Source organism: Rutilus rutilus, assembly GCF_951802725.1.
Source record: "Rutilus rutilus genome assembly, chromosome: 17".
In the NCBI taxonomy this organism is placed as follows: Eukaryota; Metazoa; Chordata; class Actinopteri; order Cypriniformes; family Leuciscidae; genus Rutilus; species Rutilus rutilus.
In genome coordinates this window covers 24,781,096-24,925,274 of record NC_140230.1, presented here as the reverse complement: position 1 = coordinate 24,925,274, position 144,179 = coordinate 24,781,096, and the positions used below count along the sequence as shown (strand labels likewise).

The 144,179-nt window shown below is 38.5% G+C and overlaps 6 protein-coding genes and 1 long non-coding RNA gene across 16 annotated transcripts in view; 5 read left to right on the top strand and 2 right to left on the bottom strand.

Annotated features, from left to right (window-relative positions):
- usp45 (ubiquitin specific peptidase 45) overlaps positions 1 to 9,976 on the top strand; it is a 33,801-nt gene extending 23,825 nt beyond the window's left edge. The window contains exons 9-18 of the mRNA XM_084385776.1: positions 859 to 946; positions 4,683 to 4,764; positions 4,978 to 5,069; positions 5,460 to 5,516; positions 5,619 to 5,747; positions 6,287 to 6,947; positions 7,671 to 7,768; positions 7,962 to 8,048; positions 8,151 to 8,292; positions 9,279 to 9,976. Of these exons, the coding sequence (XP_084241902.1) occupies positions 859 to 946; positions 4,683 to 4,764; positions 4,978 to 5,069; positions 5,460 to 5,516; positions 5,619 to 5,747; positions 6,287 to 6,947; positions 7,671 to 7,768; positions 7,962 to 8,048; positions 8,151 to 8,292; positions 9,279 to 9,409 (1,567 nt within the window). The 3' untranslated portion in view covers positions 9,410 to 9,976. The remainder of the gene's footprint in view (positions 1 to 858; positions 947 to 4,682; positions 4,765 to 4,977; positions 5,070 to 5,459; positions 5,517 to 5,618; positions 5,748 to 6,286; positions 6,948 to 7,670; positions 7,769 to 7,961; positions 8,049 to 8,150; positions 8,293 to 9,278) is intronic.
- Positions 9,977 to 12,639: 2,663 nt separating this feature from the next.
- pnisr (PNN-interacting serine/arginine-rich protein) lies at positions 12,640 to 22,299 on the top strand. 6 transcript variants are annotated; one of them, XM_084385769.1, is made up of 12 exons: positions 12,640 to 12,730; positions 13,316 to 13,423; positions 13,507 to 13,689; positions 14,836 to 15,068; positions 15,156 to 15,324; positions 17,218 to 17,408; positions 18,315 to 18,458; positions 18,537 to 18,636; positions 19,249 to 19,302; positions 19,606 to 19,797; positions 20,555 to 21,578; positions 21,937 to 22,299. In XM_084385769.1, the coding sequence occupies exons 2-12, from the start codon at positions 13,333 to 13,335 to the stop codon at positions 21,965 to 21,967; spliced, it is 2,412 nt and encodes an 803-aa protein (XP_084241895.1). In that variant the 5' UTR covers positions 12,640 to 12,730; positions 13,316 to 13,332; the 3' UTR covers positions 21,968 to 22,299. The 6 variants fall into 6 exon arrangements, with proteins under 6 accessions (XP_084241895.1, XP_084241892.1, XP_084241896.1 ...); XM_084385766.1 differs by having other exon boundaries at positions 12,645 to 12,730; positions 20,552 to 21,578; XM_084385770.1 differs by having other exon boundaries at positions 12,718 to 12,831.
- A 940-nt stretch (positions 22,300 to 23,239) lies between these two features.
- coq3 (coenzyme Q3 methyltransferase) lies at positions 23,240 to 28,699 on the top strand. The gene is made up of 6 exons (XM_084384846.1): positions 23,240 to 23,690; positions 23,845 to 23,997; positions 26,095 to 26,194; positions 27,098 to 27,340; positions 27,773 to 27,932; positions 28,152 to 28,699. Exons 1-6 carry the CDS (start codon positions 23,527 to 23,529, stop codon positions 28,340 to 28,342), a joined length of 1,011 nt encoding a protein of 336 aa, XP_084240972.1. The 5' UTR covers positions 23,240 to 23,526; the 3' UTR covers positions 28,343 to 28,699.
- Positions 28,700 to 29,147: 448 nt separating this feature from the next.
- Positions 29,148 to 38,981, top strand: faxcb (failed axon connections homolog, metaxin like GST domain containing b). The gene is made up of 6 exons (XM_084384619.1): positions 29,148 to 29,591; positions 31,479 to 31,614; positions 31,838 to 32,034; positions 34,230 to 34,447; positions 37,101 to 37,217; positions 38,408 to 38,981. Exons 1-6 carry the CDS (start codon positions 29,332 to 29,334, stop codon positions 38,698 to 38,700), a joined length of 1,221 nt encoding a protein of 406 aa, XP_084240745.1. The 5' UTR covers positions 29,148 to 29,331; the 3' UTR covers positions 38,701 to 38,981.
- A 24,052-nt stretch (positions 38,982 to 63,033) lies between these two features.
- Positions 63,034 to 74,363, top strand: fbxl4 (F-box and leucine-rich repeat protein 4). 2 transcript variants are annotated; one of them, XM_084435334.1, is made up of 8 exons: positions 63,034 to 63,164; positions 64,589 to 65,205; positions 67,202 to 67,538; positions 68,123 to 68,367; positions 68,461 to 68,674; positions 71,181 to 71,252; positions 71,814 to 72,126; positions 73,036 to 74,363. In XM_084435334.1, the coding sequence occupies exons 2-8, from the start codon at positions 64,700 to 64,702 to the stop codon at positions 73,197 to 73,199; spliced, it is 1,851 nt and encodes a 616-aa protein (XP_084291460.1). In that variant the 5' UTR covers positions 63,034 to 63,164; positions 64,589 to 64,699; the 3' UTR covers positions 73,200 to 74,363. The 2 variants fall into 2 exon arrangements, with proteins under 2 accessions (XP_084291460.1, XP_084291461.1); XM_084435335.1 differs by having other exon boundaries at positions 63,054 to 63,172; positions 73,036 to 74,361.
- Positions 74,364 to 78,042: 3,679 nt separating this feature from the next.
- pou3f2b (POU class 3 homeobox 2b) lies at positions 78,043 to 79,908 on the bottom strand. The gene has a single exon (XM_084435336.1). The coding sequence runs from the start codon at positions 79,797 to 79,799 to the stop codon at positions 78,522 to 78,524; it is 1,278 nt and encodes a 425-aa protein (XP_084291462.1). The 5' UTR covers positions 79,800 to 79,908; the 3' UTR covers positions 78,043 to 78,521.
- A 5,417-nt stretch (positions 79,909 to 85,325) lies between these two features.
- Positions 85,326 to 129,044, bottom strand: LOC311275803. Of its 4 annotated transcripts, XR_014624986.1 has the most exons (5): positions 104,015 to 104,372; positions 102,688 to 102,764; positions 93,566 to 93,662; positions 91,171 to 91,295; positions 85,326 to 86,556 (listed from the first exon to the last, which is right to left on the bottom strand). It is a non-coding gene; the product is annotated as an uncharacterized lncRNA (long non-coding RNA). The 4 variants fall into 4 exon arrangements; XR_014624985.1 differs by lacking the exons at positions 85,326 to 86,556; positions 104,015 to 104,372 and adding an exon at positions 125,893 to 129,044 and having other exon boundaries at positions 88,049 to 91,295; XR_014624987.1 differs by lacking the exon at positions 85,326 to 86,556 and having other exon boundaries at positions 88,049 to 91,295.
- Positions 129,045 to 144,179: the final 15,135 nt, after the last annotated feature.

Genomic DNA, 144,179 nt, shown 5'->3' with positions numbered 1-144,179 from the left:
GTTATTTTGAACATGTGGCATTAAATGTGTTTGAAGGACACCAAAATATGGCAAGTGTTTAGAGATGCTCCGAAATGTATGCTGCCGTAAATTTTTGTTCATAAATGCCATAAATTCTTGTTGTCGGTTTTAGAAAATATGCGGAAAATCTTGGCTGAAAATTACAGTAAAGAACTCTAATGGCAAATACTGGTTTATGAGGATGTTTTTTTAGAAAGAGCTTATGTTTTCAGTTGATCTTTGTTAAAAATGGTTTGTTTAAAAGCAGTATCACATTGATCAACATTTACATGCAGAATTACATTGGTTTAGGTGCCTTGCTCAAGGCCAAGGGCACCTCAGTCGTTTCCTGACGGTATTGAGAATCGAACACGCGACCTTCAGGTTAGTTCTATTTTTGGTTCAATTTAGTGAGAATAATTTTTTGCCTTGAGATTTAGTAGAATCAGAGAACTAGTTAATGAATACTTTGAATACTTTTATATATCAGGTAGCATATGAAAGTATATGCGTGGCTGCATTTGTGTGACCGACCTCAGCTGGTTAAATGATGAAATGAAAAGTGAATGAAAGTTGTCAGGGAAAAATAACAGCTGCCTCTAAGGTCCTGAAACCTGTCAAGAGACCTCATGTAGCAGAGAAAAGGCCTTGAGAGAAAATTATGTCCATTCTTCTCTCGTCTTTACTCATCTATATGCTGCTGATTGCTTTTTGTGTGTGGCTAATTGGTGTTTGCGTGGCTTTGGCTCCTTTTGTCCCTTTGGATGTATTTACACTTGTGCGAATGTGTTTGTGTGACAGGAAATCTCATTCTGTGCCTCTCTCTGTGTGTGTGTGTGTGTGTGTGTGTGTGTGCAGGGCCCCTCGCTTTAAGGGTTACCAGCAACAGGACAGTCAGGAATTGCTGCACTACCTCCTGGACTCTATGAGAGTGGAGGAGACAAAGGTGAGTGTGTGATTTAGTTTTTCTTACACATGGTATGAAAATCAGACCATTTAGAGCTGGCAGAAATGTGCATCATCTTCTGTTCACCATTTGTGATTTCACTATGAGGGGAAGGTTAAAAATCCTTTCCTTGCTCCATATCCAGATTAATTATTTAAAAATGCATTAAAATTAAATTAAAAGAAAAATAATAATAATGAAATAAAGTATTAAAATATATTTTTTAAGTTGGTATTTGGCTGATCTAAATATAAAAACAGGTGAGTAGGCGGTCCCTAGCTTTTGTTTAAAGATTGAGCATTTAAACTACTAGTGCATTGTGGTCAAGTTCTAGAATTTTCGTCCTGATTCAATTGAAGTGCTTAAAAATGTATGTTAATACCAGGTCTATAGGGGGTCTTGTTCTCAGCGTTATGCCCTCAGTCCTCCTCAGTGCATATATAAACAATACCAGTCACTGCAAAGGGCTACTTTTGCATACTGACATTGAAACATTGACCGCTCGTGAGCAGATGCATAGTAGATTGATAGGGTGCTTCTTGTAGAACGATACAGCTTGTGGGTCTCTTAATACGGACGTGCCAGGGGCCAAGACCCACACAACCCCACCAGTGGCCCTAACTGCTCTAAGAAAGCGGGTGCAGCATTGGGCGATGAGCCCCAGGGCCAGCCAGGCCCATTCAGACTTGTGAATGTGGACAGTTGTGCCACTTAGGAACCTTGCAAGTGGCGCGACTGGCCTCATTGTGCATCCTGGGAAACAGTCAGCTGCTTGTTGAGGCTTTGTGATGTAGGTCCGTCTCCACCTCCCTCCCTCCACACTTTGGGGCTGCAGAGGGGGAGAACACAGGAAACAATCTGGTTTAAATGTTCCTCATTACTGATGGGCGTTATATCGAGTTTGTACAATATATTGATATATAAACGAAATAGGATAAGGCAATACTGTTTATATCAATATACAGTAGTTTGATAATACGAGTGCATCTGAAAAATAGCGGAGGACACAGATTGAGCTGCTCCATGGGAAGTGCATAATCCAATTTGTCCTAAACATGAGACTAAAGGGTTGATATTAAAGGGTTAGTTCACCCAAAAATGAAAATTCTGTCATTACTCACCCTCGTTTCGTTCCAAACCATAAGCACACAAAAAGTATTCTAGTCACTTCAAGTTAATGTTGAACCACTGTAGTTTTTTTTATATTTTAATGACATCTTTACTACCTTTCTGGGCCTTGAAAGTTGTAATTGCGTTACTGTTTATAGTAGATCAGAAAGCTCTCAGATTTGGATTTCATCAAAAATATCTTAATTTGTGTTTCCGAAGATGAACAAAGGTCTTACGTGTTTTGAACGACATGTGCGTGAGTATTTTATGACAGAATTTTCATTTTTGGGTGAACTAACCCTTTAAGCGCTTCAAAATAACTTGTAAGATATAGGTAACGCTTGTAGTTTAACACGGTTGCCCCATCAGATGCTCTAACAGATACTTGCGCTGTTTAATGCATTTGAGATGTGGTGTTTTCCTCAGTGCATATCTTACATTTCACAAGTATATTCTCCATCTGTAAATGTTAGAAGGCCATGCAAATATTTCCATTTTGCTGCCAGGAGTGGATGAGCCTTGTGTAAAAGAGTAATCATCAAATGTAGGCTAATATAATTATAATTATTAATCTCAGATGAGAGAATGTGTGTTCTTCTTACCAGTTAATTTTTTATTTTTTTTGCTGGTTTAAAAAGCATTATATTTCGTTTTAGATTGTAAAAGTTGTTGTTACAATGTAAAGTTGTTGTTACAATGGTAGAATGTAATGTCATTTTTGCACATAATATATAGTGGTTACATTCACTATATTTGTTTTTATACCCTTCAATATGAACATTGTTTTTAGGACAACACTGAGCAGGATGTGAAATAAATAAATTTTAAAAAAGGGATTTTTTTTCTAACCAAATAGAAAAAAGTAGAAAAAAAGAGATTTATATTGTATATTGCTATTCAGACAAAAAATACTGAGGTATGATTTTGGGTTTTTTTTTTTTGTCCATATCGCCCAGCCCTATACCTCGTTATAATGTACTTCAGTAAATTTACAGACAGCTTGTATTTCAATATATACGCATAACTTTTAAGATATAACAAATAAAAAAAATATTTATACATTAACTATTCAAAAGTTTAGGGTCAGTAAGATTTATTTTAATGAAAGAAATGAATACTTTTATTCAGCAAGGAAGCATGACGTTGATCAAATGTTACAGTATAAAATTCTTTAATGTTATGAAAGACTCATACTGTATTTCAAATAAATGCTGGTCTTACTTAATTGTCTATTCATCAAAGAATCCTAAAAAAAATGTATCACTGTTTCCACAAAATATCAAGCAGCACAGCCGGTTTCAACGTTTTCCATTGATAATAGTTAAAAATGTTACTTGAGCAGCAAATCAGCATATTAGAATGATTTCTGAAGTGACATGGAAGACAATTCATAGACATAAATTACATTTTAAAATATATTTAAATAGAAAACAATTAAATTGTTGTAGTATTTCATAATATTGAAGTTTTTACTGTATTTTTGATAATAATCTGGTGAGGTGACTTCTAAAAAAAAAACTATATGTACTGTATATATTATATATAATAGTTATGTGCTTATTTTTTTGCTTAAAATAAAATTTCAAAAATAGTTGGGGCTACGATCAAGATCATTGTGATTTTGATCGATTGTTTTATAGACGCAAGCTACAAAATGCTTTGATTCGTGTCTTAGCTACGGTGTAACAGTGCTGAGACCCCTTAAGCCAGTCACTAAACATGGACACCACAATATTTATGTCGATTAGCCAATAGGATCATTGCTCACAATATGCTAATTAACATCAATGAATTATCACCAATTAGCTGTTGAATAAAAATGCTAAGAAAGGGGCCGTTTAAGTGAGCGCAACTTCTCAAGAGTGTGTGGTGGCCTAGTTATTTTAGGATATGTGTGTGTTTGTGTGATTAATTAGTGTGTGTTGTAGCGGGGTCCGACACAGATGGGGGGTTTGGGGGGGTTGACTGACTGAAGGAAAGGGATTAACCAGGCTTTTGACCTAAATAGGCAGTCCTGAGCGTGGGGACGGGACAATGGGGGAGACTGGTTGAGCCCCACAGACATCGCCACCACGGCCAATTATCTATTGATTGGTGCTTTACTGTGACTGTGTCTTCTAACAGCTCTCTCACCAACACAGTCACTGACCATGTCACCTCTCATTAAGAGCACAGCGACACTCGCCTTCAAAAGTCTTTATGCCCACACATACATGGGATATACAATGCATGTGCCGTGTAAATATGTGAAGCACACATTTACTTTTCACCATGTGCACGTGTTCATGGCCTTGCGATTCCTTTAGTTAATTTACCGCAACAAAAACCTGAGAAAAAAAAAAAGAAAACATCCAAGGGTAAACCGGTTTAAAGTCTGAGGGGGAAACGGCCATGTCTTATTTGATTGTTTATCGATTGACAAATACAGAACATGTTTCACACATAAATAAAATGTTGACAGTTTTTTTTTTTTTTTAATTGAAATGTCAATTTTTCATTATTAAAAGACACAAACGTCTTTACTGTGCCTCTATTATTGAAAATGATAAAAGGAGCTTTTTGTGACAGCAACTGTTTGAGCTTCGCTATCTAACAAAGTGGCATCACATTGTGTTTACATTGACAGCGCATTAAAGCAGGCATCCTCAAAGCCTTTAACAACCCCACGGAGAAGACAGCTGATGAGGAGACAAAACGACAAGTGAAGGGTGCTCCACCTCTGCTTCTGTCACCTGCTTTTTACATCACTCAGAACAATATTGCCATCTAGTGACAGCTTGCATTCACAAGCTTCTAGAAATAATGGCACAATTTACATTTAAATTATCACTTAAAAAAAAGATCTATTATTTGTGTTCTGCTTAATATACATATTTGAGTTGTATGTGTGTATAATTTTTGCTTGTTTTCTTGTTCTACAGCTTATGGAAAGGAAGGAGTGAAAATGAATTTTGTAGATCGGATTTTTGTCGGAGAGCTAACCAGCACAATAATGTGTGAAGAGTGTGAACATGTGAGCATTTCTCATTTGTAATGTACAATGTCCAGATACAAGGATTATATAATATTGATAAATTAATTAAAAAAAAAAAAAAAAATATATATATATATATATATCTATATATACACACACACACACACACACACACACACACACACATGTATATATGTGTGTGTGTGTATATATATGTATATGTATGTATGTATGTATGTATGTATGTTATTTATATATATTCATTGTGTGTTATAATATTTTATCATATTTTTATTTTATTAATAGATCTAGTATTTATTTAAATAATACAGTGAAAAAGGGACTGCTTTAAGACAAATCATATGGGATACATTTTAGAGTCTCTCTGAATACCACAATATATAACATGTTTATATGCTTCACTCCTAGATTTCCACAGTAAAGGAAGCCTTCATTGACATTTCCCTTCCCATCATAGAGGAAAGGGTAAGAACAGCCTTAATTTGTCATTCCACAATTGTAAAACATTTTTTTCTTTCTTTATTGTATTTCTATTTCTTTTGAGGGTTTGTCTATTTTCTTGCCCAGATCTCTAAGCCCACAAACGCTGGTAGACTGGGGAAAAGTGGGCGGGAGCAAGACGGTCTGGTCTCTCATGATGACTCGTCAGCTGCCCACTCACAAGCCAATCGAAACAGCAGGAGGTTGAGCGGACAGGTTGGTGGATCCATTATTATAAGAGAAGCATTATATAGTTCTTATACACTATCATTCAAACGTTTGTAGTCTGTAAGATTTTGTTTTTGAAAGAAGTCTCTTATGCTCACCAAGGCTGTATTTATTTATCAGAATTTCAGTTTAAAAAAAGTATTTTGTAAAATAATATTGTAATTTAAAATAACTATTTCCCATTGGAATGTATTTTTAATTTAATTTATTCCTGTAATGGCAAAACGGATATTTCATCAGTCTTTAGTGTCACATGATCCTTCAGAAACATTCTAATATGCTGATTTGGTGCTCAAGGAACATCTCATATTATTATCTTTCTTTGATGAATAGCAAAAGAACAGCATTTATTTAAAATAGAAATTTTACTGTCACTTTTGATCAGTTTAATGCATCCTTGCTCAATAAACATATTCATGTCTTTAAAAAAAAAAAACGTACTGACCCTAAACGTTTGAATGGTAATTTACGTGCTTCCTAGCATCCTTGTTTTTAATGTGACTTTATATGTGTGTGTATGTGATCAGAAGCTACAGGGTCGCCATTCATCCACTTCTCACGATGAGAGAGGCGCAGACTCGGTTTCTAGCCGACAAGAGGAGGATCTCTGTGTGGCTGGTCGTGGTCTGGCAAGTTACCGGGCGGATACGATGGGCAGCCAATCAGACTGCAGTGAGAAAGACTCCAACCTTCTGGACAGCAGTAATGATGCAGACAGCGAGGCCTCTGAGAGCGAATGGTCTCCTCGAATCCCATCTGTATCCGGTCATAGTAGCACATCAGATAAAGTCTTAACCACCACGACTGCAACCACAACGGCACACAATCCAAGTCTAAAACCTAACCTGAGTACAAGCCACACTCCCTTAGCCCCCATTAGACCTCAGCAGGGCGGCGCTGTAGAGCAGCTTGTCAGTGCTGTGTCCAAGCTGGGCCTAGTGCACACTTCCACCGACACTCTGCCGGTCAGCCTGAGCCCAGAGGAACCAACTGAAATCCGGGAGAGAGACCGTCAACACCACCAAGGGGCCTTCCAAGCCCTCTGTCACAGCTACACCCCCAGCTCTAAAGAGTGCTCGGTACAGTCCTGTCTGCATCAGTTCACCTCTGTTGAGCTGCTCATGGGCAACAACAAACTGCTTTGTGAAAACTGCACTGAATGGAGGCAGAGACAGATGAAGAGGAGTGGTGTGTATTCTCACAGAACTATTCTCATAGCAATAGTAACTGTTTTCAACATTGATAATACCAAATAGATTAGAGGACCAATAGACCAAAATTGATAGAGGACCAAATCAGCATATTAGAATACTAAAAAATATAGTACAATAGAAAAGTTATTTTAAATTGTAATAATATTTCACAATATTACTGTTTTACTGTATTTTTGCTCAAATAAATGCAGCCTTGGTGTGCATGACACTTAAAAAAAATAAAAAAATAAATAAAATTTTTGAAATGTAGTGTATGAAATATATGTAAAGATATACTATTCACCAGTATATCAAACAAACATTTGGCCATGTTCATAAAACATGGGCCAAACAAAGTTTGATCTGGCAATTAATGGACAATTAATGCTCAGAAACTGACTCTGCTTGTGATTTATGAGGGCTAAAATGTAGCTGTTTTAAATATTAAACATTCTAAGTTGTTGTTTTTTTTGGCCCAACTATCTGCTTGCCATCGTGTTAAGCATGGCAATTTCTGTCATCAATTTCTGCCTATTCATTCATTAAAAAAATGCCTTGTTCCCTCCTTATGCTTTCTGTGGTGTAGTCAAGATTCAGAATTAACACTTTATGGGTGGTAAGATATATTTATGGCTGGTAAATTTGTCAAAAAGCTTGAGTGTGTAGTTCTCCTTAACACCATTTGTTGCCTGTCACTTGTTTTATATGTATGTTTCAGATAAGAAGGCTGAGAAAGTGTACACCAGTGCCCGTAAACAGATGCTCATCTCTGCGCTTCCTCCGGTGGTCACTCTTCACCTCAAACGCTTTCACCAGGTATTTCACTCATAGAACTTGCACTCGTCATTTGTGTTGCATAAGTAAATTTGTGTGTCATTTGAGCCAGAAATTTAACAGAGCATACTTTAGAAAAAATAAATAAATCTGTAATCATGTTTTTCCGAGCAAGGTTATGTTATGTGCTGCTTTGTGTGCCGATGCAGTGATTGAGCTGTCTTCACTTTCGCAGGCCGGGATGAATCTGAGGAAAGTTAATAGACATGTGGACTTTCCTCTTACGCTGGACCTGGCTCCTTTCTGCTCTGCCAATTGTAAGGTACTGATCGGAGTTCTACATAAAGATCAGTGATTTATGAATCTGCGCAGTTCTTTAACGTGTAAGTGTGCGGTATTAATTTAGTATTTATGCATGTGGCAGAACCTTGGGGCAGGAGAGCGTGTGCTTTACAGCTTGTATGGCATTGTGGAACACAGCGGATCGATGCGAGGTGGGCACTACGCGGCCTATGTGAAGGTCCGCACGCCTCAGCGTAAACCTGAGCAGCGCAGGAACCAGTCAGGTACAATGCCTCCAAGGCAGTATATAGTTTCCATGTGTGCGTCAATATGTTTTCTTCGCAGCTGGTTCTGAAAGGCCTGAATAACCTGTGGGGAAACAAAGGGTTGATTTTATCCTGGCATTGGTCCCCCATTCACCACAACCTTGAAGATGCAGCTTGTTCAGTAAAGGCCAATCGGATTTTTTTTGTTGTTGTCGATATATAGATTCGTTCTTCTCTACTCAATACTCAAGGAAAGAGCCTGCCTTTCAGCAGCATTTGGAATAGAGAGTGAAAAGAGTGTGTACCCTCAGTAGTTAACTTTTGTATTGCACAAATTCAAGCTGAATTGCTGTAATGAAGGTACAAGGTGAGAGTGCAAGACTCTTCGAAAGGCAGCAGGGCAAATACATTTTGCCCTTGTGTCTCCATGCTTTTTTTCCAGTCGTTCTTGTGTTTGCGTTTTTAGAACCAGAAAAGACAAAAGTGAATAAAGAGGGTCAAATCTGCAGGGATGTGTTTATAACTCCTGAAGTATCACATTGTGTTCGAAATGTGACATTTTATTAGAATGGGTTCAGGTGATGATTGTTTGGGTCTATTCAAATTAAAGGTTATTCTGAGATTGATTGTCAAAAACTGATGAACAAATATGGTAATCTGATGATTTGCACTTAAAGACTAAATGATTGATTTCAAATATAACGTTAAATGGCTATAAATCAAAGAAAAAACGAACATTTAATAAAATATTTAATTTATTTTAAATGCACATACATTTTCATTTCAATGTTTACAAATTTTAACATTAGGTGCGATTAAAAACTGCAATTAATTCTTTTTTATTTAATTCACAGCCTATTTTTTTTATCTTCACTTGGTTGTGTTTCACTGTTTAATAATAACACTGATCATTAGTAGCGCAATCTGGATGTGTTTTTGATGTTCAGCCTCATCTCAGCCACTTTGTGTTCCTCTGAATACCAACATCTCTGTATGTTTTTTAGGTTCCAGAGAGGCCAGTTCAGCCCCACAAGGCCAGTGGGTGTATGTTAGCGACACCAGCGTACAGACTGTACCGGAGTCCAGAGTGCTGAACTCTCAAGCTTATTTACTTTTCTACGAAGAACTGCTATAGAGCCGTGCGGCCGCGTGAATGCGACACGATCCAGATGAATGCAACAGGCAATATCAGCTCAGTCAACTGCGAGCACTTACTGCATGCCTATATCCTTTTATTTGAATGTAGTAGGATTCCATATACTAAAAGCTTGGACTTTTGACTCATTCATTACTCAAGGTTATCTGAATTCAAATTGGGAGCCATTATTATTGATGTAAAATAATATTCTGAAATTTAAGTTATTTATATTTTACAGCTAATATTTGAGTTTAACATTTGTGTGTGTGTGTGTGTGTGTGTGTTCATTTTGCTGGAGAAATTGCCAAAGAGTAATTTAGGGTAAAAATATGTATAGAATATATTATATGAGAGGGAGGATTGTGCCAAAAGAGTCTATAACCTTTGTTGTGAAAGGGAAACTCGGCACAATATGCAGCTGTTGCTTTCAAAGCCGTTTAAACTGCACTGGATCACACAAGCTATTCACTGCACAAACATAATGTCATGATTTGTTAGGAGGCAATATTACATTCACAAGGCTGATTGACAACAATATAATAAATTGCAATTTGTTGATTTTCATTCATTTATTATTTTTGTTAGCACATTTAACTTTGATTTGCTTGGTCAAGACTAATTGTTCATGTTTTTTTTTAACGTATCAATAGTTAGACAGAGTGGGCCCTGCTGTAAGGTTTTATGAATTTACAACTGAGATGTAACGTATTTCTCAATATCTAATGGTTAAGGAGTTGGTAGAATATTCCTGGACTTTGCCTCATGCCTAACTAAATATGAATAGAAAACAGTTTTTTATATTATTATTATTTTTCACCACACGACTACATCAGATCAGTGCCTACAGTTTATGAAGGCTGAGATTGTTTGTGCATGCCTTTAGCAAAGTATTAAATTCATATAAGAGTATAAAGAGAATGATTTGTGTATATACCGAATTAGAATTATACATAATTGTATGTAAAAAATGAATCATGTTCAATACTATTTATTCTGTTTCCTGGGCAGATATTGTAACACCATAGATTTGTGTGGTGTGCAAGGCTTCAGGGTTCCTCAAGCTGTTCTTTTGCTTGAATTTTGTGAATATAATCTAGTATAAATCGTTTCAAATAATTTAAATACATTTAGTTGACAAAAACCTTTGAGTGGGCTGAACTGTTTTGTGATTTTATGGGCGTCTTCTCTCTATCTCTCTCTCTCTATCTCTCTATGTTGTCGACCATTAATCTCCACTGTCGCCACAAATTCCAGGATGCCATTTTCACTGTCCACGGCTGCGATGCGGCATGACGGGTGAAAAGCCGTGCTGTTTTAGACCATGTCGCTGACTGGTGAAGAGGAGGTGGGTGTGGAATGCAGAAAAGGGCAACGTCCGAAACGATCCCGTCCTCCTGCCTTCCTCCTCTCCTCATTCTGTGACATTCAGATCAAGCTGTTAGACAGTTATCAGTTACAACCGAGTGTAAAGACACCAACAAGAGTGCGCAATCTTTTTGAAGCGTGTGTCTATTTTTAAAGCAGTGCTCTGGTTCTGGGACATTGTGCCGGTGATTTAATGTGAGTTAATGATAGGATGTGTTCCCTCAGTCTGAACTGACAGAGAAACCTGATCTGGGAGACGGGTGGAGATGCTTTTGCTTTCAAAAGAACCCGCTGAATGTGAAGACATGTCAGGTTGGGAAAGGGTTTTTGCTTTTCTTCATACCTTCAGGGCAGACATAACAAGTGGTTAGAGATGATGCTTGTTATCTTTTTTTGACCCAGCTGTGTTTCTGGTTTACTCAACGACATGTAACCTCTTCTGTCATTCTTGCAAATGCAGCTCTGTCTGTTTGGGGTGGCAGCACAGTGTTACACTTGTCTGAGGCTGGGTGAATTGTATTCCCTGTCACTGGACACTAGAAACTAAATACTAGAATCGGTATGATGGATAGGATATCAGATCTCTAATTAAGTGGCGGCCATCTCATTTCTTGCTATTGAACCAGTACTAGCGTGTGCATTTATCTGCTATTATGTGTTTAAGATGCCAGAGATGTTCTCTGGAATGTCGGGTGTATTCAACTCTTGGATACTTTACATTATTAGTTTGTTGAAGGTTTGGCCTTAAAATTCCTTCATTCCATACAAGCTTCAGTAACAGTGTGGTATTGAATTGCTCACTGAAACGATCAATACCACACTGCGCTCCTGTCTTAGAGATTAAATTCCGTTTTCACAAACTGCAACCAGAGAACCTAAAAGGAAAGACTATTACATTACATTCTTATAACAATACACATCTAGTATGTTTATTGTCAATATATGGGAACTGGTAATTTTGAGAATGTAATTGCATTATTCCAACAGTTGAATCACGTTTTCACAATACTGTTTCATATAAATGGTCCAGTAGTAAGAGAAATTCCATGTAGTCTCTAAATTATTATAAGGTCCTGAAAATGGCTTCCATAATAATTATAAAAACCTATTAACCAATTTTATGCTTAGTAATATTTAAACTTGATTTATAATATGCTGAGGTGTCACACTGTTTCCATTCTGCTGGGCTCCTGGTCTTACTTTTTTAAGCTCATATATAGATTCATTATCAGTCATTATGAGACAAAACATGCTATAAAATAACTAAAAATCAAGAAGCTGAGATTATTTTTAATTTATGAACCAGGAAAAACGGGGAATTTTAAAAGTGTAATTGGGTCATTCCTGGGATTTGGTGCCTTTTATGTCCCCAGTAAAAATCATGATCTTACTGCCTTAAAATGTTAAAAACAAATATGAATTTTAAACCTGTCTTAGTCATAAATAACACCATTTCAACTCTAAGCATATTGAAGTTGATTAAAAAAAAAGTAATTTAAAACATTTTACAGCATTTTTTACAAGCAGCTTTGTCATTACAGGAGTACCAAAAATATCTTGGGCAGCGGGGGACTTTTGAGTAAAAAAAGGTTGAGAACCGCTAACTTAGATTCATCCATAGACTCGATGATGTGCAGAAATTGGTGTGTATAAAACAAACAAGCAATACATTTTAGATAGTTGGGTAATTTAGACAATTTCAGTTATTCTTTTTAGTTTATACAGTAAGATTTTATTAGATTTTAGAGGATTATTATTGTTATTTAAAAAATATTAGAATAATTATAAATTAGAATAATGAAAAATGTGTATAGAAATAGTGTTTCTAATGTTATTTTTATTCATATGATCTTCACGCATATCCACTAGAGGGCCTGTGGGGTGAGGTCACTGTTGTTGGCATTGTTTCCGGGTCATCATTTCATCGCCATTTTACTGTTGAGAAGTGGAGAGGTAAGGAATCGCAACGTGTCTGTAATTCTTCAGCGAACTCCTTCAGAGTCCTGCGCTTCTCATTGGGATCAATTGCGGAGATTAGGGAACTAGTACATTTTGTGCGTTTATTATTATTATTTTTTTAATGAGTGTTGATGTTGTAGACGCGCGGCCTAATGCTTGCATAGCCCGATTGACGACGACGCTTGTGTTACTTTTACTCTTGTCATAATTATATTCAGTGAAATACAGAAAGGTAAATGCACAGAAAGACTTTGTAAAGCACGGGTGCATGTACCATCCTAGTCTGGTTTTGCAGTAGTCAGATTGCGATTGTGTTTTCTCTGCTGTGTGTCTTCGGAACTGCAGCTGTGCGGGTTACATTACAAATATAATGATCCGCAATGAAAAAGGAGGGTTTGTTTTTCATGTCCTTACAAGGAAACTGCTAGTCGAAATAAGTCTTAAATGCTCTATTTGCTGTCACCCTTTTTTCCCCTGTTAATTATGTGCAAATAAAGTGTTTGTTTCATGCACATCTGCGTGTGTATTGCACAAAAATGTTTAGTGCTGCATAATCTGACAAATAGGCTTTTGGCACAGGAATCACCAGGTGAGAGATGTGGGACCAGGGAGGACAACCCTGGCCTCAGTGGCCTTTGGGCTCACAGCAGCAGTGGATGCAGTCGTTTCAGCATCAGCAGGATCCAGGTTAGGCCGTTGTTCTTATCTGACTGAGATAGCATACACTGATCATGTACTCTAGTTGTTTAAACTGCTAGGTGGTTTTGCAGGTCAAGTGGACTGGGCTGCTCTAGCACAAGCATGGATAGCACAGAAAGAGTCCACCGGAGGGGTTGCCGACCAGCCAGTGATTCAGCCCAATGGCCAGGAGATGCAGAACATGGAACCTCCAGCCCATAATAACCATGGTGCCTTTCCAGGCGATCCCAATTTTGGCAGGGGTTGGCAACCAGGTGAGAAAAATGTTTCAGTTTGACCATTGGGCATTTTAAAGCAATAAGACTCATTGCTTACTGCATTGTTTGTGTCACTTATCTTAATGATCTTATTGTGAATAGTTAATCCAAGCATGTTTTATTTTTATATATGTTTAATTAAATGAACTTGATCTTCTGATGAAACGACAGACTTCTCTGTGGTGTTGTATGTCAGCTTAAACCCCGCCCCTTTCTTAAATTCGACTATAAGCTCATTCAGATCTGCTTTCATCCAGTCAACAATCAATGGATTATTTTCATTTTTTATTCATATATAAACATTGCTCAAGTACTATTGGAAATCTCATCTAAATGTTTGCTCACTCAGTGTATTTGTGTTTTCAATGGATCAATGTCCCCCTTCCTACTTTTTTATTGTTTGATCATTCATTTTGCTCATATTTAATTAAAGGGATAGTTCACCCAAAAAATGAAAATTAGCCCATGATTTACTCACCCTCAAGTCTAGGTGTATATGACATTCTTCTTTCAGACGAATACAATCGCCAATGCGTTTGTGTAAGAAAAATATTCATATTTAAACTTTACAAACTGTAATCTCTAACTTCCTCTAACTGTCGTACGTGCGTTCACGAGACACTGGCGTTCCAGCGTATCATTTGATTGAAAGCAGAAGTAGCCCTTTCCCATAGGCTGCAGCTAAAAGGTTGCAAAAGGATAAACTATGGTGATGCATCGGCATTTCAAAAACCGAAGATGTTCGGCCAAAACACCCCAAAAAATTTTTTTTCGTGTCGGCCAAAATCCTTTACTGAAATGTTAATGCTTAATTAGCACTTTTCTGATACCTTTTAGTGTGTTTAATTTGCACCACTTGTATAAGCTACAACAAATAGGCGTGTTTAACAATGTAGATGCATTTTACAGTCACCAAAAATGCTGCTAGTGTAGCAATATGGAGAATTTGTTCAGCTGAAATTCGAAAGATCGAGACAACTGATTTAATTCTTCAACTGATAACACAACACCCTGAACAGCATACCGTGTTCAAATACCCACTTAAACACTTTTTCTACTTAAACATGCCAGTGCTGATCATAAGTGCACAGCTGATATGTTAAAAGTGTTTAAATTGTGATCTTACTTGCGGATTGTTTATAGAGTGGGCAATGCATAGCCAGCCTCCTCATCCCCCTCCAGAACAAGCATGGATTCCTCCTGGCCAAGGACCGATGGATGTCGTCAACCCGTCAGAAGACAGTAACAGTCAAGATAGTTTGGAATTTCCTGGAGACCCACACCATGGGGGCTTTCCTCAAAACAGTCATGGGTTTGGGGGTCAGCCTGAGCCTTACCCTATTGGCCCAGTTGGTGTCAATCAGTTTGATTATCAGGTACGCTTGCTTAGGTCTGGGTTATCAAAAGTTATTTCCAATTTGCTAACGTCTGTTTTAGTTACATTTATGTCCATTTCACCTTAGCATGGAGCAGCTCCAACGGGGGCAGCATATGGACCACCCTCCACCGGGTTTCACGCACCTTATTGGCCTGAAGGACCGCAGAACAGAAGAGAACGGCTTCCTACCTTCAGACCAGAACGGCCCAGATCCCCCAACCAGATGGGAATAAAACCAGAGACGCCTACTCTTGGTGAATATAAATATTGATTAATGTAGATGCATAAGGGCCATAACACACCAAGTCGACAGTCAGCTGTCAGTGATCGTCTGTAGGGCTGGAACTAACAATACATTTTTCAGTCGATTAATCTGTTGATTATTTTATTTATTGTTTATTTTATCCATTATTTTTTCCGATTAATCGAATAATCCAGTGTTTTAATTTTTCCACCTAAATATTTTTATTTTTTCCTTCTTCTGAATAGTCGATTAATCATTTGGCTAATTTACCAATAAATAATAGCCGGAACTAATTTATGTATGAACTTTTAGATGCATTTGTGCAGAGCACCATTGTATTCGGTCTCCGTTTAAAAAATTCCCACACTTTAGATCGGGCTAAATTTTTGTAATAACGGCTGATTTTCAGCATGCCCAGGAGTTTGAGCCACAATCACTTGGAATGAACATTAACCGTATGATATTAACTGTACAATTTACAGAATTTTTACCTGAGCATTCTAGTGCATGAGAACATGAGCCTCATCATGATTGATATTCAAATTGGCAAACAAGTGTTGCTGTTAAAGACGTTTATTTCCTTACACTCATGCACCAGTTCAGTGTTTCCCAACTTTTTTTCAGTCATGGCACCCTTTGAAAATGTTAAAACCCTGAAAACCCTACACTAGTTTTGTCACGATACTACTTTGATATGATACCTTTAAATGTATCGATTTTCAATACCACAGGGAAGAACCACCTACTGTCATATAGATATTTTTAATATTATATTTTTAAAAGTCAATCCATTGAAAGTCTTGGAATCAGTCATTTCTTCTGAAGAGATCACTTTTTATGCTTACATATTTAATTAAGGCTTTTATTCATATATAAACATTGCTCAATTACTATAGGAAATCTCATTTAAATGTTTGCTCACTCAGTGTATTTGTGTTTTTATATTGGGATAATTTTGTTATAATTGCACAAGGTAGCTTGTTTTTAATATAATTTATAATGTAATAATTTCACAGTTAATCTCCAAATTAATGTAGAAACAACATAAAGACAGTATATTTTAAATAATTGTTTAATGGCATCTTTTTATGAATGAAGGCCAGTATCACTGATACCAATACTGCTATTGATGTCCTCAATGATTTTTTTATTTATTTTTTTTCTCAATTTGAAACATTAATTATCGCCATTCAGCCCTACAGTATAATTGAAAGCTATCAATTTTAACATTTATTAGGCTTCAAAAAATAGACTTGTTATATACACAGAAATTGAATAAAATTATCAAACACTTTAGTCTTCACTGCATAAATTATAAATTAAATATAGATTAATCCTTATTAAAGCTACAAGCGTTCTTTAGTCAAGAGCAGTGAGTCATTTTCTGTTACCTGTATTCTTTGATTTGACAGCACAGACATAACGATGTGTTTATGTGAATACACGGCAAGACGGACATTGTGACAATATTTCCGTGTGATTTGACCGTAAGCGCAACAAGCCATGGAAAAGAGGCAGCTTTAGGTGCACTAGGAATGAAATAATGCGCAACCCCTGCAATTCAACACCGAAAACTTACAATTTGCATTTTTATTATATGTGTGGGTTATTTGTTATTAGAGACATCAGAGATTGATGGTACGTAATACATTTATTTTTCCACATTTTAACAATTTTAAAATGTTTGAAGTTTTTACACGGCACCCCTGTTGGGAAACGCTGCGCTAGTAGTCTTTGCGGTGTGTTCTAGTGCAGCTTTTTGGCGAAGACGCAGCCGACATGAGGCAACAACACCTTCACCTTCGGTCGCTGTTAGTTCTTTGACGTCGACTTGGTGTGTCACGGCCTTAAGAAAAACTGCTGTTATAGAGGGATGCACATGGTAACACTGACTTGGTTCTAGATGCTGTTAAACGGAGGACCTTGCCGGCATGGATTCGAGAAGGCCTGGAAAAGATGGACCGTGAGAAGCAGAAAAAGTTGGAGAAGGAGAGGATGGAGAAAGAGCGTGCTGAAATGGCAATTAATGAAAGGGATAGCGATATAGTAGAGGAGGAAGGTGATGGGCCTCGGTTGCCACGCAAGAGCAAATTTGTAAGCATCTTTTTCAGAATCTGTTTACAGCGAAGGAACCTGCTGAGGTTACTTTGGCAACTGTTGTCCCAGGGTTCACTGACATGCACAAATGTTCATTGACGATCATTATTATCTTAAGTAATTCAAAGACCCCATGAAATGGCTCGACAAGCACAATTTTATTTCTCTTGTTGATGTATTTTCCATTGAAACGTTGAGTTTGTACACTACTTTTCAAAAGTATGAGGTTAGTAAATGTTATAAAGAAATTGCTACTTTTATTCAGAAAGGGCTGCATTAAATTAATCTACAGGCAGTAAAAACTTTTACATTGTTACCAGACAATTCTATTTCAAATTCTATTTTGAACTTCCTGTTCATTAAAGAATTCTGAAAAAATGAATTACAGTTTCTAAAAAAAATATATTAAGAAGCATAGCAAAGAGTACCAAATCAGCATATTAGAATGACTTCTGAAGGATTATGTGACACTGAAGAATGAAAATTCAGCTTTGGCACCACAAGAATAAACTACATTTTAAAAACTATTAAAATAGAAAACTGTTACATAAAATTGCAAAAATATTTCAGAGTATTACTGCTTTTATTGTATTTTTGAACAAATAAATGCAGTCATAGTGAGCATAAGAGACTTTTTTCAAAAAATGAAAACTTTCCAGGCCCAAACTTTTGAAAAGTAGAGTATATCTGCTACAACTTATAGGCATAAACTAGCACATAGATGGCCTTAAAACTATCTGACAGGGACTGAGCCACAAAACTTCCAATTAATTGCATGGAGTCTTTTAAGTTGTTACATTGCTTGTTAGCTGTTGCACCCTAACACTAAAAATACCTCTCGGCGCTAATGTCATCCGCAAGCATGTGGTCTCTGGTCCAATCATCTACTCCTCTTTAATTCAGGACAGTGATGATGAGGATGGTGAAGATGGTGCCGGCGAGGATGGCGAATCTGGGAGGAGGCTGGAGTTTGGTGGTAGAACTTCTCCTGTTCAAGAAGACCAAAGTGAACCAGAAATGACAGAAGAGGAGAAAGAGTTTCAGCTGGTCCGTTCACACAATCCTCTGTCTTTGCATTCACACTCGTGACTTGTGCTTCTCACCGTTCCTATTTGCTTCTTATAGATGCTGATGACTAAAACTCTTCTCACCGAAGTCCTCCTTGAAGTCACAAATGAGGAGATCTTCCTACTGGCTAAAGAGACTCATCGCAGAGCCACTAAAGGTCTGCTCCTGTTCTCTTCTGTCCGTGCAACTGTGCCTTCACGTTTAATTCTGAGGAAGAGCCACATTAGACTTGGTTATGTTTTGACTGATATATATATACATGAAGATTTTTTTTATCTGACTGATGCACCTTGGTAATACTTTGATAAGCAAAAGTATATTTCTTCATCGGCCATTCTATGCTAATGCAACAGAAGATGAAAACAAACCGCAGAGGGAGGGTGGATATGGTCACATAGATGCAGTTAAATGCAATCTTTCAAAGGGTTCCCAGTCAAATCCGTTCCTAGATTTACTTCCTGTAAAACAAGTACTTCCTCACTTCTGTGTTTGCCAGATGGCTTCTCATTTCGAAAGTGACACTGCATTAGTACAGACTGGTTTTCTCCTCCACTGTTTGCCTGTTTGACAGATTTTGTGTGATAACCTTTTTCTTCTCTCCATCCTTTTTTTTTCTTTTCTTTTCTTTTTTTCTTTTTTTTTTTTTGCCGAAGGCAGCTCTTGTGAATAGTGCATATGTGTACCCTCATCTCTAGAGACTCTTGCCTATTCGAAAGTGGTGGCTGTATGTGTTTTAACATGTTGTTCCTGTTGTTGATGTGAATCAAAGCTCCTGCAAAACAGCTGGCACAGTCAAATGCACTGGCTTCTCTGACCGGCCTTGGTAAGTGTCTTTACATTTAGGTCCTCCGGGGGGGTGGGGGGAATTAAACGGGGGTGTGGGGGTTCTCAGCTCTCTAATGAACTTTGTTACAAGCTCAAGAGCTCAAGCAGCAGATCTTCTCAAAATGGTTAGCTTCCAGCAACACTTTATAGAAGATTATAAAAACGCATGCTTCTTTTATTAAGGTGGGCTTTAGTGAAGTATTATGTAGTCGAGTAGGTGAGAAAGGAGGGACTGTTAGCTTGCGACTATGAATGCTATGCTCCTGCAGTCCGTTATAAGAGGGGGGCTTTGTTGCCGCAGGAGGGCTGGGTGAGTACGGCTCGGACGAGAGTGAGGATGAGGAGCGGAGTGTGAAAGGGTCGGATTCATCAGATACAGACGATGAAGAGCTGCAGCACCGCATTCGCCAGAAACAGGATGCCTTCCGTCGCAAAGAGAGAGAGGAGCAGCAGCTGCAGGAGAGGCTGGCACTGGAGGTACAGACTATAAAAGGTACGTACATCCAGAGTGTATGTATATATGTGTGTGTGTATATATGTGTAAAAAAATATATATAATATGTATATGTATGTGTGTGTGTGTGTGTGTGTATATATATATATATATATATATATGTATGTGTGTGTATAGCAGCAGCACACTGTCATTATCACCAAAAACGTGTGTGAATATATGTAAATGTGTATATAATTCAAAATTAATCTAAATAAATGATATAAATGTAATGTATATCTTTTAATATTTAATTTACAAAAATATATATGAAATATAAAAATATGTATGAATGTATGCCTGTTCTATTTTTTATATTTATAAAAAAAGGAAAAATAAATATAAAAAATATATACACTATATTATTGAATGTTACAAAGTATATTTTGTAATATATATTGTTTTATTATAGAATATCTTTTCTATTTTAAAATGTTATTTATTCCTGTGATGGCAAAGCTGAATTTTCAGCATCATTACTCCTGTCTTTAGTGTCACATGATCCTTCAGAAATCATTCCAGTAGAGTTGACGGATTTGGTGCATTTATCAATGTTGATACTATATTACTATATATATATATATATATATATATATATATATATATATATATATATATATATATATATATATATATATATATATATATATATATATATAATTGTTTATTTTGTGTTATTAGTTGACAAAGAACATAACTATTATTCAACCTTGTTAAATGTGTATTCAATCACTTTTTGTGTTTGTGTTTTCAGAAGATTTGGCATCGGAAAGAGTGAGCAGAGAGAGGGCAGGTTATGAGGAGCAGACAGATTCCAAACACAAACAGGAAGTTAGGGAAAGGGAGGCAGAGCCTACAGTAGAGCGACGCAGGTCGCGTAGTGAGCCTGAGGTCAGTGAGGTCAAGCGTGCGAGCAAAGAGCACACAGGGCGTAACGGAGGAAGTGCCAGCCCCTCGCCGAGTGAGCGGCGTAGCCGCACCTCCAGCTCTAGCACTTTCAGCAGCCAGTCCTCTTCATCCTCCTCATCCTCCTCTCATAGCTCCTCCCGCTCCTCCTCTCCTAGAAGGAAAAGGCGACGCAGCCGCTCCGCCTCTCGCGGGACTCGCAGGCGCAGCCGAAGTCGCAGCTCTCGCAGGCATCACTCAGAGCGCGACAAGGGCAGAGACAGGAGGCGGAGCACCGAACGTTCCTCTCGTCACAGGAAGCGTAGCCAATCGCGGCAGCGCAGATCCAGCAGGGGCCGCAGGAGCAGGTCCAAAGCCAGTCGCAGCCGCAGCAGAGAGAGGAGGCGCAGCAGGGACCGCAGGCGCAGCCGGAGTCGCAGTACGAGCCGCAACAGGCGGAAACAAAAAGCCTCCAGCAGGGACAGAGACAGGAGGAAAGAGAGGAGCCGGAGCCACGACAAGGAGAAGAAGAAAAAAGAGAAGGAATTAGATAAAAAGAAAGACAAACAGAAGGGCAAGGAGAAAGAGGGCGAGGGCAGTTCAGTAAGGGACGAGGAAGACTATGGCAAATCGAGGCGGAAAAAGGAGAGCGAGAGGACTGACTCTCACAGTGAGAGGTTTTCCCGGCAAGACAGCAAATCTAGCAAGAAAGGCTCCACCAAGGCTAGCAAGAAGTATTCCGATTCAGAGTCCAGCAGGAGCAGGTCCCCTTCCCCTGAGGTTAGCAAAGAAAAAAAGTCTAAGAAATCAAAACGTAGTCGATCAAGGTCAACGGAAAAATCTCACAAGTCTGGTAAGAAGGCAAGCCGCAAACACAAGTCTAAGTCACGATCAAGGTAGTATCCATTTTCTTTCTACTTTTTTTATTTTATTTGTTGAACTGCTTTAATTGTTTGTGTGTGAATGATCAATAGTATTTAGAATGTCAACTGTTGCAATTCAAATTAGCTTCAAGTTCATTTTAAATTAGCATGGTACATTTAAATTTGCAATCACATAATGTTGAATGTATAATAGCCGAGTTATCCATAAATGGTTGGGCTGTGCTTCTCAAGTGCTACTGAGATTGATATAATTTCCCCCCTTTTCTCATTCAGTGTTGATCCAACAGCTGTTTAAGGTGTGTGTATGAAGCTCTGGATGTGATCTGTTCTAGTGATTGCACTAATAGTCTGTCTCCCATTTCTCTTGCAGATCCACGTCTCCCAGCCGTCGCAAGCGTTGAGGGGTGCTCTGCCTCTTATCTGTGCACTTCTTTTAAAATTCCATGAGTTAACAGGCTTGTCTCATTATCGAGGCAACGTTGTAGGTGAACTCTCCACTCCAAATCCCCTCACTCCCCTCATTTTGTAAATATATGGTATTTTTAAGTGTTGTCTTCAAAACAGATGATTTTGAATGATAGTTTCTTTTTTGCCTTGTATTATGCAAGACTAAGCATTCAAGTAGTCAATAGAACCTTGAAACTGTAACATTTTAAGAACCTAACACCAGAGGAAATAAATTCTCATTTAATGTAAATTGTTCAATAAAACAAGAATGATTCTTTCTGTCTGACATGGCCTGTCTCATTTTGTTTGCTGTTTGAAATGCCTTGTTCTGGGTGGAGACAGATTATCAACCATGTAGAATTATTATGAGCATATTTACAATAAAATCTTCATTACATGATTTAGCATTGTATATAAACCACATTCAGTGTTCTTTGCACAACAATTAAAAGTTTGATCACTTACCTTCATGTTGTTTTAAACCTGTGACAATTTTTTTCCCTCTGTAACAAAAAGTGAAAATATTCTGCCATTATTTTCAATAAAAAAGAAAGTGAGTGGGGATTGGGATCAACCTCCAAAAGCACTTTAAAGACGTCTCATGCACTACTATTATTCTGGAACAAACATATTTTTAAGTTATTCACTGATAACCGTAAAGCACTGCGGACGAACCGAGGCAGTGAGTTGAACTCGAGAACTGTATCTGATTCGTGACCTACATGCATTCTTCAAAAAATATATATCTATATGCCTATATCGTAAATTAAATCGGGAGAACAGACCACAAATGTGCAGTACATGTTTACCTTTTTCATAACATTGCAGCGGAATGCAAAAGGAAAAAAGAAAATAATCATGAGGAAAAGAATGCAGTGACTGAAAAGAGCTCTTGCCATAGATATTCTTACATGTCACGTTAAAATACCAAGTGTTACGTTATTCTTAAATAAAAGTCAAGTATATTTGTATAGCGCTTTTCACAATACAGATTGTATCAAAGCAGCTTCACAGTATTAAATTAAAATAATACAACAAGGTTTGTTTCTAGTGGAATTTATTGATAAAATCAAATTAGATATCCCCAGAATATCCCCAAAACATGAAAGAAAACTGATAGCTTATTGAGTCAAACTGACGGATAAGCTTTATTTGTAGGGCAACCTTATGATTTGAAATGATTGTGCCACCCATAATTCAAAACAGCCTTAACTCGTCATGATGGCATAAAGGGTGTACACAGATTTCGAACAGTGCACGAGGGTTAAAACATGTAGTATTAACCATAAAGTATTAAAACGTATTCCACCTTTTCAGGTGAATAAAGTGTGTTGAAAGGGAATCAGTCGATAATACTACATTTGTTTATCCCAATGTGGGGTAGGAACGTTTAATTCCATTTTGAGTTTCTGCTCGGTCAGAAGTTCTGCGAACACGCCACGGTCACATTGGATTTAATGACTGAAGTGCTCATTTAAGATAACGTACATGTGAGGCGCAATAAGATGCAGTCATGTACTCCAGTAAATTTGCACGATTAGCTTTCGGGCTGTTAGCAGAATCTACGTCCATATGCCGGCTAACCCGAAACGTGTCCTCTAAAGGGAAACCATTGCGTTCTGTGTGCAGCTGGACGGTGTGTCAGCATCACCGACAGAAGAATCAGCTGTCAAATGGGTGAGACTGATTTAATCGACTTAACAAGCGGGTATGCAGTTAAATGCATGCCTTTTTTTTTCTCTTCAGTTTTTACCCGTTCGTTGTGTTTTTGTTTATAGCGAATCATAACGACATATAATTTGGAGATTTTAACATTAGTTTTCTTCTGCAGATTGGCCCGTTTAAATGTCCGCACGGTTTCCCAGAGTACTGTCGACCCCGCCGAGGTGCGCAAGTTTCAGGCCATGGCGAGCAAGTGGTGGGACTTGCAGGGAGATTTTGCAGCCTTGCACTCCATGAATGACCTGAGAGTGCCTTTCGTACGGTGTGTACTTCTACGAATAAAAGTGGCATGAGAGCACGATAGTATTTTTCTTTACCATCAGAAAAGATTTTAGGTAATTATTTAAAAATGTATATTTCCCTTATACATTTGATTATACATATAATATTTTAACTTAAAGGTGATGATACACAGGGCAACTTTTTGAGCAATGTTGCTGGGCAATCTTGCCGAGCGATTGTTGCTTGGGCACTTTCCCATTGAAAATGGCCAATACATCTCTATCTGGATAATTTAGATCAGTCGTGGGTCCTGTGTCTCATCTGGTTGCCTGTTGACAGCAACATTGCCCAGCAATATTGCTCATAAAGTTGCCCTGTGTATCACCTTTTGATCCATTTTAAATAATCTTGGTACTAATAAATGACGGTCAAAAAAGTTGCATGCATTACAGCTTTAAAAAAATGTATGAATGAACAAAATACTGGTTTAAATAGGGTTGCACAATATATATATAAAAGTCTTAATTGATCAAAATTAGATATTTATTTGTGCATTTTCATCTACAATTACATTCAGGTGGCATAATATGAAAACACTATCTCTAAAAACAGTAAAAATGTAATAACTGTAACAAATTAGTGTTTCATTGTAAACTTATTTGTAAAAAACAAAACAAAAACAAAAAACATTTATTTTAATATCAGCTATTTTAGTCACAACATGGCTATAAATAATTTTAGTGACTAGATTTTTCAATCTGCATCCCTAGTTTAAAATGGTTTTATTTGAACTATAGAATATCACGCCTACAACTTCCCAAAAGTGTTTCATGTTTTCCTACTCTACTGTTCAAAAGTTTGTGGTCAGTAAGATTTGTAATGTTTTTGTTTTTGTTTTTTTTTGTAAAAGCATTTATTTAATTGAAAATACAGTAAAAACAGTAAATTGTGAAATTTTATTACATTTTAATTTTTTTCTGTTTTAATATATTTTAAAGTGTAATTTATTACTCTGTTGCAAAGCTCAATTTTCAGCTTCATTACTCTAGTCTTCAGTGTCACACATCCTTCAGAAATTATTCCAATATGCTGATTTGCTGCTCAAGAAACATTTCTTACTAATATCAATGTTAAAAACAATTGTGCTGCTTAATATTTTTCTAGAAACTATGAAACATTTGTTTTTTTCGAGATTATTTGATGAATGGAGCGCTCTATAGAACAGCAATTACTTGAATTAGTAATCTTTTGTTATGACGTAAAAGTCGTTACTGTCACTTTTGCACTTTTGATTCCTTACGGAATACAAATATTCATTTCTTTCAAATGTTTTCTTCATGTTAATCATCTGAACTGAATCGTCTCTATTAATCAGAGTCAGGCTGTTATCTCAACAGTACTAGCATCTGTTCATTTCTTCTGTCTCGTGTCCAGGTAATGGTGAAAGGGTGAGGACTAGAGATTATGTCTGTGGTTCTTCTGTTTGCAGCTGTTTCCGCGAGAGTCAGGATGTATATTGCGATTGTCATTGTAAGGTTTTTCCCTCGTCTCCTGGAATCATCCAGTGCACAATTTCTTCCCCTTGCCTGAACACGGCATCATTTATATCGGTGATGAGTATACAGCGGATCTGCAGCGTGTATGGGTATGGCGGTGCCCTGGGGGCTTGTTTAAATGAGGGACCTCAGTGCTGTTGCTGGTTATGATGTTGTACTTGAGGAGTGTGTGTTTTCTAGAGATCAGGCAGGGAATTCCTTCAAAGACTTGGGTTTTTTTTTTTGGCAGTGATGGGCTGAGTTAACAGGATTGGCAGTGAGCACCTCAGGCTGCTTTGCTCTGCAAGGCCTGTCCAAGCATTTGGGGAGAAACATGGGGATGTTGCCTATGGGTCCAGCGAGACGAATAGTGAGGATGTACAATTGCTTAAGGAGGACAAAGGCATGTGTCTAGCCAGAGGGACTAGCAGTAAGATGTGTTTGTGACTCAAGAAGCACATTGTGGAATTGCATGCTGTGATTAGCTTCAGATTTTCTGTTTTGCGTCAGTCTGATGTACATCACTTCAAAATTCTGCCTGACTTGTCCTCTAGACTAATGCCTTCTTATCCTCGATTTGTGACCTTTGACCTTATTTTCAGGGATAATTTGTTGAATGTGCACGGCGTCCGGCAGTTGGGCAAACCCCTGACTGGGCTCAGAATACTGGACGTCGGCTGTGGCGGAGGCCTTCTGAGTGAGGTAACTAGTGTTAATTATGAAAATTATGCTATAATAACTTGACTAGACAGATAAATATGGAGTCAGTTGTATTAGTTAGTGCAAGTACAGTTTTTCTGTTTACTGTATGATACTTTCTTATTTGATAGATCAGATCTGGGTTCGATGGCAAAAATAAAGCTGGTCTCATGTTTGTTAGGTTTAATAGCATGAATGATTATTTTTTAGCTGGCTGCAAATGATAACTGAAAACCTGCCAACTGAACTACATGATTAAAACAGACAGCTTCACGCCCAGTGGTGTCCTCCATTGAGATGAAAAACTTTCTCTAGGCCGTCTCTGTGCCTGATGTGTCGGTGTTGTGTTTTGGTGAGCGTGATGTTTTTTGAGTGTCCTGTCATCCAAAAGCTTATGTCGGAGGATCCCCTTTGACACACATCAGTGGGACAGACAGTTGACTGGTTACTTCAGCCCATTTCAGGAGCACTGCCATGTATGACCAGCAGAGGGAAATGTGCAGATGTTTTTTTTTTTTTTGTGTGCTGCTGATAGTTTTATTCAGTGCTTGTTCAAATTATTGTAAATAATAATAATTATTATATTATAGTGAAAAATAGATGCTTTTTTTTGCTCTGCTTAAACATTGAACCATACCTTTTTTATGATTTTTTTTTCATTGAAACTGAACAATTACATTTATTTTATTTTTTTTACTAACATCCTAATTTTCTTTTCCATGTAATTTGTTTACCATACAAATTCAATACTTATCCAAAATCCACATTTTTTGTTTCAGTCCCATGGATGTATTTTATCATTTACATACTGTTAAAGTAGTAGTATAGTCATTATTAATATTTTGAATTGCCGCTTTTCTCTTCTTCTTTTTTTTTTTAACCCCGAGTAATATTAACATTTCTCAGCCACTAGGACGGCTTGGAGCGGATGTCCTGGGAATTGACCCAGTGGAGGACAGTGTGCGGATCGCAGAGCTGCACTCCTCCTACGATCCCGAATTGCAGGAGAGAGTTCGCTATCGGGCCTGCACCCTGGAAGACCTCGCTGAGGAGGAAGTAGAGGGATTTCATGCCGTAGTGGCATCTGAGGTGGTGGAACATCTGGCTGACCTGGACGCCTTTGCCAGCTGCTGCCAGCAGGTGTTGAAGGTGTGTCACAGCACCACTGACATCTCAAACAATGACAGTAGCACAAAGCAACAGATTCTCAGCAAGGAGAACTGAATGGATGGATTTAATCTTCTGGGTCAGTGTGTCAGAGGACAAACGGTCTTCCCTAAAGAGTTACTCAAAATCCCCATAATCTTCCCTAATGCTGTGGCATCCAGTTAAAATAAGAGGCACTTTCGTCAGCCTGTTTCTGTTAGGCTTTCTTTTCCTTTCAGTTAATAGATTAAAATATATATGTACACACACAAAAGTTAGTCAATATCCCTTTTACGGTGTATATCCCCTCAACTTATTTGTTTATAGGGAATGAATGACTAAAGTGCTGCAAAATTGAATTTCAAATAAATCTTTATTGAAATCTGAGATCAATTATATTTGCAAAACTAATGTGAGCTGGTGTTGTCTTTTCAGCCTGGTGGCTCACTTTTCATCACCACAATTAACAAAACCAAATTGTCCTACGTTTTTGGGATTGTGGCAGCGGAGCAGCTGTTAAGGATTGTTCCGAGTGGCACTCATGACTGGGATAAATTCATCAGCCCAGAGGATCTGGAACGACTGCTGGAGTCTTGTGAGTGCCATCTCTGACTTCCATTTCTCTTTCACTATCATTCATTGATCAGTGTCCACTTTTCTTTCATGGATCTCCTTTGCTGTTTTAATAACAGCTTGTTGGAAAAACCTGGTATGCATTACATAACTGCTCAATATGATCTAATGTACCACTGTACCACTGTACAGTTGCATTTGTTACTTGCTTTTACTATCTTTCTGTTTCACTGTATCCCAGTTGGTTTCTGCGTGGAGGCTATCAGAGGCATGATGTACAATCCTCTCACAGGAGCCTGGAGCTGGCAGCAGAGCACTCCTATCAACTATGCTTTACATGCAGTCAAACCCAAAGAAGAGCCCCAGCCTGACCGGGTCTGGGCTGAGGGTGAGAATCTGGATGAGCCAGGTCGAGCCACAAGTCACAGTTGAGCTATGTTTAATGTTGGAACTGCTATCAAACAGACTTCACCTGCTCCAGAATAGAGTGTGATCTCAAAATGTTGCATTGTGCTGAACCAGTAATAATTCTTTGCCTTGCGTTCCTTGAGAGAACTTACTTTATCAGGTGCATTATTCATAAAACATCTTTTATGAAGCTCATATTAAGATGAGAATTTGAGGTTGACCTTTTGAACCACACAATATTGTATATTAATCACAATTTGCTTGTTTTGTGGTGATGATCTCTGGTTTATGTCAGAGGGCAAATAAACAGTGGGAATTATATAATGATATTTTTGATGGCACTTAGTGTAAGTACTTAATAAAATGAAAACAAAGAATAGATCTGATGAGTTGCGTGATTGTTTTATTCAGCCTAATTAATTCTCTATTTTGAGTGCATTTACTTTGTCGCAAACAATCATGTTAACTTTCATGTATAAAACAGGAAATGCAACAGCAAGAAGTCTTCTAGATCAGCTTCATGTTTAACTAGAAAACACAAAATATATTATTGCAATTTATCAGAGCATTAACATGTATAATATGCATTTTTATTTATATAAATATATACTGTATACATACACACACTATGTAATATTATCTATAAAGAAGTAAAAATGCGTAATGTAACAAAGGGAAAAGGATTAAGAATTCAACAACATTTTACAATACATAATATATTAGTAACTCTGTGTCCCTCACATTATGCTTAGGCCTGCGTATTTAGTTTTATAAAAAGCCTGAATGTGTTTTGTTTGCTTAGTTTCCATGTGGGATGCGCCGTGACGTCACTCAGCTCCAGCACAGCAACAAAGGAGGATGCTGAGCTCAGTGCGGGAGCCAAATCCCGTTAAAATGCTTTTCTTTTGCCTTACGAGACCGACATAGCACACAACCATGTAACGACTGTCCATATTTATATGGATAAATGAAGTGGCGTAGGATTCGTTGGAGGAAGCGGGGGAAGAGAGAGAATGTACTGGGTTGCTGGTTTCGCCTCCTCCCGGTCGTTCGTGGTTGATCTCGGCCGGAATCAGAGCCCTTCCTTCGGGTTGTGTGGCTCTGATGAGCGTCACTTATTTTATGGGGACATAGTTGCCGTCCCTGTGCAGGATTTCGGTGGGATCATGTCGGGATTGGTATCGGATTCCTGGTGGAGGAAGACGCTTTACATCACCGGAGGTGCCCTGCTGGCTGCGGCTGCGTATCTACTGCACGAGCTGCTCTCCATCAGGTCAGTGATTTGGCCTACAGTGAATGTGATGCCACATGATTTATGAAATTACCATCTGTTATTGTTCATAATATCGCTTCATAAATGCTTTATACATTTGAACCTGGAAAATGTAAATATTAGTACGCATGGTAGTGCCAGTTCCAGTGAGTTTAGTGTAGGCGGTGTTTTGTTTGAGCTCGCGTCAAGTCACGTTTTCTAGATTACATGCACTAGCGGTTTTCGGCCGCACTGGAGGATATGAAAACGCCCTGTCATCAGTATTCAGATGGAATTGCTCTTGTTTACATTGGCATAGAACAACAGCAGCACCTTAATAAATTCGTTTCTTGTGTAAATGACGCGCCATATTATGCGGCACGTGATCGTGACTGTTTACTTCACTGGATCGCGATGTCCTTGAGTTGTGTTGTACAAGCGACCTTTATAGCTGGGCCATTACCTAATAAATTCAGGTGAACTGCTATGCTGTTGGAAGTCTGAACTAACAGACTTACAGCTGTTTTAATGTGGCAAGAGACGTCCTCATCCTCATAGAATACTTCACTGGGGGGTTTCAGCACCTCAAGCAGTGGACAGCGCCATGTTTGAGCCCTCAGCTCTGCAGCATTCAATTCATTCTGATGCTTTACGCTTTATTGTCTATTCAGTTTACCACAGAATGGAAATGAGTCTTTGATATTGACGTAAAAAGACAAATGTATGCAATAAACAAACATTAGACATAAACAGACATTGTTAGTGCATCAGAATGTTCATTTTAGTCACATGGAAGCATCTGAAATGCAAAGCTTAGAGGGTGAGGAGTCCTTACGAAACAGAATGGCCTTTTTAGACTAATTGGGCAAATAAGTCCTGGAGTGTGTTGTTTTGGCCTGGTTAATGACATGTGACAGTATGCCAAAGGGATAGTTCACCCAAAAATGAAAATTCTGTCATTAATTTTGGCTACTCACCCTCATTATCAGCAAACATAAAAATAATCTCCACCGAACCTCCTTGTGGTAGTTGCGTAGCTGTCAATGGAGGGTCAGAAAGCTCTCAGATTTAATCCGAATCCGAATCCGAAGATGAAAGAAAGTCTTCCAGGTTTGGAACGACATGATTTTCATTTTTGGACTAAACTATCCCTTTAACTCTGAGAATTAAATACCATAAAACAATGCATAAGGTAAATATTCTGTTACCATTATGATTAATTACAGACCCACAGACAGGTGTAATGCTATAACTACTCATGTTATGTAATCATTATGCAAATGAATCTCCAATCAGTTTGTGTATATTATTTGTAGAGTGTAGAAATCATGATTGTTTTTTATTAATGATGGCTAAATGTGGACAGACTTGTCCTGTTTTCGATTATTTATTGAGATTGAAGAATTTGTATTTTGCAGCCTGTTGTTTCTAAAGTTGTTTGTGATCAGAATAGGACTAGGTTGTGTTGTTCTGAAAGCTCAGGCTTGGACTTGTATTTGCTGCTTGTAAAATAAGACCTGTCTGTGTGTGTCCTCCCACACACATCTCAGTTTCCTCATAATTACAGTATAAGTTGTTTTCCACTGCACTCCACAAGATTTTGGGGGGCTAAATGGCTGCTTTTAAGGCTAAATTGTGTTCCTGTAAAACCCTTTTCTCGCTGTACTTCAACTGGTAAAGCATGACGCTTCTCCCAGGGAACAAATATGATATAGCCTAATGATAAAATGCGTATCGTAAATAACCTGGAAGTCATTTTAGATAAAAATGCATGGCAAATGAATGCATGTGAAGTTCTGTTACATATATTTAACCATCAGTATTTTGACTTACTATACATCTGTTCATATCGAAATCTCGAATAGATTGGTCTGATTTTACAATCTATGTTTGATCGCCTCCTTACAGGAAAGAGCAAGAATTGGATTCTAAAGACGCCATCATCCTTCACCAGTTCTCCAGGCCAAAAAATGGGGTGCCAAGCCTGTCACCTTTCTGCCTGAAAATGGAGACATATCTGCGCATGGTTGATCTGCCCTATCAAGTATGCATGAGAGAGCAGTATGGATTATGGATTTCTTTTGATCAGTGGTTACATGCAGTTATTGGAAGTGGCACCATCCGCTGTTGAAATGTCAATGAAATTCATGAAAGCCATCAGAAAATAAGATTGTTTTTATTTCATTCACATCCAGAATAAAGATTATTATTATCATTATTATTATTATTTACATCTTTTCACCCTCGTTATGTTTGTTTCATTGCAGAATTACTTTGACGGAAGCCTCTCTTCCCAGGGCAAGATGCCTTGGGTTGAGTATAACTACGAGCAGGTATGTGGAACTGAATTTATAATTGACTTTCTGGAGGAGAAACTTGGTATGAGCTTGAACAAGAGTCTGAGCGCTCAGGAGCAGGCGGTAGCGCGGGCCATCACCACCATGGTGGAGGAACACTTGTACTGGTGAGTCATGTGCTGGCATTCAGAATGAGTCAGTCTCCTGCTACTGAGCCGTTGCTGGAATGTGAGGGACAAATATGCACTTACTGATTATTGACTAGAGCAGGGGATTATATGGATGTCATGCTGGGATATAGACAGAAAATCGGGATTATAACAGGAAATGAACCTCTGAAGAAAAATGTAAAAAAACTCATTTTTGATGCAAGGGCTTAAAAATGGCATACAAAAATAATTATTACCCTAAAGTATAAATCATGATTCATCCTTTAGGTTGGTGAATATATTTTATAATAATACAATTATTTAATTGATTATTTTTTTATTTGTAATTAATTAATTAATTAAATAAATGAAATACATAGAATTTATCTGTAACTTTCAAAATGTGTATATATCATTCTATCAAATAGTAATGATTTTTGACTTGGTACTTATTTTATTTAGGACGACTTGTCCAGAAGTACAAAGCTGCCATACACATTACTGGTTTTAACTAGACCTTTAGAAATCTTCATCATTTTTGTAATACTTAATCAAAGTGAATGATCTTTTTATGAAAAATATTTCAAATGTTCTATTACAAATTATTGGAATATTTCAATTGTAAGATTTCAATCCTTAAAACATAGCCATTTCTGTTTGCATAATAAAATTAATGAACAGTTGTACGAGTCCGTATATAGTAAACCATTAAAATAAAAAATATGCATGATAAGCCTGGAGTGTACAGCTGGTAAGATTTGCAGTGCAAGCATCAGATTTATAAAATGAATGACTCATGCTGAAACGTTCTCCTACACATTGGGTATATTAGAGTAAGCATTATACTGAGGGGGAAAATCAAGGTGGGGAAAGAGCAATGGCATAGACATTCTTTTCTTACAACCTAATCTACCCCTCTTCATTGCTTTTGCATTATTAGCTTTTTCTTTTTCTTTTTTTTTTCTTGTGCATTCTGTCTTCACATTGTCAGATACGCTTTACACTGTGCTATATATAGGCTCCCACATGGCTATTGATTGAATAATTCATGGGTTTAAATATCTGTCCACTTCAGAGTGGTGTTGTGTATGTCAGCTGAAAAGTTTGCTGAGCAGGGACATTTATTGAGCTATGAATAAGAGTTATGGATGTCATGCTGAGATATTGATGGAAAAAATGGATTATAACACTAGTTTGTTTTGGTCAAGAAATGAACCACCTAACACACTTGACCCATTTAAATAAAAAAAAGAAAGATAATAATATCATATTAAGAAATGTTGTGTAGTAAACAGTAATTTTTCATGGAATTTATTTATTATGTCCTTACAAATTAAAATGCCATGTTGGTCAGTGCAACATGTATGAATAAAGTCGTTATTTTGGCGCAGAACTTGCACACTGAAGCTTTGAATCTGATTAAAGCCTGATGAAAGGCTGATTGTAAATTCCAAGTGGTGAGTTCAAAGCCATGAACCCAAAGAACGCTTGAAGCCATTTTGGATGAACGCTTTTATTAACGCTTTGCCTAGTGTGTAAAGAAGTTAATTAGAAGACAGCTTTAATTAATTTGATTCAGATAATCACAGAGCAGAGAATTAATTCAAAGTTTAATCTCAAAGGCCAAACTGAGTTTGTTTTCTGTGTGATATTGAAGCTGCACTCAGTTATAATAAACTCTGAATTATAAATAAGCCCATATTATGATGAATCGCTTGTATCCATTATTTGTTGTAGATTTCCTCATTTGCAAGTTGTTTTGGATAAAAGCAGCTGCTAAATAAATGTATTATGCATTTAAATATACAGTACATCCATACATATATTTACATACAGTAAAGTTTTAAAATATGTTAGTCTAAACTACCGTACACTCCATTCTGTGGTTACACTGCATGTTATAATACACTTACTATGTCAAATCTGCTTTCTAAAGACTTAAGGTTTGAAATCCTTTGAAATTCTTTCAGGTTTTTATCTTTAAGAAATCAAAACGACTCTACATGTGGTTTTGTGAAGTCTCATCAAATACATTGTCATAGAAAAATGACAATATAAAAGCCAATTACTTATATTATAATAATAATTATTATTATTATCAAACAGGTTGTCTTCATTATATGACCTTTTCCCCCCACAGTACAAATGACTCTTTATACATATTTATGGAGGGAATCACCTCTAATTCACTCTTCTCTCTCGTGTCCTCACAGGACCATTGCATACTGTCAGTGGGTGGATAATGTTCAGGAGACTCAGAGGATGCTGGACCTTCCCGGACCCCTCAGTGATCTGCTCAAATGGACCCTGTGTCAGCTGACTGGTGGGATTGTAAAGAGGGAGATGTACTGTCATGGCATTGGCTGCTTCACTAAAGAGGAGGTTTACGCCCTCATGGAGAAGGACATGCGCACACTGGCCACACTGCTAGGTGAGGAGAACAAGAAATAACGTTTTTCTGATGTGATCACAATGTTTAACTGTATGCATTTTGCAGAAGAACATTGTTTTGGTTGTGCTTCGGCTCTGCATGACTGTGCGAACCGTGAACTAAAAAAAATATAGATATTATCCTACTGCTCATAAAACATTCACTACTAGGCTTAAGAGATTTAACCAGTTTAGATGGAAAGGATCTCAAGCTGACCAGCTGAAGACGTTACTGTAGCTTTACTCATTAATAGACATGATACTTCCTTGAAAATAAATTCCAGCACAGCACTACAACAACACATAATGAAATGACCCTTTGTAAGAACTGATTTTCCTGCTAAGACAAAACTCACCCTGCAATAAAGCCATAAAACACACCCTGGACAGAAGATAGCAAAGACAGAGCACAGGACATTGTCCTGTCCAAACTTTTCTCCTTCCTTATCTCTGCATCCCCCTCTCCCTCCTCTCTTCCTTTCCCCCTGAGTCAAGTCACCAAAAGTTCACTAAGAATGTCTATATATCACATATGATGTATCTTGTGAATCTATTGTTTTTCCTTTTCATGTTTGGTATCATTTTAAGCATCTCAGTGCGATTGGTAAAATGGTCTTAATTTCATTGCAGTCATTGGTTTAATGAGAAAGATTGAGAACTTGGGAGAATCCTGTTCTCCTCTCTGGGTGATGTCTCTTCAAGATATCTCCCGAAACCGGGTGTTTACCCCCCTGGGGTACATGAATTGACCCAAACAACTCTAAACAATATTTGTATAACCCCTTTTGTTCTGGTCTGGGTATTTAAGGCTAGGTGACAGAGCAGTCTTTGGGAAGCCTGTAACCAGGAACGACCCCCATACAGTGCTGTTTCTGTGTTTTCCCATAGGAAAACACTCACACACCACTGTATGTCTCTGTCAGGAATGCATTGCTTACTTTTAGAGGCATCTTTGAGTAATTGATGTCATGTATTTATTATTTCTGAATTGGCTTTTAATCACTTGTGTAATTGGCATGATACATTTTACCTGACAAATAAATGTTACATCTTGATTTATTCTGCATTTTTCAGAAATCATTATTTACTAGTAGATTAAAGTGCAGTCTGGTGTTTCCGCAAAATTCTGTCCAGGATAGATCAAACCAAAGGCACTATGAATGGAGCATGGGGCACATCATTAAGGAGCCCTTCCGATTTCTGACTATCACTGACTTAGCACGTTGCAAGTTCGCAACTATTAAAAAAATGACACCTTTGTTATGAGTCAGCAGTGAGCGGCCGCTTAGGGTAAAATAGTTGCACTGCACCCTCTGACTATTTCAGAACTGGCTAGTTTGTGATCGTGAGCGCACATTCGCGACGTGACGTCTCAAAGCGACACCGGGTCCTTAATGAATGAATATTTGAAATTATGAGATGCTCAGAATAATCAAAGATCTAAATGAATTCATAATCAATATTTATGATTATTTTCTAATCAGAAACAAGATCTAAATTTGATTATCATTTGAAATTGGAGTCAGATTAAAGGAACACTCCACCGTTTTTTCATATTAAACTATGTTATTCCCTTAACTAAGACGAGTTGATACATACCTCTCTCGTCTCAACATGACGTAGCGCCTGAAAATAGGTCTAATAGGTTAGACAAACTTAGTCCCGGTCACGTTGGAAGTTACTGAGCTGGGGACTATTTTCAAGTGCTGCGTCATATCATTACGCCTGCTAGACTCATGGTACGGCAGCAAAGTTTCTTGATTATTACGCAGGGATGAGAGTATAGTTCCTAGCCATATCAGCCTAGAAAATCGCAACTTTACATTTTCCGTCGGTCTTAGTACACGATGTAACTACAGAAGAGTCAAGTTTTAAATAGGAAAAATATCGAAACTCTTTGGTCATTTTTTTGAGAGAGATGCTAATGGTCTTGTCTGATTCAATGATCTATGCTAAGCTATGCTAAAAGTGGTACTGCCAGACCCGGAGATCGGCTGAATGGATTCGAAAACGGTAAAACTCAACTCTTTAACTCTGGGGGAGTTGTAAAATGAGCCTATTTCCAAAAAAAGTGGAGTATCCCTTTAAGACCAAATCAGCATATTAAAATGATTTCTGAAGGATCACGTGACACTGACTAATTATATTTTAAAATATATTCAAGAAAAGTTATTTTAACTTGTTTGGTTATAATAGTTCCCAGTCTTACTGTTTATAATATATTTTTTGAAAAAATAAATGCAGCCTTGGTTGAGCATAAGAGACTTATTTCAAAAACATTGTCCCCAAACTTTTGAACGGAAGTGTAACTTTGCTTATTCCAGGCCATAAAACTTATAAGCCATAAAAAAATAAGCCTATTTTTTTTTTTTTTTTTATTCCTGCATGCTAGTATCATATAGCTCAAGTGTCAAAGTGTGAAACTACACTTGTCACTAAACACGAAGACACAATATTTTACATACTTGTCACCACATGGAGTTGTAGTTTCATGTAATTCTTATCCATCTGATCCAACTGAATAAACTAAAGGTTATAAATATTTTCTTGTAGTGGCTGTTTTAAGGTAATGTGTTTCTGAAACAATTTTAAAGAAGTCTGTTGTTTGTCTTACGTTATGGCTAGGGGTTAATATTTATTTTCTGGACTTCCAGGGGATAAGAAGTACATCATGGGTCCCAAACTGTCCAGTGTGGATGCCACAGTGTTCGGTCACCTTGCACAGGCCATGTGGACGCTGCCTGGAACACGGCCCGAGCAGCTCATTAAAGGTGACCAAGACCTCACAACTGCAGTTTTGCACTCTTAATAGAAACATAACGCTCGGCATCAGTCACAGAAATTATTGCCTGGCCGATTAAAACATAAGCAGTAATATTTGGAGGACAAAAGGGAGATTCATGCATGTCTTGAGTTTTGGATGTTGTGGTTTTTAAAGGGACAGTGTATCCAATAATGTCATTATTTACTCAACCTCATGATGTTCCAAACGTGCATGGATTTATTTCTTCCATGAAACAAGAAAGGAGATGTTAGACAGAATATTCAAATTGTTCTATTCTATACAATGTTGGTGAATGGGGATGGATTCTCTAAGGAGGACAAAAAAAGTAAGATTTTCAACTAATTGCATAAATGAAGGTCTGTTTGTGATCATATGGCTTTAGAATATATTTAGCATATAGTGCCTTTTGGTTTTTGTTTATGGTACTTTGGGGTACCTTTGTTATTTTTGAAGCTTGAATTGTTTCAAAAAAGAGCAGCATGAACATTCTGAATAACATCTTTTGTCTTCCACGGAAGAAAGACAATTAAACCAGTTTGGGAAAAGTGAGGTATTGGAATTTCAATTTTTTGGGATAAACTACCAGTATTTAAAAATGTTGTGCCCTTGCATGGCAGTTTGTTGAATGTAATAATTCACTTTTTCCACTAGATGGCATTATAAGCATTTATTTGTGCTTCTGCATGTTACAGTTCAGTCTCATACACAGAATGCCAATTCACCTCAGCAGTATAGAAATATGTTGCTGTATTCTTAATAAAATTACACTCTTAGATAAAAAGTTCAATGGGTTTCTATATAGAACCATAGAGTTCCTGACTCAGATTTAAAGAATCATTTATGCCAAAAAGGTTCTATGTAAGGAGAAATGTCTTAAATGATTGCATAATACTTTCATGTTTAACGGGTTATTTATCTTTTTCTTATTGTGATAAAGTAAGTTTATGAGTTGTTTAATTCATAAAATTTAACTAAAATTAAATATTTATTAAAACCAAATCTATAAAATGACCTCATGATGGGAATCCTTAAAAGAAACCCCGATATGAAGCACTTGAAAGAACCCTCTATATAGAACCTTTTCCTTTAACATTTATTCTAAATCCGCCATTCATCTAACCCTTTTTGACATGTTTCAAGAAAGCTACACAAACAATTATGTCCATCTGTGCACAGGAGAACTGATCAACCTCGCCATGTACTGTGAGCGCATACGGAGGAAGTTCTGGCCCGAATGGTTTGTGGACTTAGAGGACTTCTGTTATGACAGCGACAACGACAGCAGCGGGACACCCACATGCCAGCTGGACCTTGGTCTCTTTTCCAGGACCGACACTTTAGAGGAGAGCGATCTAAGCCTGCCTTCACACTGTAACTCGAACTCTCAAGACTCAGACCACTCTGGACGCTCGCTCTCAGACTCTGACATTGAAGTAGATGGCTCAGATGTGGAGCAGGTCAAGGGTTAAATCTAATAGAGGTGGTGGTTGTTATCTGCTGGCACACAAAACTGATATTGATAATTCATGCCTGGATGGACCTGAAGTAAAAACAAAACGTGTGTATACAACTTGACATCAGTCATGGACAAGCAGAAGTCGGACGCTCGCTTTAGTTCCCGTTGTGAGACGTGTAAAAGACCATCCGTTCTCAGTTGTACATCTTGGACAGTCACCTTTGTAAAACCATTATATCTCATCCATCTTTCTCAGATGTTTTAAATTACAACAGTTAATTTGTCCACAGTTTCAGTATTGTTTTGAATTGGCTTTCATTTCTAGGAAACAATTGAATTGAAATTCCACTCATTGAATTTGTAAGACCAGTCAAGGCATTTCTCTCAAATGTTGATCAGACATTTGCTCCAGAACAGAATCATGTAGAAAAACATTAGCTTGCTTGATTCTAGGATGTTTGTGTGAGGTTGAGAGTTTATGTTTTTCTGTGTGAATGCCTCTCTTCTGTTTAAAGTCGGCATGAAACGGAAGTTGAGATAGTTTTTTTCTTCCCTATTGTGATGTATATCCGAGTGAAACGGCTCATCGAACAAGTAAAAATGTCGGAATTGATTGGATCGTTGTGGTTGAGTGACAGGTCGTCCCGCCCTCGCGGCAGCAAACATGTTGCAAGAGGGAGGGGAAGTTATTTTGATTAAAGATTATGAGGGCACATGAATTAAAATTTCTTTTTTTAAATACTGCAATATTCCATTAAAGGGTTAGTTCACCCAAAAATGCTAATTCTGCAGTAATTACTCACCCTCATGTTGTTCCAACCCCGTAAGACTTTCGTTCATCTTCGGAACACAAATTAAGATATTTTTGATGAAATCTGAGAGCCGTCTCACTCCTTCATAGGCTTCTCTGTAATTGAAACTTGCCGGCCCAGAAAGTTAGTAAAGACAATGTTTAAAATATTCTAAGTGACTACAGTGGCTCAACCATAAGTTTATCAAGCGATGAGAATACTTTTTGTGCGCAAAAAACAAACAAAAATAACGACTTTATTCAATTATTAATTTTCTTCTGTGTGGGCCTCTGAGTGAGTTCACGTAGCGCAGCCAGCATCACACGCATCACACACACATGACCAGCGTCGGCCAATAGTGAGCCTACGTTCTGACGTACAACCCAGAAGCGCTGAGCTGTTACACTACGTGAACTCACTCAGAGGCCCACACAGAAGAAAATGAATAGTTGAATAAAGTCGTTATTTTTGTTTGATTTTTGCGCACAAAAAGTATGACTAGGTGAACTAACCCTTTAAGATTTGTCAGTTTTGACTTCATGGTGACTTTAAACCTAATAACTCCTGCTCCCAAGTCAGCTAAAGTACTTAAATATAGGACTGATGAAGATTTATAAAGCTTAAACGCATAAAATAACAAAATGAGAATCCAATCTTCACAAATATTTAGGCTACAATAGAACAGAATCCCTTCCTATAATTTGTATTCGTTATAGCTCCAGTGTGTGTCATCAGTGTCAGCTGACTCTTGATCAGTCTGAATGGTGCTTAATACCTGTGTGCCTGACTGCAATCATTTGTACGTGTGTGTGACAGTCTTTTCTCTTCATCCCCATGTGTCTTCTTTCCGTTTTGGTTCTGTTATACAGACCTGCTTCGCATGTCACCACCAGAGGGCACTGTGACCATTCACATATTGAGGTGGTCCTATGCAGCCACTTGTATTGCCTTTGCGGGCATCGCTTCAAGTTTCTGCCTTAAAAGAATATTTCTAAATATTAATAACAACAGTAAACCTCTAGTGAAAACTTAGCAGTCAGCTTTGGTGGAGTCTGATTATACAATTTATTTATCCAAGTGTCTGATTTGTGTACCAAAGTGTAGAGCGTGCAGATGAGCAGATTTGCCTTAGTTGAGGGAAAATTGTTGTGATCAACAGCAGCATGATGAGATCACCCTCTTTCTGTTCAATTTACTTGAAACCCAAGCCTGTACTAAATGAAATTATTTAAATCCCTGTAAGGTTCTACCTTTTGTGCAGAATTATGTTGTTTACTTTCCATATTGTTGTTTTGCACATTTTAGATTATTGGACAATGGAAAGTTGGATGGATGGAAAAATGAGAGGACTTAAAACAGGGTCCATACAATCAGTGTGATGTGTTATATGTGTGTGTATGATATACAGTAGCTAAATGTAATACATCATTTACCTGCATGTGTTTGTGTGAGCTGGTGTAAAGTGCACCAGTGGAAACTTTATTCCCTGCATAAATCCAAAGTTAAATACACGTCGTAAACTCAGTCTCATATTTATTTTGTGTTAATATTACTTAATTTTGCAGATTATTTTTTTGGGATATAAAGTAGCCTAATAAAAAAAATTAAGCTTTTTCATTGACTATAGGAGATGCTTCATTTTGATTTATAACAGTTGCAGCCAAATTCACATTCCAAAATGTGCATTAACCAATGCATTTTAATTCTACCCTGTGATATACGTTTATTAATAGACTTTTAGAGATGTGTCTGTGTGTTGAGAACATAGCTGGATTATGCTCTCATAAAATATCAAAGTCCATTTTGCTGTAGATCTGTTAGTAGATCTTGAAGCCATATTACAGAGTTTCATATCCTGTCTATGGAAGCAAAATGATGGTTATAAATATATAGGCTATGTAGACAAAGATTCTACTATTTAAAATGTGCATAACTGAGATTCTCCCATGAGTGCTTAGTTATCCTGAACTCACTGAGTGGTTGTTTGACAATGATTGCTCCAAAACATCAATTAAAATAGCTGTGGTGATTTCAAAGTGTGTGTGAGCCATGTTTTTCTCTTCCAAACCATTTAAGCCAGTGAATGCAATTAGCTGCTGGTTGTTATTTGGTGGTTTGACGCTTTACTTTTGTTTTCCACTTTTACATTTATTAGGGAATTATGCAACAGTTCAGGTCCTCAGATTTGACAGGTCAAGTGGCACTTACTTTTTACTGTTTGTGTCAATCCATTTGTCTCTGTCCTTTCTTCAGGTCACATGGTTTATTTTAACCGATTAGTTCAAAACAGATTCTTTCAGGAACAAAACAAGTGACTGTTTTTAAGATGGAGTTATTGAATCATTCACTAGCGATTCGTTCAAAAACACTGATTCATTCAGGAACAAAAATCTGGCTACGTCTGAAATTGCATACTCTCTTGAGTAGGTGTTTGAATATGTTAGTACTTCACGATCGCTAAAAAGTACGTTTTATATAGTATAAATGTGTGTAGAATTAAAGTAATCCGGACGTACAACATTCGCCATGCTGTCATTTACATATGACCTACCAGGGTTAGTTGCGTCACTTCACTGACATTCACAAATCCTCTCCTCTGGCCTCATGGTTTGTCCATCGTATGCACACTTCAGAATCTCACCGGAAGTCGGTCACCCGGGAATTTTTTGGCTTCTCTTTTAGGAGTACTGTGAATTCGAACACTTCTTTTGTCACACAGTTTTTTTTTTATGTGTGAGACATTGAATCATTCACTGTACCGATTCGTTCAAAGCACTGATTCATTCAGGAATTCATTTTCATGAGTGAGTCATTGAATCATTCATGGCACCATTTCGGTTAAAACTGATTAATTCAGAAACAAAACAAAACAGCTGCATCCAAAATCGCATGGGCTACTCTGAGTAGGTACTTCTTTTGAATAAGTTACTACTTTGCAACCGTTAAAAAAAGTACTTTCTATATATATGAATAATGTGTGTATGAATGTAATCCGGACAGACCACACTTGTCATGTTGTTGTTGTCATGTGAGTTACCAGCATCAGTTGTGTTGCTTCACTGCCATTCGCAAATCCTCTCTCTTGGCCTCATGCCATGGTAGAGTAAAGTGTCCTTCAGATGCACACTTCAGAATCTCAACAGAAGTAAGTCATCCAGATACTTTTTGCCTATACTGTTTTATGAATACTGTGAATTTGGACATGTTACTCTTTCATATATTATTTTCATATACTGCGATTTAAGATACAGCCACTGTTTTTATGAGTAAGCCATTGATTCATTCCAAACTCTGCTTCATTCTCAAACAAAACACCACTATACTGTGTGTTGCTTGGATGTTTGATTTTACTTTGACAACAGTATTTTCATTGCTGAAGCAAAAATAGACCAAGTACTTGGCAATACTCTGCCTAAAATTTAAAGGTAGGGTATGGGATTTGCAAAACGGCCGGTAGATTTTGAAAATAAACAACTCAAATGGTCCTACCTTCTTTCCTCCAACGCTGGCCCTGACTCCACCCATCCGAAGAACGTGGGAGGGGGAGGGGGGGATGGTATGACCGTTTGATTGACGAACTTACTGTCCAATGATTCTAGGTGGTCTTGGAAATGATTGGCTGGAGTTTTTCGAGTCCTGCCCGTTCCACAGATGATTAAATTGCTTAATTTTCATTTCAGTGCTTCTAACTCAGTGGCTGTAAGTCGGTTAGGAATAGGATTTCAAGTGATTTTGAAAAAATGGACAAAAAAGAGAATCACATACCCCACCTTTAAGTTACCTAATATTGATGTTTTGTTTGTTGAACTGTTAGTAAGTTACTCAGTATTAAACTTTTGTTTATGACCTGTCATGCTGATATTCGGAACAACAACACTCTTGCATTAAACTGCTTAAATGTAGGTTTTAATATTCAAAAAGTCAGTGTGTGAATGTTTTCCAACCTGTGTGTGCATGTGTGTATGCGTGTGTTTAGCATGAGCTACCATCTTTTCAATCAGGCTAATGAGTGGCAGCCATTCATGCGCAGAGGAGGGCTGATTAAGGCGTTTCCAGGCACTGGAGGCGTGCAGAGGAAACAGCAGGGGAGAGAGAGAGGGAGATAGAGAGAGAAGAGAGACAGGAGAGGGAGAGGGGCCACGGATCAGGAACCAGGTTCCCGCGGGATGGAGCAGGTGCAGGCTGCGAGCAAGGCCTTTGGGCCCGACGGAGCAGCCAGAGCTTAAAACAATCTGCATAGTACCTTCTATTAATTTAGGCTCTTCTACACCCCATCTCTCTCTCTCTCTCTCTTCCTCTCTCTTTCTTGCTCTTACTGCTGCTTAACAGATCAGTGCTCCACAAAGAGGGGTAAACAGAGAGAGGCAAATTAAAAAGGGAACTCCCCAGATACCCCAAAACAAATTAGTGCAAACAAATTACACAGAGTCAACACACAAACACTACAGCATCTGTGGCTTTGGACTGAAGATGGCAGAGGCACAGCCTGCACACACTCAGCACCAAGACGGGAAGACTTTAGGTCATTCCACTTTCAAACCGTGGAGCGGATCCCTTTTAAAGCTCCTGTTTGTTTCTGCTAATAGCCAGAAGCGAAGTGTCATATTCATATAAATGTGCCCCCTCCAATTTTTGAGCCAAAAACATTTTATTTTTTACGATTAAGTAGAAAATTAAACGCTGTAGCAAAAACGCTTCTTAGCATGTAGGCTTAGAAGTACAGAAACTGAATAATTAAATGTCTTTTCTCTGTTATGAATTAAATACAAACTGATTATTTTTAAAGATACTAAAGCTATTCAGTCAAGAGCAGTGATTTCTCTGTCTTTTGATGACAGACATATTAGGCTGCTGTCACTTTAAGACCCAATGCATGGACCTACAGACATAGATATGTACATATATGAATACTGATCAGCCTACATCTTTGTGTGGCTTTTTGCGGACAGGATAGTGGAGATTGATAGGAAAGCTTTTGGGTGGAAAGAGAGGAATGGGATCGGCAAAGGACCTCTAGTCGGATTCGAACTCGGGTTCAGCCGGAGGCACAGTTGCACCATATGTCAGTGCGCTAACCACTAGGCTATCAGCGCCAACCTGTTTACGTAAATTTAAGACATAACCAATTGTGTTGATTTGAATACTGCACACTATGGGCATTTTGACATAATTGTGTGTTTATGACTATTCAAGCGCAGTATCCGCTAAAGAGAACTAGATTCGGGATTGCATGCTGGCGGCTTCTGGTGTGCGCGTTCTGGGTGTGTGTCTTTTTTCACATTCACCTTTTTTAACATCATGCAATCCCCACTTTTTATCTGCCACGCAAATATATACCGCGACATAAACGATATAGCAATATCTCTATGAAAAAAATATTTAGGGTCGTATATATATGATTACACATCATTCACTCATCTCATTTGCTCCAGATGAATATTGTTGTTACAGGGCTTGAATTTTGGCGTGGGATTGCATATGCACATAATTTTATAGATTTTGCACATAAGGCACATAAAGCCTCCTCACAGTACTAAATTGAGTTTGTTTTTGCTGCTTATTGCACTTAAACAGTCAAATACACACTTAATGTCGGTCTTGATAAGTATTCACATAAAAACAGTCAGTTATGTTTTAAGTTGAACGTAAATATGCACTTAAAACATAACACAAGTGAACCTAGATGAGAAAGAAACCGCATGTGTAACAGTTGCGTCAGGTCTTAAAGTGACAGCAGCCTAATATACCTGCTGCCAAATTATGAAATAATATTAAAAATATATATAGAGCAGTTAGATTGCATTGCAGCTATGCCCATTGATAATCGATGTCAGAATTGTGGCCAGTGAAAATACTGAGTGGCTAGTAATTTTGGAATATTAGGACTGGATTTGAATTATAAACTACTGAGTTGTTAAAAATGGTTGATAGATAGATACTGAGTTTGTTTTCAAAAGAGAGAGTGTGCGTGTGTGTGTGTGTGTGCATGTGTTTAATGGTTTAGAATAAAACCAGTCTTATGGGTAATCAGCATGCAGGAAAATGGCAGAGACTCTCTCTGCTATACACTTTCATTTATTCATTCAGTCATCTGCTCACTTGTTTGCACACTGACTCTAGGAAAAGTCACAAACACAGCTGAAAGTCAAAACATATTCCACAATCCATATGGAACATACTTCCTTCGCACCGTCTGGAATAGACAGGGAATTGTAAGGCTGTGAATCAAGATATCTGGAATCCAGCCTGTGCTGTCTCGATCCCATTCTATTTCCCTGTACATCCAATCTGTCCTATAAAGTTAAATGCACAAAGACCATAACCATAAATTTGAAGAATGTCTACAATCTATGCCCATTTCTTTGAACTGTTATGTGTATAACATTTCTGTTTCTCAATCTGTGTGTGTTATGCGAGAAGAATCATTCCTGGCTTCATCCTCAGGCCCCCTGGCCACCTGGCAGAGATACTGACCCTTCCATCTGCCCCCCGCTGTCTTCCTGTTTGTGTGTGTTTTGTGGATCCAGAGAGATGGGAATAAACGGCCCACATGAGCCCAGAGTGCAGCTCTGCATGTGCCAGGTGACTCCCTAGGCCCTCCCGAAAACCTCACTCCCCTCGGCCTTGGCAGCCAGGCTCAGGTGCGGTTCATAAAGACCGGGCTACAACGCCAACAGGTGGCGCTGTTTTCTTCACCAATTACGCCTTTGTTTGCTCTTTGGCATCCAGTTTGTTTTGGACGAGTCCCCTCGCCCGCTGGACAAGAGCCAGGGGGAGTTTGTATGTGTGTGGGCTGGTCTTTCCACCGACATCGCTTCTCAAAGCGTACTCGGACAGAGCCAGAAACGATAAGCTCGCGGTAAGCTCCTGTTTTGAATCGAATGCGAATGTGCCATGTTCTTGATTAGATTCTTTGCAAAGACCCACATATGTCTGACCATTTGTCTCACAAATAGATGAGGACAGAGAAGCCACTCTCACTTCTGATGCTTCCAAGGGTGCTTGTTCTCTGACCTACAGCTTTTCAAGATCTGCTCTGCAAGGACGTCTTCAACCCCCTTCATCCTGGTGGATTAGAGCAGGTACTTTTTCAAAAGAGAGAAAGAGAAAGGGCGAGTCACTTTGATACCCCGTGACTGAGAGGGGCATCGGAGCAACAGAGCGGGGACCCGTCCCAGAATCCTTTACTTTTCCCTCATTATCTCCTTCCCCAAGCTGCTGTTTCTCTTCCCCTGGATGTTATCTTCAGCTGCTTATGCCCTAATACCACAATTGTTGTTCTCTAAAAACAATCATTAGCAATCCCATTGAGGCTGAGGGTTTTTTAGCAGCTTTCTCTCTCTCTCCTGATGGTTTCTCCTGGCTTTTTATCTCACCCTCCTCTTTTTTCCCCGCCTGAAAACAGAGGGATATTGGCAAAGCCTCTTTAAACTCTCTAGCATTACGGTGGATTATTTTGTGCTGAGACCCTTGGACATGTTTTTTCCCTTTCTCTGTCTTTTATTATTTCCCTCACTTCATGGCTAAGGCAGACACGCTAGGTAAACATTTTGGCGTCACACTCGATTGCGTCCCAGAAATTAAAAAACGCAGAGACAATGGGCCCGGGACACTGACACGCTAAGACCTTGGCTCTGGGGGGATGGCTTGTACGCCGCATGACAGCACGGCCCTGGCGGGCGGAACAATGCCGGCCCGCGTTCTTTGGTGTGTGCGCTCGGAGCGCCGCGCTTTAGACTATCTGCTCTAGGCCATCTGTCTATCCTCCTCCTCTTCTCTCACCCCTCTGCCACGGCGGATTTGAACTTGGCTCAATTATTCATCTGTTTACAAACACGAGCGCAAACAGAACAGTTGGATCAGTTAGGCGTGGGCCTTTTTTGGGGGGCACTGATACTGAAAGTTTTCCCAAAGGCGGCGCAGTGTAAGAGATTTATTTCGCAGTTGCAGGTACTCAAGCGGCGACCTGCTGCAACGACGCCAGACGTGCCACAATATGTGTTGTGCTTATGAGCTTAAGTGGACAGCTGTTTATGGATACAAGTCAATAGCTTCACTTAAACAGTGAAAAAACTAGCTTATCCCTCAGTTTTATATCTTCTTCCGGTTCCAGTTACGATACTGTTGTGCCTGACTACAGATTTATTGCTTCTTATTGCTATTGGTGGTGGTGACCTATCCGGGGGCCTATAGGCCGCTATGGCTGACACTCCAGAGAAAGACCCACAGAACACATTCTCACTACAGCCTATAGAGGGCACTATAACATTAGACAAGCTGAATAATCAAAAGTCCAACTTTTTCATTCCCACCAGTGACTGTTTTGTGTCAGTTACAGTGTATAAATTCCTGTTCATGTTAATAAGGTCATTATACATACAATAAAAAAATGATGATGCATTATTTTTAGTAGACTAAAACATTTTAATATTTTACAAAGCTGATTTATGAAAACCAGTTTTGCATAACATCATTATAGCCATTTTTGTGGGGGAAAAAAACAATAACAAAACAAAACATATAGGCTATAGGTGTATATCTTCAATTGTAATTTATTCCTGTGAAAGCAAAGATGAATTTTTTTTTAGCAGTCATTAGGCCTACTCTCTTAAGTGTCACATTATCTTTCAGAAATTCAAAAGTTCAAAAGAACAGTATATTTATTTGAAATAGAAATCTTTTAACATTATAATGTCTACTCTAAGTTTTGATCACTTTAGTGTGTCCTTGCTGAAAAAAATTATGAATTTCTTAAAAAATAAATAAAGAAACGTACTGCCCCCAAACGTTTGAACAGTAGCCTAGTGTCATTTTCAGAGGTCTTCTGCCTTTGTGAATACCCTTTTGTACTCAAAGTCAATATGAATTGCCATTTACAACTAATTTTACTTCCAGATTGTGACGTATACTAAGCGAAACAGTATATTATTCATTAAAAAAAAAGTAAATAGGAAATAGGATCAGGTTTGATTCCTTGAAAGTGGTGAGGTTTGGCCAATGAACTAGAATCTCTGCCCTTGTTGCACTTCAAGTCAGAATTTTTTGTCATAATTCCACAATCCAATTTCTCGTTTCTCCTCAAGCACTAATAACGACTAATAAGCTCTCAAACAAACTACCAGACTCCGATTTTATGAACTCTCAAGAAAAGCCTGTTTTAATCACCCCTCTCAGCTCTCTCAGTCCACTTCTGTTCTGTTTCGCGTCTCGAGACTCCAAACTCTCTCCTGTAATTCCCAAACACGAGTTTGCAATAAACGATTTGTACATCGCCCTTTATTCTTGGCGTAACGCAGAGGCAGATTGCACCGTAGCTGTCAATTCTCTCACTTCCGTCCTGAGAGACCGAAAAGGTCTGCCCTGAAGCAGCAAGTGTTCCTCCCCACATATAAGCTGCTGCATTGTCACTGTGTACTAAGCCATTCCTCAGAGAGCTTATAACGTTCATTAATCTAATTAAATATGTCTTATTGCCCAAATGAAAGGCTGGAAGCTTAGCTGTAGGATAAGTGTAGAGTAAAACTGGGTCCCAGCAGAGAGGCACACAGTCAAGTCGCGCTAACGGTGCTGTGCTTCATTAGGCTCCTAATTACCTATTGTTTCTTAGTAGTTTGTGCTGTTTTAATGAGAATCTACAGGCACTTAGATCTAATCTGAATTTTCTAATCTACTGGTCCATTCCCGGAGAGTCAAAATGTTATTGGTTTATTTGTAATCATACTTTTAAATGATGGAGATTTGACTCCCCCTGGGGCTATCGCTGGGTTTTGAGTGACTAATTGAATTCTTGGCTCACAGACGCCATTTGGGTGTGAGTCAGAGATGAGAGCTCATGAGTGCTCAGTCAGTCAGTTAAGTGAGAGAATGCGCATGCGGTTTCAGTTACCCTGGATCAAACCCCTAGGACTCACCTTTAGGGTCTCCATGGCAACACCCCTCTCTCTCTCTCTCTCTCCTGAGGTGCTTGTAAAGTTTGGTACTTAGAACCCAAACTAAAGCAAATGTGGTGAACTTTAGCCAAAGTGTGACACAAGTGTGGTCAGAAATATCCTTAATTGTTGAAAAAGTGAAATCTTCCTGAGGTCCACATAAACGTATACCAAGTTTAAAAATTACAATGCATAGTTAGACAAAAATAAAGCAATAATTAAAAATTGACTTTTTATTTTGTGGAACGCAATGACAATATATATATAGCCTATATGTACAATATACTTTTTTTTTTTAATGTGTCCATATAATGAAAGCCAATGGCGTCCAAAACTTTTTTTTTTTTTTAAATATAGGCCTGTTATTTTATTTGCTAGAACTAGTACATTTAATTAGTTCTAGCCATTCAATCATAGTTTGTAACCGAACACTTTTCATAATGAAACGGAAGTAGTGACAGATCTTTTCCGTATTGTGACATAGCCTACATCTGTTTAACATCGTCGAAAAAGAAAACACGTAGTTATGACGATTTTGATTAAATATTACAAGGTTAAAAAAAAAATAATATACATGGATGAATTGCTTACAGTGAGATCTATAGCACATATAGACGGGGAATTTTCATTTCATGCAAACTTTAAATTCTTTCTGACCTCTGCTGATGTTTGTGATGCTGCAGGGAACATGTGCATTCATAATTATATTAACATTTTATTGTTAGTTTTCTGGGTTCGGGCCAAATTTCGAGCTCAGAGTCCTCTCCTCAGACAACACGCCAAATACTCATTTTATAGCCTACTATCTGATTATAAGCCAGGCTTGACATTAACACCCGACAACCCGCCCAATTGGAGTGGTTTCAGCAGTGGGACAGTCACTGGCTACAGACTACAATGTAGTCTTTTAAAAAGGCATCTGAAATAATAAACTAAGTGCAATGTAGTGTTGTCAAAAATATTGATTTTTCAATACATATCAATACTGAAATATCTGAAATGCTTCCAATAGCCTACTCATTTTGAGAGACGCTCTCTCATCTCTCCAACAGCGAGTTACACACAAACCCGCATCCTGTCACTTACCCATTTCATTTGCTCCAGATGAATATTGTTGATGTTGCAGAGCTTGAATTTCAGCGTGGCATTTCTCACTGCGCATTGCGCATAATTTGACTCATTCCCGCATATTTTGTGCTCACACACCCAAAGTGCACGCACATAAAGCCGCCCCTCACAGTACTAAATTGAGTTCTTTTTCGCTGCTTATTGCCCTTAAAGCTACACTGTGTAGGATTTACTCCCATCTAGTGGTGAAATTGTATATAACTACCTACTGAATATTACTTTCTAGCTCCTCCCATTCCGAAAGTGTTTTAACTCAGCCATATTATTTCAAATCTGCCAGCAAACGCAAGCAAATCTCAATGGTCACGGTGCCACTGCCTGTAAAAACGCGAAAGGCGAAGCTTGTATGTCCCTTTTGTCTAATGTATTTTCAAAATGGATGCGCAACATGGCTTGCGCCATTCGAGCGACTCGCTCGTATGCCAGATTATACACTTACGAGGATACTTAATTAGTTGGTTGAAGTGATTACACATTAATGAGAATGTATAATTTTGAAATAACAACGTGTTTTTTTGCTAAAAAATCTAGTTAAAATATTACACAGTGTAGCTTTAAAACAGTCAAATACACATAAAAGAAATGTCAAAATGCCGGTCTTGGCGAGTATTCACATAAACACAGTTAATTATGTTTTAAGTGAGTGTAAACATTTGAGAAAGAAAATGCATGTGTAACAGTGGAATGGATTCGTGCGTCAAGTCTTAGAGTGACAGCAGCCGGCTTGCTGACAAATTATGAGAGAATATTAATGTTGTGGCTGGTAACTTTGGAAAACCACTTGCTATGGTGAATGGTGAGCAAAAAAGTTAATGTCAAGCCCTGTATGTAAGTGTGAACTCATGAAAATAAGAGTGGACCCAAACCTCCTTGTGAGACATCCCACATATTTTCTATTCTATACGCCAGAATGTTCACACTTTTATCTCTTTATTAGTGTATGGTGGCCTGTATGTGTTGATCTATTAGCCAGAGTTTGCGGTGTCAAAGTGCTCATTTGATATGTGACCTGCCACTGAAGAGTCAGGATATTTATCATCTGCTGAATGGAAAATGCAAAATGGCAGCAATACATTCTCAAATGAAACCGCTTGAAGGTTAATGAGTGGCAATTGCCCAGTGAGGACTAAATCTATTAGCGTTTCATAGAGGAAATCAATCAACATGACCAACTCTCACTGATTTGTCATTTTGAAACATTGCCCGTTTGAATTGAACAGCACATTCTGTTACTTGGGATCATCTGTGATGGTTTGATTTGCTCTTCATTAAGGTGATTAATGCTCTTTATTCTAATTCTGTCTCAGTAAACAAGCTGTTTCATCCTGTGCCGCTGTGCTGCATTAGGTCATCTCAGACAGTGATATTGACTCCAGAAGATTACAGTCCAGAACTTCAGCTACTCACTTGACGTCTGTCAAAGGAAGAAATCTATGAAGTCTACAACCAGATTAACCTTAGTGCTGGACCTTTTATCTCCTTCATTGGCAAGTACTCATTGTCTGTATTCAGTTTTATTCTCCATTCTCTCTGGACATAAAACTTCAAATAATGGAGCATTTGGAGCATCTAAGATGGCACAACCTGGGTAAAACATCGCACACCTAATGAAAACAAAATGTGTCAGTGGAACTTTAAGTCAAAAACATTCAGTCTATGTATCTGCTTCAGTTCAAACCACTGAGCCCTCGCGAACAAACACACCGAAAATGTTGTGAGCGAGTTGAAGGATGGCAGAGGAGGGAGATTCTGCAGATTGTGTGATGATGAAGAGCTCTGTGCCGGGTTCTCATTTGCTGGAAATCTCCTGTTATCATATGTGCTCAGACTGCGCCTCCCTCTCAGTCTTCTACTCAGTGTGTATTATTGATTGATGCGCTGTGTAGCTCGGGTTTGGTTTGCCCCGTTGGCTCTTGAGAGTATGTATGTCCAGACGTACACTCAATCAACGGCTCAAAGCACAGATGGATGCTGCCTTACAAGATTCCCTCTCTCAGTTTTTGCTTGTCTTATCTATCTTTTTTGGAAGGAAATTGCTTCATAAATTATTATATATATACAGTTTTTGTTTTCCGAATTTGACTGATTGCTAAAAATCTTTTTACAGTATTCAAGAAAAAGTGTCTGTATTGAAACCTGATCCTGACTGTTCCTGTTGTCAGTGGATGTAGAGTTTTAGCGCAGTTCCAAAACCTATTTAGCTGTCTATACACAATCGTTCAAAAGTCAGTATCGAGTTGAGTTGAGTTGAACTTTATAGTCCAGTCTGTTTGTCACAGAGCGGAAATTTATCTTTGACACTGGTGACATAGATACATTCACATTACTGCTTAAAAAACACATCATACATTAACAACACAGATACAAAATTTACCAAAAAAAAAACGCTATAATGCCAGCCGTTCTAGAACTTTAGAAAGCTATACGATTGAAGATAATCACTGCCATTGGGAGAAACGATTTTTTATACACGTTTCTTCTAGCCAAGGGAATTTTGAGTCTATGCCCAGATGGGAGCAATTCAAAAGTAGAGTGAAGAGGGTGAGTATTATCTTTAAAAAATTGCAATTGCCATTTTTCCCCATAAAATGATCAAACAAGCCCTGAAGTAAATAATCTTATTTGTTTGATTAATAATTTGTGAGAGTTTGTTCTTTTGTTTTAATGTTAGATTGCCGTACCATGAAACAGTATTATATGTGAGAATACTCTCAATCATTGATCGATATAGCATGGTTAGAGTGTGCGTGCTAATGTTAAAACTTCTCAATTTCCTAAGGAGACCCAAACGTTGTCGTGGCTTTTTATGGATGTATTCTACATTACTTTCAAAATTAAGTTTCTCATCAATAATTGTACCCAAGTATTTAAAATTCGAGACCTGCTCTACAGTTTTTCCCTTTATGACAACTGGTTTATATACAGAGGCGATACCTACTGTTCTCGATTGATTTCTCAGACATAGCTCTTTTGTCTTTTCAATATTAAGATGTAAGAAACTACTCTCAAACCAACAAATAATACTGTCAATATACTCAAAGTATGAGGAGCAATTCATTCTTTCTGCAAGGAGACCAATGCTATATCATCTGCATACTTTATAAGGGAAAGGTTATCATCATTACACTTCAATTCATTGATATATACAGAAAACAGTATTGGAGACAGTACACATCCCTGCGGTACTCCAGTATCTAAAACTAAGCAATCTGACATGACATTATTGTTAATACAGACTCGCTGAGGTCGGCCTTTTAAAAACTCCTTAATCCATAGATCTAGATTTCAGTTTCAAATAAATGCTTTGAACCGAAGTGTTACTTGAGCAACAAATCAACATATTTGAATGATTTCTGAAGGATCATGTGACACTGAAGATAGGAGTAATGATGCTGAAAATTCAGCTTTGCCATCACAGGAATTAATGACATTTTAAAATATATTCAAAAAGAAAACTGCTATTTTCAAAAGTAATAATATTTCAACTCTTCTTTTTTGACTAATGTTCCGTCTTTCTCTGTGAAAGATATGTACAATGCTGTACAAAACAAACCATCTTAGGAGGCACCCTTCATGTCTATGATGACTCAAAGTGCTGTCTACATAGGCAGCTTACTAGGTTTTGGAACAGAGGAGTTATGATGCTTGCGCCTAAGAAACTAACACAGAGATTCATGCCTTTTCATAGCAGTAAACTGCATCCTCCTTTGATTGATGACAGCTTTCAGACGCGATGGGCTTGTTTTTTTATCACGCTGGCGCAAAATGACCGGGGACAGACACAGGCAGAAGTACCGCTTCAGTGGCTAATGAGAGGCATTATTCAAACTCCTGCTCTGGTGTCAACATCGCATGTCCTGCGTCTCTCACTGCCTCTGCATTAGTACAGACAAGCAGCCCAGTGACTGTGACAATTAAAGCTATTCCCCCATGCTTCATTTTTACTAGTGAAAAACACATCTAAATAACATGGCTAAATTAGGCACAAAACGGTGCCAACCGTCATGTAGACATGTCATTGTGGCATCCGTTCGTCTTTTTGATCAGTTTCCTTTACTGATAGTAATTGGACACTTAGTAAGACAGGTAACACTACTGTGGAAACCGCTGTCGAACTTTACATCATTTAGCTTTGTGTTCAGGCCGCCTCCGTCACAAGCCATTGGCACTGGCTGTGTAAGTGTTCTCGGACCATCAGACCAGAACGGCTCGAGGTAACAGCAACATGCTCTTGTCTCAACTTTTTGATGGAGTCTCCCTTTTGTGTGTTTATCACTGAGGGAGGATGCACCTGGGGCAGCTGTGGAAAGAGACAGGCCACCACACATGACAGGCGAGAGAGAGAGAGACAGAGAAGGAATGAACGGAGGAGAGCACACTGAGGAGGAGAGAGGTGCCCGTGGTGTTGGAGGAGCTCATCAGACAGAGCCCTTCTCCATCTGTCACAAATCATTTCTGCTCCGGAAGTAAGGAAAGGCAAAATGTCAAAATATTTGAATACATTCCATGGGAGTGTGTCACACTCGCAGAGGGAGATGCTTGGCAGCTGTGGGGTGGAAAGGAAAAGGGTCGTCTACTGGATGAAATGGGATTTTATAGCGTTGTATAAACTTCAATTAAAAATATGTGTATATGCACACTAAATATGAATGGATAGATAGATCATGAATAGATAACAACAGTGATGACTAAAATTACTTTTAAATTACCTTGAGTGTATGGGATGCAACGCTGCAAGGGGTCGATAGCAGGTATTTTTTGGACTCCTGTGTTCATTTTAATACAGTTTTCACAGAAGTAACAATTAATTGAAACGTTAATTAACTATCAACTTGTAAATTCACCCCAGAGTGTGTTGGTTTTTACTCTCAGAATTCCAATAAGTTCTTCTGTTCTTTTGAACTTTATTCATCAAATTATCCTGAGAATTATTATGGTTTCTAGAAAAATATTAAGAAGCACTATTTTCGACATTGATAATAATAAGAAATGTCACATGAGAATGATTTCTGAAGGATCACATGACATTGGAGACTGGAGTAATGGCATTTTAAAATATATGAAAAATAGTTATTTTGAATTGTAAAAAATATTTAGCAATATTACCGTTTTTACTGTATTTTTGATCAAATAAATGCAGCCTTGGTGAGCATAAAAGACTTCTTTCAAAACATTTAAAAACCTAATGATCCCAAAATATTGAACGGTAGTGTATTAATGTCAGTGATTTTGACAACGCTTATAAAGCATTAAAGCATTTAATACTGTAGATTTGAAGGACCAATGCTTTTAATACAGAATTAAAGTTGATTTCTTCTAAATCATAATTATATATAACAACAAAACCCTTTAGATTTCATTAGCTCTCTTTAGCTTTCATTTTTAAGCTTCACAGGCATCACAAAAATATCATGTATTGCCATTTTTATTTCCATTGTCTTCTATTGATTTTTCTTTTCTTTTTTTTTTGTTAAAGATTGTTTTTCTCAGAGAAAGTGGGAAACCGGGTATGCGAGTTTCGCAAGTGTCCATTATTTCTACACTTTCTCGTGGATTGCTCTTTTTGAAAATTGTAACTTTTAAAGCTTTTCTCAAGAGTGAGTTCTAGTTCGTATTGACTAGAAAAGAAAAGAGAGGCAGGTGTGAAGGACGCAGGGATTTGATCTCTGTACCTTTGAGGAAAAGTGAGATAAGTGCTCTCAGAAAAGGTTTTACGTGCCAAGACTGCAGAATGAAATAGCTATTCAGTGCCTAGGTAACCTGTCCACTGTTTATTCACTTACTCTGCAACTTATTGAAAAAAAAAATTCTGTATCCTTGTTTGTTTTTTGGATCTATAAAATACAAATTAAAATACTGTACATAACCCCATAACACCACATAACTTTAAAAATAGTCCTAGGTTGTGATGTGTTAGTGGTGGTTGTAAAAATGAACTCAGTGCTTTAAAATGATCCCGCACTGTTAAAAAAATAATATTGTAATTACTACTTAAAATGCTACAATGAAATCTGTAATTGGTTAACAGTAACTCTTTAAAAGATCAAACCGGACATGTAATTTTACAGTAAAATTCTGTTACATGTACAGATTTTTCCCAAGTGATAAAAAAACAAGTAATCTTATAATTTACAATAAAAAAACATAAATTTGCTAGCTCAGGGGGAAACTTCTGATGAACTTTGATTCATCTCTTTACCACCTGTGCTTTTATGGTGGTTGTCAGCATAAAGGTACAAAACTGATTTTTATTTGGGCTGAATGAAAGTAACACTGCTGAATAATATGAAATTTAGGATACGTTGACACAATAACGTTGTATTAAAAATGGAAAGGTCTGCCAAACCAGTAGTTGGCAATGTCACTTTGTAAAGAAACACTACGCATCTATAGACTGAAAATGTAATATGACACAAATCAACAATATCATTTTCAAAAAGTTTGCGTTTTCAGGCCCCCAAAATGCCATTGTTAGTAAATGGACGGCCAAAACGCATAAAAGGTTTTCTGTTTTTAGTTGAATTGGTGTCGTGTAAATGCCCCCTCAATCTCTATAGCCTGAAACAGTGCCACTTACAGTCATAAAGCGTATTTAATTCCTATTATATGTATACAAGCCACTATGTAGCCATTTCTGATCATTATAGATGGAGGAGCTACAGTAGATCAACACATTTGTGCATGTCAGTCTCTGCCACTAGATCAGTGCACCTCTTGTCTCTGGGCCACTAAAACACTGTGATTAATTATTTCTCTTTAATCAGAATCACAATGGAATAAAATAATGTTTGTCTGTTTACAATTCTCCCAGGCTGAGCCTGAAATTTGCATGTATTTGATGGCGAAAAAAGAGAAATCTCTTATCCGGGGGAAGATCAAGGTTATGACTTCCTCAAAGCAGAGTTCCTGAAACCAATTAAACTCTGTGTAGTGAAGTTCAGCTGGAGGACACAGTGCCGTAACAATAGGAGAACGTGATGACAGCCAACACCACTATCTATCTCCTTGCATTTCCACCAGTGCTAATTATATTTGCAGATTCTGTCATTTAGACAAAAGGCGAATAACTTTGGTAATCATCATGAACCATTTAAATCACTCCCTGGCCTGTGCAAATAGTCGACCTTTCGAAATGAAGTCAATTGAGAGATATGTGTAATCAAATATCATTTCGATAAGCGGAATAATATGAAATGTGAATAATTATAAGCAGTGTTTACAGTTACAATTAGCAGCAGGTATGATCTTCATGAAAAGCAATGAGAATTTTTTTTACAAATACACCTTTTGAATGTCACTAGGGATTAAAAAAAACAAAACAGGTGCGTATCATTTTGGACAAGAGGGATCAAAAAACAGAAAGTGTTAAAAATGAATAATTCATATGTGCTCTTATGTTCTGAAGTTAAAATGTTCGTGTTCACACATGTGTGAGCGCTACGTGTTGGTTTAACTCAAAGGAAAGCCATTGCGCTACGTTGAGTCATACCCAGTTTTGAGGCACTGGATTTACAAAAGCTCTTTATTTCAAGTGTTTCGCCGTCCATTGTTAGTGATCAAAGCCATTCTAATTCAGATAATGTTGTTATAGCCACAGGTTCCTCCCCCTACTCTTGCTCCTGTTCAAAAGACTATCATGCCAAAGAGAGCTGGAGTAACTGCTTTTGATTTGAATGTGAAGTGTCATTCAGTTGCGCGACTGCCGAGCGATTTGCCATGGTGATAGGCTTGCGTTTGAGAACACCTGGCAAGGTGGCAAATTTATTCAAATCTATGTGAATTGTAATGCTCTCACCTGGAGCCAATGGGCCGTGATGTGTGTGTGTGTGTGTGTCTGCAAACACAAGTGTGTATGGAAATAATCAAGCCTCATTACTAAAAACAAGGGGGGTTAAATCAGAGCGAGATGCATAGAGAAGGTGCAATGGAGAAATTAAGCTGATAATATAAGGTCAGGTTTTGACCTTGAAAAGCAAGTTTCAAATAATGATAATGGATCACACTGACTTTAGTAGCCCTTTAGTAATCCAACCAGTTCAGTTATACAGCCACGCATGTTTAAAGACTTGTCGTGCATCAAATGTTTGAATTTTACATTATTAGGGAGGCTTGAGTGGGAACAGGAACATTTTTAGCGGGTTTCAATTTTGATTGCTTCGATCCTGAAAATGGTTGCTGTTAAGTGAATGGGTCTCTAAAGGGAATGAGAGGATGAGATAAGAAAATTCACAGCATAGTCTGAAAATGGTTGCATTAAATGGCTTGTCCTCCTAGCATGGAAATGCTGAGAGCGATTTATGTTTTAACCTTGTACATGCAGCAGCCATTAAAGTCAATGGCATTCAGCAACCATAAAGGTCTGTTATAGAAAATATCTAGAGTTATTATGTGGATGTCTGGATGGAATAAATAATTCTGATTGTTCAGTAATGGCAGTCAGATATTTCAGAATAATGCTGTCTGGAAATAGTGTTTCAGCAAGTAAGCTCATAAAAATCTGTTTCATGTGCATTTTATTTGTTAAGTAGTCATGTAATATGAAGGATCATTTACAGCTAGATGCAGAATTTCTTTATTTCTTTGGTCATGTAATAAGCAGGAGTGTTTGTTTATTTATTTATTTAGTTTTGTTTTATTTTAATCACCATATACACTATCCCTTACTTAGATTACTTCAAATATGGATGTCTAGTTGGCTCTTTGTTAACTTTTTTTAAATAAATTGAGGTTGACTACTGTTTAAAAAAAGAGTCATTATTAGTCATTATTTCCAACAATATCTTTATTGATTTTCCACAAAATACAAATCACAAATAAAATGAAAAAAGCTCAGAAAATACAAAGTTCCATTTTATCATGTCATTATAGTTGGCGTAGAGCAGTTCTCATCAATTCAATCCTCAAACATCTTAATGTTTGCAACCACAGGGTCCAGAATTACAGTGCTATGCATAAGTGAATACACCCATGTTAAAGTTGACTAAAAAGAGGAATAAAAAATCATCTTTTGGAAATTGAACTTAATGCCTTAATTAAAACAATTTGGAAAAATCCAACCTTTAAGGACACCAATTTTCTTTATGAATGAATAATGTATCGTAAATAAATAAATGTTATTCCTTAAAATGCAGGGTGCATAAGTCTGGACACCCCTATGGTAAATTCCCATAGAGGCAGGCAGATATTTATTTTTAAAGGCCAGTTACTTCATGGATCCAGGATACTATGCATCCTGATAAAGTTCCCTTGGCCTTTGGAATTAAAATAGCCCCACATCATCACATAGCCTTCACCATATCTAGAGATTGGCATGGTTTTATTTCAGTTAGCCTAATAGCTGGTTTGATTTGCATTGAGAGATGATCTTATGGAAAGTACCCCATGCCAATCTCTAGGTATGGTGAAGGCTATGTGATGATGCGGGGCTATTTTAATTCCAAAGGCCAAGGGAACTTTATCAGGATGCATAGTATCCTGGATCCATGAAGTAACTGGCCTTTAAAAATAAAAATCTGCCTGCCTCTATGGGAATTTAACATAGGGGTGTCCAGACTTATGCACCCTGTATTTTCAGGAAGAACATTTATTTATTTACGATACATTATTCATTCACAAAGAAAATTGGTGTCCTTAAAGGTTGGATTTTTCCTATTTTTTTAAATTAAGGCATTAAGTTCAATTTCCAAAAGATGATTTTTTATTCCTCTTTTTAGTCAACTTTAGCATGGGTGTCTAAACTTATGCATACCACTGTATATAAATCAGTTATTCCAGTGGTATTAGCTCCATTAACACTTTTTGCCAGCCCTTCACAGAGGGGTCTTTATCAGTGGTCCACTTTAAAAGAATGTTTTTGGTGCTTCAAAGGTCATAATATTAAAGAGCCTTCTGTCATTATTCATTTAAAATGACTTTACAGTACATTAACGTAGAAATTGGGCGCCTAATGCTTGATCAACATTGCGTCTCTGAGGGATCTATAAAAGGAGCTTGGTTTGTTTTCCTCCTCCTCCTCCTCCTCCTTCTTCCCTGTGTGTGTATGGTCTTTGATCGACAGAGAGAGGATAATGTCATAGCAAGTCTTATTTATGACAGCTGATGGAAAGATAGCCGAATTTTAGTTGATGCTGTTGTCTTGTTCCTCTGTGGCTGTGAAGAGAGGGATTAAATGGACTGAGGTTTGTTTTTGGTTTTCCCTCGAGGATCCTCAAACTCCTCTCTTTCTCTCTCTCTCTCGCCCCGCTTCCCCTCCCCTCTGCCTTTCCTTCAAGGAATATGGCCAGATTCATTATTTAGCTGTGCTCTTTTTGACAGCTGGGTCGGAGGGAGAATAGGGCTTTGGCGTGTGAGTGTGTGTGTGTGTTTGCAGTGTGTATGGAACAGCAGGCTGGAACTGAGGCCTGACAGAAGACAGGAGGCCTGTCGGTGATGCCTGCAGGAGCTGACAGCTGATCACACTGTCAGTCAAGGGAGCCGTCCACGCTGGAGGCTAACAGACTCAACACCGTCAACCTTCTCTTTGTCGTTCAGACCGTTCTTCCTGTCAATCCTTCCACAACCCCCTTTTTTTCTTTATAAATGATCCACTGCTTCTCTGTATCCTCCGAATCATCCAAGCTAAATGCATCCAACTTCTCCTCTCATCAAACCATGAGCCTCCTCCTCTAACTCATTTTCTCATTGACCATCAGATTTGTTCTTGTGTATTTGGGCCCGAATGAACTAGATCATTTTTTCACCATTTTTTAATTGTCATCATTGCAAATAAAAACCGGCACATTTTTTACTGTCAAGCTTATAAAAATCTCTATTTTATGTCTATGTGTATTTTAAGTAGCCATGTAATAAGAAGGATAATGTACAGTCAGATGCTGATTTTTACTTCTTTATTTAAACTGACAGATTTTTGACAGGTTTCATTAGTCTTAACATTTTCAGACAGACCTCAAAAATTGATAAGGCAATTATGAAAATCAGACATTCATAATGCACAAAAAGCGTCTTTTTCAGAGTAAAATAAAGCGGCAATTGGAGAGAAACCTGTTATTCAAAATCAATTGTCTTTTTTTATCTGCCATACAGCTCCAGTCCAAATGAGAGTTTGGCCTGTGATTGCCCGTGACGCTTCCAGAGACTCAGTGCTCTTTGTGGTGACAATGGGGCTTCAATTTACCCATGAGACAAACTGACTGGACAAGTCATTCATCGATGCAAATGCCAGCCAAGACGTGGTCGTATGCATCTGTTTCCCTCTGTGAGCCCACCGCTTGCATGATGGACAGCCAGCGGCACGTATTCTTTGGAGCCAAGCCTGCGCGGCGCCTTCTATCCACCAGAGAGGCCAGCAGGACAGGTCACGAGGGAATGTGGCCATTTACGATGAAATAAATGTCACAATCGCCACATTCTCAGTCAATTCTAACAGACAAATGTATTATTCAGAACATCAAAACAATGTCTTTCTTCTCAATGGCTTGTTACATGAGAGAAGGAGTGAGCAACAGAGTGATTGGCCAAAAATTATTTTAGACAATATAAAAGACACAAATAACTCCAGTACTTCTCTGTTGTAAAGTAAAGTTTGAAGTTAAAGACACATCAGTGGCCTTTTCTCATCATTTTTTATAAACCCTATGGGGACAAAATGAAATGCGTCCTTTTTTTGGAAAACAACTGAATATACAGTTTGTATAAAAATCATTATCTCTATGGAAAGTCCCCATAAAACATGAAAACACAACTTGTGTGTGTGTTTATTTGATAACACACAACATCACTGTTTTTAGTAATATTTTAAGTTAATTATGACAAGCCAGACTAATCAAACCAACATTCTTTAGATTGATGGCAATTCCAGCTCAACTCATTAGGGTTCCCATAACTTTTTACAGTCATCATTATTCAAATGCCACATTAAATGATTTTGTTTCACACCATAGTATAATAATGAGAGAACCGAATGAGACCATTTATTACCAAATTACAATAACTTTCAATAATAAACAGAAATAAAAAAAAGCATTTAACAAAGATTAATAATAAATACCCTGACAACCCAAATATACTGCATATACAGTTTTAACCTGATGTTTTTCCATTTATTGTCTAATTCTTTCTCAGAGAATGCCGTTAATTATTTCCCTTCCTGGTTTCATCTGCACCTTATGTGTTTATAATGTGTCTCTTTCTGAGATTGAAATATAGGCTACATTACTATAAAATAGCTATAAAAAGCTATACCACACATTTGTTTAAAAAAAAATCAAAAAAAAAAAAAATCTGATAAACACCAAATGTTCTGTTACAATACCAGTATAATATTTTCTATTTGTAGTCTATTTAAGAAAGCATATTTGTCTCTACACGTTAAAATCGTGCCTCAAGCCTAATCTATCAACTTCTCAGTCATAACTGTGGTTCTTCAAAATATAGAGTGAGCTGCAGAAAGGATTTCGTTAATTCAATAATGATGTGTGGTAGAACTCCACTTCCCACAATGCATTGTGCGGAGGTAAAGCGGATGTTTATATTCCGCGTGAACAGTGAAGAATGTGCGAGCGATGACAGCTGAAGTGAGAGATGGATCGAGAACGCAGAACACACTCAGCGCAACACTCCAACACACCATTGTAAGTCTGTAAGTTGCCATTGTTTTAAGTCTGTCAGTGCGGTGTGGCATGACAGCCTGCGTTATTGTTTAGCCGCTTCATAACCTACTGAACTAATAGCTCAGCTCGCTAACAGTTCCTCTTTTCGGATTACATTTTAAACAGTTCGATCATATAAAAAGCTACATATGGATAGAATGTAAAGTAACGACAGAGCTAGTAGCAATCAGTAAAAGCTTACAGGCTAACATTAAAGGAATAGTTCACGGTTCGCCCCCAAAATTAAAAATATGTCATCCTCTCTTTTGTGTTCAACAGAAGAAAGTCATAGGCTACAGGTTTAAAACAACATGAAGGTGATTTAAGTGATGATTTTGTGTGTAAGTGTGTGTGTGAAAAAATAATTACAGGTTTTTAGGTGAACTATCCCTTTAAATTGCTATATTTAGTGGTTTGTCATATTGTCTGGTTTTATACATTTGAATACATGGTGTATATCGTTTGAATATTTTGCTGCAGACTATTTTCACTGTTTTGGCATTAAACAGCATGGTGATAGTTTGCTGTTTTAGCTTAAACCACCAGAATATATTGTGCATGTCACATTGTGATGGCTGTCAGAAGTCATTCTTTCAGGTGAATCTCTCATCAGGAAGAACTTTGACAGGAACTTTCCTCTTTCCTCTTTTCCCCTTCAGGAAGTTATGCAGTACAGTTTGAGATATATTTTATACATTATGACATGCTTTTTGCCTGTCCTCTTATTAAATAAGTATTCTGAGCCACATGCAAAAACGTTCAGAAAATAATTTTTACTAACTCGTTTTGTAAAAACAAGCCAAACAACATTTACAGAAATACACTTACAAACAGATGTACAAATGTCATTATAGTATTATTATGCTATTATAGTTTTTATTATTAATATGAGTTAGCTTTTTTAAATTTTCAGTTTTCATTAGAATTTTAGTTCAATTGTTTGTAAGGTTATGTTTTTGATTGTTATTATTTTTTATATATTACTATTTAGGTTAAAAATATATATATTTCAGTTTTAGTTCAAACGTTATCATGCTTTATTTAACTAATTTATTTATTTATTTATTTTGAGGTATAAAATCATTTTTGGAAACTTCTTTTAGCATTCAAAAAAACAGTCTATTTTGTATTATTTTGTATTTTTTTTGGCTTCATTCATAGAACATGAGCAGAAATAATCTCTGTGTATATTGTTCATAAATCCATTCTTATGTAAATTCTCATTGCATGCAAAACAAAATTTACAATACACAATTTGATTTAATGTGTGCGTCATGAATGAGGCCCTTGGAATTACAGATATCCTTTGACATTTCAAGGTTCTCACAATCTTGTGTGATTTTTGTTGTTTGTTTGTGTTTGTGTGTGTGTGTGTGTGTGTTTGTGTTTGTCTCTCTAACCCACAGGTCATGCATGCATCTTGGCCTATAGCCTGTGCTGTGTAAAGCCTATCACGCTACAGCGCAGGGAAGGGACGAGGGCTGTGCTTCCTGACTCAAACCCAGACCTGCTGCTCCATGTTTCCTATGCTAACCCTTCTGAGCATGTTTTACTATATCTGTCTGCGGCGGCGCTCCAGGAGCGGGACGAGGAGCGAGGCGTTGGGTAGCCGGCGGGCGGTGGAGCTGGGTCAGCGTTCGGCGCTGCCCGTCACCGTGGAGGTCGAGCAGTACGGCAAGGAGGTCCTGGACTTCAGCTCTCATTACGGTAGCGAGAACAGCATGTCCTATACCATGTGGAACCTGGCGGGAGTGCCTAACGTCTACCCCAGCTCAGGAGACTTCACCCAGACGGCCGTGTTCCGCACTTACGGAGGCTGGTGGGCGCAGTGCGTTAGCTCCGCTCTCCCGTTCCGGCGTACGCCGCCCAATTTTCATGGCCAGGACTTCCTGGAACTGGCCTTCGAGGAGCCTGTCTATCCCACAGCGGTGGAGGTGCTGGAGACCTACCACCCCGGGGCCATTGTCAAGATCCTAGCGTGCTCACTTAACCCTTTCTCCCAGAACCCACCGGCTGACGTCAGGTAAAATGTTAGGTGTGAGCTAAAGTTCTGGACTTGTAATCAAAAGGTTGTAGGTTCTAATCCCACAAGGTGTGAACATAATAGCATTAACATACTGTAAGATGCTGTGGATAAAATGTCTACTAAATAATTACCTTCTAGGTAAAAGCCTCAGAACCCTGCCTTAGCCTAAGAATTCATCTTTTATATATCATTCATCTTTTATTCATCATATATATATATATATATATATATATATATACAGTGAGGAAAATAAGTATTTGAACACCCTGCTATTTTGCAAGTTCTCCCACTTAGAAATCATGGAGGGGTCTGAAATTGTCATCGTAGGTGCATGTCCACTGTGAGAGACATAATCAAAAAAAAAAAACACAGATCTTCTCTAGATCAGTCAGGTTTCTGGGCTGTCGCTGAGAAACACGGAGTTTGAGCTCCCTCCAAAGATTCTCTATTGGGTTTAGGTCTGGAGACTGGCTAGGCCACGCCAGAACCTTGATATGCTTCTTACAGAGCCACTCCTTGGTTATCCTGGCTGTGTGCTTCGGGTCATTGTCATGTTGGAAGACCCAGCCTCGACCCATCTTCAATGCTCTAACTGAGGGAAGGAGGTTGTTCCCCAAAATCTCGCAATACATGGCCCCGGTCATCCTCTCCTTAATACAGTGCAGTCGCCCTGTCCCATGTGCAGAAAAACACCCCCAAAGCATGATGCTACCACCCCCATGCTTCACAGTAGGGATGGTGTTCTTGGGATGGTACTCATCATTCTTCTTCCTCCAAACACGTTTAGTGGAATTATGACCAAAAAGTTCTATTTTGGTCTCATCTGACCACATGACTTTCTCCCATGACTCCTCTGGATCATCCAAATGGTCATTGGCAAACTTTAGACGGGCCTTGACATGTGCTGGTTTAAGCAGGGGAACCCTCCGTGCCATGCATGATTTCAAACCATGACGTCTTAGTGTATTACCAACAGTAACCTTGGAAACGGTGGTCCCAGCTCTTTTCAGGTCATTGACCAGCTCCTCCCGTGTAGTTCTGGGCTGATTTCTCACCTTTCTTAGGATCATTGAGACCCCACGAGGTGAGATCTTGCATGGAGCCCCAGTCCGAGGGAGATTGACAGTCATGTTTAGCTTCTTCCATTTTCTAATGATTGCTCCAACAGTGGACCTTTTTTCACCAAGCTGCTTGGCAATTTCCCCGTAGCCCTTTCCAGCCTTGTGGAGGTGTACAATTTTGTCTCTAGTGTCTTTGGACAGCTCTTTGGTCTTGGCCATGTTAGTAGTTGGATTCTTACTGATTGTATGGGGTGGACAGGTGTCTTTATGCAGCTAACGACCTCAAACAGGTGCATCTAATTTAGGATAATAAATGGAGTGGAGGTGGACATTTTAAAGGCAGACTAACAGGTCTTTGAGGGTCAGAATTGCAGCTGTATCATACAAATAAATAGTTAAAAAATCATATATTGTGATTTTTGGATTTTTTTTTTTTAGATTATGTCTCTCACAGTGGACATGCACCTACGATGACAATTTCAGACCCCTCCATGATTTCCAAGTGGGAGAACTTGCAAAATAGCAGGGTGTTCAAATACTTATTTTCCTCACTGTATATATATAATATATAACATGTTACATGTATTTACTTACTATAATGATAGCAGGAGTAAATTATGCTCAATTACAAGCAACTAACACTAACCCTATTGTAAGACCTTGTTCAAATAAAGTATGACCAAAAGTGGTAATATTTCTAAAATATAATATATAAAATGTTTCTAAAATAATGTCTTATTAATTGAATATTTACAAAAAAATAATTATTTGGTCAACCAGTAAACCATTTTTACCAAATGGTGACCAAATGTCAGATTTCGATAATGCATCGATCACATCTTTAGTAATTGAACAACAATATCACAGATTATTTTACAGAGTTGGATGCGGTTTGTGTTTTAAGTATGGGTTGTGCTGTATTTTTTTTGCAGGTGGGAGGTTCTGTGGGCCGGCAAGCCCAACAGAGCTGTGACCCCTCAAGCTCGCCAGTTCTCCCCCAGCATCAGACAGATCAGTTTTGCCACCAACCTGCTGCGTCTGGAGGTGAACTGCTCTCTGTTGGAATACTACACAGAGCTGGACGCGGTGATACTACGAGGCGTTCGAGAGAGACCCATTCTGGCCCTCTATAAGATCCCTGTCATCGACATCAATGATCTAAGTGACAGCGAAGAAGAGATCAGTGAAGCAGGAGGCCTCTGCTGCAGGTCGGGTGGAGAAAACAGGCAAAACCTGGGAAACGGCTTCTTCGATAGGCTCCCTTATGAGGTTAGCGTTGAAAAATTTCACATGATGCCTGTGAGATTTAGAAAGTTTAGGAATATGCAGTTTCATGCCATCAGCATGTAGGCTAGTTAACAAAGACGGTTTTCAAGGACTGTGGATAACAACACAAGTTGGACCACAGAGTGTTGAAATATTTTACGTAGAAAAATAGTTGGGATTCGGTCAAGTCCCGACTTGTGTGGTTGCAGTAGGTCTTCTGCAGTCATTTTCAGATAATTAGAGACCTTTTATTGTAATTTAAAAATACCTTTCCAATTCGTAAGCCCTCATTAACTGCACGCAGCTCAGATCTCCTGTCCAAACCACTGTCACCCTCACAGTCTCGTCAAGGCAAACACGAATGTGCTTCAGAAACATAATCTGGCTATTATCTGCTAACTGATATCCAGCTTCACACTCATACTATTGTTCAGTCTTCCCAACAGTGAGTGCACGTACCAAAAACATAATCAGAGCCTCCATAAGCGTCTTGAGAGTAATCTTAGTAGCTCTGTCTTTACAAGTGACACAACAAGAATATTTAGCATGCTGTGTGTTCTGGTCACTGTTTGTTTTTGTCACCGCAGTTAATCCAGCTGATCGTGAGTCATCTGCCGGTTCCGGACCTGTGCCGATTGGCTCAGAGCTGCAAGCTCTTTCACAAGCACTGCTGTGACCCGCTGCAGTACATCCAGCTCAGCCTGCAGCCGTACTGGGCCCGGCTCACTGACGCCTCTCTCTGCCACCTGCAGAGCCGCTGCACCCTCCTGCAGAGACTAAACATGTCCTGGACGGGCAACCGCGGAGCCGTGACGGCCACTGGCTTCTGCAGGTAACGGCGAGAGTCTCTGATCCAGATATTTCAAATAGTTTGATCTACTAAATGTGCGTAATAGTCACTCCATCTCTGTTTTTTTTTCTCAAGCTTTATGAAGGCCTGTGGGGTGAGTCTGGTGTGTTTGGAGCTGTCGTGCTGTCATTTCCTGACTGAAGCGTGTTTAGAGGTGATCGCCCAGACGTGTCCGTGCCTCCAGGAGCTCAATTTGGCTTCCTGTGACCGTCTGCAACCTCAGGCTTTCAATCACATCACCAAACTCGCTAATCTACGCAGGCTGGTGCTGTACCGCACTAAAGTTGAGGTGAGAGCAAGACTGAGAAAATTATAGACTGATTTTCTCGCGAAAAGCATCTGGTATACCCTGAATTGTAGCTTGAACAAAAGGAAATTATGAATTTAATGTATTTTTAATTTGTAATTTGATTAGAATTTTTAAAAATTTACATTCAATATTTAAAATTCAAAACACTCTTCAAACTTTCAGTCAGGTCACTTTTGCATCCGTTCCTTTTTCAACATAGCATTTAATTTTTATTTATTTTTTAAATCACCATGAAATCAAAATGGATTCCTCTTGAGTGCATGAGTGCGGGACAACCTGTCACTCACATGAGATCACAGCAAAAGCAAATGACAATGATCAAATTCCCGATGGACGTAAGTTCCGTCCTACAATTTTTTTGTTTGCGAAGCTGTTTTCACTCAGATATACAGTGGTATGCATAAGTTTAGACACCCATGCTAAAGTTGACTAAAAAGAGGAATAAAAAATCATCTTTTGGAAATTGAACTTAATGCCTTAATTTAAAAAATTTGGAAAAATCCAACCTTTAAGGACACCAATTTTCTTTGTGAATGAATAATGTATCGTAAATAAATAAATGTTCTTCCTTAAAATACAGGGTGCATAAGTCTGGACACCCCTATGTTAAATTCCCATAGAGGCAGGCAGATTTTTATTTTTAAAGGCCAGTTACTTCATGGATCCAGGATACTATGCATCCTGATAAAGTTCCCTTGGTCTTTGGAATTAAAATAGCCCCACATCATCACATAGCCTTCACCATACCTAGAGATTGGCATGGAGTACTTTTCATAAGATCATCTCTCAATGCAAATCAAACCAGCTATTAGGCTAACTGAAATAAAACCATGCCAATCTCTTGGTATGGTGAAGGCTATGTGATGATGTGGGGCTATTTTAATTCCAAAGACCAAGGGAACTTTATCAGGATGCATAGTATCCTGGATCCATGAAGTAACTGGCCTTTTAAAATAAAAATCTGCCTGCCTCTATGGGAATTTAACATAGGGGTGTCCAGACTTATGCACCCTGTATTTTAAGGAAGAACATTTATTTATTTACGATACATTATTCATTCACAAAGAAAATTGGTGTCCTTAAAGGTTGGATTTTTCCAAAGAATTTTAATTAAGGCATTAAGTTCAATTTCCAAAAGATGATTTTTTTATTCCTCTTTTTAGTCAACTTTAACATGGGTGTCTAAACTTATGCATAGCACTGTATGTCACAATAGGGAAGACTATTGCAACTTCTGTTTCATGCCGACTTTAGACAAGATTCACTATCAGCAATCTAAAAACAATCTTGTTTGCAATTTTTACCTGCTAAAAACAAGCGAGCCAAAGTTGATTTGAGAGTTATCATTTGTGGGAGAGGCCATTGTGAGGAGCAGCCAATCACAACAAAAAAGTTTGTTTTCTTGCTGCAGTACAGATCACATAAATACACAGAAAGCGTCCTCAGTTCCATACAGATTAGAACAATGTTTTTGTACCTCATTGTGTACTCTGTAATTTTTTTTAGTTGGCAAAATCTTGATTCTGTGATGTTTGCTGTATTTCCTGAATCACACGTTTGACTGTATTCATGATTAAAGCAATAGTTTTGGGTGGTAATAATGAAGGTTTTTAACATCAAAGCTGAAATTGTTAATTACTGACCCATGAAATTTGTGTGTTCCCCCAAAAGTTGTCTGCTTTATCATGCACCACCTTTGTTTATTGTTTATACTGCATCATTAAAAAGGCAAGTTATCTTGGGAATTGAATAAGAAAACATGATTATGCCAGCCTGTTTTAAGCTGCTATGGTTACCTGTCCTTATGATTATACTGCATTATCACCTTTAGATCAGTGCTACATGCTGGTGCAGGCCCAAGCATGCTAGGGTCACCCCGTCCCTCCGTGTGGTTAACTGTGAATCAGCATTTGTAGGTTTATGTGTGCCTCTGCCAACAGGTATAATGTTTCTGTAGCTTTTTTGTAGTGATGGAGACTGCATGTAAACATACACAGGAACACACACTGTGCCTGTAGCAAACGCACCTCTCTGTCATCATCGATGGAAATATACACAGAACATTTGTTTACTAACTCAAACAATACAGTCAATCTTCAGCTGTTTTGAGTTTAAATTAATGTGATTTTTTTTTTTTTTTTTTGAAAACAATGGCTGTATTATCTTAGTGATGCTCGCATGACACTTCAGGTTTTTAAATTCAAAACACTTTTTTTTTTCTGTGAAACATCTTATCACTATATATTAGATGTGAGTGTCAGCCATGTGCGCCAGACCGTGAGATCATTATTTTGACACATCTATTTGGAAGAATATTGAATTGCGGAGTTAAATTTGTTGTCATCTTTGATTTGTGATATCAAATATGCATTCTTTTGTCTCCTTTTTACTCCACTGCCATCTGAATATAAGGATATGTTATTGTCTCATTAGTGCTGTGTGTTAATTATCACTGCTTTCTCTGTTTTATTTACTCCACATGCAGCAATCAGCCTTGTTGAGCATCCTCACATTCTGCCCAGAGCTCAGGCACCTTAACCTGGGAAGCTGTGTCATGGTGAGTCTACTGGACAGATCAAATATGCAGATGGTGTACGTGACTGAATGATGTTCTGGTGCAACAGAGAGGCTTTTAAAAATAGTCACTGCATTATGAGAACCATGTTTAACTGACATACTAGCCATACTATATAGTATACAAGATTAGGTTTAGTGTATCACAAATAATAATTACAATGAAAGTGGTGCATCAAAGGGACCTGTATGGTGCGCTATTTTTATTTTTAAGGAGGCGTCCATGCATGTTTATCTGGATATTATTGCCCACAACCCCTGCTACACAAGATTAGTTGCATCAGAGTGCAGTTTTATGATGTTATAGTATATCTCAGTACTGGCTGACTTCATATTTATTTCATTGACAGCCATCTCACGGTCGCAAAGTGGCCGAGCCTGCTTTTCATATTTGTTATGAAGTATGCAAATCGGTATTCAACCTCTGTTCCACTTTAGCCACAGGAACATTGGCTTGTCTGGTTGTATAGCTCATAGTATAGCTTAGAGACGCTCAGTTAATCAATGAGTGCTTCACTGTGGCTACATGGTGATTTCATCACAGATTGAGGACTACGATGTGGTGGCGAGCATGCTGAGCGCACGCTGCCGTTCTCTACGCTCCCTTGACCTGTGGCGCTGCAGGAACCTGAGCGAGCGTGGACTGGCAGAGCTGGTTTCGGGCTGCAGGCTCCTGGAGGAGCTGGACCTGGGTTGGTGCTCCACGATTCAGAGCAGCACCGGCTGCTTCAAGCACTTGGCCCGCAGCTTGCCCCGCCTACGCAAGCTCTTCCTCACCGCCAACCGCACCGTGTGTGACTCGGACCTGGAGGAGCTGGCCGCTAACTGCAGCGCTCTGGAGCACCTTGATATTCTGGGTGAGATGAGTGTTTTTTGTTTTGAAGAATATATTTTTAAAAATATTTCAGTGTTTTTGTGGTCGTAAGATGAAGTATTTTAAAATGTAATAAATGTTGCCCTCATGTGCTGTCGAAATTTCCTAGTCGGAAATTGGACATGAACGTCCTCTCCAGTCGTATTTTAACGTGGCAGAGAGGAGAAGGATTGCAGCTGTGACTGGTATTCTTTATTAGTTTATTTCAACTATTTGTTTAAGACACTTGTCTTGTCGTTAGAGAAGTGCATATTTACATATATGCTTAACCATTTGAAACATATTGAATGTTTTCTACACTGTGAAAATAGCATGTATTTAATTGAAATTTCAGAATTGTCAGCAAGCTGACTATATAGATATGGCAGTTAATGTTTATATGGTTGCTAACTAAATGTTCTTCCAAATTAAATATCTTCAATACATTTAGGCTTTAATAAGATTTCCCCAAGAAACAGGCAAGAATAAACCTGGTGTCCTCCTTGATCCCTATTCTTTCCGACAACAAAGCACTTGAACGTGACGCGCTTGTAATCACGACTCCAGAAGTGGGAATTAGGAAATTTCCGATAACGCATGATGGCAAAGCTGAATTTTAAGCAGCTATTACTCCAGTCACATTATCTTTCAGAAATCATTCTAACATTTCCTATTATTATCAGTGTTGATAACAGTTGTGCTGCTTAATCTCATTGTGAAAATGTGATACATTTTTTTCAGGATTCATTGAATAGAAAAATAAAACTCTTTTGAAACATTGCAAATGTCTTTACTGTCACTTTTGATCAATTGAATGTATCCTTGCTGAATAAAAGTAATGATTCCTTTCTAATAAATGACGACACAGCAATCAGGTGAACTATCCCTTTAACTTTTCTTTGTGTTTTCTCAGGCACACGGATGGTGAGCCCTGCTTCTCTGCGCAAATTACTGCAGTGTTGTCCTCGGCTAAAGCTGTTGGACGTGTCCTTCTGCTCGCAGGTCGACTCTCGCTTCGCCCAGGAGCTCAGTGGCCTTTTCCCGAATGTGTCCATCAAGAAGAGTTTCACTCAGTGAAACTCGATGGGCCCTCCTGAGCAGAAGCAGCTTCATGGGACGGACTTTAAGACCCTTGGGAGAAGGGTGGTGCATTCTGGTGCTGTGGACTTTCTGCCTTGAACTGCACAGAGCTGTGAACTGCCGCTTGGAAGATGTTATGGATGTTTCACACTCTCTCAGCTTGAATGGTCTCACTATGTATTGAATCTCACACACTTCAGCAGACCTCAGTTTTTGATCTTAATCTCAGGGTTTTATTTTTGTCTTCAGAGAGAGACGTTTGTAGAATGCTGTACTACAGCCGAAGGGTTTTGTTTTAAACATACTTACTCAAGTGTATCAGTACCAATGTTTTATTTGCATTGTTAAATGTCGTCAAATCGCTGTTGAATATTGTGAAATAGTAACATGGTGTACTATGATTATTTATTAATTGATTGATTATAAATTCAGGGCCACATTGACTTGAATCCTGGGCACAGAAATCTTTTTGTGGCAATACCTGGTTTGTGTGACACTTTGCCCATATTTTGAGTCAATCCTGTTATGCACTTGTATGCACACTATAGGGCAAATACCAAAACATAAGCTTTTCTCTATTGCAAAACTTGACGTTTTCTTTTACACAGGCGCATGCTAACCGTTAGATGACATATCCTTGTGCCTTAGGTTTAAAGAGAGAAGTGCTTTGTATATTTGCTGGTCGTCTGTATTGTGCTATGCTAAATTGCGATTTGCCAAAAACACCCTAAACCAAAGGGTTTTTCTTTCTTTTTTTAAATACACTTTAATTTTGAAAAACACAGATGGCAAAGTGCTGTGTTTTCTTTAGAGGTGTACAATTATTCAAGTCAAAACAAGGATAAGGAGAAATTGTTTAGTGCTTTTGGTAAAAGTTTAAGTGCCATATTTTTTTTTTTTTATTATTGTTCTTTCAATTTGACTTACCTGTTCTTCACTAGCACCCTGTAAACAAACTCTAAAGTTAATTTGAAGCAACTGAACATTATATAGATTGTATTTGTGTTAAATTATACAGTAGCTGCAGTGAATTAATGTTGTCATTTAGGATATTGTATTAAATTTGTGCTGTTTGGAAGAAGCAGGCTTTTAGCATTATTTCAGAGTGACTGAGAGTGACACTCATGAGGTCTTGGTTCAATAAAGTGAGGCTTAATATTTTGTGTTGTTTTTTTCCGTTTGAAAATACTATTCTCCGTATTTTCTGTGATTGTAAAATAATTGATCTTATTAATAGTGCTAAATCTTCTCACAGATTATGTTGGTCTATACTATTTCCACTAGTTAGATTCAATAGTTTGGTCAAACTGAAAGTCAGAAACGTCCTTAGTCTTAATCCCTCTGAGTTTAAGGCCGTATTAATATTGCATCTGGCAGTGACAGTCTCATTGGACTAACAGTGATGTAATGAATTGTTTATGTCTGCTTTAATGATGGACTGAGGAGCTCTAATGTGCCCTGAGGACCTGGAGGGATGCAGTTAATTAGATGAAACGATTTCTTGATTTCTATACAACTATTGCTAGTCAGTACACGCAGAAAACTGTCATTACACCCCTGTAAATAGATCAACAGTACAACGCATAACAACACTGTCAGCCTCTGCCTTTGGACCCTGTAATTTAGAAGCGGCAATGCACTCCTGTTACAATGGTTTCATCATTTAGTAACAAAAACCAGTTTGAGGAATCTTATTAACACCTCATTTGTGCATGCTTGATTCCTGACATTGTTTTAGTAAACAATTTTGAATAAATTAAACCTTGAAAATGTCATGCTTTGCAGTTTTAACCTTATTATTTTTAGAACATGAACATACAATAATTAATTTGCTGATATAAAAGATGTACCCATCATAGGTTAGGTTTACGTTTTTAAAGCACTTTTCAAAGTCTAATCAAGTTTTAAAGAGGTTTTGTTAAAAATGCAACATTTATAGGCCTTCACATTTTTTAATAGGCCTATGTGAACGCTAATCTGGTGGACAATTTCAAGTGTTCGTGTCTTGTTTGCCTAACACCTCAGCAAAACTAGTTTAGAAAATTATCAAAATCTTTTTGGGGGGAAAAACAGGAACAGCTATGATGGGTGTGTGTGTGCGTAACGTAAATGTGCAAATGAACATGACTGCCTACTGAAGTTAGAGAGCATCGAAGAAAAGCCCGGAGTGTTGAGCTACAATCGCCATGTGCTGCTGTTGTTACGTTTAATCAATGTTGCTTTAAGTGCCCTAGAAAAAAACTCACTAGGTGGCACTAGAGGATAAGGATAAGCTCTTACACAATCACGATTTTAATACACTCAATTCTAGACTTAAAATGTTTTCTCAGATATGGAGAAAAATGTAGTCTATTACTTTTAAACTTTTTTTTTTTTTTTTAAACGAGTCTAGCTGTAAATTGTCTATATTATGAAAGAATGTCTTGACTTTGTTGAATATTCTCTGAATTGTAAAGAGATTGAAATTTGCACGGTTCACTTCCAGGCAAAGCACCACGGAAGACTCATAAGAGCAGCCCAATTCACTATCATTGGTCTTACAAAGACGGCGTAATGTCTCACATTGGATCCGTAAAATAACGTATTTGTATGCCCTATTATTGCCAAAATTATTCTAAAAGTAACTGCATTCTTTGCAACAAGAATAGCAAAAATACGCAAAATAGCACGAGAAACAAGGCCTAATGCCATATGGGAATGATACATTGAGGTCCACGGTTTGATGCCACAAAATTAGTGACACTTTCAAAATAGGCTACTTCATCCATAACTGTTCTAGTTACAAAATATACCAAATTGAAGGGTTCAGTTTTTCTAAACAGTGGTCGAACATTTTTATAGGCTAGCTACTGCCTTTACCACAAAAATCAGCGTGTTTTATTAAACACAAGAATACAGGCCTTAGCAGTGTCAGTCATCAATATCTCAGAATGTAGCTATCGGCCTATTTTTTTTCCCCTTTCAGGAAAATAAACAAAAGTTCTCGGTTTGCATTTGTTGTGGCTTACACATTTCACGCTTTCAATTTCACTTGAGATTGAGTTGACATTTCAACCCATTTGAAACCGCAAGACTGTTTTGTTAGGCTACCTCTGTTTTACATTTTAAAATTTCGTTAAAAAAACATGACCGAGACGTCAATACATACATTTTTACATCCGACAACAACACAATTTCAGTTTTGATTCTGCGATTTATAGAAACATAATTTAGCCACTACAAAAAGAAATTTCTATCACAACCTCTGCGCATTTTATTTTACCCACAAATTCATCCAGTTCAAGGTTTGATGGTGTCTTTCTGACAGAGGAAATAAAACGACAAATAAATAGCTCCCACAGTTTTTGTAGAATTACATGACAGTTTGATCAATTAATCTATGTAAATGTTTCTTTTGAAAAAAAAAAAAAGAAAAAAAAAGTAGAACGATAATAACAGATGTCCCTGGAATTTCCGTAGAATAGATTTACACAAAAATATGAATTCAAATATAAGCAAAATAATACAATAAGAAAATAATAATAATAATAATGATAATAATAATAATATTTTCTGATTGTTGTATTGTATTTACACATAGTGACGTATAGCAAGCCCCTTGGACAAATATTTCCATTTTTCAAATCTTCCAGTGTTTACATTTTCAGTAAATCATCACTGCATTGTGTCCCAATAAAAGCGAACGCGGGACTAACACAACGAAGAACTGTAATGCAGAGAAAAACAAAAAAACAAACGAAAAACAGTTAAATCCAAAATCCAAGTAGGATTATCCTTTTACTATATGTAGGCTATAGCTCTGACGTTGGGTAAACGTGGAGAATATTTAATAATAATAATAATAGCCTAATAATAATGATAATAATAGTGCTGCTATGTTTCAAATTGATGCTTGATAAATTATGGAAATACAAAATATACAAAACCGCTTTTTCATATGAAACAATGAGGAGTCGTTGGACTAAATGAAAATATTGCAGGTCACATCACTTGATTTTCCCATTCTCCACGATAGGCTACTGTGTAAATAATCTCTATTTCAAAATAATTAAAAAAGACATTCAAATGATTCAGATATATAATAGTATTGAATTCGTTGGGTAGAAAATAGTGCTAACATTGTTGAAGACTGAACATTGTTTACTATACATATAGTAAAGTCAGCTCATAATTTATAAAAAAAGCAGCTGAATGTGGGTTAAAAAGCAACTGACTCACGCAAGAGATAGCAAGCAAAATTCGGCTAAATTACTATAAATATAAAGGCAAAATATACCAGCTCTAAAGTTAAAACAAACGAGACCAAAATAAAATAAACAAACGCCTCTAAAATCTTTTTCCAAATTCAAAATAACACGAAAAAGTGCTCAAGTGAGAGAATAACGTAACATGTACTTTAAAAATTATACAATATTTACAGCACTGTGTGGAGTCCTGTGAAACAATTGTATTTTATGGTAATATGACTAAATCGAGGGAAATGGCAAGTTTCTATCACTAGCCCTTCGGTGACCTGTCTGCAGCTTGATGCTATGAGTTTGATGCTGTATCTTTTTATTTTTCCAATTTAGAGCCATCCGTATTGATAAGATGGAGACGGAGACCAGAATCAAGTGTGAGACTAATTTCTTGGCGCCAAGACTACAACATCTGTTTAGTGTGACCTTGCACCTCACTCTATGAGTAAGCGAACTGGTACATAACCATGCTGTATCTAAAATAATAATAATATTAATAATAATGTTTAAAGGCCTTTGATCTCAAGAAAATTGTTGACTATACTGTGGGTGGATAAATGTCACACTGATGTTGCTGTTTTTTGTTGTTTTTTTTTCAATCGAATCGATGTTCACCCTCAGTCGCCCACAACAAAAGTAAAAATGGCGTGTATTTGTCAAATGCTGCAGCACTAGTCACTTTTCAGGCTAATCATGCCAAAGAAAATGCAGTGAATGTGAATGTAAACAACTGTCTATGGGACACCCATGCTCGCGTTTGAGGGACGTTTCGCTCGTCTCAAAGTGTTTGATAAATACTAGGGTTACACCTTAAAACTGCGTCTTTTCACAGTGCTGGGTATTCACAGAACAACCGTTCTCTTTGCTCGCGCGGGGAACGCACGGTCCCCTCTGTTGCAGCGGTACGAATTTTGAGTAACATTGAAGACGGATATAATCTGCTCTCCCGCCTCAGTAGTCTAAACCGCAGCTGCTTTCACTTTGGATAGCTCCAATGTGAACATAATCATAAATGAAGACTGAGGCAGTCAATATGATAGATATGTCCTTGTTTTTGAATTGTTTTTGTGTTTTCTCTCTCTCACTGAACTGGCGTCTGAACCCCGTGATGCGGCGGCGTGTCTCCGTATACGTCCTCGGTACCCGGTAGAGGTCCGCCGGGAGGAGTCATCCGTTTCTCTTTCTGTCTCCTGTTACAAAACCAAACCCTCACTACCTCTTTTTCCAACTGCAGACTGTCCGCCAGTGAAGTAATTTCCGACGCGGCTGGCTTTGGGCACTTAAGGAAATGGCTTTCCAAAGCCCCTTTGACGCTTACCTCGATGGAAGTCCTCTTTTTCCGTTTCCTCCCCTGCGCAGCTATCTTGTCCAAGCTCGTGGGGCTGCCAGATGTGGAGTCTGCCTCCTCCAACCACTTGTTCAACAAAGGCTTGAGCTTGCACATGTTTTTGAAGCTGAGTTGCAGGGCCTCAAACCTGCATATCGTGGTCTGCGAAAACACATTTCCATACAGCGTTCCCAAAGCTAGTCCGACGTCCGCCTGCGTGAAGCCCAGCTTGATCCTCCTCTGCTTGAACTGTTTCGCAAACTGCTCCAAGTCGTCCGAGGTCGGCGTGTCCTCGTCCGAGTGGTCGTGGTGACTCTGGTGCGGCTGGTGCTGGTGCTGGGACGGTGGATGGCCGTGGTCGCTGAGATGCGGGCTGTGGTGGTCCTCGTGCGCATCGCGCATGCTGTGGTGGTGGATGCTCTGGCCGCTACCCGGGATGAGACCGTTCACGCTGAAGCCGGGCTGCGAGTAAATAAGGCTCTGTCCGTTCGAAGTGGCCATACTGGGGATGTGAGCTGCCGTCGTTGTTCTCCATGCCCTTGAATCGTGATGGTTCCCGTGCGTCTGATGTACCAGGTGGGGTGGCCGCGACTGATGCTGTAAATTGCTGGAATTGTGCATGTCGTCCCGGGGGCTCTGCACCGCTGGCTTGATGTCCTGCTCGCCGAGGGGACTGGACGACCACGGTCCTCCTTCTCCGTGTGACAAGGCTGTTATCCACTGGTGCGCGTGGCTGAGCGGGTGACTGTTGCTCTGCAGTGAGTAGTCACTCTGCAACAGGGTTTGCGCGTCCCTGTAAGCCGTAGCTTGCTGCATGCTCCCAGGCTCCGAGTGTACAATAGATGAGCTGGAGGTGAGGATATTGTAATGATTGGATGCTGTAGTCGCCATGACTCTCGGAGCCGGACTGATCGCTCCTATTAAAGGAACCTTGCATTTGACAGTTACTCTTTTGCCACAGGCGTCTCCCAGGCTCTTTGCCAAGTGGACGCAGCGGCGCGCACCTGAGCTCCGCCCCTCGACGGCGCTCATTGGGTGGAAAGGAACGATGGACGCGCTTTTTTGGAGGCAGCCTTCAGTTCATTGGATGTTAGAGAGTCTAAACAAACACTGCCTCTTTCCTTCAAAAGAACTCCGTGTCCTGCAGCACCTCTGAAATGTGAGGGACCGAGCTACGGGCCACCAAGACCGGAGCGAAGAACATCAAAGGTTATGATTTTTATAACTTGGAGAGAAATTCATTTCAAACTTGTCTGTTATGGAATTTGCAATTGTGTGAGTATGTAGGCTATGTGTCTTATTTAATACAATTTATGCAATGCAAAAAAAATAAAAATAAAAAAAACGATTTTATATGATGTCATTTTATACATTTATTGATTACAGGTTCTGGGGATTCATTTGTCAAAGAAGGGAAACTATTTAATCTTTCTAGCGCGATGTTTGCTGGCCTAACTATGAGCAAGGTATTTGGACAGAGTCAACTTTACGGACTTTACAGCAAATGTTCAGAGTCCTAACAAGAAGAAAAAAACAATTGGGAAAAGGTGTTAACTAGTTTTTAAAATGTCGTTTGCCTCAATCAGGTGTTTGATTTTGAAGAACTGCCACAAACAAGGCTTTAACGAATACCTGTTTTTTTTTTCACATCTTAATGAAATGATGCTGTATCTGGAGAAGATTATTAAAGTGAAAATTTTGTAGCTTTGTAAAATTGGTATTTATTTTGGGGAACATATTTAATTTAACATTCGTTTCTATTACATATATTTATAGATATATAAATATATAGGCTATAGGCCTATATATAAATGTTGCTACTTTACAACAGTTTTAAAGTATAAATAATAATGAGAACGAGAAACATTATGTTTTATGTTTTCTCATGTTTGTTGTTTGTAGCAGTAGGCTATAAGTTTTACTTCATCTCTGCAAGGCATAAACAATATAAGTGTTTGTAAGGACGCGTTCTACAAAGTGAATGAAAGACAGCTGCACTCAGGCTACTAGGTAAAAAAATAAAAAATAACAATAAAAGAGGGGGGGGGGGGGGGGGGGGGGGAAACCCTCCAAAATATGAAACGTATTTATGTAGCCTATAGATTGCGTTCACCTCAAAGTGATCCCAGATCAAACAAAGATGTCGATTTGGTTCAAACATGATACAATTGACTGACAGAAACACATGTGCTTATTCGGAGTAGCAAGTGACCAGTAGGTTTATTTTACTTTTTATGTCTAATTTAATTAAATATATAATTATATAAATATAATTACTCCAAACATATAGTGGCCATTTTCAATATCTAATTACAAATCTCTTTTAGCCAACAACTGCCTCTATAAATCTTTAAAAAAAAATCTTTTTTTCTCTCTCTCTCTCTGGGTTTGCATGGTGTAGCTGCACACGTCAAAGGAATATTTCCGAGGGAAAAGAGTGGGCCGTTTGGGACCGCAGGTGTCTAAAGCTGACCAGCTGGCTCCTCTGTGAGCCTCTGTAAAGAAAAGCACACGACATTGTCCGAGGAGGGGGACATTTTTTCAGCAGCGCTGCTGGTTGCTATAGAGAGCAGTAAATTAAACAACGCCTCATACGTCACCAGTATCGCCTCCTCTGGAAGGCTCTGCGTAAATCAGAATGGGTAATGGACAAAAGACAAAAAGAAACAAAAAAGAAAGAGAGAGAAAGAGAGAGAAAGAGAGAGAGATCAACTAATTTTAAGGAACTGTTCAAAGGCAGTAAATAAAGTGTAATTTGCACATCTAATGAACTTTAAAGCAGGGCGTACAGCACCGTCCAATTACGCATCACTGAACAACAGCCAACATGATAAACAAGCTAGAAAACCCAATAAAGTCATTGACAGGTCTGCAAAAACATTCAACACATTTAGGCTAACTTAAGCATTATAATCTGCAGTCTTTTATAGCCTAAATGAAACATATTAATTAAAATAAATTTAGCTACTTATAGAAGAGAGCATTAATATTTGGTGTTTATAGCTTAAATGTAAAAGTGTTTATGGGCACACACACTCATTTTTGTTTGAAATGTTTCAATTATTTGTTTCCAAAAAAAAAGGAGGGCCTAAACCTTCAAAAGTTCTTGTTGTAAAGTGGTCTACATGACTAGTTTTATGATTTTCCTATATCAAAATAAGATTTATAAAATTGGACGAATACACAAACACGAAAAAAACAAGAGGCACATATCAGTCAACCAGGGAAAACCGGCAAAAGACGCAAAAACAATCTTCACAGTCAGACTAATTGTGTTCAAGCGCGTGGGGGTTAAAGGGTGTTCCAAAAAAAAACGAAAAAAAGAGAAAACTTTAAAGACACGTTCCGGAAATTCATCCGCGTAATAATGAACATCATTGTAGCGTAACAGTGAAATCACCCAAATCAAAAGAACATTTATGGCAATTAAGGTTGTAATTCAGAGAATTACCACAACGCCACAGAAGCTTAAATAGTCGTGTTGGGAGAAAACCAAAGCACATTACTTTAATGGTATAATATGCAAACTATGGATCGTTCAATTACATGGCTTAACAACGCATAAATGATGCGAGTCTTGTTATTTGGACTGTGGGGTCTATGGTAATTCATTTGGAAGGGCCAGCGCGCTCTCAAATACAGTGAAATCTATTTCTGAGCTCCGGGAGCCGCTGCCAAACTACATTTAAGGGAATAAAAATTAATGACAGAGAATCTGAGCGTTAAATTAACAGTAATTATATGACCCGCATGCTGCAAAGATTCCATTTTTTATGGTCTAATTAGGTAACTGTCTCCACATACATCAACATATTTCCCTCTGTGGATTTCACACAAGATCCCGGTCATGTTCAAATACTGATTGAAAATAATTAATTACATTTTACAAAGACATGCTTTAAATCACACAATAATCAAACTCTTCTCGTAGTCACGCTAATCATTGGTCACCTGAAACGTAGCAAAAGCTAAGATTAACAAAATATCTTGCAATTAATGCAGATAGAAAAGCGGGGGTGGGGGATGTCTTAGTAGAAGTAGGCTACATATTGTTTCATACAGGTAGCCTAAATAGAGGTTTAAACAAGGTTTTCAAACGTACAATATGTTTTAGTTAGATTACAAATTAGTCTGAGCATGTAGGCTACTTTAAAACTGTTGCCAAATCCGCAAATAAACAGGTAACCATAGCAACAGCAGGCCAGTCACGCGTTTTCCTTTGCGCTTTGCGGTCAGTGTCTGGCGGAAGTCAATAATGCACCACAAATCATTAGCCTATATTTATATTACAAACATGCAATAAAAACTTCAAAAAGTATTTTCTTTAGATAAACAAAGTATTTTCGTTGCAAAAAAAAAAACAGATTGCGCTATTTACATTAGGCGTACGTTTAAAAATCTATTTAAAAAAACAAATAGCTGGTCCCTGAAAGTCAATGTATAATTCGCATACTGAAAGCTGGGTTAAATAGCTTTCTAGAAAAAAATGTGAATTAGTTGTTAATTCTAAAAAGGGAATTAGCCCTTGCGCGTGCGTGTGATTGTTTGGGAATGGGGAGAACCATCTCTGTCAGTGGGGGAGTAGAGCTCTTGTTGAACAGGTCTTGCACCGAGAATCTAGTAATTCCATGCAATTAATCCACACAAAGACATCGTTAAATCTGTCCCTCACTACAATTGGCTTCCGATTGTCTGCATCCATTGTGCGGGGCGCAAGAGACCACCCCTGTGAGGCAAAGTGGAGACCTGTTATGCGATCCATCCACGCACCAAAAGTGACTCCAGCATATTCAGATCTGTGTGTCATTCCATTTGAACAGGATCAGTAGAAGAACTGTGGTATTTTCCCCCTTCACACAAGAGCCATGATCAAATGGCACATCCTATGAGATGGAGAGATTCGAGAGAAATCATCTATAGGCTACTGTGCTTTATTTACTCCTGAATAAATAACACTGCCAAATAACAGACTGACTCCCTGAATTAATTTGAATCGAGCAACTAAACCTTTAATCGCTTCAACATGGTTTCCAAAGAACAACAGGTTGCGGACAAACACACATTTTAAGGATTCCAAATACGCACTTAATTGCAATATTTCATTATATTACATTTAACTTTCTAAAACTCTGATTTAAAACACTGAACTGGTTTTAAATTGAGCAAACCACTTCTACTGTTAAAGAAGCACTCAATACTTTTGCTAATTAATTTTTTTTATAATTTATATTTTAATTGATTTGGAGAAATGAACAGCACTTGATGTACACTCATGTGAGACATTTAAGCATGTCAGTCCAAAGAAAGCTGTTTTATTCTACATGGAGCTGGTTTTTCCCCATCATGGGTGCCACTATGTTGAAATTCATGAAGTTACTAATAATAATATCAGTAGCACATAAACAAACTTCATGCAATCAGTCCCATAGGAGTCAGTATAAAGGACAAAACCACTGACTATTGGGACGAATAACAGACTAAATGGGTAAAAATAAATAAAAACTTGCGGAGTGCACTTTTAAGGCTGCCTATAGTGACATTAGCAGAGTCAGTTAAGACTTAAAAAACATATCTCAAGTGGCAACAAGTTACTTCAGACACAGTACATGTCTTTTCCACAAATAGGGTTAGAAGGGCAAACTCCGGGACAGCTGTCATGCGCCCAAGCACATTAACTGGAGGGATTGTAGGCAGGTTGCCTACCTGAGATACCGGTCCTACAAACTCCTCTCAATCTGTATAGAGACATGAGCGAGCTGCTGGTCCCATCGCTCATGTGCAGCTCGATTAGCCCCACGTGTCTCGTTCTTCATATGTGGAAGTGCAGCAGATGGTCGGAGATGCACCGTGTTACGAGGCTGTGGCGGTATGTAACGCTGTTCTAATTGAAACATCAATATTGCAGCAGAATCCCACAGTGGAACAACACCGCAAGTTTGGACAAAGATTACAGATGAAAGTAGGCTACTCCTGGAAATTACATCTGGGAACAGCTTTCGTGTAAATCGCTTTATGATCCGTAATGTAGTGTGGATTGCATGTTAGCATTAAGTGATGGGTTACCAGCAAGCGTATGTATGCACCTGCTTGTCACTCTTATAGTAATCATCATATAAATGCACAAAAACTTCCTAATGGTGTTACTTTTTGATGTTCATGTAAAAAAAGACCTAATTTCTTCAAGTCTTAATAAAGGGAAAATTAAAGGGAAAATTCTGCCATAATTTACTTACACTTGTGTCATACTAAACCCATAAGACTTTGGTTAATCTTCAAAACAGTTAAGACATTTTAATGAGACCTGAGAGGATTTTGTCAGTCCACTGAAAGTCCAGTGTCCGTTTGCATAAACTGCTTAGACTATGGTCTTACAAGTTAGCAAGGCGGTCAAATTTTTTTTAAGTCAGTTTCATAAAAAGGTAGATTGGTCTAATTTGAGTCTGAAATGTAAGACTGATCAAAATTTGATCAACACTAATTGCTAGTTGGACAGACTAGTTCTTAAATTGGCATGTTTATGAAACTGGAAGCAGGTCACCAAACCGTATGAATTCATATGAATAGAGCAGTCTTGTGAATTTATTTGGTCAGATTTGTCAGCAGTCAGATTTATTTAGTTAATTCACAAGTTTTTACATCAATAAATGATACATTTGAAGGTTCAGACCATCATTAGGAACTTGCTCAGCATCTCACGCACTCACCCACAAGCAGACAAATCCACACATGCACATAGTCGCTCTCTATAGTTTGACCTTTAGGACAAGTTTGCTCTGTAGCGGAGACCTGAGATTTGTACTTGCACCAGTTGAACTTGACTCTGTTTACTGTAGTGGTTTGAGTGTCACTGTCAGCCCTATACATGGGGTTCAAGTCATGATTGAAATACACTTCTTCTGATCCATGAGGACGATATTCGTAAGCTATTTGAACACAGACAACAAGATTCAAGAATTTTTACCAAACCAAAAGCCGTACAGTGAAATTATGCCCTATCTGACATTGCTGTTTGAAACTCCAGACACCCTTCCCCCAAGCATGGACCAATGTCCACCCCAAAATGGTAAAGGTTCTCCCAACGTTAATGGATAAAACAAAGGACATCATTTGTAGGTCAAGTCTTGTCTGAGCCCTCTCCTCAGCCTCTGTCAACCAATCCAATACAGCCCTAAGGAAAATAACCAAAGCTCTGCATTTGGACTGAGGTTGGAAGGTCTATTTGCCTCTCCGTCAAGCATCGATTTATCCTACTCTCCAATTTATTTCTCCTCCTCGTTCCTGCGATCCATAAGGCTCCTGCCTCTGGGGGAAGAACCAGAGGAGAGACGGCGAACAGCCCCCCCCCCCCAACACATTCAAAACCTGATATACAGCCTTCCACAACATACACCGATATGTGCCTAAACTTTACAGAGAAAACATCCTTGAAAGCATCTGATATAGGGTATGTCTAATGTTACACAGCATCATAAATTACAAGGCGCTACACATGTTTTTTTACTGATTTATATATATTGATAAAATGTTGCCAATATTACAGAACCATCAAGGGATTTCCTTGATCCTCATAATGCAATGCCAATCAACATAAATCTTGCATGCCAGTTATGCTGAAGAAAACAATCAATAAAAATTCAGAGACACGGCTTGGAATGTAGTCCACATGCTCCAATATGTTGTGTGGTCTTGCATATTTGCAAGATGATCAGAGTTTGAATCCACCAGGGGTTATTTCCCCATTCCATTTCCCCTTTTTCTCCTTATGGTTTTCTGTCACATCGCATCAGTCCTGTCAATAGAAGTGACAGAAATTAATAAAATAAAAATAAAGAAATGGGTTCAATACTATTCAAAAGTTTGGGATTTGTAAGATCTCGTTGAGCAGAAGACATTTTATGCTAAGGCTGCATTTATTTTGATCAAAAACAGTAATATTGTGAAATATTACAATTTAGTAGCCATTACTCCAGTCTTCAGTGTCACAAAATCCTTCATAAATCATTCTAATTTGGTGCTCAAGAAACATTTATTGTTATATCAGGTCATACTTAGGAGGGAGAGGTTATTATGTGAGTATAGGAGACCATAAGTCTGAGTGGACATCCATGACATGCGGAGTCCCTCAAGGCTCAATTCTTGCGGCACTCCTATTCAACCTGTATATGCTCCCAATGAGCCAAATAATGAGAAATAACAAATAGCTTACCACAGCTATGCAGATGACACACAGCTCTACTTAGCCCTATCGCCTAACGATTACAGCCCCATTGACTCCCTGTGCCAATGCATTGATGAAATAAACAGTTGGATGTGCCAAAACTTTCTTCAGTTAAAAAAAGACAAAACTGAAGTCATTGCGTTTAGAAACAAAGATGAAGTTCTCAAGGTGAATGCATACCTTCACTCTATGGGTCAAACAACTAAAAATCAAGTCAGGAATCTTGGTGTGTCTCTAGAGTCAGACCTTAGTTTCAGTAATCATGTCAAAGCAATAACTAAATCAGCATACTATCATCTGAAAAATATTGCAAGAATTAGATGCTTTGTTTCCAGTCAAGACTTAGAGAAACTTGTGCATGCTTTCATCATCAGCAGGGTGGATTATTGTAATGGACTCCTCACTGGCCTTCCCAAAAAGACCATAAGTTAGTTGCAGCTCATACAGAACACTGCTGCCAGGATTCTGAGCGGAACCAGAAAATATGAGCATATCACACCAGTCCTCAGGTCTTTACACTGGCTCCCAGTTACATATAGGATTGATTTTAAAGTATTATTACTAGTATATAAATCATTCTATGGCTTAGGACCCAACAGATCACTCAAATCATTAGGATCACATCAGCTAGAAATACCAAGGGTTCACTCTAAGCACGGCGAGTCCGCGTTTAGCTACTATGCCAGACGCAGCTGGAACCAGCTTCCAGAAGAGATCAGATGTGCTCCTACAGTAGTCACATTCAAATCCAGACTCAAAACACATCTGTTTAGCTGTGCATTAACTGAATGAGCACTGTGCCACTGTTCGTCCGACTGATTGTAATGTATTTTATTTTTTTATTCTAAACTGTTTGAATTGTTCTTATTTCTTTTGATTATTTTAATTTCTTCTATGTAAAGCACTTTGAATTACCATTGTGTATGAAATGTGCTATATAAATAAACTTGCCTTGCCTTAGTATCAATGTTGAAAACCGTTGTGCTGCTTCATATTTTTTGGAAAAAAATACATTTTTCAGAATTCTTTGATAAAAAAAAGTCAGGAGAATTCAAGTCAAGTGAAGTCACCTTTATTTATATAGCGCTTTATACAATACAGATTGTTTCAAAGCAGCTTTACAGTGATAACAGGAAAATGATGAAGTCAAGTCAATTAGTTTATTTCATCTATGAAGCAGTTCTGCAAAAAATTATGTCATTGTTCATCTCAATTCAGTTCTCATACAACAGCGTCAGTACAGTCAGATCAATAATATTGTTGAATATTAAGTGTCCCTAACTATGCAAGCCAGAGGGGACAGTGGCAAGGAACCCAAACTCTATCAGGTGACAGACAAGAGAAAAAACACTTGGGAGAAATCAGGCTCAGTTCTCCTCTGGCCAATGAACGAACACGGTGTGATTGTGATTCAGGCTGCATCACAAGTCAGAATTCACATCTGGATCAGTAGCATTCAAATATTCATCCAGTTCTTTCTGCTTGAAGATCGGATTCATCACGCAGCCGAAGCTGGACATAGGGTCTGTGTGGAGGACCTGTCTGGCTCTTGTGGTCTTTTCTGAGGATCTGTGCCGATGGTTGTCATGTCGATGAGGCCTTCAAAGGGGAATCTCTAGTAGACACTCTTCTCTGCTGACATTCAGGGCTGCGTTTTGGTCTTGTCTAGGTGCAGGAAATTTATACCTAATTTATGCAGCCTAACAATCATTTAACTGATATGAATAATAGAAATTGATAATGTGTTATGTGTATGCCAGATTAAAGAGTGTATTTAGTCTAGATTTAAACTGACAGAGTGTGTCTGCTACCCAAACAAGGCTAGGAAGACTATTCCAGAGTTTGGGTGCTAAATAGGAAAAGGATCTACTGCCTGCAGTTGATTTTGATATTCTAGTTATCAAAATACATGAAAGACTATAATGCGTTAAGAGCAACGTTTAATAGGGAGCCAATACAGTGTTGACAGAACTGGGCTAATATGGCCATACTTCCTGGTTCTAGTAAGAACTCTAGCTATTGCATTTCGGACCAGCTAGAGTTTGTTTATTAAGCGTGCAGGGCAACCACCCAGTAGAGCATTACAATAATCTAGCTTTGAGGTCATGAACGTATGCAGAGAACTAACATTTCTGCATTTGTCATTGAGAGATATATTTTTAAGATGGAAAAATGTGGTTTTACAGATGCTAGAAATGTGGCTTTCAAATGAAAGATCAAAGAGCACACCCAGGTTCCTAACTGATGACGAAGACTTGACAGAGTAGCCATCAAGTGTTAGACAGTATTCTAGGGTATTACGTGAGGACGTTTTTGGTCCAATAATTAGAATCTTTGTTTTTTCAGAATTAACTTGTAGGAAATTACTAGTCATCAAATTTTTTATATCAACTATGCATTTCTTTCATTTGGTGAATTGGTATGTTTCGCCAGGGAGTGAAGAAATATAGAGCCGAGTATCATCAGCGTAACAGTGAAAACTAATGCCATGCTTCCTAATGATATATCCCAATGGTAGCATTTACAGCATGAAAAGCAACGGTCCTAGTACTGAGCCTTGCAGTATTCTATTTTGAACTTCTGATCGTTATGACACCTCTTAATTTATTGCTACAAATTGGTAAGCATAAGTATGATTTAAACCATGCCAATGCAATTCCACTAATGCCAACACAATTTTTGAGTCTATAAAAAAGAATGTTGTGGTCAATAATATCAAATGTAGCACTAAGATCCAGTAACACTAATAGAGAGATACAACCACGATCGGATGATAAGAGCAAATCATTTGTAACTCTAATGAGATACCATAGTCGCAGATACCATTTCTTTCTAAAAAGGAACACAGTTGTGCCTTTTCTAGTATTTTTGACAGAAAAGGTAGATTAGAGATCGGTCTGTAATTAACAAATTCTTTAGGATCAAGTTGTGTTTTTTTTAATAACAGGTTTAATAACAGCCAGCTTAAAAGTTTTTGGTACATATCTTAATGACAATGGTGAATTAATATTAATAACAGGAACTATAACTTCTGGAAGCATTGCTTTCAGTAGCTTAGTAGGTGTGATGTCTAACATACATGTTCATTTTGATGATTTAAAAAGTTTAGACAATTCTTCCTCTCCTATAGCAAAGAATGAATGGAATTGTTCCCCGGGGGTCTATAGCATGACGTCTGATGCGATACTGTAGTAGACGGTTACATGGTTATAATTTTCTCATAATAGTAATAGTAATAATAGTATCAATCCTGCAAGTAAAGAAATGCATAATGTAAAAAAAAAGTCATAAATAATTCATTACTGCTGTGCTGTTTGGAAATGTCTGAAGTCGAGGTTTTATTTCTTTATTTTTTATAAAATACATATTTATATAAAATGAATTTATATTTATTTATATTTATATTATTCATTTATTATGTCAGCCTTGGCTAAATGGAGTATACACAAGACCAGATAATGATCTGAGATGTCATCGCTCTGCTGCAGAATTTCAATGCCATCAACATCGATTCCATGAGACAATATTAGATCTAAAGTATGATAACGACAATGAGTGGGTTCTGACACGTGCTGTCTAACTCCAATAGAGTTTAGAATGTATGTAAATGCCAGTCCCAATGCGTCTTTTTCATTACCTACATGTATATTAAATGAACTTTTAATCAATTTAGTTTGCATCCTTGCTGAATAAACGTTTTTATTTACTGACCCCAAATTTTTGAACAGTAGTGTATATTAGCAAATCTAAAAATGCATCTAGCTATGACTAATACAAACTAAGCCATTACTAATTACAATAAATGAGGAGTGGCATGGAGTATTTTAGTTGTTTATTGCGATCAATATGAGAAGCATTTTGATCATACATGATTTTAGCTACTGCTATAGGCCAAAAGATTCCAATGTGTGCTGTATTCATTACCCAACAAGAAATCAGATTTATTCTGGCCAATCTATTTTTGCAAAGAACAGTCCTGATGTTCAGATCTAAAAACAAGCAGCTCTCATTCCTGCAACAATCCTTCACAAAAGAGTCCTGAGAGAGGTCTGACGTGTTCCTATACCTGAGATCGATCAATGCCGATCTGTGCAGGGGAAATTGAAATCTATAGGAAATTAGATGGTTTCAATGATTTATTGAAATACTAAATCACTCAGTGCAATCCAGGCTGCCGTAGTGTACCTTCAATGCTACTTTGAGGCTGCTGGGATGTCATCAGCGCAAACCTTCTAATATCATGGGCCAGTCAGATGTATGCCGAGAAATTGTTTCTCATGACCTTGAGAGTTAAAGTCACCAACCCCCCTCTGAAAGAGTGACACAAAGTGAAAATACAGAGAAATTTTAAGTGCAACCCCCCCCCCCCCCTCCTCCTCCTCCTCCTCCTCCTCCTCCTCCTCCAAAAGGAGACTAAGACAAGAAAAGGAAAGGAGAGATTGCAAAATGAGGCCTAAAAACTTAGCTTCTCGATTCGTTGGAGAAAAGGAGGGCACAATTCCATCCTCACTTGCTTTGTCCACATTTAATTGCTTTTTTTTATAAGACGTGAAGGGAAAAATAACAAGACAACAAACCCCCCCTCCAAACATAGCAGCGACAGCAGCTAATGGAGGGGGTGTAATTGTGAATGGAGGCATTCATCTGGAGATGCGGCTGGTAAATTGCTGCAGACAATGCATAGTGCAAGGATGCTCAGATCGCCGGCGTTTAGAGACGCTGGGGTAATTGCCCCTCCGCAGAGATGGAGGGAAATGAGCGGGAGAGAAAGGAGGAGATGGCGAGAGAGGGAAGGTGAAGAAAAGTGGATATCAGAGATGGGGCTGGCGAGGACGAGTCTAGAGACTGAAAAGGAGAGCGTGGAAGGAGAGGAAGAGGAAAGCGAGTGTATGTTTACATGGAGAGAAGATGATGTGGGGGAGGGTGAAGACTGCGGTGAAATAGGTTCTCAGTACTGCACTTTGCAAAAGAAATAGCCTTCAACTCAAAGAAAATGGTACGAAAGCAACACTGTGTACTCAAGTGCAAAATGTCCTCAGATGCACACTACTGAGAACTATATCAGAAGTCTAGACATTAACATTTAAAGAAAACATCCAAGGTCACAAACTCAGGAAGAAAGCATGTAGTCACGCGCAAACAGACGCACACAGCAAGGGATGAAAAGAAGAAAACAATAACAAGCATTCACAGACAAAACACATCTGTCAACAGAACAGCATCCTCACTAGAGAGAAACATCAGGGAGTAACAATTCAATTAAACACATCATCCTGGTTAAATTATGGCTACATAATCACTGCAATTCACCATTGCCTAGAATTACAAATTCAGAACACAATGGGCTGAAACGCAGCAAGATAGACAGGACCATTGATAGCTTTGGCAGAAACGAGATGGTGTGTTTTGATACACCGAGCCGCTTGCAGCTATTAAAGTCTGAGTTTTGAACTTCTAAAGTTATATTTTCATCATAAACTGGCACTAAATGCCTCTATCTGCATTTAATTAGCCAATATATAGAGCTGTTCTGTTTGTAGTCCTAAAATGTGGAATGGAATTAGCATTTTCAAGCCATGGCTTCCCTTGGGAAATCCCTTAGGAAAAATATAGGGTTTTAAGAATGGTGGTTTTGGATTTATGAGTAAATGAAGGTCTGTGGTTATCATTATTGTTAGAGATATTCTAAATTTTGTCCTACAACATAAACACATAAGTTGCTGAACAAGGATGTAGTCGACAGTTAGATTTTTTTTAAAGAAAATAATTCTTTAATTCAGATAAATCAAATAAACAAAGCCTTTTTGAGCTTTAGAGATTTTTTTTTTTGTGTAGAACTGACAGAAAGTTTTCAGAACTACAACATTTTTTTGTTTTTTTTGTGGCATGTTAATGCTTTACAACAACTGTTTATAATGGTACATTTCAATTTGAATGATTTTACTATAGTGTTGTTGGGTTTGACGTGTATGTGCTGTATACTGGCTATTTTAAAACAATTAAAAAAACAGTAAACCCAGTCAGATTTCTCTTAATCAAACTGAACCTATCAGAAGAAAATAAGAGGGTAATAAACCCAATTATTTATTTCAAAAGGTCTTGTGTGTGTATGTGTGTGCTTAGAACAGTTGGCAGATGGACAAGCGGTGTGAACTGTGCTAATGCTCTGCTGAGTGTCCGTGTCTCACTCCTAAATACCGTCCCCTCCTCGGCATTGTGGTTAACAAGAAGGTAGTTGGCGCGGCACGGCCGACACACACCGCTGACACGAGACGGCCGGGGTCAGCAGGGGTCACGCAGTAATTACACATATAACTCCCTCTGTGAGCAGCAGGCCGGCTGAGCTTACAGCCACTGGTTACTGTGACACACACACTCTCACGCAGAGCGCCATATAGTGCTGAAACACGCTGGGAGTGGCCGGTGCTCACACGGTGAGAAAGTGATTACAAGGCAGGAGGAGACAACAAAGCGAGCGGAGACGAAGAGGTGCTGAAAAGCGTGATTATTAGCAGTACACATCGGCAGGGTGGAGGTCTGTGTGACTCTGCCGGTCCCAAACAAGCTCTCGAAAACAAACCTGAAGCCTCTTTAACCTGAAGATTTCTTCTTGTTTGTGCTGCCTCCTCTGTGTGGTCTTGCTCACAGGCTGTTATTGTCACCTTGTTATCTGCAACCTGTAAAAAAAAAAAACACCAAAAAATGCCATGTCTGTAATTTCCTGACCACATGTTTATTAGTTCATGCATTCCTCAGGATTCGATCCCATGACTTTAGCGTTGGTAGTGCCATGCTCTACTGTTAGAGTTTCAGTTTCAAAATACTAGTGGACTGATAGTTTTGCATGCAATATTGCTGGAGCAACAATACACATACGTACAGACACAAAACATTTAAAAATTGGAATGATTTATTAACAATAATAAAAATACATCTATTTTTACACTTGAAATGTTTACAACCATAATAATACAATATGCACTATAAGGTAAAATGCAATAAAAATCAACTCAGCAAAATATTAAAAGGCATACTCTTTTCTATAGACAGTGAATGAACTACTGAGCACTAGCGATGCCAATGGCTATGTCATGGGTTTGAGTCCCCGGTTATGTATTGATTGATTAAATGTACGGTATACCTTGAATGAAATGTAATTCGCATTAGATAGAAGCTTCTGCCAATTGCCAAATGCATAAAAGTAAATGTAAGTAGGATATGTCATACCTGTCAACATTTGGGTACCAAAATACGGGAGACCTGTGGGGGGGGGGGGGGGGTTCATGTCATCTATACATTACACACCCCATCGCCAAATCATAGAAAAATTCAGTTAAGACAGTTGTATTCATCTTAACAATACACAACAAATCAATTTACAGAAAAACTGATTTCTAAAATAAGGTATAGGGCACAAATCTGTGAGTAGGCTACAGTTTTCAAAACTGAACAGGTGATGTTGTGTAATATTCAGTTACTGTAAGAAACTGTTCCAGCGGGTGGAGTTTACTGGTAGCCTACTGAATATTACACATCACCTGTGTATAGCCTACTCCATTAACTGGAACAGATTTTCACTGGAACTGAATACATCCAAACAGTATTTCACAATTTTTCACAGGAACTGAATATTACAAACAACTATTGCGAAAGAACGATTTACAAAACAACGATTGCGAAAGCGTGCACGGATTATGAATTTGTTCACTGTTGTACGTAGTTTTTTTTTTTTTTTGTATAGTTCTATTTTGTTAATAAATTTTGCATTCTATTTTGGCTTTCTCGGGTGTCCCTATTTTTGTTGTGTCCCTTTTGAGCCACGGGGCGAAATGGGTATGGATTGAAAAACCAAAGCAACTGTACGGTTTACAAATCTGAGCACAGCTGAGACTTTTTCCTCTGGTAGCCTACTTTTAGCGTAGGATATTTATTTCCGTCAAGGTCAGGCTGTGATGTCAAATGTATTCCCAGGAATGAGTGATGCGCTTTCCGCTTTTAAAGTTTTATAAAATAAGTAGCCTATATGGCTTGAATGGTTTAAAAGCATTAGCAAGAATAAAAGCGCATCATAGCCTATAATGTAACGCCATGCAGCCAAACGATGACAGAAAAAAACGGATGCTGCGTTAATTGCGTTAAATATTTACTTGACACGGAGTCTTTTCCCATTTCTACCAGTAACGCTTATGCAACTTCCCGCGTCTACTACCTGCGCAGATATCTACGGCACAACTGGGTTGTAGGTTGCCAGGTTGAGCTCACAAATGGGTTGAAATTTGTATGATGTGTTGATTGCGCGAGTAGGATGGGTCTCATACAAGATCTGGCAACTGGACAACCTTGGAATAATATATTGATGTGATTATTCATATAACGACGTTTGAGCCATACAAATAACGGGAGTTTCACGGGAGAAATAACAAAACGGGAGGGGGGCGGGAAATGGGTGTGAAATACGGGAGACTCCCGGGGAAAACGGGAGTGTTGACAGGTATGGGATATGTTCCTGGATCAACATGCTTGATTAATATTCCTTTATTGGTAGTTAATGGTTAGGTGTGAGTTAAGGTTAGGACTGTGTTTGAGCATTCCCGCTGCTCCAGGACCAACAGAACATGTTGATTCAGGAACTTGTATTTCTTGGCAAAATCATTGCCACCAGATGGGTCAAACTGTGGGAGGTGTAGTGGTTAATGACAAGCCCTGGTAACCAAAAAGTAGCAGGTCTGATTCCCGCAAAGAGCAGACAATGTGCTATCACCATTGTGCCACTGAGCACAGCACTTAACCCCGGGTTGCCCCAGCAGGACTATTCCGGACATGAATGCAGCCACTGTAAGTCGCCTTGGATATTAGCATCTTCTAAATGAACAGAAGAGTTGTATTTTATAATATTTTAATATAACAAGGCAATAGGATGCTTCATATTCCTGCAGAGCAGAACACTTGAAGATGCTTGTAATACAAGAGTATCACCGAATGTTTTAAGAAGGATCAGGTCAGAAGATCCCACAGCTGAGCACAGTATTGATTTGTTGTGGGTAAATAAACCACTGGACACCACTGGTGGATCAATAACCTTTCTAACCTAACCAAGAGAGAAGCGTTACATACAGCAATGCTGTTCACTTCCTTTAGCATTTAGTGTTTGTTAAAGATTTCAGCATGCATTTTAAAAACTGGGACTTCCATCCCAAATCTGTATGAACCCAGATGATGTAAATAAAATAATAATATAAATGTACATACAATTAAAATGTATTATTTTAGTTATATTTTAATAATTTTAAAAGCATTTTGAAATGTTTTTGAAATGTTTATGCTAGCCATGGCAACACTTTTTTGAAACAGTAAAAAATTTATTACAATTTAAAATAACTGTTTACTATTTGAACTATTTAAAAATGTAATTTATTACTGTGATGGCAGAGCCATTACTCCAGTCTTCAGTGTCATGATCCTTCCAAAATCATAAGCTGATTTTGTGCTCAAACATTTATTATTATTATGAATGCTGAAAACAGTTGTGCTACTTGTTTTGTGGAAACCATGATACTTTTTTCAGGGTTCTGTGATGAATAGAAATAAAACATCTTTTTAAACAATTTTAAGTCTACTGTCACTTTTGATCAAATTAATGCAACCTTGCTAAATAAAATTATTAATTTATTATACAGAAAATCTTTCTGAGCCCAAACTTCTGAAAGGTAATGCATACAAACTTGCACCACAAAATCAAAGGCACAGTCCATGAAAAGGGCCCGTTGCAGAATGTAGATATGCAACGACTCTTTGAATTGCTTCTAGGAATGTTTCTCATTTTCAAACATGAAATGTGACATGGAATATGAATTTATCACTCAACATGAGTAATACAATATTACGTCATTGTGGAGCGCTACATCTAAAGGCACTCAGTGAACGACGGAAAACAGTAGCCACAGGGTCTGAAACAGATGAAAGCAAGGGTGTTTATAAATGAGAACGCAGGCATGTTCATGGAGCGAGCGAGAGATTGCGGGAGATGGATGGTGCTACAGCGGGAACGAGCGAGATTAGGAACGGGAGAGATTGGAGGAGATAGATGAGGAGAGCTGTGTGGAGTTCAGGCAGAAATGAAAGAGATATCATGAGAGTGGATGAGATGGCAAGGTAGAGGCGGAGAGAAAGAGGATGTATAAGGTGTGATGGTCATACGGTGAGCGGCAGACGAGAAAGGAGGCGGTAGAGGTGGGCCAGCAAGGCTCTTGCTGGGTGTACATATGTAGAGCAGCAGGGGAGCAGTAGTGTTGACGACTATAGCTCTGGCTATACCCCAGCTTTCCCTTTCTCCCTCAATCTCATCAGTCACTCTCCGCAGGACCGCGTTCTTTGCTCGTCTTTATCTCTAGAATGACATACAACAGGCTTTTGCACCCGGACTCGATCACACTTACAATTCATATAAAAAAGAATATATAAAAAAAACACAACATCCCTAAATTCATTAGCTATGCAAATACATGCAAATATATGCACCTCTACAAATCCACTTTGGGCCAGTGTGTGCTTTCCCGGAAGTCATGTATGTGAATGAGGGGGAATTCTCTTTTCGCTATACCGGAGATCATGTGGGTATTCCCTCCCTCCACATGGGAGATGCTGCTCATGTGACGGTGACAGTGTTTGTGTGTAAATACGGGTGCTGTCAGTCACAGATGTACCCGTGTGGGCCTTGTGCTTTAGGCTTCACATTATTGAGTCTCACAGACCGGGAACCCTTGGAGTCTACCCAGGATTCTGTGTAAACACAGCGGGATGCTGGAACACTGGCTCAGAGCCCTGTCTTACAGGCAGTTTTGCAGCGGGAGCGGGCCGTTACGGTGAGGGGCTGATGGGGAAGAAAAAGGAGGTTGAAAGTGCATTAAAGATGTATTGTTTCAGACTGGAATTTCGTAAGAAATTGTCTAAAAGGGATAGTTTACCCCAAAATTTATATTCTGTCATCATTCACTCACCCACATGTTGTTTAAAACCCATGTGCAGTATCATTTACCTATACTATTACAGTTCTCATATTAATTATAGTACTTTAGTTCTGCCCCTCCTTGAACTGCCACCTTAACATGGTGGAGTTTGAGTACCCGAATGACCCTAGGAGCTATGTTGTCCGGGGCTATATGCCCCTGGTAGGGTCTCCCAAGGCAAACACGTCCTAGGCGACGGGTCAGACTGAGAGTGGTTCAAAAAACCCTTATGAGAAAAATTAGCGTTGGTAGTGCCTGGAGCCAGGCCCGGGGTTGGGGCTCGTATGCGAGCGCCTGGTGGCCGGGCCTCCCCCCACGAGGTCGGGCCGGCCTCAGCCCGAAGGAGCGACGTGGGGCCACCTTCCCGTGGGCTCACCACCTACAGGAGGGACCATAAGGGGCCGGTGCTGAGAGGATCGGGTGGCAGTCGAAGGCGGCGGCCTCTACAACCTGATCCCTGGACACGGAAACTAGCTCTAGGGACGTGGAACGTCTTGGACACTCGGGTAAAGAGAGGGGCGGAGTTGTCAACTGATCACCACCTGGTGGTGAGTTGGATCCGATGGCGGGGGAGGAAGCTGGACAGACTCGGCAGACCCAAGGGTACTGTAAGGGTCTGCTGGGAACGTTTGGCAGAGTCTCCTGTCAGAGAGACCTTCAACTCCCAACTCTGGCGGAGCTTCGACCGGATCCCGAGGGAGGCTGGAGATATTGAGTCAGAGTGGACCATGTTCTCCACCTCCATTGTCGAAGCGGCCGCTCGGAGCTGTGGCCGTAAGATCTCCGGTGCCTGTCGAGGCGGCAATCCCCGAACCCGGTGGTGGACACCGGAAGTAAAGGATGCCGTCAAGCTGAAGAAGGAGTCCTATCGGGCCTGGTTGGCTTGTGGGACTCCTGAGGCAGCTGACGGGTACCGGCAGGCCAAGCGAACTGCAGCCCTGGTGGTTGTGGAGGCTAAAACTCGGGCCTGGGAGGAGTTCGATGAGGCCATGGAGAAGGACTATCGGCTGGCCTCGAAGAGATTCTGGAAAACCGTCTGGCGCCTCAGGAGAGGGAAGCAGTGCCCTACCAACGCTGTCTACAGTGGAGGTGGGCAGCTGTTGACCTCAACTGGTGATGTCGTCGGACGGTGGAAGGAATACTTCGAGGATCTCCTCAATCCCACCGTCACGTCTTCCATTGAGGAAGCAGAGGCTGAGGGCTCAGAGGTGGACTCGTCCATCACCCAAGCTGAAGTCACCGAGGTAGTCAAGAAACTCCTCGGTGGCAAGGCACCGGGGGTGGATGAGATCCGCCCTGAGTACCTCAAGTCTCTGGATGTTGTGGGGCTGTCTTGGCTGACACGCCTCTGCAGCATCGCGTGGCAGTCGGGGACAGTGCCTCTGGGATGGCAGACCGGGGTGGTGGTCCCTCTTTTTAAGAAGGGGGACCAGAGGGTGTGCTCCAATTACAGGGGGATCACACTTCTCAGCCTCCCTGGGAAAGTCTATGCCAGGGTACTGGAGAGGAGAGTTTGGGGACAGCACAATTTCGTCTCTGCTCTTTGCGGATGATGTTGTCGTGTTGGCCCCTTCAGACCAGGAACTTCAGCATGCACTGGGACGGTTTGCAGCCGAGTGTGAAGCAGCTGGGATGAGAATCAGCACCTCCAAATCCGAGGCCATGGTCCTCAGTCGGAAAAAGGTGGCTTGCCTACTTCAGGTTGGTGGACAGTTCCTGCCTCAAGTGGAGGAGTTTAAGTATCTTGGGGTTTTGTTCACGAGTGAGGGAAGGATGGAACGGGAGATTGACAGACGGATTGGTGCAGCTTCTGCAGTAATGCGGTCGATGTACCGGTCTGTCGTGGTGAAGAAAGAGCTGAGCTGCAAGGCGAAGCTCTCGATTTACCGGTCAATCTACGTTCCTACTCTCACCTATGGTCATGAGCTTTGGGTCATGACCAAAAGGACAAGATCCCGGATACAGGCGGCCGAAATGAGCTTTCTCCGCAGGGTGGCTGGGCGATCCCTTAGAGATAGGGTGAGAAGCTCGGTCACTCGGGAGGAGCTCAGAGTAGACCTGCTGCTCCTCCACATCGAGAGGGGTCAGCTGAGGTGGCTCGGGCATCTGTTCCGGATGCCTCCTGGACGCCTTCCCGGGAAGGTGTTCCGGGCGCGTCCCACTGGGAGGAGACCCCAGGGAAGACCTAGGACACGCTGGAGAGACTATGTCTCCAGGCTGGCCTGGGAACGCCTCGGTGTCTCCCCGGAAGAGCAAGAGGAAGTGGCTAGGGAGAGGGAAGTCTGGGCATCTCTGCTTAGACTGCTGCCCCTGCGACCCGGCCCCGGATAAGCGGAAGAAGATGGTATGGTATGGTATGGTAGTTTAGTTCTGAGATTGTTAATTTTATTAGTTTGTTTTTTTAAATATATAAATTTAGATTAAAATTGTTTTTTCGTACTCCAACTTCAATTGATTTTATTTCAGTTAGTTGTGAAGGCAACATTTAAATTATCATTAAACAATTTTTAAGTTTAAGTTTTTCATGCAACATTTAATTTCAGAATTATTCCAATGGACAAAAACGATTTTAATAAAATTTTAGTTAACAGTAACATCACTGTTATATGACTTTTTACTGTGGAGCACAAAAAGAGAAATTTAAAAATAATGTGCAGGTCACTCTTTTGTTTACAGTTGCAATAAATAAGCTTTCAACCTTATAAAAAGATACAAAGTCAACATAAAAATCCCATGTCTTTTAGGCCAAACAATTGTTTTGTGTGAGGAACAGAACACATTTTATGGAAAAGAGTGACCAAAACGTTCTTTTGCCCTTACGAATTTACCCTTTGTGTTCCACAGAAGAAAGTCAGCTATATTTGTTTAGAACATAAAGTTTATATTTTTACCGTATTATTTTGCATAAGTTACGTAAACATTTCACATCATTTGAAGGTAATGTTTTAAAGAATGTAAACTTGTGCCATTTATACGTTTTGATACAATATAAATGGCAGCTGATGACATCACAACTCGGACCCTCTGTAAGTCATTCAAAACACGCATTTTGGGCTTTGTCTTTGTATTTATGTGAGGGGAGCTGGGTCTCAATCACAAAGGCGACAGTAAATCTTTGGGAAGGGGGTCGGCATGTGCGTGTGTCCATCTCTTTCATCTTCAGACCTCTATTTTCTGTGAACCACCGACCGTTTACTCTCATTTCTCTCCAAATATATATACACGTAAACATTCACATGTACACAAACAGACACACACACACACACACACACACACACACACACACAAACACACAAAATCTCTCTCTATGCAACAGTGACTTTATGTATCATGTGATCCTTATGTTGCCTCCATCTATTGGGTAATAAACAGAAAAACTGAATTTCCATTTGACATTTCACAGCACAGGAGAGAGGAAAGAAAGGACACCGAGAATGAAAGCGTGAGAGAGATACATTGAAAGAGATACCGTTTTAGACCGTGAGAGAGGGGATCAGGACATAGTGAGAGACAAAGTGCCACATATGTGTTCTGGCCGAAAATCTTACATTACTCACACTCCTCACAACAGATTTTGTGGCTGCTTGCAGAAAGCAGAATAATAAAATAAGGCAAGAAATAAAAAAGAACTGCTTAATCAGATAAGCTTTACAGAGCATCAAGTAAAAAAATTGCTCATAAAGTGGTAAAAACTGAATTAATTTTATTTGGGCTGAAATGAAGGGTGGCATTGCAAAACATTGTTATCTGCGGCTTTCCTTGAAAGAAATCTCTCAATTCTAATAATATGGCAGAAAGCAACAGTTACTAATGTACCACATAGACAGTATATAAACTGGACACAGCGACCCCATAGGTTTCAACGGAGAAAAGTGAAGCAAATTAGAAGCACTCATTTCCTGATTGCCGAGCGAACTGCGCAGACTCAAACTGAGCTTGACGACGTGGATGTGACGTGAGCAGCCTGTCTGACAGTTGTAAGTCTTCTAGGAGCTGTGCCAAGTGAACCATTCCCTTCCGAATCTTGCAGAGACGGAGAGTGTGAGTAGGATCTGTCCATAAGCTAGGAGCAGGAGCAACTTTATGATTCTCTATGGGCTTCTCCCTTGACTTTATCGGACTTTATGCCTCCACGTCCCCCCGCTTGACTGCGAGCTTCTCCTCCTGTCTCTACGGTAATTTCCAGAGAGTCGCGGGGTTATGACGCAATCGTTAGCCTGTTTTTACAAAAACTGCTTCTACGGGGCCATAACGTAAGATACAAGGTAATGGAGCATTTTATACATTGTCGTGTTTCTTTAGAAATAAATAATGGACAAATGGAGTCTTTAAACGCCTCAGATGTAAAGTTATTCGCTGACAAAGTGACGCCAAAATGAATGGGAGTCAATGGAATGCTAACAGCAGGTGAAGGCTTGAGAGCTCGATTACCCCCCTGATGTAGCATTGGTCAGTAAAGTTTTTAAGGTGGAGCTTAGTGAAGTGTGTGGTGTGTTTCTGTGGTTGTTTAACCTACAAACGAGTGAGTTACAGGCTGTAAAGACACACCACCATAATTTACAAGTGGTTTCCATAGAGACACATCCATCACTCAAAGTCTGATAAAATAACAAATGAATTGGACACAAAAACAGTCCAACACAGACCTCCAGAAGAGAAAGGGCACACACACACACACACACACACACACACTGACCTCCACATGGTCCTCAGTGTTTCACTGTCAACTATAAGCCTCCTTGCCGATAGTGAAACCCATTCCACCACCTGAAACTTCATTATACAAAGAAGACTGGGGTTAGTTGTCACAATTTTTACTCCAGCAATATTGTAAAATATATATATTTTTTGTGTGTAAAAATTTGTATGTATTTTAAAATGTAATTTATTCATGTGATGGTAAAGTCAGAATTTTCAGCAGCAATTACTCCAGTTTTCAGTGTAACATGATCCTTCGGAAATCATTTTGATATGCTGATTTGGTGTTCAAGAAACATTTTAGAATTTTTCTTTTTTACATTATTAACGTCACCTACCATTCTGTCACCTTTTATCAATTCACTGCATCTTTGCAAAATAAAATAGCAATTAATGATTTTTTTTTAAAAAACCCTTCAGGTTGTTGTATGGGGTGAGTTGTCACTATGGAACCTGCAATTAAACAGCCTTTTATTGGATTTTAAGCTAAATAACTAACTGAAACACTTATGAATTCACAAAATATTGTTTAGACCAACACATTTTGTGATCAGTAAATTATATAAATTTTTAACAAATTTCTGATATTTTGAGATATAACCCTTCTTGCAGCAGTCTTTCCTATAACCCATTGAAGACCACATTACAAACTATGCGACTGTCTTCTATTGCCAATGGACATTTTTGCTGTGCACCAACCAGCAACTTTAGATCCTATTGAAGCACCAGGCCTGCAAATAACACTCCAAAACTACACCTATAAAATGTAGGGCTGGGAAAACAGAGAGAGACAGCAAAGCTAAACTGGTATCAATAATTCAATTGTGTGTTTGTGTTTGTAATTGGACTTGACTGTAGCTTTTCCGATGTGTGTATACAGTCTGATAAGCATCCATTCCGATGTGTCTACAAATAAATCAACATCTTAGCATGTCTGCACTCTCTAAGGTGTGAATATGTACATATGAGAACAAGTGTGCTGAAAGGCCTCCAGACTGATATTCTGCCACGTCTAATGGCCCTATATGAAGAGGCAACAAGTCATTTGCAGAGATGATGTTGTCCTTTGACACAATCACTTCCTATTCTGTCCGGCAGAGAGGGGAGGCGTTTGCGGTGGGTAATTGCATTGAGAATTGATTTTAAGCAATGTGCCGTCTCATGGGCTGTAATCAAGCACCATTATTCACTGTTAACTAAAGCGCTCCACGCAGGCCAACACAAAGACATGACTCCTGTTAAACAGCCCAGCTCCCTTTGCACTCTCATTAACACACACACAGAGCTCTCACACAACACAGGGAGGTAACGTTTGAACAACATACCCACAAATGTACGCCAAGAATATGAAGTGATTAAGCTGAAATCAGGCCTCTCGTGAGCTCTTATCGGCTGGAAATGAATTGGCTCATTTGCTGCATAGCGTGAAAGGAGAATGTTTGTTGTGGCTGTGAGTGGGAGCTTCCTGAACGGATTCCAGATCTGAGTCAACTTTCATCAACAGAACTACAGTATTACAGTGACCTACACTTCTCACCGATCAGAGCTTGAGATCGGCCTGGAGAAGCTTGTTAGCAACCAATCTGTGGTATCTGTCAGGAGTTATTAAGTAGAGAAACACAAGAGACAGGAGTAGCGAACTTCATCCATCTTGTTTACTCTTTCACTTCCGTTCTCACACACATTACGTCAGAACACAACAACACTTCAAAAGTTCTGACTTCCTTTTCAAAATAGGAGTCCACAATACAATTCACTTCCGAACACAACACAATCATATCACAACAGTAAGGTGAAAGGCCTGGGCTCATTCATCAGCCGAAGAGATAAAGTTGTCACATTTGCGCTCTTTTGTAAAAAAGTTTTACCTGGTGTGCAAGAGAACTTATTGATAAAAGAGTGACAGTCTGTGTCACTGCTGTGCCATCAGTGAGTAAAAATATTTCCTTACATTTCACACCAATCTTCTAAACCACCAGCATGGGCTATTAAAAGTTCAGGGTTTCCATCTAGCGGATCTCTCCACGCCAGTAAATGCGCCTGGGCATCTGATTGAGGGAGAGGAAAGGATTGACAGCAGAAGGAAAAATAGCAGTTAGGAAAAGAAAAGGTTTCTTTTTTTCTTTTTTTTCTCTTTTTTTTTACTAATGATGGTGTATGTAAAATCTCTGGAGACCAAGCTGTTCAGATCAAATGAGTGACCTGCAAAAGCATTGGTGTGGAGCTGAGAGTATGAGAGAAATGTTATGTTATTTAATTGATATATTATTGACATTTCACTGATATTACATTTTATTAATGAAGTTATACAAATCATTCCACTGAATTGACATGGTAATTGTTGCTACGATCAAGCTCTTGTGGTACCCCCATTCGTTTTTATGCTTTTAGCTTTTTGGACATGCACATCATAATAAATAGACCTGTTTTACAAACCTTTAAGAATTTTTCCACTGATGTGTCATATATCACTAAAAAGGGGAGAATCTCAGCTTTAATGTGTTATATGGCACATATGCAGGATAACTATGGATCAAATGTGTTGCAGTTTTAACAAATAACCTATTTTTAAATTGGAATTTCTCAAAAATATGATTTTCTGAGCCCGAATTTTAGCAAATCTTTGACATGGCCTTACTCAGTCAATATTAAAGATATCAAGGTTATATTTTCACAGAATGTTCTTTACATTGTGTAGGATGATTTTATGTAGAAAACATTGAATCACAAAAAAATGACTTTAGCTGGGTTTTCACATATTCATCAGAATTTCTATTTCTTTTTTTAAAAGTGTAAATATCTAATAGACTTATGACACTTTTGACCATTTCTGGTATTACTATCTTTGTAGGGACATTTGGTCCCCATAACGTATGGTTTACCAGAACCACACACACAATTTTTTTTTTATTGAATAACATATTGATATTAAGTTTTACCCTATATATATATATATATATATATATATATATATATATATGATTTCACTTTTTGGACTAATCCAAAATATAAATATTGCTCATTGAGGTAAGTCTACTTGTTAGGGAAAGTGGAATCAATGTACAGGGAGAGAGAGAGAGACAGAGAGCGAGAGAGAATGAGAGACAGTGAAGCCAAGTGAGTTTGTGACTGACAGCAGTAGTGCTGTGTGTACCCAGCATGCAGCTTGTAAAGCTTCGACCCCCTGCCTTCCTACGTATCGCATCTGCAGCCCGACGCTCTCTGCCTCCTCTTTTAGCCTCTAACTGACCAGTGCTTTGAAAAACTTCTCTCTTTTCTCTCCCCTTTTCTTCTCTCTCTCTCCTCCCCTGGCTCCTCCCTCACGCTCCGCAGGCCTTTTCTTCCCCCAACTGTCTGGGGACCCTTTCACTTTTTGTCCCTCCCTGACCTCCCCTGGACCACATTCTGTGTTGTTATACACACCATCTGCTTTGGGAGGGGGGATCGGCGAGCCCTTTCCGAGACACGTAAAACGGTCAGTGTGTCTGCCCTCCTCCCACCTCGTCCATAGTGTCACTTTGGATTTCAATGCAAACGACGAGCTCGGCCCTCAGAACGGCTTAGAGAGGGCGATTAAAGATGGACTCATCTCAAACTCACACCCCTCGGGCTGCAGTGGTATGTCCCGTTAATTCCCTGATAGAAGTCTCTTTTAAGAGGCACTCAAGCCGCACTAAGCAGCTGCCTGCAAGTTAGGTCATTTTCCCAGGAGCGGGACAGTGGGCTTTGGCAGGACCTCAAAAAAACAACAAAAAAAACCCACCATCTGTTATTGGACTGAAAAGGTTGGTGACACCTTCTGTGGTACCAACAACCCCTAATTAAGCGAAGGGGAATGCAGGCGCAAGCTGCGAGCCGACTGGCCGGCCAGCCTAACACATTGCCCTGGTGACAAGCCAAGACCATTCCTCATCCGTCCCCCTCTCCCCAAACACATCTGTCCACCGGGGCGCACCGAACGGCCGTGACGGAGACCCTCCATGAACCTTCTCTAGTGCTGACGCTAACTGTGCTTTTCACCTATAGGACGACAAACACAGCAACAAAGTCACAGAGATTTAAAAGAACAGGTTTTTTTTTTTTGCTGACACCCCAAAAAGACAATTATGAAAGAGAAACTTTGATGAAATGGAGAGAGAGGAGTCAAATTGCCTTTTCTGAGGCAACAGACACAATTACAGCTCTTGTAAACATAAAGCCTCCTTAATGTTAAGACATGCGCTGATTGGTCTCTTTGCATTTTTACCATACTTGAATTTTGATCTGCGGACTCTAATATTAGTCTATTAAGTAGTTTACTAGTCTTATCATGGGATAGATATACAGTCAATCAACAAAAAACATCAAAAATCATAAACAATTTGATAGATTCCTACTATCAATTAGACTGAGTTTATGATTTTCAAGAACATTATTTTTCAAACATCTTCTTGTCATTATCAACACATTTTAATCATTATTTTCATAAATCATTCAATTATATTTTTCAAGAAAAAATATATATCATTTAAAACAAATTATTAATTTATAAATATAAATAAATAAAAATTTGGGAACTATGAAACTAAATGATATTTAAATAAAAGCATGTCAAAATATACTGACAATTTGTTAATGATTTCCAAGACAATGACTTCCAACATAATTTTGTCATTGCAGTATTGACACATCTTAATCACTATTTTCAAAAAAAAGTTATTTTTACAAATAGTGTGAATTACTAATTTAAAAATATCATTACGTTAATATATGACCTGACACTTTACAACTTTAACCGATTGCCTCGTTATAAAAAATGTACAAATATCCAACAATTTTCAAGAGATTTAAGACTTCAAGACACTTAAATAATAGCAGATTAAGTATTATATTAATCTTTTTAAGAACCAGATATATGTGCAAAATATCTATTAAAACAAGACTTGATTTCCAAGAACATGTAAACAACCCCATCTTATCATTACAGTCTTATTGTAACTGTACAGATACAGCTCTGTTTCACCTTTGTGACTAATTAGTGTGATTAAGTAATTAAGACAAAAGGTCTTAATTAAACACATGCACATTGGGACCTTGAAGACGTTGGCACTACAGAGACTGAATTTTGGCGTTCTCTCTTGCTGGTTTAATGCTTTAATGGCAGCCTTTAAACAAAGAAAACACATTCACTCAAAACATTCACCTTGTAAGCTGCATCCAACCATCTGTGGCGGTTTAGATATTTGATAACACACTGCAACATTAACAGTGCTGAAGCTAAATCACACTGTAAAGCATTGGGACTTTTTGCTGGGCTGAAGAACAAATCAGTCCATTTGACAAATGACCAATGGCTTTCAAACAGCGCAGAGGAAACAGAGGTGGTGCTAAAAACATCCCGCCGAAATGTCAAAGCAAATGATATTGCGTGAAGTAAAAGGCCTTAATGAAAAAGCTGGCGGGGGGAGATGACAGTTTTGGCATGGCTGGTGATATAGTGAGCGCTCTATTGCCTCACACCTGCACTCAGATCAGTGGATTGAGCTGAAAGTGACTCCATTAGAGGGACCGTCACCGTATCGCTGCTCACTCTCAGTCAACTCTTGACTGCACAGTTGAAGTCGGTTCAGAATCGCCTGTCCGACCACTTAACGAAAAGCAAGAACCCTTGTAATAAATTTGTTTCGGGAATCACATTATGAAAAACAAATACATCTTGGTGCTTTAAAAAAAAATGTCACATAATATGCAGTTGAAGTCATCATTTTGTGTTCAGTGCTATAAAGAGACGACCTACACTTTAAAAAATACTGGGTGGTTTCAACCCATGTTTGGGTCAAATATCCAAATGGTCAAATCCAACCATTGGTTTCAAATTTTATTCAAATATTGAAAAAGTTTGTCACATGCTGTTGCAGTCATCATTTTGTGTTCAGTGCTATGAATAGTTGTTATATAATAAATTCAACAGGAATACATGGCAATAGTGTAAATTAGCCATACATATATTTTTAATGTATAGTATATAGTTATCCATATACTGTATATGTGCCATATATATATATATATATATATATATATGTATATACAGTATATCCATATATATATAAATACATATAATAGATATGTATTTTTATATTTAAATATAATTTTATATCAATATTAGATATTACAAATAAATGTAAATAAAAATGTACACACTTTTGTGTAGAGTATATTGCTACAAATACTGAAACACCTTGATTTTATTTCAAAACAATGCCATTGATGTGATCATGTTGTGTTCAACGCCATAGACACAGTCCACAAGCTTCCAAGTATTTAGGAAAAACAGTGCAGTTTCTCTGCTCTATTAGAAACTGAAGATCCTTACAGGGATAATAAGAAGATGTGATTGGATCAGAGGACTTTTGGCTGTCCCATAAGGCACCGAGGTCCATTACATGAGACAAGTGACACCAGACAAGCCTCTCCTGTTGGGGAAGCCTGACCAATCTTATTGGGTCATTTTTCAGCACGTCTCTCTCGGTAGTACAGGCGCAACTGTAGGGGAGCCATACATCCAAGGCTCTGTGTCAGCTAATTGTGTGATAACATAAATTAACTAGAGATGAGAAAAAAGGAAACTTTATTTATGAATTTCTTGGATTTCTTTATCCCTCCAGCAAAACATCAAAATTGCTACTTAGCATGAATTATACATTAGTGGAGGTTGAGAATAGGGGCCCTCTCTCCCCCGCGGGGGTGGGGGTGGCGAGGCTGCTGCCCGCGCGTGTGCCAGCTCAAAAACCCCCGCAGAGAGGACCCCGCCCCTCCGCAGGAAGTGCAGCGCTCCACTTCCCCCGTCCCTCTGGGCAAAGCGGCGTGTCATTGAGACACAGACACATGCATCCCAGTTTATCTGCCCGCCTGTCAATCAAGAGCGTGCAGAGACTGATGCACACACACACACCAGATGCAAACACACTAAAGAACGTCCACAACAACAAATGCATATGAATATGCACACATGCAATAGACGTTCACTAAGCACTCTCACACACAATGACCAGAACACTAAAAGACTATAGCTGTGCATAAAAATGGAACAAAAAAATCACAAATTAGATCTTTCTTATACTTCAATCGTTTCTCCAAAACAAATTGAATGTAGAGCAAATGGAGAATTTGCTAGAATTGCCTGCTTCTCAGAACATTCTCCTGAGAAAAAGTTCTCAGGAGTTTCATAATAGATTTCACAAAACCACGACTCAATCCGCTAAGGTGCAAAAGTCTACAGTAGAAAGTTAAATATGAACTCAAATATTTTTCACCAAATTCTCCCAAGACCAAATTATCTGCAGGACTATGTGGGTATTTGTACAGTACATGATGTTAACGGTTGGATATGCTGAAACGAACAATATGAATATATCTAACAGCATCTATAATATTATGTCATTATATTTTACTATTATATATATATATATATATATATATATTGAGCCCCTAAACCCATTGCTGCCCTAAACACATAACTACTTAAAGCTACAATCTGTAATTTTTCACAGCCAGAGGTCACATTTTTAAAACAATAACAAAGACGAAGCTTGATGACACTATGAAGGAGAGTGGAACGATGGGAGATGTTGTTTTCACCATCCAGAGATGTATGGAATTCACTAACCATATAAATTACTAATAGATTAGTTTTTTTATTACCTGTACGTCTGATCACAAGATTTTATGTCATCGTAATGAATTAGTTGCAAGGAACATGAAATGTAATGCTATTAGCCTATTACTGATATGTGACTATTTGTCAAATGATTTTGTGGGTTAATGCTGTGCAGTTTTACACGTTTAAAACAATCGTACTAAAAGTACATTTGAACAAACCACAGTATTTGCAAGTAATGGCTAAATATTTAGGTGCAACACATACTCTATTTCATTTCACTGCCATAGACTTGGTCATCAGACTTGATAAAAAGCAATACTGAAGTAAAACAAAGTGCAATATAACTGTATGTGTACAATAAATAATATATTTGCTTACCTGTCTATTAAAACATGCACAAGCAGAATCTCTGTCAAGACCAAGTTTGTCATGAAACTCATCTCGAAAACGCCACGCCGATTTTGATCCTTGTTTTATTTCTCTGTTTTTCCCAAAGCCTGCTTGCCTCAGTTGATCTACGTTACGTTTTTTAGGATTTTCTGTACTCATCAATTAATAATCGTGATCCATGATGACTGAACAACACAACAGTGGCGTGCGAGATATCAGATATCATAGATATATATACATAGATCTCTTTGGCGGCTTACGTATAGAGGCCCATTGAAACGTCTGCTAATGAGGCATCCATGTATTATATCTATGGTTTCTACAAGCAGAAACTGAGGATGGCGCGGATATTACGTCACTGATATGCGACAATGACAAGGGACGAGCCATTATTTAAAACTGGAATTTCTCAGGATTTACAAATCCTTGGGAACTTTTGGGATAATGTAAGTACACAACTGCATGAAATATATCATACTGTGAAAGTGGTTTTTGAATATTTTATTACAAAACTCTTACATATTGTTCCTTTAAATACATTTTATTGTGAAAGAAAAGCTGTGTTATTGCTTCGGTAGCGAGGTTTCTCTGAATTTTGCATATATACACATATGTACAACTGGCTAATCAGAGGTCTGTAATCTGAGTCTGTATAAAATGTGTTTGAACTGGTTTTGAGAACAGCACACTTGGCATTGCTCGAGGATCTGGCTAAAAAGCGCGTCTGCAGAAAGTGACAAGAGCGGGTCGAGTTACATTTGGTGCCGTGACCCAGATGGGAGTGATGTTTAGGGGGGTGAGTGTAACGGACGTAAGCCAGTAAGAGCAGTGTGTATAAACCTCACTCACCTGGCCTCAAGAGGCGCGCTAGCAACTGATGCTAGCGGTTGCGGTCTTTCGCATCCTTGTTAGCGTGCCTGCCTCCTACGCTTATTTATGTATAGTGGCCCATAAAAACAGCCGCTAATGAGGCATCTATGTACATATACTGTGTCTGGTGAATTAGGCGGGTTACATTTTTTTTGTGAGAAGTTCTCCTGTGTGTACAAATACGAAATAATCCACACAATTATTAGTGAATGAAACCCAATAATTTTAGTGACAAAATACTATTATATCCACCTTGGCTTTAAGACAGGGCGGAGCAACCATTTTTAACTTGAATATGCAGTCGGTTCCAGTTATTTTAGCCGTACAAAAACACTCCATTATGCTGCTTGATAATGCAAACTGGTATTTGTTATCATACTATTTTAATTTATTATCAGAATCATAAACAAAATTTATGATCAAATGATCGCTTTGATACGTTAACAATTTGTATACTTATTGTGTATTGATCCTAAAGAACTGTACAAGAAACATCTAAGGCTCCATTACGTCTTTTGAGCAACAAAAGAGCAACCAGTGACCAACAATTTGTCTTTATGTAAATCTGTGCAGCTTATTCAGCGCCACCTAATTACAGAGAGAGAAAGCCAAAGAATCTTCAGGTTCAAAGTTCAGAGTCAATCTGCCACAATCACATTTAACCTCTCAATATGCCCCATAACACAATATTTGGGCCAAAAGCAATGGGTGTCCTTACATATGGATAATTACCATAAACTGTCACAACAACACTCTCATATCCAAGACAAACTCCCACACTGCACTAAAGAAACGTTCAGTCTGACATATACGAAAACAAGTTTCTCTCTCGCTCACATTCTCAGTCTAGCACCCTCCTACACCACTCTTTAAAAGTGAGCATTTATGATTTAACCATTAATGGTGGAGGCGCATTTGTGTTTGTTTTCAATCATTATCTCTCTCCAGAGCCACAGGATCAGGTTAGAGAGGCAGAAGTGCTCTCTCTGTCCCACGCCATATCTTTAATTAGCTCGACACTCTCTAGTAAAACACACACAATCGGCCGGCTCAAAGTAATTGGCTCAGAAAGAGAAAGTGAGGGAAAAAACGGATTTCTTTAATTAATTTATCTGCCCGCGAGAGCAACCCAGAGAGCAGCCGCAGGCCAGTTTACAAGCCCGTCAGGGTGCTCTCGCTCACACATACACAACACCACTACCTGAGAATATATGGCCTTGTGAGAGAGCAGAGGAAATCTGAGAATGCATTAAAAGGAAGGCACTTAACCTCTCTCTCTCTCACACACACACACACACACACACAGCATTCACAGTATATAGCAGCTTTGATTGGACGTTCATTTGCAGTGTTCGGTTTCAAAACAGTGCACGCACCTATTGACTGACAGCTTGTTTGAATTTGCTATTCATTCCGGCAGAAATATTTATATGGGGATATTTTAAAGAGATACATTTTGTGTTTCTCCCAGTCTAAAACTAATATTCTTCATTGTTTTGAGCACACAGCGAACACATACATGCACACGCACAGTAACCTAAGCCGTGAGATGCACTGTAAACACTTTAAGAATAAGAAAAATACCATAATTATCAGATAATGTGTGAAAGGAGTCATGTATCACTTTGAAATCACAGATTTTCACCCAAGGGCCAAAATATATGAACCCTAAAAAGACGTATCAAATGTACAAACTGGCAAACAAACCTCATTAATGTCTCCAGTGCCAGGCAGACAGACAAAACGCGCACACACACACACACACACACACAGCAGAGTTGCCAATGTGTGATGCCACCGCTCTGACACAGTAGATCTCCTAACACCCTCTCATTATCCAATCAGAGCTCTGAGCAGTTCGGTGACAGACAGTGTGTGAAACTGCCACTCTCCAGAAGCCAGAGGAGGATGTCTGCCATCTCTCCTGCTGCAGGGACGCTGTGATTGGGCCATTGCTGTGATTGGCAGAATTTATTATCTAACAGGCTTGTGACTGCAAATGAAGGCGGAATGTCTTGGACAGTGATTGATGGGCCAAAGGATGGATGTAGACTGGGGTTTAAATATGTCTTCTGTTATAATTCTTTCTTTTTTTTTATGTCTAATTGGTGAAAATGGACACTGACTGTGCTGGCATGCCTTTTTTGCCCACAAGTCTCTAGTTATCATGCTAGGACAGTCATTAACGTTATTCAGATGCAGTGGCAAAAAATGCGATCATGGATAATAATTGTTGATTGCATTTATATACACAAATGGTCAAAAGTTTGGGGTCAGTAAAATATTTTTTGAAAGAAATTAATACTTTTAATCAGACACATCAAATGAATCTAAAGGGAAGGTAAAGACTTTTATATTTACAAAATATTTCTATTTTAAAGAAGTGCTCTTCGTTTGATCTTTCTATTCTTCAAAAAATCCTGAAAAACATTTAGCATGGTTTCCAAAAAAAATAAAAAATAAGAGGCACTTACAAACTGTTTTCAACATTGATTTAAAAAAAAAGTTTTTAAAAAGTTTTAAAAAAATAAAGAAATAATAATAAAAAAATTATATATATATATATATGATTTTAAATGTTCTTTAATGTTACTCTCTCTATATATATATAATAATATATAAATAAACAAACTGGAAAAGTAAATGAATTCTGAAATAAAAAAAAGGAAAATACATGCAAAAACAAATTCATATAAATTTTATATTGATATTATGATAATTAAAATATTATTATTGTTTATAACATATATATTACAATATTAGCAATCATTAAAAGTTCAATATCACCTACAGCTTCTGTCTATAGTGTCAATGTTTCATTTCCTTATATTTCATACAAATTTGTACAAGTTTGATTAAAAAAAAAATCTATAATAATGAAGCTCATTATGCACATTCACTTACTCACATGCAACTAATTCAGTCACAGACACACACACACATAAACTCATGCACACAAGGGTGTTTCTTCGGTCTCCATGTTGGCTAAGGTTCATGTTGGCTGTGGTTCAGCCTCCATTGTGGCTCTGTTCCAGAGCCCTCTGTGTCTCAGTTTCAGGGTGCTGGGTTGCTGGCAAAGGCCCACGTGGACACTCTGCTCACAGTGGAGCCCTTTGTGTGAGGTGCCATTCCTGTTTTGTTTTCCCATTCCGGTCGTAATTAAACCACCTACAGTGCCTCACCGGCTACAAATTGGGCAGCGAACGAGGGAGCACGCAAAGATAAATGGCTCCAGGCATCTAAAACTCTGACAGGACTGATGGCATCCGACTGGGCCTGACCTCGGAAAGGTTAAAGACATGTTCGCTTAGAGAGCAATCAATTACCATGCAGGCATAGCCACTCTCACAGAGCAAAACGTGGCCAATCTTCAGAAATGCCACTAATTTGTGGACAAATGATTGAAACGACAAAGCTACCAAACTCCTACAGCTTCGTAGTGGAGAGCTTAGTGAAATCCAGTTCATTCCTCTCCCTATTTGCTCTTTCTTTCGTTTCTTCCATTCCCCTCTACCTCTCTTAATTCTTTTTCCTGTGTTTGTCCTTGTTGGCTTGGTAGAGCCTCTCAGCTGTTCTGCTGTGTTAGTAATTACCATTTCATTAAGGACGACAGTTTTGAGGGTAGAGGCACCGTTTCAACTGGGTCTAGTGGGAGAAGTGCATGCCAAATTCATTGCATGAAAGGCAATTATCCCTCTACGACAGCAATTCACCATTTTGTACTTGGCGAGTTGACGACATTGATCAGAATTAGTGGAAATTGTGCTGAGTACATATCCTGGTATCAATAGTCATTCCCTGGATGGTTTAGCAGCTACATGGTACAAATATAAGCAAGCGCAAAGCAGACTCGCAGCGAACTCGAGCACAACAGTTACACTTTCTGCTACAACTAACATCCTGGCATACAGCACTGGTGTAACTAGATTTGAGCCTTTCCCAGGTGGTAGGGGGTTCTTGTGCAATATTTGACTAAATTTCTTGTTTTGTTTTTTTTTAACCCAGGACTACTGAAGAATTTCATAATTCAATATACTTATATACACTACTGGTCAAAAGTTTGGAAACATTAAAGTTTTTAAACGTGACAAAAAGCAGTCAATTGAGTCAATTTTTAAAGTAGTCAATCTAAGTTAATCTTGGTGAGTATCTTAATCTCACCAAGGCTGCATTTACTTGATAAAAAATACAGTAAAAAATTAAGATACTACCTTCAAAAACATTACAAAACCTTAATGTTTCCAAACTTTTGACGGGTACTGTATATATACTATAGTCTATAGCACAAGCACTGTAAAACAAGGTGAAAAGCATGTTTTAGAAAAAAAAGCTCTACCTTTAAGTATGAGCAACAGTAATAGTGATGCTCAACTTAAAAAGCAACACTTAGCAAGCACGACTACTAGTTCAACAGTTTTATGCTAGTAAACAAGTCAGAAAATGTCTTATTTTAATTTCACTAAATATGCAAGTGTTTGTGTGTATGTGCGTGTTTTATGGAGAAAGAAGGAAAGGGAGGGGGAAGGGCTGAGTTATAGTGACAAGACTCTGTGCTTGTCTGTTGGAAACTGCTGCAGCTCATCTAATTGCATGTCTAGTCTGAATGATGGGGCACTTAATTCTTACACATTCCACACAATTGCTTTCCACTAACACAGGCCTTGGGAGAGAGACAGAGAGAGAGAGTGCGAGCGAACGTGAGCATATGGTGAGATATGCAGGTATAAATAGGTTTTCCCAGCTATGGTCAAGGAGATTAAGCAGCAGCTTTAATGGACAGTGTTTCCGTCCTGAGAAATGCAAAACCGTTACACAGGTGAGGCGTTCCTGGCGCCTCAACCTAAAGTGGGACGACCCCGGGAACATCATCTCCAACTTCAGCTGGGAGGAGTGTAACGAGTCCAAGCTAATATATTCACCAGCCAAGATTAATTCAACCAAAGCACTTAATTACTCTAATTGATCTTTATTAGCACCAATTAGAGTAGGACACTGGGGGGAAAACAAGGTCCTGATTCCTGTAGGCAGGAGAGGTGAGAAACAAGTTAAAAGGACAGACTTGATAGCTGGGTTTAACCTGGTCCACAACTGGGGACTCATTTATAAAGACGTGCATTGAATGATCCTAAATGTGAACGTGCAACAATATCCAAAATGTTGCAACGAATGATTTATAAATGGCCATTTGCACAAAAAAAATCCTAAATGCATCCCACTTTTATAAATAGCAGTTTATCTTAAATTCAAATGCACTGTGAACTAGCGTATCAACTCCACAGATATAAGTGCAAAAAATATGTACGCATGATCTTCAGTTGGCACACACATCATTTTCCCTTCCCTATTGTGGACTAACTTAAATCTCCCAGGAAAACAGAAACAGGACTCATACAACACAATACTGGTCTGCCTTCAACCTGAATATTATCTGGTCCACTAGCATATATTAGTGTTTTTTTATTATTATTAACTAACCTGGCGGCATCTGGGTGGGTTTTAAATGACTTTACGGGCAACCAACATCCCTTTCTCCCTGAATAAGCATATTATTATCCCTCACACGGTCTCTCTCTCTTTTTGTCTGCATAAAAAAAAAGGCTTATGGAAAATAATAAATTATCCGTGGCTGCATTAACAGGGATGTAAATCGTTCGGCAATTATGTTTTAATAGCCTTTTAAGAGAATGAGTAATTGGGGGTGACATTACTGGGGTTGATTACACTAACCCATCTCATTCACTCTCTGTCAGGCCGCTGGTCAGCGTGTGTGTGCATGACGCTGTGCTGTTGTTGTGTGTAACCTCTTATTCACAGTCAGTCTCAGCCATGTGGGAGCCGATCTGGAAGTGTTTGAGAGCAGGAGCTGGTCTCTGATCAGTAAGAATGCATTTATACTCGGCCACCGTGATTTTACATATTTTGTTGATCCTGGAACAACATTCCTGTCCGAAAATCTAGTCCTAACCCTACCCCTACCCGTAAACCTTACCATACCCATAACTTATCCCTAAAATCAGAGGGAAATGATGGTGAATAACGCTGATGTAAAAACACCTAACCGTGTGAGCCTAAACTTGACAAACTGTAAACTTGTCCCTCAAATCTGATGGTTGATTGTAATGTTGTTCAAGGATCAACAAGGATGTTGATCCAGGAACATGTTGTACTTGGTGAAATCACATTCTCCATTTAGACTCTCACACCCTTGAAAATCTCCACTGGAGCCCTGACTGATGAGAAGAAACATGCTCGCTGCAGGGGAGAGAGAATAAGAGAGAGAACGCAATGATGAAAGGAGGTTAGAGGAGTATGAAGGGTAGTTCATTTACTTTACATTACTCTTTCACTTTTTAGTTTGTGCTTAAAGTGAATGTGCTGGAGTCATGGGTAACACTTTACAATAAGGTTCATTAGTTAACTACCTTAGTTAACATGAACTAAGAATGAACAATACTTCTAAAGTATTTATTAATCTTAGTTAATATTAGTTTCAACATTTACTAATACATCATTAAAATCAAAGGTTGTATTTGTTAACATTAGTTAACCCACTGTGAACTAACATGAACAATGAACAGTGTTAGTAAATACATTAAGTCAAGTCAAGTCAAGTCAAGTCAAGTCAAGTCAAGTCAAGTCAAGTATATTTGTATAGCGCTTTTCAAAATACAGATTGTATCAAAGCAGCTTCACAGTATTAAATTAAAATAATACAACAAGGTTTGTTTCTAGTGGAATTTATTGATTGATAAAATCAAATTAAATATCCCCAGAATTTCCCCAACTGGGCAAGCCAAAGGCAACAGTGGCAAGGAACCGAAAAACTCCATCAAGTGACCTAATGGTGTCCTAAAACTCCATCAGGTGACCCAATGGAGAAAAAAAAACCTTGGGAGAACCCAGGCTCAGTCGGGGGCCAGTTCTCCTCTGGCATTTATGAACTAGAGGCCGGATTGTAGTTTGAACTGTAAGATTAAAAATATTATATGAATGCCTGGCTGAAGAGATGCGACTTTAATCTAGTTTTAAACTGGGAGAGCGAGTCTGAGCAACGAACAGTATCAGGAAGACTATTCCAGAGTTTTGGGGCTAAATGTGAAAATGCTCTCCCTCCTTTGGTGGTTCTGGATATCCTAGGTATGACCAAAAGCCTTGAATTTAGTGATCTTAAAGAGCGCGATGGATTATAGGGCGATAGAAGATCCGTTAAATAGACTGGAGCTAAGCCGTTTAGGGCTTTATAAGTCAGTAGCAATACCTTGTAATTAATACGGAACTTTATAGGTAACCAATGCAGTGATGATAAAATCGGTGTTATATGATCATATTTTCTTGATCTAGTAAGAACTCTAGCGGCGGCATTTTGGACTAACTGTAGCTTGTTTATTGAGGATGCAGGACAACCAGCTAATAAAGCATTACAGTAATCTAGTCTCGAGGTCATGAATGCATGAACTAACTTTTCTGCATCAGAAACTGATAGCATATTACGTAGCTTAGCAATGTTTCTAAGGTGGAAAAAGGCTGTTTTTGTAACATACGAAATATGATTTTCGAAAGACAGGTTGCAATCGAGTATAACACCCAGGTCTTTTACTGTAGAGGATAAAGTAACAGGACATCCTACGATGTTAAAGTTGTATTCTGAAAGGTTTTGTGGGCGTTTTTTTTAACCGATAAGTAATACCTCTGTCTTGTCTGGATTTAATAAAAGAAAATGACGCGTCATCCAATCTTTTATATCTTTAACACACTCTGTCAATTTGGATAAATTAGCGTTTTCATCTGGCCGTGATGAAATATATATTTGAGTGTCATCAGCATAACAATGGAAACTAATTCCATGTTTCCTTATAATATTTCCAAGTGACATCATATATACTGAGAATAACAGAGGGCCTAACACAGATCCCTGCGGCACTCCATAGTTTACTGGAGTTATGATCGATTTTTCTTCATTTAAATTAACTGATGTTAACTAATGAACCTTATTGTAAAGTGTTACCGAGTCATGGAATAGTGTTTGCACATGTGCTCTGAACACACTAAGGTTCAAATCTTGTATGTGGCTTCTCTCCTCATTTCTTATTCTGTCTCTGAAAAAAAAAAAAAGGCAAAAAGACAACATAAAATAAACATGCTACACTGAAACCACAAATTGGACACCCTTGTGAACCACTGGGCAAAGCTCCACCCATGTGCAGTGACATTATGAATGAAAGTTTGTAGCTGATAGTGACACTGATGGAAACAAAATGCAATCGAACAAATGTGATTCCAATGTAAACACATTTATGCCACTTACAGTAATCAAGTCTGTTTTGTGAAAAATATTCTGCTTCGGATATAGCTTTCTTGTAGATGGATCTTTATAGGCAAATTTCATTGGTGCTGTCCATACATTTATACATAGTCCACAAATAAAATGACAATTGCAATTGTTATCACAATTGCAGGTACTTTATAAAAGTAGGGTGGTAATCTAATCCTGAATATGCTGAACTAATGTTCTTTACAGGGTAAGTTCACCCAAAAATGAAAATTCTGTCATTAATTACTCACCCTCGTGTTGTTCCAAACCCTTAAGCACTTTGTTCATCTTCAGAACACAAATTAAGATATTTTTGATGAAATCCGAGAGCTTTCTGACCCCCCTATAGACAGCAACGTCATAACCACTTTCAAGGCCCAGAAAGGAAGTAAATAGTCCTGAATGGTCCATGTGACTACAGTGGGTAAACCTTAATGTTATGAAGCGACGAGAATACTTTTTGTGCGCAAACAAAAAAACGACTATATTCAACAATTTCTTATCTTCCGTGTGAGTCTCTGGCGCTGTTCATGTGAGTTATGATGTTGCTGTCTATAGGGGGGTCAGAAAGCCGAAAAGGGGGGGGCAAAACTATTTTAATTTGTGTTCTGAAGATGAACCAAGGTCTTGCGTGTTTGGAACTACGTGAGGGTGAGTAATTAATGACAGGAATTTCATTTTTGGGTGAACTAACCCTTTAAGGGTCGACGAATCATAATTTGAGCAAAATACATTATCATTCAGTCACACTGGCTAATTGTGTTGCCTGTTCTTTCATTTACATAGTACTTTTCTGAAAAAGCCTTTATTTGTTGTTTTAGTAGTTTTAAGTGACTGATCCTACATCAGAATTAAGGCAAATACCGTAATTTCACATTTTGCCATAACTGAAGATGACCAGAGGTTTTCAGACTTTTGAATCCCAAAAGATGTTTCCCTGAGGGACCCTCTTGCTAGAATTTAAAGACAGCTATATATTTTCATGTATAAAGACCCATTTATACTGTGTGAAAAATATTGATACTATAAACATGTTCATCTGCAAAATAAAATAACTGGCTTTAAACTGTTGCTGTATTGAAGACACAACTAATTATTAAAATATTATCTGGAAAATATTGACTTTGTATTACCTGTATCTTTTTTCTACCCACACTATGTGCCTGGATCAATATCTTATCTTTGTTGATCTTGGAACAATATTCTAATCAATCAATCAGATTCGAGGTACAAATGTACAGTTTATGTCAAGTTTAGGCCCACAACCAGGGTTTGGTGCTTCTACATCAGTGTTATTCACCATCATTTCTGTCTGATTTTAGGCATAACTTATGGGTAGGGTTAGGTTTAGGTTTAGGGGTAGGAATATGGTTAGGACAAAATTTTCAGACAGGAATTTTGTTCTGGGATCAACAAAATATGTAACTCTGCAATATTAGATGTAGACTACAAACCTGAAGAGAAACAGTTGGTATTCAGAATTACAGCTTCAAAGCGTTGATTTTACAGTTAACTTTGACAAGCCCTAAAAAATAAATATTTTAAAATATTTTTTATTTCAAATTGTCAACGGACCCCCTAGAACCCTCTTGCGGACCCCAGTTTGAAAAATCCTTTTATGATTCATCTGTGACAAATGAGTTTGGCTAAATTGTGCTCAGATTAAGAAATTGTTAAAACTGATATTAAATTGAATCAAAACCAGCCATTTTTATCTGTGTTGACGCGTTACTGCGTTTTGCAAAGGAAATTAATTCTAGACTGAGGTGAAAAATCCCTTTCTGGGTATTGTTTTTATTTACTAGATGATCCTTAACATGCCATCATTTTATGTCCAATTATTTACATTAAACAGAAGCAGCCACTAATGGCATTTAATTCATGTATAATCAGCATTTGTCTAATGTAATGTGATATATTTAAGCACCTGCCCATAATGTTCTTTATACATGGAAAGCGAGTCAGCTGATTGTCCTTCACTGCCGTAACACAGGGTTACCCTGCTTGCTCTTTCTATGTTGTATTGGTTTAGCTCTTTGCTTCTCCTAGAGCTGCTGTGCTCCAAGAATGCAGCGTTTTACTGGATCAAAAATTTACGAGCAATTAAAAGGCAGGCGACGTGGGGCATCCATCAGCAGTGCGTGCCGCTGCCAGGCAAGGTGAAGGGGTGACAGTAAAGCACACGCTATATACTTTTATATCTGTTTTCTCTCTAAAGAGGGAAGGTTATGGCAAAAAATGATACTTTATGGGCCGCAGTTTGGCTGTGATATAGACGTCGTTCCCAATACTGCTTCAGCAGCTGAGAGCGAGCGTGTCAAGAAAATACAACACCTGTTTGAAGTGTTGCGTATTGACTTGTTTGTATTATAACGGGAAGCACCTATAGATCAAGAGAACATCAGGGTGAATGTCTGAAATACTTCACATGAAATATCTGATGCAATAGCAGGGTAAAGAAATGGTGCAAAATACAAAGTGGTATAATTAATACAGCCCGGACCCAGATGATCCATAACAACACTTAACCAATGCCTCAAAACAATAACACACACACACATCTAATAAGATAATGCATTGCAACTATTTAACTCAAACACATTTAAAATGTACATTATCTATCTCTCTCGCTCTCAAGCTCTCGTTCTTTCTGGATGCTTTAGGGAAGCGTGGACTCATTTGCTTTCTTAATTACGTTGTAATGTACGTTTAATTTGCAAACGGTGGCAATTAATTTTTTTGATACAGAACAAAATGCTGTAAATATAAACATTTTAATAGTCCTTCATAAATCGTGCATCATTTTTCAAAAGAGTCATTGGCATTTAACTTCTTATCTGCCTTTTTTTTCTTAGTCTAAATATTCCACCTCACTGCTCTCACATCTTCCTTGATATTCATTTTTTTCTTTTAAAGAAAGAACAGGCTGCTTTGATCTTTTCTTTTCTCCAATTTCTGCACACTTCTGACACAATAATTGCCGTGGTTTCACCTATTCTATCAAAAGAGATTAAATGAAATTAAGCTTGTTTGTACGTGCTGTTCTTTTCACCGCTGTACATTCTTTGTAACTGGGCTTTGTGTGCACTTCTTTGTTTTTCATCAGCTGAAGAAGTGACTGCACCGTATTTTGGTATCTTTCTCCGGCCGATCTGAATGTGCAATACATCAGGGTTATTTGTCTGAGGAGTTATGGGAGGCAATGTCTGCTAAAAAACAAATGACAAAACAAATATTACAAAAATAAAACAGCCTGTTGTAATAAAACAGCCTGTTGTAAAACACTTATTGTTCTTAAAAACATATTCTAAATCTGAGTGATGTAATGATCATAATAAATAAATTCAGGCAAAAAGTCAAGTGAGAGGAGACAATGTCTCCACGCCACGTTTATTGGCTGATCACCATGTCAATATGATAATTCCTATGAATCATAATAATAATTTTCATTATAAGTCCTTTCCTTTCTAAAACAGAAGTCCGATTACAGAATGAATGAATCTTATAAACTGGTTCTTTTTACTGAATCAAAAACACACAGTGCAACCAGTGTAGTCTGATTCCTAAACAAATGAATCCAATGGATTGATTCTTTTTAGTGAATCAAAATAACACAGTGCAAACAATGTACTGTAATTCGACTTCCAAATTAAGTGTAAGATTCCTGACTTATTTAAATAAGTCAATGCTTTTCAGTGAATCAAGCACAAACAGCTTAACTAACAGAGAGGTTTAAATCAGTGTATTTACTGATTTGTTGTTCAAATGACAACATATAGCGAAGGTAATAAAAAGTACTAAAATAATTTATAATGGAAATGTTACGTAATCGGAAACATTAGGAGGAATCAAAGCCAGAGCCATTACTTTTTGTTTTACGATTCCCATCCTAAATATGAATTCTCATTAAACAAAAGCAACTTTTTTCAAGTCCACCACACATGGAAATGAGGATCTGTGGAAATGAAATGTTGTGGATGAGTGTGTGTGTGTGCGAGACAGATCAGAAAAGAACTATGACATTGACAAAACCCTAAGCCCTTCATGAATGAAACAGATTCTCTCTCCCTCACTCGCTCTCTTTTTCTCATGTTCCTGGCAGGGACAATTCACTGACATCACAGCAGGCCTAGCAACAGCCAATAAATTATGAGTGACAAGTATTTGGACCAATAAAAAGGCTGCCATATTTCCTGGGCAGTAAATCTGGTTCCAGATTGCAGCGGCGTGTGTCGGCTGACGTGTTTATAGTCGCAGGGAGATGGGAGCTAGGGGTTCGCCCCTCCACATCAACGCCTTTAGAACACACTCTCCTCTGAGGTCACAAACACACACGTACACACAAGGGATGCTGGGATATGCGGCCATTCTTTTTTTCTTTTTTAACAAATTGTCACGCCTCACAGTTTCCGTGCCCCTCCTTGCAGCTGAGCCATCTGTCCTTCAGCCAGGCAACAGCCCAAATGTATAAACACGGCTAACCCACTAGCATATTTTTTGTCAAGCTATTTTAAGTTCCCCCTTAATCTTATCACCCAGATTGCTATCAGCTGAGTGCAAAATTAGCTCTTTATCGCTTCTCGACCAATCAAAGACCACTTATCCTTAACTACTACAATAAAATTAGCCAAACAGAATCCAATATTTCACAACCTTGCGATACAGGTATTTGATAATTTGGCAGAAAATGACCCATCGCGCACTTTTACACCACTTTAATTGAGCTAGCAATTTCCATCCATCCCAAACGGGCCTGATAAAACATCTTATATCCTACCGCTAGACTGTGAGTATCCATGACATTATCACCTCCATATAATTAGCGCAATCTGCATGGGAAAGCAATGTGATCGAGGTATTAGCAGGCCTCCGCTACATCAGACAACATCGATACATTTCAGGAAAGGCGCTGTTTGTTCGGAATCATCCTAATCTGATTAATCTATTATTTCAGCCCCACACTGTGATTACCAGGGATTCTATTATATGATTCTGCATGAAGAAAAAGAAAAAAAGAGGTTGGGAGGGAGGGAGAGAAAATCATTCACTGTGAGCTGGAGGAAAATCCATAGCGTCAAAAACCCGGCGTCTTGACAGCGTGACATTGTAAAAACACTGTAAAAGTGTTTATGTGATGCCTTGAGGAATGTGTGCTTAAAACGCCCTTCATTTTGATTTCTTTGAGAACCACGTCACGTGAGTGCTCCGGCTATTCTCTAACTATAGTAAATCAAAGTGAGCAAATGTGCTTGGATGGGCTCACATGCCCTTGTAATGTCAACTGTTACAAAAAAAGAAGGACAAAAGAAAACTATATTCAATTTTGAAATAAATACCACCTTCGTGTCAAAATATAGAGTTGGGTTCAAAAGCCAGAACATATTGGGATTTAAAATCCAATTTAAGTTTTAGGCTTTTGATGAATCTAAAACATTGCTAGGTCACTAAACAAATGTAAGAAATTTTATGACATTGGTCAAGTGATTTTTTTGTACAGATGGTCAGATGTTCTTCCACTTTTGGAACATTTATGCTAAATAGAAATATTTTATCTAACGGTCTCAACCTTTAGGACTAATTTGTATCATTAATATAGAACACCTAATGGGGTGCAAGATGAATAAATAAGGATCTGGTAAACCAATCTAAGTCAAGTCAAGTCAAGTCAAGTCAAGATTAGATTATTCCAACCATATATATATATATATATATATATATATATATATATATATATATATAAAGCAAATTACCAGGTTACTGTTTTAAACCATGTACAGGATACTACGTTGTGCCCTCATGCAATGCATTAATCCAATTTTACTACAGGTCTGCAAGTCACTTTGACCACAAGATGTCTGTTAAAAAGACTAACTGTACATGTCAATGTATCTTTACCAAAGCCTGCTGAGATTTCAATACCACCTGCTGTATAGGAGTTCTAATCATTCAATATTCTGTTGAGTGTACTATAGATGCATTGTGCCATGGCGTACCTGTCATGGATGTGGTACGCTGCTCCTTTTATTGGGCCAGGGTCAGGCACGAGCAAAATTAAACGTCTCTCCATGTCAGTCAATAGCCATGGAACAAAGAAAGAAACAGGAGAGTGAGAGAACGACAGGGCTGACTGTTGCTCAAAGCCTGGCAGCCTAATTCTATTTTAATAACCTAGTCATTTGTACCTTTCATACATATACTTACAAAGTTTTACACTCGAGTCGGCCTACAGAGAGCAAGATACTTTATACGGACTTGTGTGTAGAGGTAACGTGCTATTTTCTCTCTTTCTTTCTTTCTTGACATTCACTTCATTTAAAACATGCTTTTGCAGTCCAATCAGGCTTAAATAATAGCTCTGAAAACCGCCAATTTAGCCAAGAATATTCACGACATTACAAAGCCTGATGGAATGAATGAAGCAGCTTCCCTCCACAGAGTAGAGAGGGAATGTGGCAGACCCGAGGTCGTGTCAAGCAATATATTGATGGAATCCAATTAAGACCTTTAAACTGCAGAGAGAGCTTGAAAGATATTGGATAAGTTTTGTATAACAAAAGAACTAAGGCTAGTCAAGGAGAGGTTTCTCTGTATATTTATATATATATAACAATAAAAAAAATGGGCTTTTGCTTTATTCACTCATTATTTCTTGAATAGTCTTTCGACAAAAGTGGACCACCTATTTTCTATATCGTAATCCCTTCTGGTACGAACTGCAGACTAAAATGCTGTTAAGAACAGCCAAAGTAAGTAGGAATGAGGGCTGGCGATACAAGTTTTTTAGGTTGTGACCTTGGGGATAGTTTTTGTCTGTTTCATTATAGAACTGCCATTATCAAGGGCTGTTACTGAGAATCCAACCTGAGTGGCTGCTTGTACTGCTCTGAACGACACAATTCACAAACAGTAGACTGTGTGACCCTGAAGAGAAAGCCTTGCTATATGGGCTAGAACACAATAGAGAGCAGTCGTAAAGGTTTCTGAACCGTGCAAAATAGATCCATAACCACAGCTAGACACACAACCATAAGATTAGCAAAGCATATTAGGAACCAGGTAGTTCTCTAAAAGCAAAACAAAAGAAGCCGGAATTGCTTTCGATATTAGTGTGAAACATACAGAAATAAGACAACACAGACAATTATTTCAAGGCGTGGAAGAGGGGAATGGGTGCTGTACTTTTGAACCGTGTGCTATATTAGATACCGAATCCGTTCGTGAACATGCTCCTCTCACGCTCCCATTAGAACCGGATACCTCCCCCACCCCAAAGCAAAATCAGAGAAAGCCCCTTCGGTCCTGGCTGGTTTGCATAAAGCAAACAAAATTAAATTTGCTTTGCTAAATCAAAGCTTGTATGGTATTCCAAGCCACTCTCACTGGGACAAATTACTTCAAACGGCCTCCTTTGTATCATAACGGGGGGAGGGGGGGGTAGAAGAAGAGAAAATCAGCCCAATCAGCACGTCTCTGCAACTCTCAACACAGGAATTAATTATTGAATCCGGGCGTGAGTTTGGCTGTCTCCTAGCAGAAGCAGCGACACAGATCTATTTATTTACAAAAAGCATTATTCGCTCTTGAAAATGCACTGTTGCCAACTATACTGTTCTTTTTCAATCTGTTTTTCTTCTAAATGGAAAACAAGAAATGGTTCTCAGGAAGAAGTTCTACACACCGTTCACACCTGGTAATGGTGTACACAATCTTTTGAGCTTCAACACCGCACACTCACCTGTCAATCAAACACTGCACTTAAACTAGGGTTTACGGTTTGCAGAATAAATGAGGCTTTACGTAAATAACCATCCGAAAGAAATAACTAGGGATGGATGATATACAGACCCTTTCCAAAAAATTAGAATATCATGGAAAAGTTTATTTATTTCCATAATTCCATTCAAAACAGCTGCGTTGAGTGGACACGACAGCGCAGTGGACCAACACCAGCCGATGACCAACACAGACTGTGGAAACTTCACACTGGACTTCAAGCATCTTGGATTGTGTGCCTCTCCATTCTTCCTCCAGACTCTGGGACCTTGGTTTCCAAATGAGATGCAAAATTTGCTCTCATCAGAAAAGAGGACTTTGGTCCACTGTGCTTTATTAAATCCAGAGTCAACGCAGCCGTCTACCAGGACATTTTCAGAGCACTTCATGCTTCCTTCATTTTCCAGCAGGATTTGCACCTGCCCACACTGCCAAAGGAACCAAAACCTGGTTCAATGACCATGGTATCACTGTGTAATTACTGTGTGATTTCATGTAATATTCTAATTTTTTTAAATCCTGTTTTCGTGGGTTTTATGAGCTGGAAGCCCAAATTCTGTACAAATAAACAATTAAATACTTGAAATCGTTTAAGTTGTGGGCCCTGAATCTATAATCTATGGAAGTTTAACGTTTTGAATGGAATTATGGAAATAAATTCCATGATATTCAAATTTTTTGGAAAGGGTCTGTATATATATAGATATCATATTGGTTATGGCCAATATTAGAGATCTCTTTGTTTATCGTTATCGATCAACATTGGATATTTAATTATTATTTTCACATCTAGATCATTATCAAAACTGAAAATTCTGCCATCATTTACGCTGATGTTGTTCCAAAGAAATCATTTTGCTTTTGTCCATACAATGGAAGTCAATTGTTACCAACATTCTTCTTTTGTGTTCAGTAGAAGTCATACAGGTTTGAAACAACATGAGAGTAAGTAAATACAGTGTGACAGAATTAACATTTTTGGGTGAATCTCTTTAATACCAAGTGGAAACAGGGATGTAAAGAGATTCTAACCGGTTGTCATATGCTAACATGACATGGCCTTACAGCTAATGGCAGATAGCCCTGATCTGACCCTGATCTGGCCTGAGCGAGCGTCAGAAAACCTATTTTTTTCCAAATCAACTGTTTACAAATCCCCGGTTAATAGGATCACCCCTCATTGACTTCAGCACTCAGATATGGCTGATGGAATCTATTAGCTGCATGACAGTCAGCTCGCTGGACAGATCAATATCCCGAGGCTCTTACAGCTCCGCTGTGTGCAGTTTCTCCTCATCAGCTCTGGTTTGAACCTCAAGGTTTCCTCTCTGTGTCCGGGTACCTTTTATGACATGAAAGTGTTAATGACTATCTCCAGTACAGTATGTAGCATAAGCATAACCATCTCTCCCTCTCTTTTCCTTCTTTAACCCCCCCAACCCCCACCCCCACCCCCACCTCCTCCTTGTGCGTGCATACGTGTCTGTAGATGGTGTTACTGTGTTTCCAATTAAGCTGAACTGTGGGCAGATCAATGAGGCTCGAGTGAGTGTGTGCGAGTGCGCGTGTAAAATGAGCAGCTCTGGGCCCTGCGAGCATGCAGAGAACTAATTTATTGAAGCGGGGTTGCGATACAACCAGAGAAGGTGGGGCTGGTGTGAGATGGTGATGGTGAGTGGGGGGCATTGCACTCCATTATATTATAGTACATTTAAAGAAATAGAAATCACACTTGCCTATTTCACCATTTAAATTAGCAGCCTTCCACAATCTTAACACTTCGTCAAATATTCCAGGTCACTGCTATTCCTGCACACGCACAACGCAATATTAATATGACTTTTGGTGTAAAATGGGTTGAGGTACCAGAACAAGAAAAGAAAGGAGGAAGTCACACTCTTCTTCTCCTTTATCTGGAAAAGGAATCTAATCTCACTAGATACAACTCTAATTTGTTTGACTTTTCTGTACAGAAAAGTCTGAACAGTTCAAGAGAAAGGAAGAGAGAGAATTAATTAGTCATTAATTTTCAAGTTGTACACATGAACCACACAGCTAGCAGCAAATATTCACATAAACCACCCAAAATTTTTTACTTCTAGACCTATGTTAAAAAAATTATATGTTAGAATGAACGAGGCTGGTCTTTCCAATAAAGTGGGAAATAATGCACCTAAAATCATCTTAACTTACTGTACATGGTGCCAAAATAAGCTAAAATTCTCCAGTATCATCCTTCATCTTTCGGGGAAAAACAATCTTGTAAAATGTATATTAACATATCAAACCTTTACTATACCATATGTCATGTATATTCATGGACAGGAGTATATTTCTATACAATAATCAAAATGTATTACTATCATTTATTTTGTGTAAAATTAAATTGGGGCATATACATATATATTTATATATATTGTGTTTATATATAGTAAGATTTTTATTTCTTATGCTCACCAGAGCTGCATTTATTTGATGGAAAAAGTAAAAACAGTAATATTAATATTGTGAAATATTATTACAAATGTATTTTCTATTTTAATATATTTTAAAATGTAATTTATTCCTCTGATGGCAAAGCTGAATTTTCAGCATCAATACTTCAGTCTGCAGTGTCACATGATCCTTCAGAAATCATTCTAATATGCTGATTTGGTGCTCAAGTAACATTTCTTATCATCAATGTTGAAAGCAGTTTGAAAACTACTTAATATTTTTGATCGGAACCATGATATGGATTCTTTGATGAATAGAATGTTAGAAAAGAACAGCATTAATTTGAAAGAAAATTACTGCCATTACTGTCACTTTTGGTTAATTTAATATGTTGCTATTTGAAAATGTAACTTTAAATTGGTTGGGAATTTACTGTAAAACAAAAAAAGTAATGTTTTAAAAGCACCAGAGAGAGAGCATTGGCTTCCTTATTGATGTCTCTGCATATTAAGCTTGGATAAATGAAAAAACATTTTAACATCGCAAAAATGACACATTTCACCTTTAATAATAGGAGTAACACGGAACAAGTGACTTGTTCTTTATAATTATTAGGGAACAGATTGAATAATTAGGGCCTTGTTTCATGTTCATAAATTTGCATGACCATCATCTTGATCAGACAGGATACTTTATCCATCTTCATTGGACACAGTATTTGCATGGCCAGACTGACTTACACACGCACACACTTTCTCTCTCTCCCTCTGTCTCTCTGTAACACGCTCTCATTAACTACACAAATCAGCGTGCCACGGATGGTGAATGTTTAAAGGAAATCAGGGCCATGTAGCTATTGGACTGGGCTAATTGATAAAGTCATTAGCGAAGCTTGTGTTGATAGCACATCTAAATCACCTCAAACAGAACAGACACCTGCAGCTATGGGTTATTCTGTGAGATGGCACAACAATGAGAAACTACTGCAGCAATATTAGGGAGAAATATCAGTAATTCAGCAAAAATGATGATAAAACGATGATTCCGCCATGTCTGAAGCGCTATTGACTTTTTTCGTCAGTGTGGAGACATTGTGTTTGTGCAGAAAGAACAACAATGGGTGAAGAACACACTTAACCTGTTTCATTTAAAAAAAATTACAAATACCACCTCCTCAGAAATCAAAAAAGAGGCAAATTGTGAATGCATAAAAGAAACGGCTTCAGATATCACTGAGAATGAGAAGCAGAGGATTCTGACACGACATATCCAAACACACACACAAAAAAAAATCACAAGCAGGTCTCGTTTTTGTGTGTGTCTGAGGGATTGGCTGTGCTGGATGTAGTGTTAAAAGCGATTAGGGAGGCGGAGCGTGGCACGTGCGTAGCATCTACAATGAGATTCTAGCATGATTAGTCAAATCCCTAAAGAGTGGCCTTACTCTCTAAGGCTCCACTGACAGAATGATTACATCCCAGAGAAAAGACTGAGAGAGAGAGAGAAAGAGAGAGAGAGAGAGAGAGAGAGAGAGAGAGAGAGAGAGAGAGAGAGAGAGAGAGAGAGAAACACAACATCACTTTATAGTAATAGAAAAAAGCAGGAGAATAAAAGACAATGAGATGATAGGAGCAGCCGGAGTGGCACAAACAAGCACAAACAGGTTGGTTACAGACTCGCCATGCTAAAATGTCACTCCATCTATCATAACGAAGTATTCATAATCTTCACACATCCAGATTCATGTTATACACAGAGTGGCAGGGAAATGCTATATTAAAATTGAATCCTCAAACCAGCAGCTTTGATTATCAGCCTTGAGCTGTAACCACTACACCACACCAATTAAACCTGATGAATCTAGCACTTTATCGCACACAAGTAACAAATATGTTCTTAAAATTAAACATATACCATTTTTGTATATTATTTTCCTTAAATGTTCAATTTCAGACAGACAGACAGACAGACAGACAGACAGACAGATAGATAGATAGATAGATAGATAGATAGATAGATAGATAGATAGATAGATAGATAGATAGATAGATAGACAGACGGATACATGGATAGATGGACAGATAGATAGAAAGATAGAAAAGGCAGACAGACAGAATTAGTCTATAATAGTAATATGAATAAATATATTGTTAATAATATTAATAGTATGAATAAATATTAAGAATATTAACTATAAAGTAATAAATAACTATAAATAAAATAACTTAATAACAAAAAATAATATTAGTGGCTTTATTAATATTAGTAAAAATACCAAATAAAGTGCTAAATGAAGAGAAAAACATTCCTGGTGTTGATAAAGGGGTACTGTCAGTGATGGGGCTTTGGTGGTAAAGGAAAGGAAAAAGGTAAGAAACTCTCTGTTAGAGCTAAAATCTTTACGAAATACAAGTCTACAACAGAGAGATCAGAATCAGATGATGGAGGTGAAAGAGAGATGGGAACAGGTGAATGAATGTAAGGCTGTGATAAACAGTGCTGTGGCAGTGTGGAGGATGAGAAAGAGAGAAAAGGGAATGTGAGAAAGAGAAAATCTCTGACTTCTGTCCAAATAACAGAACCTCATGCTGACAAGTTCGGCCCAGAGCCATCAACATCACAGAGGAAGTGGAACTCCGCTTGGACACACATGCCGAAAATCCTGTGGCACAAAAACATAAATACAAGATTGATTTACACACATACTTAGAATGAACTAAAGCGGAACTGATTAAACAGCTAATCAATTAAAATCAATAGAGGAACATATTCTGCACATTTCACAAACACTGAAAAAGCACCACTGGATGAGCACATTACAGTGTGTGATGTGCACAATAATCGAGTCATCGTACATACGAGTGGGACGAGAACATAAACACAATGTCTTATCATATTGCCCACACAAGCCTATGGACAGGCAAATAAACTAAATATTATTCTAATTTAATTCGTTCATTAGCATGTTCCACAGGTGTCGCCTCTAGCATGTAAATGAGGGAAACTGTGAGAGCAAATCAGATTATTAACAATTCTAATTCCCTCTCTCAAGTGGAGAGGATCTCTCAGCCGACTGCTGGAGAGGCCAAACTCACTGTGTGCTCGTGTCCACAGCTGTCAATAAAATAAAAAAAAATCACTTGAGCGACCATGCAAAGCTTTTAGTTTCCTGCAGAAAACGAGACATGAACAGCTGTTGCACTGTACTGAGGTCAGTGTTTTAGCTCTCATAAGCAAGAAGCAGGTCTACTCAAGTTTGGAAAGCTACTAATTTAAGGGGCCTAAAATTTTAGAGTAATTTTTTGTATGCTTTATATTTGCTTTTTACACTATGTGAGCAACAAGGCTATTCTTATTCTGTGCACAGGGTATACAATAAAATATATGGCTACAATTTAAGGATCTTAGCATTTAAGATTAATACAAGACTTTACCTGATAGAACCTGATAATATCTAATGCATATGTTTTACATTTTATTTAGGCTTTCTTGAATTACATTTTTTTCTTCTGTAGAATACAAAAAAGACATTTTGAAAGTCACTGGGGATGAGAAAACATTGGACCCCTTTTGACTTTCACTGTACAGAGAAAAAAAATACATTTTAGGGTCAGTAAGTGATTTTTATTTTTTTTATTTTATGTTCTGGAAAGTCTGCTATGCTGATACTCATCAAAAATACAGTAAAAACTAAATTTTGTGAAACATTCTTACAATTTTCAGCAGCATTACTCCTATCATAATCCTTCAGAAATCATTATAATATTCTAATTTGGACCTCGAGAAGCATTTCTTGTTGGTTATAGTTGTGCTGCTTAAAGTTTTTATGGAAATATATATGGATATATTTTCTTTTGTGTTCCATAGAAGCAAGAAAGTATTAGAGGTTTAAAATGACATGAGGATCAGTAAATGATGACAGAATTTTTGGATGACCTATCCCTTTAAGAGATCAGACAACAATTCAATGCTTCATCACACCCAGTTTTCACCAGTATATTAGGTCTGAGTGATCAGATCACCCAAAATAAATGTTACAGTCATGAGTAAAGTAGGCAACAGAGACACAGTATGTAATGTTTACAGCACACAGCCATGTCAAGGGCTATGTATCTATCTGACCTCCAGAACTAGTGCCAGGACAGAACACTGTGAATAGAGTCACCTGAACAACACAAACACCCACTTTAGCACCTTCGAAAGCCTGAATGAGTGTGAAAGACAGCGAGAGAGATCGAGAGAAAGAGAGATAACAGAACAGAAAGGAGTAATTTTGGCGAGACTGCGGATTGCACTGGATGTGCGTCTCCAGTCACAGAAGCGTCATGTCACCTGTGGCTCTCTTTCACCACCGCACACATGTCCACGCATCAACACCTCCCTTTCCCTCTCACACTGCCACTTCACCCCCAATTAACACCTGTACACACACACACACACACACACACACACACACACCACCGACCTGGTGCCACCTAGGTCAACCCGAACGCTTCGGTAAATATCACACACTGTCTCTGCTCTAACTGGAGTCAAACAGGAGCTAAACCAGAGGTGAGTTCTCCTTTAGGTGAATACACACTCAACTCTCTCACACACACACACACGCACAGTTAACTGTAGCTGTTCACATGCACATACACTGCACAGTAGGGCAGACGATACACGACTCTGTGTTAATTAACAAGCTCACTAAATGTGTTAAATATAGCTGACTGCCAAGACCAAGGAACTAAAAATGGTCCATCAACTCAGTAATCAATGACAAACGCAGTCTAGAGCTTTTTTGCGCTGCTTCTGTAGTTTTGCTTACAAATGAAAGCAGGAAAAGAACAGGCAAAAGGTTGAAATGCACTTCCTAACCTAATCAACAGATGACTCATTTTTCGTTTCAGTACTGCTTTTGCCCCTAGGGACCCCCCTGTTGCCATGGTAACCTCACCAGTCGAGAGTTTCTGTCATTGGTGCCAATCAGAGTGACCGCCACGATGGCAGGGCAGGGGCTCTTTGAAGAAGGTGGGCTGTCCAATATGGTGGTGTCGACATTATTCCGAACATGAAGGACAACACCCTTAAAACCAATTAAATAACTGGAAAATACTTCATATCATGAAAACGATTGAGCAAAAATTAGGCATTTGTGTCATATCAAAGCAAAGAATGCAGCTGACACATGCATACAGTCCAAATTCCCAAGCCTCTCTGACCCATCATCTCTGGTGCAGCAGCAGAAGTTGTAGATATTGATCGAGTTGTTATTGAGGTGTCCTCCATTGAGTCAGACAGCACTGGCTGTGGCTCAGCACATCCATCCATCCATCCTTGACTTAATTAACAATAGACAAAGAGAGCATAATAATGCTTGTAATGTGACAATATCGCATTGATTATATGTATTTTACAATAAATTCTATGGCAAAGAGAAAGATACACTAATACCTATTTTCCTTGCTCCATACAGGACGTCACACAGGTCAAAACAAACAAACGTGTCCTAAAAGTAGTCAGAGCAACATTCAATTAGTGGTAAGAGACAAAATGGTTCAGATTATGTAATGTGCCTTAAAGACTTCAAGACTTATAGATTACGTAATTGTAACTTTTCTGCACACGTCAAGTCATCAAATGACCATCCATTCATAAAACCAAAGACAAATCATAAATTTATTTTTATTTTGAGATATCTATTGTTAGCATGTAACAAAACAGGCCCCCTGTGACATGTCTGACATGCATGAGTCTCCCATCTCTCGCCCCGTTGAGAAGACTGTTTGTACAATCAATAAACACTTTTAGCTGAGAGAGAGAGAGAAAAACAAAACAAATAAAACGTTGTGTCACTGGCTTTGATCTTTAGAATGGTGGTCAGATTACAAGTGACAGAAATGGAGTGGTGTCTGGCGGTCGTCGTGCTGTTTGATGCATGGCGCGAGATTGGACGAGATGGTGTGTGTGAGCACGCCACAGATCTCATTTCTCAGCGCCGACTGTGCCATTCTGATGGCAGACTTTATCAGCTGTGGAAATGTGTTGAGCCGAATAACGAGACATGGGGGTTCCATGCAAAAAAAAAAAAAGAAGAGCGAGAGCTACGGGGAACCTTATGAATTTTGAGCTTAAAGGGTCAACTAGTTTGCTCTTGCCATTGAAACGGCATAGTAGCAGGTGAGTGAGTGAGTTTGTGTATTTATTGCGACTAACCACAAAAAGGAGCACACATACAATTCTTCATCTGCTGATTTATCCTCATTTATAAAAATAAAATAAAAAATGACAACCAGATATAAAAATATAAACCGATATAAACATGTTGTCTGTATGAGCTCCACAACTCAATATGTTATGAGTTGCATGCTAGTCTTAATCTAGATTGCATACCACATACCACTCAAAGTACATTGACCATATATTGCATCTATACCAATGGTTCTTTTCAACCTTTGAATCTAAGGCCCCCCGTGGTCACAACAACAATTCGAAGCCCCCATGACTTTTTCCAGTTCATGATTTACTGGATAAAGGTTAATGATTGTTTAAAAATATTTGTTACTCACAATTCCTACACGATTAAAATATATTCATTATAAAAATAGACATGGGGTTCGACAATTGTATTAATTTACAGGTCTAGAAATCACACTTTTAAAATAAGGGCGAATGTAGTCTGTCCGCATTACATTCATACTACACACATTCATTTTATATAGAACATACTTTTTTTAGCGACTGCGAGAAGTACCTACTCGTGACGCAGCCATTGTCAATAGCCATTGTCAATAGTCAAAACTTTGAGCAATATCAAGCTACTTGCATGTAGCTTAGCCACAGCTCTGACATCGACTATTATGCTTCATAGCCCTCATTTGCAGCTGCACTTCACTTGCTTCCTGGCCTCCTAGATAGGCAGCAATCTACACTCCACATGGGATGCAAGAGCCATAATTGATTTCAATAGAATTTGACTTTAGCATGTTGCTAAGCTAATGGTGTGATATTGAAATAAGAATAAAAGAATAAATAAAAAAATAAAAGAATTAACTGGACATAATTAAGCATAATAATTCAATCTAATTCAAAATGTATTATACTTTTGCTTACCCTACGCCTACCCGATCCATTAATACTAACACTTTCTCTTCTACTCTATATCTATTTATATATCTATAAAAAAATGCATGTACTGCATTGGATAAAACTGGGAAGGGTCATAGCACTTGCACATTGTTGTCCTATTGTTAGTTTAACTGCTTCTACTGTTCTCATTTGTAAGTCGCTTTGGATAAAAGTGTCTGCTAAATTAATAAATGTAAATGTAAATGCCTAAAAAAACATTTACTGATTCATTTCCTATAACATCCACAAACCCTTTGGCATGTGGCAAAGTGTATTGATTACAAATCATGCCTTTAGAGTGCTCACTGTAGTGCGCACTAGAATATGTAGAGTATTCATCAGCGTCAGTGATGCTGTAGCTTTGAGCGGGATGCCGACACTTTAAATCCAGTTGATGGGAAAGAAACAGAGGGGCATGAAAGGAAATGAGGAGAACCAGAAAAGACGTGGCTCCTATAGGACCAACTACAGCGTCAATGATAACCGTTACCTAGGTGTGTGTGTGTGTGTGTGTGTGTGAATAAGTGTGTCACTGTGTTGCCCGTGAAAGGCTAATGACCTCCTCAACACCTTACAAAAGCACACACAGTTGATTTTGCCTTGAGCACATACTTTCACCTTTCCTCAAACAATATTTTATGCACACATTCACATTCACGCTGACATAGAGGTGTAAGTGGCAGAAACATTATGAGCTACAATGGTAGTTGAAGGTGAACCTCAGTTAAACAGAGGATGAATAGAGGGGCCTTGGTTTCAGATGACCCCACCTCAGGCTGCAGAGCAACTGGGAGCACACACACACACACACACTTTTCTTACATAGGAAGAGGAGTACAGCTAGTTATCACCTACACTATACTAGACAATGATACAGACCAAGGCTGTAAAAGTAGCTATACACATTTAAAACTAATTTGACAGTTTTCATCTTCTAACAAAATGGACTAAAATCAATGATGACACAATATAGCAACCACTACAGAGATTTTATCCAAACAAATGCTCTCTAGAATAAAGTTGTACCGTATTTTCCGGACTATAAGTCACACTTTTTTTCATAGTTTGGCTGGTGCTGTGACTTATAGTCAGGCGAGACTTATATCAAAATTAATTCATACTGACTGACATGAACCAAGAGAAAACATTACCGTCTACAGCCGCGAGAGTACTCTATGCTGCTCCTGTAGCCTATGCCCCTGAAAAAATTTACTGAAAAACAACTGAAAAACTGTTAACTGAAACATTAACCTAAAGACAACTGAGAAAGCCTGAACACAAACAAAATGCCCCACAAATGTCCATGTTTTCGGTGCGGTGGTGATGCGTTCATGTAAAATGTAAGGTTAGCGCTGCCAATAAAGCACCTAAAAGCTGTCACAAAGAACTGGCAAAAGTAATGATTATGAATAAGTCAAGATATAGCAAGGAGACATTTTAATTGTTTACTAATAAACAAGTGTTTTCTGTGTCAGTGTCGACTGCAAAGATGAAGTTGATGATGCTGACTCGCGATCTTTCCATGTAGTGAACGCGCCAGAGAGAAATGCACATTTCATACGGATTACATAAGCAGAGAACAGTCTGTTTTCTTTCGTTTTGAATTGTTCTGTTTAAAAGTAGACATTTCAAGCTTTCTATATATGTCTCAGGTCTGTGAGGCAAGTAGGCTACCTTATACGCTGAGTTTCAGTTTATTTATGAGACGAGCTCCAGTTCACGCGCCGGTGCCTTCGTGTCGTGATTATCTATTTTCTACTATATTGACTTATTATTTATTAAATCCAGGCAATTGGTTGATGAAACATTGATTAAAATTAAGATACAATTAATACAAAACGAAATTAAATTTAAAGACAGGCTTTGTGCTTTCTGTTTGAGGTCTCTGTGAAAGTTTTAAAGCAGTCTTTTAGTGCCGCTTTCAGAGCGGTCACGTCCGTAACATTGTGGGGTTTTTTTTGTTAAATAAATTTCTAAATAAATGCAACTTATAGTCCAGTGCGACTTATATATGTTTTTTTTCCTCTTCATGACACATTTTTTGACTGATGCGACTTATACTCCGGAGCGACGGAAAATACGGTAGTCACATTTACTGTTGTTCGACAAAATTTCACAGACAACATTCTGTAATTTCAATAGGAAACTAAGCAGATTTTGCTCATGTTCATGTGAATTTTCTGCATTGACCATGGTCTTTGGTTTGAAAGTGAGCAGTGCTTCATGCAACGCTACACTATTGATATTGGACCTACTGAAATTTCACCGAAATGATGCGAATGTGACTGTACCCTAAGAATGTCCCATAAGCAATGTGCATCTGACCAAAGCAACAAATCATGGTTTGTGGCAGTTAACATAACTAAAGCAAAAAGGCTGATAAACCATTACATTACAGATGTATTTATGTTAAAATTAGATTTTTTTTTTAACCTGGATTTTAAGAAAGATATATTTAATATACTGTTGAGAATGGTATGATTTACAGTGTAACAAATATATACATATCATTTATATTGATTCTTACAGATTATTTTTTAAGCGCATACTTCCATGGTTTAGATGTTGTCAATCCATACAATTTTACCAATTATATAAAATTTGCCATGACACAATCGCCATGTATGAATATCTATGAATAAGATCAAGCTCAAACTCCATAAATATATATACAGTATGTGTGTACAAACATAAAAACATGTATACACACATTTCAGAATATGGTGAAAAACAAATGCAACTGTATACAGTAGTTGATTTCCAATGTTAAAACCAATCCTACACCCTTTGCACAGACTTTTCGAAAGTGGACTAAAAATTACAAATTTCCTTTTACTTCCGTGTAATTTTGTACCTTGAGCTTCGACTGTAAAAAAAAAAAAAAACAGTTAGCCTTCGCAGTTCCCCCTCCCTCCCTTCCTCCCTTCCTCCCTCTCTCTCTCTCTCTGTGTGGTGAATCTACCTTCCTGCCCCTGTGCCTCTTGTTAATTAATCACTGTGTTGTTAAAGAGTGCCGAGGCGGACTCCGAGCCTACTGATAATTAGGGATCTGTGTTCAGGGCTGGCTGTGAGAGGCGGGGTGCGAGCAAAAGCTAGAAGGCTGTGTGCATGTGTTATGTGTGGCTGAATCTGAATATGTGTATCTGAGTGAGCCATCTATGATCGTGCGCCATGCGTTATATATGAGAGTTTGTGTGTGGCGGTGGTAAAGTGGCACATTAGTATTCAAAGAAATCGCTGCGCCCCTGCTGTCCTTCTACTTCCTGCTCACCACCGGGCCAGCATTCAGCTGGGCAGTCTACCAAAGCTCCCACAGGGGGCACAAACATAACAGACCTCAATGTCCAAAGACCGGCCTGACCCAACTTGACTATCAGTACCTCAGCTTCAAATGCTATATTTGCTCAGGCTTAAAATTGCCTCATGACTGCATTGAACTCTCTAATACTACTGTAAGTGTTTTGAGATATATTGAATGAGTTTGTGTTCAACAAAAAATGAGCAAAAATCAGATTCATTTAATCAGGTTCTGTGCAAATTTAGGGTATCTGCAGGTATCAGCACTTCCAATATAATACTTTTTAGTAACATTTTCTAAAAAAAAAATACCCTTAATGCACAACAGAGCAAAAAAAAAAAGGATTTAATTTAGTAATTGTATTTTATTTTACAATACAATCAAATTTCAATTAACTGTGCAGAAATTTAATTTAAGACTTTTTAATAGCCTTATCTTTGGAAAACTGACTTTTTAAAAATGTAACTTTTAATACTTTTTAATTACCTGAAATGAATGAACTGACAACATAATTAAAAGGAAAAACATGCATGATGTGCACACTGAATATGCTGACAGAATGCAAATAAAGATACTTTGTCCATTGGGTTTAGCTTAAACTGTTATGATCATTCCTTAAAATGAAAGAACAGTGTTTACAGAACAATGAGTAAGGTAATATTTATGTGACTGTAGTCCTGTTTCACACATTCTGCTTTGACACAGACAGTACATGTCAGCTTATTAAGCATAATTGCTCTACACACAAATACATGTATAAACACACGCCGTCACAAACAAAAACACACAATTTCTACTGAAGAAAAACAAGGTATGACATGGTGACTGTGGCAGAGTGATTAGCACAAACTCTCCAGTCATGTTGAGCTCTGGTGTTTATTCAAATGACAAATGTTCAATGTTCCGGCCTGCAACGTTTCCTGAACCCTCTCCTAAATTATTTCCTGTTATTCCCTCTGATCTGTCTAAGAAAAAGAAGCAAAAGCGGAAAAAAAAAACATGAGAATTAGACTTTGCACAATAGTCATCAGAACAGACGCAGCAACAGAGATCATCTGTTATTGCAGGTTCTCGCTGTGACAATTCCCTTTGTGCTCTTCTATTGTCAGAACTCTAAATATTCTGCAAATTAATCGCTCACTCTTTCTGTCGGTCTCCCTTCTCTCTCACTCGTGATTGCGCTAGATGAGTGATAATGTTTTTAGCAGCTAGCGTCATGTTCAAATCTGTAATAACATTACACCAGCAGCCCCACTGATGGCAACATGCATCACCAAACACAAGCCATCTCAGTCATAAGTAAACAAAACTTCCATATGCAGAGTAAACACATCTATACACTCTAATGGCCTATAACAGCCCCCACACAGAGGCAATTTGCACACTAATTCATACACTTTACAAAGAAGAAACAGCGAGAACTAAGAACACAAGTGCATTGTTTATCAGGGTGCAACTGCGACCTTTCCTTCACATCATCAATAAAGCCAATATCCAATATGTTGTAGTATATCAAATTAGCCACAGTAACTTGTCGTATGCAAACGACATAAAAAAGGCAGACATGGATAGTCTGAGAAAAGTGCAGGATTAGTTTCTTCAGTGAACCTTGACAACTATGAGGGGAAAATCCCAAACTGAACTATGATAAGGAGTGATTCAATTCATTCTAGGAATTTTAGGTTTGAAGATGAAACCGTAGCCATCTTAACTCCATCCACTGCTGTTACAGGTCACATAGCAAACATGAACCAGAACGAAGGTCAGGATTTGGCATAAGGGTTTTTCAAACCCTCAAGAACATCTCTGACATCCACGTTCATATGCTTCAAACACGCCCGGGGTCATGGCCATCGTTTCACTTTTATTCAGCTATTGTATTCACGGCTGCGATGTTGACAAATTCATTTTGAAATCCATTAGTCTCACAATGTGGTTTAAATGATGTACCCATTAATGTCCACCACTTTAATACAGCCAATACCCATCTGATAAATCAGGTTATCTCAGACACCTTCCACATGCCGTGAAGAGCGGAAATTAGGGAATTATTAACTATCTCCAGTATGTGTGTGAGCGTGTGTATGAGTGGAAGATAGAAATATGAGAAAGTGAGAGAGAGAGAGTAGTAGTAGTAACAGTGCATTTAAGTAAAAGCCATGGCCTATAGTGGATGCCACTGTTGTGAGCAATTAAGAATGGAGATTGCAATTGAGAAAGCTCTTTAAATTCCAATGTAATTCTTTAATTGCATTTGAATTAAGGTAGAAAACAGGAAGTGGAATTCATATATGAATTTCTGAGATATTTACCATTTGTACATTGATTTATTGAGCAGTGTTGTCATAGATCCATTAATTATGTAACCTTTTTATAACGATACCTAAAAATATTAGTGGTTTTATATGCAGCTATAAAATCCTTGGCTATGTGAAATGTTTTGGAAGTATTCAAATTAATTTGGAGAAATATGTTAATCAGTTGGGGAAAAAATTATGTATTATATCAGGGAATAAATAGGCATAATTAGTGAAATCTAATGATTTCATGATTAGAAAAGTTTCAAGGAACAATAATGACCAGAAATTAACATAACAGAAGACGTAATAGAATAGGAACGAAATTCTATGAAATCCCCTTTCAATTTTTCCAGTGGAAAACATTCTAAAACTGATGTCAAATGGTTAATAGACGTTATGATTAATTCAGTAAGTAATGTTTCTCTGTAAACATTTCTGAATTTCTCCACTTCCTACAGTTCACCCAAAAATAAAAATTGACTGCCCTTCATGTTGTTCCAAACCTGTATGACTTTCTTTCTTCTGTGGAACATAAAAAAAGTTGAGATGTTATTTTTTTACACAATGTAAGTAAATGCTAACCAGTGTTGTGGTAAAGCATTACAAGTAACATGAGTTAAAGGTATAGTGGAGGATTTTCTTTTTCCGGGTGGATCATCAAAACTATTGGTCCTCCTAGTTGTCAATCATTCTGGTGATGTGTTTACGTAAGGCCGTCGTACGTGCTCGTCCCTAGGTAGTTTTCGCTTTCTGCGCATGCGCACTTTCAGGTGTATATGTGTGGTGAGCTACGGTTTCAGCCATTCATTGAAGCTCGCCGTTCTCACCGGGTTTTTTTTCAAAATGTCTGAGGGTCGCAAGAGAAAAAGTGTCTACGAGTTGTACGACAAGAGAAAGGCCTCTGAAGAAAGAAACAAGACCAGAGTGTTTTTGGGAGAATATTTCACACGCTGGCGTGCGCTAAAAGCACAGGTTGGGCTTCCCACTGATACCTCAGTCGCGAAGTTTCTACTCGACAGGTAAAGTTTGGCATGCTATTTGGAGAAATCCATATAAAATCACTGCTAGTAAAAGTTAATGTAAGCTATGATTAGCGATGCTAGCCCTGGCACAAGTCACGCACTAGGCTCGTGCATGCTCTCTTGTGCACACGTTTAATAGGCGTTCCCTCTCAGTAGCAGGTAGAGTGTTGCGCATGTGCATTTTTTCAAAAAGTGGAGAGGGCGGTTCTTTTCTAAAATTCGGGAAAATCCTCCACTATACCTTTAAGTAATCAGATTACTTTCTTCAAGTAACTAGTCAAATAACGCATTACTTTTAAATTTACAAGAAAATTTTTACTTTTTCAAGTTACTTGAAA

Bases quoted from the DNA above. Each gene is read 5' to 3' on its own strand.
- pnisr (XM_084385766.1), top strand. From the start codon at position 13,333: ATGTGGGACCAGGGAGGACAACCCTGGCCTCAGTGGCCTTTGGGCTCA. The intron at 13,424-13,506 runs GTTAGGCCGTTG...GTGGTTTTGCAG, and splicing joins TCAGCATCAGCAGGATCCAG to GTCAAGTGGACTGGGCTGCT. The intron at 21,579-21,936 runs GTAGTATCCATT...TTTCTCTTGCAG, and splicing joins AAGTCTAAGTCACGATCAAG to ATCCACGTCTCCCAGCCGTC.
- coq3 (XM_084384846.1), top strand. From the start codon at position 23,527: ATGTACTCCAGTAAATTTGCACGATTAGCTTTCGGGCTGTTAGCAGAA. The intron at 23,998-26,094 runs GTGTGTACTTCT...CCTTATTTTCAG, and splicing joins CTGAGAGTGCCTTTCGTACG to GGATAATTTGTTGAATGTGC. The intron at 27,933-28,151 runs GTGAGTGCCATC...ACTGTATCCCAG, and splicing joins GGAACGACTGCTGGAGTCTT to TTGGTTTCTGCGTGGAGGCT.
- faxcb (XM_084384619.1), top strand. From the start codon at position 29,332: ATGTACTGGGTTGCTGGTTTCGCCTCCTCCCGGTCGTTCGTGGTTGAT. The intron at 34,448-37,100 runs GTGAGGAGAACA...CTGGACTTCCAG, and splicing joins CACACTGGCCACACTGCTAG to GGGATAAGAAGTACATCATG. The intron at 37,218-38,407 runs GTGACCAAGACC...ATCTGTGCACAG, and splicing joins GCCCGAGCAGCTCATTAAAG to GAGAACTGATCAACCTCGCC.
- fbxl4 (XM_084435334.1), top strand. From the start codon at position 64,700: ATGTTTCCTATGCTAACCCTTCTGAGCATGTTTTACTATATCTGTCTG. The intron at 68,675-71,180 runs GTGAGAGCAAGA...CTCCACATGCAG, and splicing joins TGTACCGCACTAAAGTTGAG to CAATCAGCCTTGTTGAGCAT. The intron at 71,253-71,813 runs GTGAGTCTACTG...ATTTCATCACAG, and splicing joins ACCTGGGAAGCTGTGTCATG to ATTGAGGACTACGATGTGGT.
- pou3f2b (XM_084435336.1), bottom strand. From the start codon at position 79,799: ATGAGCGCCGTCGAGGGGCGGAGCTCAGGTGCGCGCCGCTGCGTCCAC.